At 47.0% G+C, this 144,179-nt stretch overlaps 2 protein-coding genes across 4 annotated transcripts in view; both read left to right on the top strand.

Annotated features, from left to right (window-relative positions):
* Positions 1–38,605, top strand: part of PRKCB (protein kinase C beta) — a 241,020-nt gene extending 202,415 nt beyond the window's left edge. For 2 of the 3 annotated variants that reach the window (XM_034784756.1, XM_034784758.1), the window contains 4 exons: positions 2,087–2,167; positions 2,472–2,579; positions 13,298–13,438; positions 28,971–30,409. In XM_034784756.1, the coding sequence (XP_034640647.1) occupies positions 2,087–2,167; positions 2,472–2,579; positions 13,298–13,438; positions 28,971–29,129 (489 nt within the window). In that variant the 3' untranslated portion in view covers positions 29,130–30,409. Of the gene's footprint in view, positions 1–2,086; positions 2,168–2,471; positions 2,580–13,297; positions 13,439–28,970; positions 30,410–36,528 lie in introns of those variants that run through there. The other variant, XM_034784757.1, reaches the window with a different exon arrangement.
* Positions 38,606–57,384: 18,779 nt separating this feature from the next.
* CACNG3 (calcium voltage-gated channel auxiliary subunit gamma 3) lies at positions 57,385–122,573 on the top strand. The gene is made up of 4 exons (XM_034784973.1): positions 57,385–57,874; positions 113,864–113,947; positions 117,513–117,653; positions 121,044–122,573. The coding sequence occupies exons 1-4, from the start codon at positions 57,664–57,666 to the stop codon at positions 121,553–121,555; spliced, it is 948 nt and encodes a 315-aa protein (XP_034640864.1). The 5' UTR covers positions 57,385–57,663; the 3' UTR covers positions 121,556–122,573.
* The last annotated feature ends 21,606 nt before the right edge of the window (positions 122,574–144,179 follow it).

Raw genomic sequence — 144,179 nt, 5'->3', positions numbered from 1 at the left:
TCTCTGCCGAAGCCGGGTTCCTTAGATTCAGTTTCCAGCCTGGTTAGAACTATGTGTGTGCGTGCGCTCGGGTTTCCTTCCTGCTTCCCCTTTGATCATTGGTACCCGAGACTAGAGTGACCTCCTCATTTGAAAATGGGAAAATAAAATGACAGAAACATGGACTCTCCCAGACTCCCCCATATGCACCGTCATTCAGACAGCTGGACCGGCTGACTCAGTAGCTTGGTAGAACAAACGGTGTTCCTCCTTCTCTCCTTCACTCTCAGGAGGGCTGATTGCTGGAGTAGTTACTTTCCTTAAATAGCTGGGAAATCAGAACACATGCTAGTAGCACCATAGTTGGGCTGGAAATGTCCCGGTTGTGGAGTGGGATTGTACATTAGCTTTTTCTATGATGAAGACACACAATCTATGCTGGTGTGTCTAAATTGTCCTTTCATGTGGGCAAGGTACTTTGTTCATTTGGGGCTCAATCACACAAGCCAATGAGTATTCTGACCCTGTTCCAGCAAAGCCCTTAGAGCATGTGCTTCAATTTAAGTACATGAGCAATCCCATTGACTGGGATAGCCTGGGCCCTTATTCAAGATACTGTGAAGCGACTTAGGAGATTCACAATCTTGAAACAAGTCTGAAGTCCGCTAGTGATCATGCAGATGGCTAATGGTCTGATTACTGTGCAGGGACTCGCATTTCTGGAAACAGTCTCTGGTCCGCTTCTAATGGAGGAATACATACCAGCTATGTCTGCATGCATAAAGCATAAACTGTGGTGCAATATAACTGCCTCTATTTTTGAAGAATGTGAAGTGGAGAAGGCTTATTTAGGTAAAGTGGGACTTTCTCATGGTCTGGTCGGTTTTTCTCCACTGAACAACTTTGCTATCAAAGTGGAGTTTCTCTGGAAGCAGAATTGTAACTTCAACCTTGCGATGCACCGGAACAATTTTTGAGCTTTCAATTTATTTCACTAGAAGGAGAGTTTCTCTGTGCCAGACATTCCTCCAGTTGTACTCTGCCCTCACTGATGGCTGTTCATGACTTAGGAGAATTTAAACCAAGCTGTGTGCAAAGCTGATAAATGATCTTGCTGATTTCACGGCAAGGTTGTATAGACTGTGATTTCACAGCCACAAGTTTTCACAAAAAGAGCCATGCAAAAAATGTGAAATGTCACGTTTTGAGACAAGAAATTGACCCTTATTCCAATGAAATTTTGACTCTTGAAATTTCAAAACTGTAACGGCTTTCAATTGAAAATTGTATTATATCCATTTGAACTCCAAAATGATCAGATTTGTAAGCAAATGTGATGCAGCACAGTTGTGGGAGCTTTTTTTTTCTTTTTCTTTTTTATTTTCTGGCAGTTTGAACTATTTAATGAAATAAAAATGCAATCTAATAGCTTCAAATGTTGAGATTTTTAATTACTAAAATTTCATAAGCCCTTTTGAAAGATATATCTCTACTGAATATACCTAGAGGGCCAAATTCTGTACGATTACTCCAGAGCAACTGTAGAGAAATCAGTGGAATTAATCCAGTTTTACACCACTGTGAATGAGAGTAGAATTTGGCCTAATGTTTCTAATTGAAACAACGTTGTATCTGTAGTGATGAATCTGGGCAGGGGGACCCTACAGTTGTGAGCAAACCTGATCACTCTGATCGTATTATTGTTCTCTCTTGTCACGCATTGACTTTTCAGGCAATATCTCAATTTACCTGGCTTCTTAGAGCTGAAGCTCATAGCAGGCCGTATTTAAGACACCATGTGTTCTGCATTACCAAAAAAAAAAAAATACATGCTAGTTGAAAAATCAGAGTGAGTGTTTTGTTTTTCCTGATGTTCTACATATGCCATGTTAACAAGTGCTATGCAATGCCTGACTTGCAAAGGTGCTGAATACCTGCCGTTACTATCTATTTAAACAGCAGCTGAAGTACTCATCACTTCTGAAAATCTGACCACAAATAAATATCCTTGTCCTTTTGACCTGGACCAAGGCTTGGAATTATTTCGCATTGTGCCAACAGGCTAATAATTGAAGCGTCTTAATCCTGCTGTTTTTGTTGTTTTTAGATCATTGCTTATCAGCCCTATGGGAAGTCGGTGGATTGGTGGGCATTTGGAGTTCTGCTCTATGAAATGTTAGCTGGCCAGGTAATTGAATTTTCATTGATTCCCATGGGATTTTGTTAAATTCCATTGTGAGCAGCAGTTGAAGAGCAATTTGTTTTGTCCCCGGCAAACATCGGGGGGTGGGGGCAGTGCTTTGTGCAGTGCTGGGGATCAAGCGTCATGGATCACAGCCATGGGGAGAGGCTGCCAAGCTGAAAGAGATCAGTCATGAAGCGCCCGGAGAAATGAAAGGTGGCTGACTTCCTACCTGAAGATCATAAACACAAATGTTAGTCCAAAAACAATGATATGCCACTTAACCTGTCTTCTCTCTCTTCCTCCCTAGGCACCCTTTGAAGGGGAAGATGAAGATGAACTTTTCCAGTCCATTATGGAGCACAACGTAGCCTATCCCAAATCCATGTCCAAGGAGGCTGTGGCAATCTGCAAAGGGGTAAGGGGCAGCCCTGGCTTTTTGGAGGGGGCAAAGAACGTATGGCTTGGTTTTTATGCAGCGAGGTGCGGAGTTGCACATGCAGCTGCGTGCCTAATTCAGGGTGCGCTCCCTACAGCTGCTGTCACACATTGTGGGACCACCCATACAAATGGGCAATAATGGCACAGGCCACTGTTATTGGGCTCAATACAGGAGTAACGGGGTGACATTCCTTGGCCTCTTTTAGACAGGAAGTCAGACTAGATGACCCCATGGTCCATTCTGGCCTTTAAACTCTAGGAGTAAGTGCACATGCCAAGTAGCTGTAAGATGGGCTGTCCCGCTTGCTTCCCTCTCAGGCGGTAATATTGCAGCCCCTTGGAGATTTGCATCCGGTGGCCGCTCTCCGTAACTAAACGGTGGCACTAACGTCTCTGCAGCCGAGTGAGATCCTGCCAGTGAGGGTACTGCCATGGATTTCAGTGGGATCCATGTTCACGCTGGACAGGAAAGCATAATAAGGGTTCTAGGGGCTCACCTTTCCCTCGGAGGGCACTAGGCAGTGCTATGTATTTAGTGTCCAGTTGCCAGCCATTTTGAACACCTGCAGCAGAGAGATTGTGCCACCGTAACGTGCATCTTCCAGCCCACCCCTCCCACTGCTCAGGGTCAAAGATTGAGCACCCTTCCCCGTTCTGTGCAGGAGGGAGAACGTCCCTCAGAACGCAACTGCTTTCCCCGTCCCTTCAGCTTTATCCCTTCTTCCCTGGTGATTCACTGTGTATGGACAGTCCAAAGAGGGGCCCTGGCACCTCCCTGGGAAGAGGCAGGGTCCTTATGCGGCTGCTCCCATCTGCTCAGTGCAGCATGGGCTGGGAGGGGCACAGGGGCCACATATCAAAGGGGAGCGTAGCATACAGCCCTACAAAGGCAAAGCCGTGCCAGTTCCTAGAGTAGGTCCCCCAGCCCTGGGGGGCTTAACAAGACGATCCATTCGGACGTGGTGTGGGTGCCACAGACTGTTTCCAGGCCAGCCTCTCCCGCACGGGGCCTCTCTGTTATTTCATGCCTGTCTCAAAGAGTTTTAAATACCTGTTGGCTTTTTGTCCCATGTCGTCATGCTGCTGCTGTCACTCCGGCAATACTGGCGGGCGGTAGCACGGGGTCAGCACGTGTTGGTTTGAGCCCAGCTGTGCGCTCCCGTCACACCCTTTCCATCAGCCTTCTATCTGTGCCTTTTGGGCCAACAGTCCAAGCCAGTTTCCAGAGCTCTGCCCATGTGCTGGCTCTGCTGTTGCTGCGCGGCTCCCCTCTCTAGGCCAGGCCGTCTGATATTGGTAGGACCCTGTGGCAAGAGAAATAAAGGTAAAACACCGTCCTCTGCTTAATCGGTTTATTAATGGGCCTCCTCTCCTCTAAGCAGCTCCATCCCATTTAGAAGCAGGACCAAACTCTTTATTTTCATGGCTGTCTTAGGCCCGGTCTACACTACCACGTACTTCGGTATAACTTGCATCGCTCAGAGGTGTGACTAAGCCACCCCCTGAGCGACGTGAGTTACACCGACCTGAGCACCAGTGTGGACAGTGCTACCACTGCCTCTCGTGAAGGTGGATGTGTTGTGCGGACAGGAGAGCTCTCTCCCATCGGCATAGAGTGTCTGCACCAGAGTGCGATGAAGCACTTCTCGGATAGCCCGTAGTGGGGGTACGTGGACGTTGAAGGGCGTGACCTTGCAGCTGAGAATGTGGGGATGCCACAGTCTCCAGGCAGCACTTGGGGTTTGGGCTTCTGGCCTTCCAATTAAGTGGGAGTGGTGGGGATGAAGTGTGGAAGCTGATAGCAGGCACCAGACTTAGGGCCATTTATCCAGAGACTCCTTTACCACACTGAGTGGCAGCAGGGGAAGTTCATGTATTTGTATTAGACATAAAACAATATCAGGGCCAGGATCTGGGAAACTTCATAATGATATTTCTAACTAATTTTAAGGTAGAAAATAAGGCCAAAATCCTGCAAATTTAAGTGCCCGTATATGTATTTTGCAGGATCAAAGCCTAATTTTACCTTATCAAATGGCTTTTTAAATGAGACCCTGAATGGAGCAGTGTACTGAGCTGGGAGCCAGCCCTACAAAGCCTTAAGTACATGCCCCACTTTATTTGCACCCTAAGTGAACAAAGCACATTAGAGTCTTGATGTGGATGTTTATTATTCAGGTTTGACCCCATTCCTCAGTCAACCAGAACTCAGCTGTAGTCCAGGCTCTCTGATCATTAGATTATTGTGTAGGGTGCCTGCTTTAGTTTTAAAAACTTTTTATTTATTTGTTGTTTTAAAAATGTCAAGCTCTCTGTAACTCAGAAAGTAGCATTTGCACCTGTTAGTGGATAATGACACAACCTGTGATGAATTTCGCTGCAGCAGCATTGGGTAGCTCCCTTTCCCATTGCAGCAGGACTCGTAGCATGTGTTACCAATGGGAAGTACTGGCTCTTTGGAGGGGAAAAGTTGAAGTGTTCCAGGTTTTAAGTGGGTCATAGGGAAGCGGTTGTTTTCCAGGTCACTTGGCAGTCACTTTTTACTGAAATTAACAGTAAAGTCTGCATGTTAATTTAGGAGCCATCATATTAATCTGAGCGGGAGTTTCTGCCAACTTTCTGGTTTTTAGTGGGGGGAGGAGGAGGCTATTTCTCCAAGTCTGGCATTAATGAAGAGAGGAAGATGTTTTCTGGTGTTATGCTAAACATCATTATCCCCACAGTGCTCCAGGGAGTAACACTGGCGAGTGATTAGAGATTGGAGCAGTGATAAATCTAGCTGTCTGCTTTATTTTCTGTCACATCAGTCAAAACCTGAATGCTGTAAATCGACAAGAAGAGACCATGATTAAAACATCTGCTGGGTATAGCTGTAATGGCTTTTCTCACTTCTTGCAAATATGAAACTGCATGGAAGAAATTTAACTATACATACAAGTCTGGTCTCATTTGTAAATTCTTTCTTTTTTTGTCTTGTGTAGACAACAAAGTGGTGGTTCAATACATATATTTTTCTGAACTAAAAAGATACAAGGGACATTGCATTTTTCTCCCATTATTCCCTGCTCCCCCACAAAAAAATGGACTGCAATTTTAAGAAGCCTCAGTAAGCTAAAAAGACAGACTTTGTCCGGACACATTAGAGGGGTCGGTATCTTCAAGTTAATGAGCATCTAAGTCTTGCTGCTTTTCCAGGAAAAAGTTTCATTAGCTAATATACAAAAACAACCCCGTATCAATTCAATGAAAAAAGCAATTGGAAAAAGCTCTGCATGTAAACAGGAAAGGTTTGTATATCTCAGCCAGGATTTCCAGGAACAATTGAAGGGGGATTTTGTTGTCCCTACACAATTTTAATCCTATGTGCTAGTGCCAGTCCTTATTTAGTGTAGTTGTAGATGTTGCTTTGGGAAGCCAGGAGATGGAAAGCAATTTGACACAGAAGGCTCTGTATCTGCATGAGCCAAATGGTAAATGTTCATCCGATGCACTCCCTGGGAAACAAATGGGATACTTAACTGCGTCTTTGACTCTTCATTAAATGCCACTTACTAGATCGAATGTAATAGTGCTTTCCCTATTAGAGTATCGAATGGGTCGGGGAAGGGGGGTGTTTTAGGAGAAGAAATCTGGTTGTTTTGCGGTGGGGGGAGCGAAGGGGGAGGCAGACATAGTAACAATTGGTTTTATTGTGCATAGCTTTCTTTGTGCAATCCATTCTTGCTAAAGAGACCAGAAATGCTGGTTCAGCTATCAAAAGCCAGCACTCATGCTGGGCAGGCCCCTGCCATCAGCCCTGTGTCCTAGAGGAAATGACAGGTTGGTCTTCTATCCAGACTACCTGGCATGTGACAACTAAAAATATACCCCATCTCTTTTTGAGGGACACATTCTTGTTTGTGACCCAACTGGTTTTCCTAAAGTCTGTATTTAATAGATCACGTGTGCACTAGAGCACTGGCATCAATATAAACTGTTCTCTTCCCATATGGAGACTTTTGAATGTGCCTGAACAAAGTCACTGTTTCCAGGTGAACAGATTGCCTGTGAATACCAGGTCCCTCTTGAATCTCTGTTGATAGCCATGGCATTTCCTGCCTTTGCTTCCTCAGTCAAATCTACAGGTATTTGGAATGGTATTTTCAATAGCTCAGATGCCTGGGGGAGGAAAACATCATATAATATATAACTAGCCCATTGTTTAGATCATTTTAGTGGCGCAATAGACACATCAGGCTATTCCACATCCCACTACCCCTATGATCTATTGTTGACACGGATATTGAAGTAACACAAAGTATCTGATATTTCCAATGGCATCTTTATCTTTTAATAACGTTGAAAAGCTGATAAAATGTTTGGGTTTTTTTAAATATATTTTTTGGGGGGTGTTTTGGGGTTTTTAAGTTTTTAACATCCGTTTTAAGTGACTCTGATAATATGGGAAGATTGCCCAGTAGGATATGTCATCGGGGTAATGTGTTTGTGCCAGGCTGTGGTGACATGCTGAATGCTGCATGATGTAACAGGCTACATGCAACTCACTAATGCTGCAAGTGACAGTTCAAGCATTCTGGTGACAGTCAAAATTTTCCAAATTTTGAATTCTCAATGACCTATTTTTTTGTCAAAAAATCAAATTTTGATGGGGAAATTTTCACCACCAGCTCTGGGACAGTCTGTCTGATCCTAATGCTAACTTTGCTTTCCTTTATGGCTGAGAGTTCAGCTCAGTTTCTATTGTCCCAGTTTACAGGGACACAAGTTATTGTGACCATGTTCCAACCATGAGAATCTGGGAAACATGTAGATTGTGGCTTTTAGTGGTTTAGGCCTGTGGTTTTCTTTAAGTGAGGGTTCCCATCTTTTTGTTCTCTTGGGATAACTGGCAGATTTTGAAGACATTAGAGATGCTCTCAGTAGGTAATGAATAGGCAATGAACATATAGTGGAGACAAACCCAGCTTTCGGAACAAGACACCATGGAACACAATAACTCTGAGTGGTAATCTCCATTTTAGGGACATGTCTGGTATATGCAATGAAGTCAATTTGTTGCATGCATGTCATGTGAGCCAGATACTGAATTTAGAGGGGGGCAAAGATCTGTTCAATCATTTCCACCTCTCAGTGCAGGATAATCTGCTTTAAACAAAGCCCTCAAAGATGTAGCTCCCTTTGCATCTCCATTGGCTAATCCTATTATAACTTGAGAAGTTAAGGCCCCAGGTCAGCAAAACCCTTAGGTACTTGGTTAAGGACTTTGCTGCATTAGGACTTGAATCAGTAGAAGCTGACCACATAGTCAAGATACAAAATTATGTTTTTCCTAAACTACCTAATTGCTGTTTGAATTAACTCTTGAAATGTACCATTGGCCTTGAATATGTATTGGTCTAATACAGTCCTCTTCATCTACAGTGATGTGTTGTATTCACGGCATTAGTGTAGGGATTAAACCAACTTCTTCCTATTTAATACACACAATGCCAAACGATTCTTTTCTATAAGTCAGGAGAATCAATCTGTAGACTTCATGGGCTTCTGTATAACAATAGCAGATGGTGACTTCATGCTAACATGAAGAATAAAAGCACAAAAGGAAACTGGAAGATTTAATTTCTGGGTGCATGTATCAAAAATACAGAAGAATAACTGCATCACAATATAGCCCTGTGCAGCAATGCAGACAGGTACCTCAAGCAGAAAATTAATCTTTTATAATTCATTAGTCAAGGCAAGCTAGGGTGACCAGATGTCCCAATTTTTTTATAGGGACAGTCCCGATTTTGGGGTCTTTTTCTTATATAGGCTCCTATTACCCCACCCCGTCCCGATTTTTCACACTTGCTGTCTGGTCACCCTAAGGCAAGCTGTTCAGAATGTGGTGTGGATTTGTGTTAACTTTGGGAAATTGTGTGTTTAACAGGGAAATTTAAATTTAAATTGTGAAAATTTAAAGTTTAAATTTAAACTGTGTGTGTGTCTGTGTCTCTGTGTGTGTTTGAAACAACTACCACCAAAAAAACAGCAGGTAAACGGTAAGATTTTGGCTAGTAAAACCTAATTAGTAAATTAATGTAGGATATATTTACTGCTGTGGATGAGAAGCTGACTATAAAACAACAGTAGGTGCAATGGAACAGATGCTAGTTCAAATTTGAATGTGCGCCCTTACAATAATCAATTTCTCTCTTAAAACAAAGATCTACCTATGAGTTAACATCCAGGTCCCAATCTAGAGAAATTTTAGCTCCATCAACCATTTTCTGCTATCATGCATTGGAGAACGCCAGCTCCAGTAGACATGCAATACTCAGCATTCGGTCTAATACCGGCTGTGGAAGCACAACAATTATTTACATGAGTTATTAGAACTACAAAAAATCCACTCAGTGAAATTGAAAATTCTCTCCCTAATTCTTCAATGTTAAATCCTCTTGTGTGAGGAGAGCATGATAACTTGGGGTGCGAGGAAAGAGATAAGGGAAGTCAGGGGACTGTCATGTAGGGAGGAGCAGTGCTGAAAGGTGAGCGAGATTTCCATACAAACCCAAGTAGGCATTGAAAAACAGACATTTTGGCATTTAAATTGTGACCATCAGATTTTTGTCAAATCTGAACTAGAAGCAGATCCCGCTGGTTTCCAAGTGAGATGCCGTATTTCTGCCATTCTGCCTCCACAGGAGTTGATCCAAGTCCGTGGGAGATGAGTAGGCTCATAGGTCTTCAGAGGAGTCACGTGGCTGACACGTGACTTGTTTCTAATTCAACATTTGAAGTGACTCATCCTGCTTGGCATTTTCACTGCTGAATTTTATATGTAGGAGTCCCAGTGCTTGATGTTTCAGCCGAGGCCCTGGTCGTGCCAACACACACGTGCTTAACTTCACTGCCATGAGGAGTCCCATTGACTTCAGTGAAGTGAAACATGTGCATAAAAGTTTCCAGGATCAGGCCCAAGAAAGAACAGAAACCCCCCCCCCCCCATATAGCTCTTTGCATGTTGGCTGGATGTAATCCAAGCTAATGTTGCATGTGAAAATCAAATGGAGAGATGGAGAGAGACCGCAACTGAATGAAACAAATTTGAGGAAGAGTTCTCAGTGGACATTTTAGAGTCTCCAATGGTTGTAGAGGCAATGCTTTTGTAATAACTTCCCATTGATTCATAGACTATTTCTCTCACCACTGTGATTCAACTGGCAGGATTTGACTTATCAGCGAGGGTCTGATCCAGACCCCTGTGAGGGAGATGGAAAGACTCCCATTGACTTCACTAAGGGTACGTCTTCACTACCTGCTGTATCGGTGGGTACCAATCGATTTATCCGGGATCGATATATCACGTCTCGTTAAGACCCGATATATCAATCCCCGAATGCGCTCACTGTCGACTCCGGAACTCCACCAGAGCGAGAGGCGGTAGCGCAGTCAACGGGGGAGCCGCAACCGTCGATCCTGCGCTGTGTGGACCCCAGGTAATTCGATCTAAGATACTTCGACTTCAGCTATGCTATTTGCGTAGCTGAAGTTGCATATCTTAGATCGATTTCCCCCCCCTCAGTGTAGACCAGCCCTAAGAGTTGGCTCAGCATTATAATTAATATAGGGAATGCCAGAGCAAAGATCTGAAACAGGGAGTCTCCCACGGTTTGGTACTGAGTAGAGTGAAGGAGAGCCAAAAGAGAGCCACCCAACAGCCTCCATCTGGGACTTTTGACCACCAAGAACAGCCCCCTCCCTGCCATATGGGACAAGTGGTGTGGCCCGTCCTTGTACTTCTATGGCTCATTCACTCTGGTAGGGGAATAGGGGAATCCATATCAAACGTTAGACAAAAACGTGACTACATTTTTACATATAGGCTACTACTTACCCTATTCTTCTAAATGACCAGGGACATTTTTGCTTTTATTACATCAGCATAGTTTATTACAATGTAATTTTTTATTCTTCTTCTTTATTAATTTTTACAATGACTCGAACACTTCAATATCAAATAAGACAATATTATCCAAAACCATAATGAGCAAGTAAAACAGCTTCAGTTCCCCCGCCCTGAGTCCTATCATCAGTGTTACCCTTCTTCTTCCAGATCCACCTCTCCCCCTTCCCAACCACAGCTGTCCTGTGCTCCTGGCAGCCGCAGTTACAGCGGCTCTTCTCTGGCAGGAGGGGAGGGCGAGGGAGTGATGCTATACTGGACGGACACCAATACCACTTCTTAAGCTTGCTAATGGGATGCTTTGATCCTCGCCACTAGCAAATTAGCACATGTTGTCTGGAAGATGATTGATTCAGATCTCAGAAGCCAGGACCACTGCCTAACACTTTGCTGCTAGATGCTGGGATTTCTAGAGCTGATGTGGAAGCCATGAACATTACTTCGGTAGCTACTCAACCACTGGCACTGAAGGGGTTAACCTGGGCTGGTTTCCCAGCTGTCTGGGTAATGAATGCACTGCCACTGGCCACCAGGGTGGTTGTTGGCTCCAACCTTTTTACTTCACTTCACATTTGTATTTCTGGTTTGTTTGTTTATTTATTTATTTGCGGGGTGGGGGGGGGGGGGGGGGGCTTTTCTTTGCCACTAGGTCTGCGTGGAACATTTTTTTTAAGATCAGTCTCCCTAAGCAAGTTTATGTGCAATCATGGTTGACTTATGTCAAAACATTTGCAACTTCCAGAATTTGTGTGTGCCTACTTGGAGACACAAGCTCTGTTACGTTGCTGGGATGGACTTTCTGCAGAGCGTGAAATTCACCCCGACAGAGAGGCCAGGTCCAGGTTCCAGAATCACTTAAATCCTGCTTTCACCCAAACAGCATTGTGAGTTGTGTGCACACCTCTCAACCGCTCCTAGTTTTGAGGGCTGTCACTCATTTTAGTCCCAACGTTACCACATTCCACCCAGGTAAATAAAAAATGAGGAGACACCACATCAGAAATAGAGCCATGAATCAGAAGCTCTAGAAAGAGAGTCCTTGACACTAAAGGAAGCAGCTGTTTCCTGCGTGAGCGGTGTTGTGTCCCCCCTTTACTTTGGGCGTTTAAACATAAGACCTTAAGAATGGCCATACTGGGGCAAACCAAAGGTCAACCTAGCCCAGTATCCTGTCTTCCGACAGTGGCCAGTGCCAGGTGCCCCAGAGGGAATGAACAGAACAGGGAATCATCAAGTGATCCATCCCCTGTTGTCCATTCCCAGCTCCTGGCAGTTTGGGTCTTTGTCATACCTTGCCTCCCAGATTTGGCCTGTAGCAGGTTGAGAACTGTTCTTTGTCTGACCCGCCCTGGAAATCAGCAGCATGACCCAGAGAGAGAGAATTTGAATCTCTGTCCAAGGAAGTAGAAGGGGCAGTGGAGGTTTGTCAGCTGCTGAAGTGAACATTCTCCCTATGACGTGAGGGGGAATTATGCATATGTATCGGGGGGGGGGGGGGACAGACAGGTTGGAAGGCATAGGACTAGGCCTGTCTTCCTCCCACTTCCTGAGTGTTGGAGGAGGGATAGCTCAGTGGTTTGAGCATTGGCCTACTAAACCCAGGGTTGTGAGTTCAATCCTTGAGGGGGCCACTTAGGGATCTGGGGCAAAATCAGTACTTGGTCTTGCTAGTGAAGGCAGGGGGCTGGACTCAATGGCCTTGGTCCCTTCCAGTTCTAGGAGATAGGTTATCTCCATTAATTTAATTTAAATTTATTCCTTTACCTTTTCCAAGCAGTTCCAAGGTTCATAGATTTGAAAGGCAGAAGAGTCCATTGTGATCATCTAGTCTGACCTCCACAGCTGGTCACAGATTGCACCCTGTGGTTCCTGCACTGAGCCTACTAGTGTGAACAGCTGCATAAGTCACAGCTAGTGACAAGCGGGAAGTGGTGGTGTCCTTTTTGCAAACCCATGTCCCTGTGCTGTAGAACAAGATTTGCTGCAAACTGGTTGTGCTCTTGGAACTGGTTTGTTTTAACTGCCCTGCTTCTAATGAAGCAGTCCTTTGTTGCAGGAATTATGTTCATATTCTCCCTGCTTGTCGACATTGTATAAACCTCTGGTATCTGCATCTTATCTCAGGACACAACCCAAACAATACCACCAGGATATTAATGTTTGCACAGCACCTCTGAATTCCCTTACTCTTCTCTGCTTTTCTTACTGGGTCTGTGAAAAGATTGGCTGACAATACATCCCGTTTTGACCAGGACAGTTCCTTTTTTAAGCCCTGTCCTGGCCATCCCGACGTTTTTTGACAAAAGTGGGCATTTGTCCCGTTTGTTCTTGGCCAACTTGATCAGCTGGCAAGAGCAAATGGGACAAATGCCCACTTTTGCCAAAAAAGTGTGGTGTGGTGTGGTGTGGAGGAATGTGGGGGGGGGGGGAGCAGAGATGCAGGGGCGGGGGGGGGGGGGGGGGGGGGGGGGGGGGGGGGGGGGGGTTACGCCCATGGAAGAATTTAGAGGAGACTCTGAATCCTTGCTGTGTTTCTGGGCCCCGTTGTGGGGTTTTCTGTTGAGGGAGATGGTCTGACTCTAGGTGACCCAGTTTGTCCCTCTGTGCCTGGCAGACTGGGTCACGGTGTAACGGTGGCGTCAGCCTCCTCTTGCGCCCGTTCGATTGGTGGGATTTTCTGAAGCAGTTTGGCTTTTTGTCAATGACTGTTTCTTCTTTTACTCTCTCTCTCTCTCTCTCTCTCTCAGCTAATGACCAAGCACCCTGGCAAACGCCTGGGATGTGGCCCCGAAGGGGAGCGGGACATCAAGGAGCATGCCTTCTTCCGATATATCGACTGGGAGAAACTCGAGCGCAAAGAGGTTCAACCTCCATTCAAGCCAAAGGCTGTAAGTTTGATTGTATTAAAGTCTCTCTATCTCTCTCTCTCTCTCTTCCCCCCCCCCCCCCCACTCCCACACACACTTTCTCTCACTCCCCCCGCGCTCATACACAAGCATATGTGCAGATGCTACTTTCCTTACCCACTCGGTGAACGTATCCCACACTTACTGTATATATTTAGGAGATCCCACGCCCATAACGCTGGCACAGGTCTAGCAACCATCCTAAGAGAATAAATCATTCTGCCTAGCGGGGCCCCTCATCTTGTCTTCAGGGTACAGAGGTAGAAAGCCTGTGTGTGTTGGCTCAGGGATCTTATTGGATTCAATATCTCTCAGTTCGTTAGCACCTGGCTCACTCTCTCCTGTTGTTCTCCCTCTGAAGCTGAAAATGTCTCTTTCTAAACTGCCTCCTAACATCTAGCTCGGGAACATATGCTAAGTCTGAACTGGTAATGAAGCAGCAATTCACTCACTGGCTTCTACCCCAGGTAAAGCCCAGCACGTCTGGAGCTTGAATTGTGTATGAGCATTAGCAGAAAGCCAGAGGAGAATCTGAGTTTCTTGCATTGTTTCTGTATTTCTTCCTGCTGGACTTTGCTAGCTGGGGTGCAGGTAATAGGTTCTTCTGGGGGATGGGAGGAATGTGCAGCATATATTGCTAGATGTGGGCTCTAAACTCTGAGAGGTGGGTATGCCAGTGGCCTGTAGACTATTTAGCTACCATGGGTAAGAGGAATCAGTACTTTGACAGCATGTGGCTGGCACTGAGAGGCAGTTTGTGCAGCCAGTAATGCAGCATGCGTTTCAGTCTGTATAACGCCTTGCTTGAGGCCTAAGAGTCAGAAATCAGAGGAGAAAGGAGACATTTTGAATCACAAAATAGGGTTCTGTGCCTGATGTGAGGGGAAGGATGGCCCAATAGTTCGAGCGCTACCCCAGCTCTCGGGGGACCTGCCGTGGTGTTCCTGTAGGACCTCTCTGCCTCAGTTCTCCACCGTGCAACATGGGCCATAGCAATGCCCTGCCTCAGAAGAGTGCTGCGAAGATAAATACCTTAAAGATTATGAGGGGCTCAGATACTACAGTGATGAGGATCATATCCGTACGAGAGAGAGACGGATCTCCTGCTCCTCTGTCCCTTTCTGCAACCACCATATGGCAATAATCGATCATGTGGTGTCGAGATGCTAACGGCATAACAGCCCTATTCCCATCTACTTCCTGGAGTCTCCAGCTTTGTCCTTCAGTTGCTCACTTCTTTGTGTGTGTCTGTGTGTGAGTGTGTGTCCTGCTCCTCACTTGTCCTCCATTTCCTGGGTCAGAGACCTGCACTCTGCGTGATCCCAAAGTTAAAGCTGATTCGCAGGATTGGGGTTTTGTGTTTAGTAACCTCAGGTTGAGCAGGAAGGAGGCTCCATCTGGTCGCGAGTCCGTCCCCCGGCATTATGGCAGAAGTGATTCAATTATCCCTGACCCCATCCTGATAAATGTGCATCTGGGTCCGACTCTCTCAAGTAAAGGAGGATCCCAGAGTCCTTTGTTCCATCCCAGTTTCAAAAGCTTTCCCCATGTTTAGCCCCAATTTTCCTCACTGCAGCTTAAGGCCATGTTTATTTTTCTGTCCTCCGAGACGGAGGATCATAAATCTTTGCTCTATTGGTAACATCCCTGCAGTATCTGTATGCCGCTGTCCTAGCTCTTCTTAGTAGTTTTGCCCCATGTCCTGACCCTTCCCTCTCAGGTCTTATTGTCTGAACATTTTATTATTCTTGCTCATTATACCTTTACCTGTATCCTGATCTCATCACTGCTGCTTCCTCCACGGGGCTAGTTTCCTGTAATGAAATGCCCAGACCTGCTTTTCCCCTGACTTACTCTAAGAACTGGTTCCCTCCGAGGATACTCATTCGCTGTTAACAGCACATGGAATGCATGGAGCGTGTGCCCGTAGGAGATGATTTAGCATTACATATCTGTGGTTAAACACCAATCTTCTCTAGCAGCCTCTTCCCTTTTAAAGCCCATTGTCTGACTGTTCAGAATAGAGAAATTGTCCAGCTGGTGGGCAAAGTTAGCGCCACCCCAGCTGCGTGATGGCTTCCCATTTGCCACGCTCATTGCCTTATGCAGTGTTGCCAAGACTCCAGTTAGGGCACAGGAGTGGTCCCTGGGAAATCAGATTCTGTTCCTGACTCTGCCACAACCCCCGTGTGACCAGAGGCACTTGTCTGCATCTGCAGAACTGGGATCATGATACTTCTGTTCCTCCTTGTGCTCATTCGTTCTGAGTCTCCCAGTTCCACCTGGATCCTGTGGACCCCACCAAGCCCCGGAAGGACTCTGGCTTTCCACCCTGTGCTCCAACATAATTATGTTTAAATTACTATTCTGTATTTACAAAGAACTCCAGCTGACTGAAGTCTTGTTTGGGAATGAAGAAACTCTGCTGTTCTAGGAAAAGGAACTCAGGCACATATGACCCAAGATCTGCTGCTGTGGGATTTGCACTCTGACCATATTCCCAGAGAAATAAATGTCCCATTCCCCACAACTACAAGCATATTGGACATGTTGAGGCTCCAGGGAGCGGGTGACACCTGGGTGAGGGTTATCCATTGCTGCCTTGTGCACTGTGGCTCAACGGGGAGGAAGCTGTGGGTCATACACTGTGGGAAGAGATTTCCTTGCTGCTGTCACAGCCCTGGTAAAGCTTCCCCTGCTAGACCCTTGCCAGGCAGCTGTGTTTGGGTCCCATGCACTGGACCCATGTGCTTTTGAACTTCCCTTGGTCTGGCTAGGCTCTGGCACCATCTTTCTTTGGCCTCCATGGCACACTTCCTGAGCACGAACTCCACCTGCTCCCCTTCGCTGAACCTCACTGTCCTGCTGCCAGGACCTGTGCTGACCTCCCAAAACATCCCAGTAGCTCAGGCCCGCTCTTCCCCAGAGCTCCAACCGTGTGTTCACCCTTCACTGCTCCAAGAACGTGTGAGAGTTGAAGCACATAACATGCAGCCGAACAAGGGTTCCAAAACCTGTCTCTCTTTACACAGCACCAGAGCTATACAGATCCAGACAAAACAATAAAACACTCGCACCCCCTTCCCTGCCTCAGTTTCCTCACCACTCTGGACTGTTCTTGGGGCTGAAGTGGGAGTCCCCTAGCGGGTCCAGGATCCTCCCCCTTCTCCTCCTGCACAGCCTTGCTTTCTGCTTCTGCCTCTGCTCCTGTCTCCCTCTCTCTTTAAAACAGCTGGGGGGAGTCCTCCTTTCATAAAGATGCAGTCCCCTTTGTCAGGTGCCTCTCCCGCAGTCAGCCTTGTCGGGTGTTCAGAGTGCCCCACTCGCTCATTCTCTTGCATGATTACTGCCCACCCGGGTGAGCTGTTTTTCTAGTCTAGCTGCCGCCTTTGTCCACGGGTGCTTCCATGAGAATAGAAGACTATCAAGGTTTAACAACCCTGCATTACTAGCCGTGTGTCAGCACCCCTTGGATGGAGGGAAAAAGACAGCAGAGAAGACAGACTAGCCTCACAATCAAAATGGAGTTCGCAGTTTGATAGAGAGATGTACAAAGAGTTCATCACTTCAAACCGGAATTCATAAGTTGTACATAGATTCCCCAAATCATCCCAGCTGGTGAATCATTTGGGGTCAGTTGTAAAGCCAGACCCTGATTTGCATGCTCAGGACAGGAGATATTTGAGTGAATTATGTTAATGTTCAAAAATGAAAACCCATGTGGGGCTGCAGACTCGAGGAGAGGAGAGGATGATGCCAGGCATTTTAATGTGTGTCCTCAGGAAGCTCAGAGATGGACTTTCATTTGGCAATGATCCATTTTTCCTGAAATTTGTAACTGCTAGTTTTCCCCATCTGTGCTCATTTTCTAACCAGACCTGCTTCTTCCTCTCTCCTGCTGTTTACCAGTTCCTTCCTGAGCCAGATGTCCTGTTACTGTATCTGCCACATGTTGTATCTTCTTTGTTTGTTTGTTTGTTTGTTTGTTTGTTTTTAATGCAAAAAGTTGAATTCTGTCAAAAACGCTTTCTCAATGTGTTTGTTTTTAAAATGTTCAAATTGTGTCCTGCTGTAAATGTCTTATTTCTTTAAAATTCCCTTTGAACGTGGACCTTGGAATGGAGCATGGTAAGCTATTGTCTGTTGTTTCTCATCTAACAGCTTGCCGTACGAAATATTTTAACATTTGATAGGAAAGGGAGATTAGTATTAAGGTAGGTTCAGTAGATTTTTGGATTAGTGAGGATTAAGATGACTCAGGTACCTGCTGATGGTTTATATTTCAACAGCCATGCATCTGTGTTGAAAAATACATATTCCTTTAATGCCATCTGCCAAAAGGAAATCAAAGGAAAGGAACACTTTTTTAAAAAATGGTGCTGTCTGGTTATCAAAATGCCCATTCACAGTCACAGGGATACAGAAAATCTGGGTTTAAAATATCCTTGGAGAAGGAAGAGTTTGTGATCACTTTTAAAAGTTCACCTGTAATCAGAGAATCATAGAATACCAGGATTGGAAGGGACCTCAGGAGGTATCTAGTCCAACCCCCTGGTCAAAGCAGGACCAATCTCCAGACAGATTTTTGCCCCAGATCCCTAAATAGCCCCCTTAAGGATTGAACTCACAACCATGGGTTTAGCCCGCCAATGCTCAAACCACTGAGCTATCGAAGGCTTTTAATGGCAGTAAGTTTGGTCTTGTGCAGAAAGGCGCACGCAACGGCAGTATGTGCTAACATGGTCTTTTTCACTTCCACAGAAATCTTTTTTTTTTTTTTTTAATTTCAGATTAGTCATTGAAATAATATAAAGACAATGAACTACATGGAACTTTTCTTGTCAGCCAAGGTTTTAAAATACAGACTGTAGATAAGTCTCCATATGGACACACGTGTGCACATGCGCAGAGAGCTTGTCTGCACTACAGAATGTTACCATGTTTGAACATGAGTCAGCTGACACCCAGCTGATCGCAATTCAGGGGTCAGCACAGAGCAGACGCCATTGAGTTCAGCGTCACGTCAGCTAATTCGTTTGGTGACAGCTTTGCTCAAACACGGCAAAATGGTTTGCGCTGTACACAAGGCCACTGAGGCCGGAGCGGGCCAGGGCTCGAATACAGATGCCAGTTAAGAAGCTAATGGGAGTGAGCTGGCACTGGGCTGGGTCAGGCCCTCATCTGCTGTGTTTCAGCTCTGGTGGCATCTTTACCACACTGGATGGTCACCTGTCTATACATAACTCTTGCTGGGGACTAGCTTCACTAACCTCCACTTTTGCATAACACCCAAGAACTCCTTGCAGTGTCTTGCTAATGCTGTAACAGCTCTGCAGACACGGCGGCTGGGTTCAAATGAAGCCTTTGTTTACTCTCCCCTTGTCTGGCCGCCCGGAATGGCCACGCTTCACTTCTTGGAAAATTGTATAATTTTAAAACAAACAAAAACGGACAGTTAATTATTCAGCCTGACTTGGGTCTGCTCTGTCCTTGGTGCTGAAAATACATTCTTGAGATCTTGTGGTTTGGTTCCTGCTTGGTGCTTGATTAACCTTTATCACAGTGACTATAACAAGAGAGATCGGGGGCTGCAGCTTGTCTTTGGTATGCAGAAAGTCAGCGATTCTGACAAGGGGCTGTGCTTCGTTGCTCTTAGGTTTGGTCTCCGCATACCAATTCCCTGCCTGGTGGCGCTTACCCTGAGAAGTGTGTTTACACACTCGCTCTGCCTCTCATTGAGATAATTATTGTTTTTGGTGTCTAATTACTCCTTTACTTTACATAAAGCCTAGTGATTTGAAAAGTCTCCTCACTCTGAAAGCCTTGAAATCAAATGGCAGAGTACAGAAGTGCTGACAACAAGGAAGTCAGTGAGGTTTTTTTTTTAATCTTAATTTAATAATTATCTAATTGCATAAATTAGATCTTATTCGAATCATTTTGAGTTAATGAATATTGAAATACTATTTACAGACCCAGTTACTTAGGGAATGAGTCAGTTATGCGCTCCTAGCTCATTTTTCTTGCTGTAACCTCTGTTGTGGTGAGGTGAGTCCAGGAGACCCTGTGAGCCATTTCCGAATCAGAGATGGTTAAGGGTTTAGCGGGCAGCACATGTAACGGTGCAGTGCGACTATACGGTACCTGCGGGAGGTGTGCACTCTACAGCATGTTAAGGCTCAGTCAAATGGAGCAGAGTTTTCTAGCTGTATACAGCAGAAATCCCCAACTAGTCAATGTTTTAAAGTTAAATGTTCCCCCCCCCCCAACAAAATGGACATGCAGTGAGGGTAAAACCATGAGCTCTTCTCTGTCCCCCTCAAGATCATTCTCTCTGACCTCATTTTAATGATTTGGTTTATATTTTCATTCTCTTCCGAAGAAACCTCTTTGGTTACAGAAGAGACTTAGCAGCCCTGATTCAGCAAAACATTTCAGCATTGAAGTCATTGGGACTTAAGCATGTGCTTAAAATTAAGTATATGCTGTGCAGAACTGGGACCTATATTATTAACCAGTTTTTTTGCATACTGAAAATATTTACTCAGTTAGTATGCAGAAGTGTTCCCAGTCTATCCCTGCATATAGATATTTTGGGGGGTAAAATTTTCAAACGCACCTAAGACCCATTTTCAAAAGTTACTTAGGAGTCTTAGTCCTTCATTGGGCTCCTAACGGCCAGATTTTTAAAGGTATTTATACACCTAAACATTCGGACAGGCACCTAGTGGGAATTTCAAAAGTGCCTAACTCCCATGGGAGTCAATCCCACTGGGTGCCAGTCTCCATCTTCAGGCAATGAAATCGCTTTTGAAAATCTGACCGAGTCACTTTTGCAAATGAGATTTTGGCTTCTAGGTCACTTAGGGGCTTTTGAAAATGTCACTCTCTCTAGCCTTTGCCACAGGTTGGAGATGGCACATTTCAATCCTCTCTCCTCCTTTGAAAATCCCACCCTTAATCGGGCACTGGCCATTAGCAGTTTGTAACAGCCCCTCTTCACAGTAGGCAGAGATTTGTATGGTTTGTGTGATTGCTAGGGGTCCTTTAGGAAAAAGCAACCCTGCTCCCCCCCAGAGACCTATATTGCTCCTCTCTGAAGGCCAGGCAAGGGAGATGAAGGCCCGCTTTGGTGAGCAAAGGATTAGCAGCACACCAGTGTACTCTGTAATTCTGCGTGACTGTCTCTCCCTCGCCTGGCTGTGAAAAGGGGACAAGGGGAGTGGAATCTGTTTCATCCAAACACTTCTTTATCAGTGCATAATTTCCACCCATCCTTGTGCTTAGTATAATTTTTAGAAGTTAAGTAGACAAAGCCATCAGTACAGCATCTTGGCAGCCCTGAATGCTGTCTCATTCCCAAGCTGCTCATTTTTCTGCTAAGATGCTTTATAAGTGCAAAGCGTGATTACAAAGCAATCAGCACTTTGTGCATTTCATGGTCATGGACAGTGCTTGTTTAAACGTCTCATGCTTACCCATAAACAGTTCTTTCTTTCCACCGCGTGGACCAGGATAGCTAGGGAGATGCACTCCAAGTTGGGCTAATGGAAGCATGTGCAAGAACTTGGCCAGCTGAGGAGTCATCATCTTTTGCCTCTTCTTGAGGACTGAATTTGGGGGGAGGGTTGTTTTTTAACCCTGTTTTCTGTCTCGCTGCAACAGTTGCAAAAAGGATTCTGAAGCAGAGAGAGCTGTTAAACTAGGACTTGGAGTCTGGCCAAAAATTACCTGCCTGTTTTTATTTTCACTCTGTATAATTTGTGTCAATGTGTAGGTGATGGAATAAGGCAATATGTTATACGGTGATGAAGTGCCCTCTTTTTAAACCTCTCCTCCTAGCATTCCAGAAAACCTTGCTAGAAGGAAAATACTTGAAAACTCTGGTCCCTTTTCACAGCACTCTGACTCCAGTGGAGCAGACCCAATGCTTTCAGTGGTAGTGCCCCGTGAACAAAATACCACTCGATGGGGCAGATCCACTGCTGTTGTAATAGGTCCTAGCTCCATTGAAATCAACCGTGCACTGGAGATTCACACCAGCTGAGGGCCTGCCGCAGAGGGGATGAGTGTAGCAGAATCAGGCACACTGCCCATGGGAGACAAGGTGGGTGAGGTAATATCTTTTGTTGGGTCAGCTTTGGTTGGTGAGCGAGCAGCTTTCGAGCTGCACAGAGCCCTTCCTCAGATCCAGGAAAGGTACGTAGAGTGTGACAGCTAAATACAGATAGTTTAGCATAAGTAGTTAGCACCACAGTTGCCAACTTTCACATGGAAAATAAGCACCCCAACTTTCACAATAAGCCAAAAATCCAACTACCGGTAATCCCATTTCAAAACAAGCCAGTCCCTAAGAACCCCAACACTCTGTGACTAGATCCCCCCGGCGTGCAATCTGGGCCTGTGGTGGGCCCGCTGTGCACCATTGATTCTCTCACCCCCTTGACCCTGCTTGCCGGGAGCCGATCAAAAAAAAAAAAAAAAGCAACAAACTACAAGCCAAACAAGCAACTAGCCTAAAGCCAAAAACTAACCAACAAGCAACTCACAAGCCAATTAAGCCAAAAACAAGCCCAATTTCTGCGGGTTTGTCATGTCTGGTTCTCAGGGACCATTCTGGCCCATTAACACCCCTATAGTTCTAGGAGAAAAAGGGGCACTCGTGGGGTACACATTGTTGAAATAAGCCATAAATCCAGTGTTTTTCTTAAGACCGTGATTTTTAGTGTCTAGCAAAGTTATGAATGTAAGGTCCTCGGCCTATCTTCTGAATGCATGGTGCAGGTTTCCTTTGAAGATGAGGACTGATAGGTCAGATGCCAAGCGATTGCTTTGTGAAAAGTGGGAGTTAGGTTAATCTCCCCCATTCTGGTTAGGTGCTCACAAGCTGTAACCATGAGAGTTGGAGGGTGTGTCCAACGCACCACCTGAGCTGAACTTCAGGAATAGGGGAAGATGTTTGTCATAACAGTGAAAATAGCCAGAGTCAGTTGTGTGGTTTTTCATTGCATTCCCAGGATCAGTGGGGAAATATTTGATTGTCTTTGTTGTCTCTATTGGAAATCAAGCGAGATATTGGTAAAACCAAAAGGCTATCTATAAACTGACAGTTTTATTTCTGCAGCTGTTAAAAAAAAAAAAAAAAGCCATTCTGCAGTGGCTATAAATATTAGACAGGATACTTTGAGGATTAGTGTAAAATAGATTCCCAGTATCTCAGTTCAGGATGGAGTGCTGCTTGTTTGTTCAGAGAGTACTAAACTGGGGTGGATTGCTTTCCCCAGGTGGTTTTTGTTAAATCTAAAAATTACTATGGGATGTCTTCCTCCTCTTAAAGAGGAGCTCAGTTTTGGAAGCAGTAAAACTCGATGCCGATGTAAAGAGCATCTGTTACAGCCGACAGCAATGTGAATTCTTCTCCGTATTATTTATCCAATGGAATATGGCTATAGCATCCTTCAAAAGAAAAACCTGTTAAAATCTTACTTGTCAATCTGTTTGGAAAGGAATTGGCCTGTTGTTCGCATTACCAGGCACAGCTGCCTGCTGTATTAATTAGTGAAATGGCAGGATATGGTGCATAAGGCTCTAAGGTACTGGGGGTTGGGATAGCTGGTTTGCTGATAAATGTCTCTGTAACCTTTAAAGAAAGAAGGAGCAATTGTCACATCTCATTCATACAAGGATGAAAGTTGAATTAGGATCCATGAAGAACATGAACCCTGGAGGCATGGCTCTGATCTAAAATATGCAGCAAGCATCTCTTCAAGGTCGTTTCAACAATCACTATCTTAACAGCACAACACGGATCCCCGGTTATAGCCCTCAACCTTTGCGTTTTGGATTGCATGCAGTTCACATTGGGTATTTTCCAACTCTTTTTTGGTTAGGGCATTTATTTTGCCATGACACAAACTCCATCTCTTTCCCCCGAAATTGTAGTTATGTGACTTTGACCTATTAGCCAGGCAATTTCCTTGCATTTTTACAAACTTCAGGAACAAAATCACCTATTCACAAATCTGGAAAACAAATTCATAATGTCTGAGCAACTTTTCAAATATTCTTACTGTAAAGGCCTTTCTGATATTATGGCAGGAGTCATGTCTTGTTGATGCAGGTTTCTGTAGCTAAACATTAAAATAATACTTTGTTTTCCTGTAGAACTTTTCATCCCAGGATCTGAAAGAACTTCACAAACATTAAAACCTCGCCCAATTAACCCTAAAGTAATTGATACGAAGTGTTTAAAAAAACATGTAGCTCATCCCTTCAAAGCAAGTTCAGGCCTTGTGCCCCCAAATGTTTCAAACGAGCTACCGAACGTCTCTCCACCAAGAACTTGTGAAGCTAATGGCCAGTGACAGGTATATTTGCAAAGCTTTAAATATCTATGGGAGTGGATGGAATCTGCAAGTGAGCTGTTTATCAGCAGGGAGCTCTTGCTACGCTGTATGTTACGATTCTGATAACCTTTTTCAGTTCCTTTCCCAATAGTTAGTTTTATCCTGTTGCTAAGGGGAAAAGCTAGTGACAACGTGGCCTAGAAAAGCCCATATCTCCACATTCTCTTGAGCCTCCAGGGTTTGTGCAACTGGCAACTTCATTTTTGCGAATTTATTTTCTATTGTTGATGCTAATCTGATGGCTTTCAGGCAGCCAGCTAGCGGAAAGGAAAATATTTTCTCTGCTGACACCAGTGTGTCCAACATCTAAAATATCTTTTGTAAGAGTCCAGATCTGGTGTTTCATTGCATGGCTTGGGATAGCTACCAGCTCTTGCCAAAGAAACTGGAAGTCTTGATGGATATCGTTCAAATTTTATATTTTGTGGGTTGTCAGATCAGCATGAGACACTCAGGCTGTTTCGTCTTAATTTCTAGACATCTATGACCTCTCCAGCTGTCATGCCGAGTTAGGGAGGGCATGTGTCTTTAGGTTATCTTCTGCTCCCTGAATCATTTGGAAATAAGGAGCATCCTCTTAACAGCCCCCAGTAGTGCCACTAAGCTAAGGTGCCATCAGGGCTTTTGTTGCAACCTTCTCTTTCCAAAGTCTATGGCTTGGCCGCCTTTTAAAATTGTTCTGAGTCTTAGCAGAGGTGACAGGTTGGAAGCAGTCTTATTGAACCAACTTGGGAGATGATTTGATTGTGGAGGGAGGCCAAGAGAGCAAACAGAAGTTCAGTGTTTTCTGCTTCAGTAAAAAGCAGCCGCTTACCCTGCGAATGGAGGGTTCCCTTCTGGTGTTCTCGGCCCTTTGTTCCCTAAGATGCATTGCATCATGGGACCCGTAGAATCGATTTCTCTCTGCTGAGAGGAATTTGGGGAGGGAAGAGTGTGAGGACATCAGAACAGAGGCTGGGAATTGGTCTGTGGGGGCGGAGAAATTACCCAGTTTATCTGTATAAAGAGCATCTAACCGGCCATCTGCCTATTGCTCTGATTACTTGGTTCGTATATTTGTAACTCTTCCCCTCACTCAGTGTTTGTCCTAGACACTGCGCTTCTCAGTGTGGGCCTGCATTTCCCCTGTGCCATTTGAGGCACCCCCACAATATAAAGGATGAGAATTGCAGTGGACTAGTTCACACCAGATCTACACTTTGGTTTGCTTTGTAACTCACATAACTTCTTTGTCAGCCTTGATCTTGAAAGACTTGGGCATTTTTATGGATAATACTGTGTTGTTCAAAGACCAGCCTCTAACTGCTGCTAAAGTAAGGCCTGGTCTACATTTAAAAATTAGATTGATCTGGCTACCTTGCTCAGGGCTATGAAAAATGTCACGCCTTGAGTACCGTAGTTAGGTTGACTTAACCCAGGGTGCGGATGTGGCTAGGTCGATGGCAGAATTCTTCTCTTGGCCTAGTTTCTGCCTCTCAAAGAGGAGGATTAACTACCTGGACAGAAAAACCCCTTCCTTCTATGTAGGAAGGATCTCCACAGCGGCACTACAGCACCATTGCGGTACTGCTGCAGAGGCTATAGTAGACGTGGCCTCAGCTTTTTAAGAACCTTCCCTCTTGTTTTGCCACTGACTGACTCCTCTGTTACATAGTGAAAAGGAAGTGACTTGTCCCACTGAAGTGCTGAAAGGTTACCGCGTCTGATCGAAATACAGAACTGGGAGTGATGCTAGCCATATATTTCATGGAGGCATGGTCACTGTGATGGAGGGGGGCAAGGTGTTTTTGCCTTTCAGCTGGCTAGAATACCATGGGAAAAAGAGACAGGAAAAATCTTGTGAGGTGTCTGAGCACATTTGGGCCCTGATTCAGAAAATCACTTAAGCACATGAGTGCAGTCTCTAAGTATCTGGACTGGGGAAGAACTTTTCTGATCATGGACAGCTGTTTAATCTAGCAGAAGAAGGCGGAATGAAATCCATTGGGTGGAAGCTGAAGCTGGACAAAGTCAGGCTAGAAATAAGGTGTAAACTTTTACATTGAAGGTAATTAACCATTGAAAAAAACTTACCTAGGGCTATGGTGAGTTCTCCATCACTTGACGCCTTTACATCAGGACTATGCTCTAGTTCAAACCTAAATTATGGGCTTCATGAAGAAATGGGTGGGTGAAGTTCTGTGGCCGTGTTTGTGAAGGAGATCAGATTAGATAATTGTAGTGGTCTGTTCCGGTTTTAAAATCTATGAATCAGATGCTTCAGTGCTTTGCTGAATAGGATGAGCTTAAACTCATGTTTAAGTTTAAGCAGGAGCTTAAGTGATTGGCTGAACTGAGACATTGATCTGCACAATGGGAAAGGGATACGTTATGGCTGAAGAATACATTCTGAAGATGAGCAGACAGGCTTTGCGTGGCTGTGGCTAGCATTTAACTTCCTCTTATGTGGCTAGCATTTAACATTATTCACTGAACTGTCCAATGGTTTTAGGAATAATTATGGCTCACCTGGTGGCTGTAAGAACATAAAATATGCCAAAGGGGCTGCGTATTAGCGAGCGGGCTGATGTTAGCTTTGTCTTTTTTTTTAACCTGGTCGGTGAACAAAAGTGGAGAACTTTGAACAGTTCACAGGTATTGTCTTTACTGTTTAATATTTGTAGACCGACGTTACGTTCATTAAAAATGCAAATCTGTTTTCTTAGCAAATGATAGTTCATTTGGGGAAGTCCCAGCATGTAAAGCATATGTGCTCTTTTGAGATGTGTATTGGGGAGGAGAGAGAAGGAGGCAGATAGGTCCTGGCTCCTGCACCTCCAGGGCCAGAGGGAATAGAGCCCGGAGTGTCGTACTTGAGGGATAAGAAATACAACTCACTAACCATTAAAGTAAAGCCATTAATTCCAATTCATATAGGATGTGATATGCATGTGGTAGGTATAGTCAAGCAGTTTGTAACTGTGTCACTTCCTAATAATAGACCAATGATAAGTCTTAGGAGCTTCTGTTATAACCTAGTACCCATCTAACAGTTCTCTGTAGCAGTATCCAAGGTTACAGGAGTTCTTTACATACTTTCTTTTACATTCAAAGTGAAGTGAAGCATTTGACAGGTTTCTCTCACTCCCATCCCAAACCAACCCTTTGTTCCACACAGAAAATGTAAAGCCCCTATGGTTGAATTCTCAGCTGGTGTCAGCTGACATCAAATGAGGTTCTGGCCCCTAGAATTACTGTTTAGAGGACCATCATGCTGGCTATTTTAGAGTGTCACCTCAGTGAACCTATCAGAAAGGCACAGCAGTGGCGCATTTCTGCGCAAGATGAGAAACCTGGAACCTCTTGGGTTCTAATCCTGGCTCTGACACCGATTCCCTTGTGGCCTTGCATAGGTCTCTTATCCTCTCTGACTCAGTTTCTCCATTTGTGAAATGGAGAGTATCCTTATTTCTCTACCTCATGCACCACGGGGAGCAGGGGGGTTAAGGAGAATGTAGAGCGTTTGGAAGAGGACCCGTCCTGTGGAAACACCAGGGAGTACTTAACAAATGCAAACTTTTTAAAGGAAAGTGAAGGTGAAGCTGTGTGTAGCTCAGTGTATGTGGTGTCTAGTGGCCAGGCTGGCCAGCCCAGGATAGCCCATCTGGGGAATACAGCCCCTTTGTCAGCGATGACACGTACTTTGAGCACTGGAGGAGATGGTCTGGGTTTAGTTTTTAACCCTGTACCCTTTCCTTTCATGGTCTTTCCTCCCCCTGGTAACACACCTGCTTGCATGGGCTCTCAGGACTCATGGCATCTGGAGAGGCAGGATGAAGAAGTACTTAGCGCCTAGTGAGCCAAGAGTGCTGGAGATTAATAGTGTCTTATTTACTAAGCCCCCTCCTCTCACTCACTCCCCCCATGTGAATATTATCCTATTTCACAGGCAAGGAAGCAGAGTCAGAGAGTATCATTTTTCTGAGGTCACACGGGGGGTCAGTGTAACAACCAGGATTAACACTTGTGACTTCCTGCCTCCCAGCCCTGGGTTGGGACCACTAGACCAAGCCTCCCTAGGATGCCTGCTCATGTAACAACGCCCAAGAGCTGTTTGTTGTCCTGGAGAAAGGAGGAGCCTATGCACCCCAGGGTGGGGAGTGGGTGCACTTCTCTCAAGGTGACCCTTCCCCACTCTCCTAGAGGAGGCCTGAAATACTTTTGGCAGCTGTATTATAAATGGGACCTTCTCCCCAGCCCTCCAGATCAATTCAACGGAGCAGTTTCCCTGTGGGTCATAAGGCAGCACACCTTTCCCTCGTGCTATGCATTTTCCAAAGCATTTCTCTCTAAGAGATGCCCACTTGCAGTACCTGCACCATTTCCCAGACCTCGATGCAGGAGCGAGCGGTGCAGTGTGGGACGCAAGGACTGTTACGCCAGTGATCTCTTTGCATGCGGTGCTGACACGGGTTAGTTTTGCTGGAAGAAAGTCTAATCCAAGCAGCATTTGGCATGTGTGTGGGAGCATGAGGTGTCTGACAGGTGTGCTGGGGTGGGGGTGCGGGGACGACACTGTAAATCTCTCCAGTGGCACAATGGCCTTGTCTGTGCTAGGCATTCAGCCCGTAGGGGTTACCTAGTGTGAGATCTGCAGAAGCTGTGGTGTCGCTGCTTAAACGTGGACAAGTGGAACTATCTCAACGGTTGGTTCATGACAAAACCTTCTAGTTCCCAGGCGATGGAGGGGAAGGATGAGGTGTGTATTGGTAGAACACTGGTGCTCTTTGGTAACGGAAGTGAGCAGCACAGCTCAAACAGGTACAGTATGACTGCATGCGACTGGGAAAAGCTCTGCAAGTAATTGCACTGCCATCTCATTCCGCTCCTGCAATTACTAGCCACGCTACAGCCTGATAGTTTATCAGCCTCTGGCTACTCCATGAGAAAACATAGCCTTGCAATTAACAAAACTCATAAGTATTTTGCATCTTCTTTTCTTTTCCTCTCATTTTCCTCATTGAAATAATCTGCTCTGCAAGGTGTGAATGGGAGGGGATTGCTGCAGACCGCATCCAGTTTGTTTTGTTTTCTCCACCCACCACGAGTTCTTTTTTTCCCTCTCATAGTGTGGACGGAATGCGGAAAACTTCGACCGATTTTTCACTCGCCATCCACCCGTCTTAACTCCACCTGACCAGGAAGTCATCAGGAACATTGACCAATCAGAATTCGAAGGATTTTCCTTTGTTAACTCTGAATTTTTAAAACCTGAAGTCAAGAGCTAAGTAGCTGTGTAGATCTCATTCCTGCATCTTTATCACCCAGTCCCAACAGCTGTTGTGGTGACATTCTTCATTGCAAAAGTTGCATTCATGGTTTTTCTTTTGTAACGATACTAGAGTGACCATGTTTCAAAGCCAGAAGTGTCTTCACATAATTTGGGACCTCTCTGAATGACAACTGTTGTGTGAAAAGTACTGCAATTTAATTATGTTTTTTAATCAAATTTTACCCCTAGCTAATGATATCAGTACATTGACCGACAGATCATTAAATGGGGTGTCTAACAGCTCTCCAATTACAGGCCATGACAATTGGGAGAAATATAAATATTTGCCTTGCTTTCCTGTTCTTTCACTTATCTAGCCCTTTAATGTAATCACATGAAAATAGCTGCTGTCATTTCAGTCTGTTAGTGGCAAAGCAAGTGGTTTTCATTAAAACTTTACCTGGGAATTAAGTGTGGAACACTGAACTTTGCAGGCTTCTAATTAATTTTGAGTCTCTTTCCCCCCCCAAAGCAAATAGTTTGTCAAGAGATTGGACATGGGACTTCTTGTCTGACATGCAACCCTGAGTCCTTGTTTATTTAAAAACACTGCAAAATCTCTTGCCCTTTTTTTTTTTAATTTTTCATCAGACACAGCACTCCCTGATAGCAGTAATAAATAACTGGGGAAACCAAATCTATTGCTCACACAGATTTCTCCTGATTGTGCAGTTTCTTAGTAGCTTTTTTTATTAAAAGAAAGGGTATCATCCAGCTATAAAAGGAAAGTTTGAAAGAACCCTTGTAAATGCTTTCAAATCTATGGTCACCCTAGTAAACACCATACATGACATGTTTTTTTTCATTATTTCATATCAAATCTTTTTTTCCTTTGGGTTTTTTCAAATGCCAAAATGATTAATTCAGTTTGTTACATGCGCTTTAAATGTGTCAAAAATGGTATTAATGAAAATGAGCTGATATTTAAAGTCTAGCAGTATTGTGAAATCTGATGAAGCCTGTAAAGAATTTTGTTTTCACTAATATTCCTACCTTAAAGAATGTTGCTGGATATTTAAATAGTCTAAGTTTGTGTTCCTAGAATCCAAAAAAAAAGAGGGGAGGGGGGGAAAGCTTCAGGAAAGATGTTTCTCATGAAACAATGACAATCGTATCACTTCCTTTTGTACCATTCTGCCAGATGTTTGTGGGCTGTCACTTTGAATCAAGCTGCTTTGAGCTGTAATGTGCCAATCTTTTTCCAATACTGATTATAAAATAAAAAATAAGAAACAATGTCAAAAAAAAACCCTGCATTTATTTGTGAATGATGAATTTCAACACAGTCCTGCACTCTGAGATGCCAGAAACCATGAGACTGAGTCTCAGTGGGGATGGAGTGGCTTTGGGAATCGGAATGTTACATGCACATCATCTCTGATTGCTGACCATGTTTGAGTCCAACCTGGGATACCCCCAAGTTTCCAGGTCTGCTCTAAGGCCACAGCAGGCAGTAGCCCACATCACAATACCGTCTCCTCCACCCACAGTGTCACTGCCCAGGGTGTGGCCATAGGTCTGAGCTGAATTACCCCTTTCACTCCTGTAGAGTGCGTGTCCTTCAAGACAATGCATGAAGCTATCAACTGGCATCCTTCGGTGGCACCACCACCAATCTCTGCGGTATGTATAAAACAGTGCCTCTCCTCCCACCCCTCATTAGAACAGCCATACTGGGTCAGACCAATAGTCCATCCAGCCCAGTATCCTGTTTTCTGACAGTGGCCAATGCCAGGTACCCCAGAGGGGATGAACAGAACAGAGAATCATCAAGTGATCCATCTCCTGTCACCCATTCCCAGCTTCTGGCAAACAGAGGCTAGGGACACCATCCCTGCCCATCCTGGCTAATAGCCATTGATGGACCTATCCTCCATGAACTTATCTAGTTCCTTTTTGCACCCTGTTATAGTCTTTGCCAGAGGATGTTGTGAAGGCCAAGAGTTCCACAGGTTGACTGTGCGTTGTGTGAAGAAATACTTCCTTTTGTTTGTTTTAAACCTGCTGCGATTAATTTTGTTTGGTGACCCTTGTTCTTATGAGAAGGAGTAAGATCCAAGATCTCAACTGCTGATTGAAGAGGGGGCTTTCTTGTTCTGAAATCCAGGTAAAATTCATTCTTTCTCTAGTGAGAGCTCAAGAAACCCCATCATCCTTGACACCCTCTGGGTTAGCTCTTTAAATGACTTTAACAGTAAGTAATGATTACAGAATGAGGCTTTGAAGCTTCCAGAAATTTTAAGCGAAACTATCTCTATCAGACAGTGCATGGTGAGCCGGTGACTCATTACTGCATGTGTGAACTCTCAAGGGAGCCGTTGTTCAAAGCAATTGGTAGGTTTTTAGCTAGAGAGAGATCACAGGCATCTGCTAATCTCATTCTCCCAAATGCATACACAATTCCTTTGCTTCCTCTGGAATTCCGCTTCTGTTGCATTATAGGAGCCTTTGAGCTCTGTAGGATTATTCTCAGGGTGCCAAATAAAGTACCAAACGCAGCAGGGGCTACCTGCTAGCCCCCTTCCTCTGTTCCAGCCCACATCACAGGAGATGCTGCTCAGTGTGGAACTCTTCCAGGCTATAAGAAAGGGGCATGGACAGGCACTGGAAATGACTGCTGAAGAAATTGTGACTGCCCCTCTAATATTCAGGGAGACGCAGCTGGGGGAGTGATTTTCTTTTAGGACATATAAACAGGCCTCTGTGCAAGACTCTGCATGTGGAATGTACGGTCCCAGCAGCAGCGGAGTACAGAAACAGCCTGAGCATTAGAAATTCACATTTGAATACCTGCGGGAGGCTAAACAGGCCCCTCCTTCACCGGAATTCAAAGTGAAGCTGGACAGATTTGCATCCGACAGCTCCCGCTTCACCCTTGAGATGTACAACGTCTCCGACGCACAATCAGAAATGCAAAAAACCTGCCACCCAGCACATCTCCCAGAGGTCGAGGCAGGATTTGGTCCCCCTTGGTCTGGCTAGCCAAGTTTTACGCATCCCTGCCCTCCCTTAGCCAGCCTTCTGCATCCCACTGTCAGGAAGCTTTTCCCGAGACAGCCTCAATTTCCCTTTCCTAATTCATTCCACTACCTCCCACTTGTACCCCCCTGTATCCTTTTCCCTGCTCCCTCCACAAACAAGTAACTTCCTTCCTCGGCAGAGGCCTAACTAGCGTGTGCGTGCGCACACACATCTTTAGAGAGAAATTCACAGTGAGAAGAAAGAAGTTATAATAGTTTTGCTCATCACTAAAGCAGAAACCACTTTGCTGCTCTCACTAGCTGGGGATTCTCTCTATGGATTTCTCTCCCAAGCCAGCGGAAAAGTGCAAGGGGTAAAGGGAAAGCTGCTGTAAAATATCCTAGCTGGTGAGATCCGTACAGGAGAGACGGCTCCAAGGGATGGAGACAGTCGTGCTCCAGCTTTATCAGCACTTCTCTGCTATCAATCAACCAACGTTCCTGACCCCCTTGAATGGGCACTTGCAGCGGGTTTTTCGCCTACACATGCCGTTGTTTCACTTTACAGATATCCCTCCATGCTGTGCTTTTGTAGCCTGGGAGGGCCCCTGTGCGTCTTTCCATATGGCCTTTTGGAACCTGTCAGTAAAGTCGCTGCTCCCAGCCCTTCCCTCTGCACGTGGAGATCTAAGACAGCAGAGCTGTGCCAGTCTGGGCAGTTACTAGAGTTGCCAATTTTGATAGGACATATTCCTGGATTAATCTTTAATTCCTGGAGACTCCCGGACAACCCTGGAGGGTTGGCATCCCTAGGAGTTACCCCCATTGGACCCTTTCGCCTTCCCAGTTTCACTGACGAGGAGTGCAGGGTCTGGCCCCTTGGGCCACCTGTCGCTCGTCAAGCAGATGTGGAGCCCGGCTCATCAGCACGAGAGGAACAGGGTCCTTCTGGCCATGCCCTGGGGTGGAGTGGGGTGGGGAACGCCCCGCTCGGCTCCCAGGTGCATTCACATCTCCTCTTTGTCAGACAGAATCCCTGCATCTCAAACTGGCCCCTCCTGCTCAGTCTCCCCCCCCCCCCATTATCCATGCCTTGCCCTGCACCCCCTCCTCACCTTTCCTGGGCAGGGGTGGGAGTGAGGTGAGGGGGGAAGCAATTACCCCCCTCCCTCGCTTCTCTCAGCTGCCAGCTGACCAAAGGCAAATGTAGCAAGCCAGGCTTTGGGGTGGGCAGACACAGGTCAGTGAGACAGGGCATCTGGTCACTTCAAGGGTGGGGGAAGGACGGGGGCATCTGCTTGCTTTGAGTGGCAACCAAGCACACGGTCACTGTCTTCTCCATGTGAGCCCTGATCTTTTGCCTCCATCTCAGCTTCTCTCTCCAACTTCCCCCACCCGCAAGCCCCACTGGCCTCTTAGTCCATGCCACATTCGCCCCTTGTGTCCCCTCCCTCCTCTTTGGGGCTTTTAACCTCATCTTGTTCTCCCCCACGCCTTTTTGAGGGCGGAGGCTGCTGTCTCCCCTTGAAACGGTCTAGGCCTCCCAGGGGTAACCCAGCTCCCGGGAGCAGCGTCTTGTACAGAGCCTGATCAGTTGGAGGGAATGCCCCATGGACGGGCTGGTCTCTTTTGGCCATCCGTCTGCTGCGCCCTTGGTGACATCAGGCGCTGAGCACTTCCTTGTCGCAGGCTGAGGTGACCAACAGAACCTCCTCCTAAGCCAGCCGCATCACGGTCGCCGGCATTGTCGGCGATTAATATCCTAGGACAAAACGGTACCTTCCCAATAAGGGACTAGCTGGATGTGTCCGTGACAACCTGAAGTAAGAGCCGGCTGAGTTCAGGCACAGGGCCGACTGAGGGGCAGGCATTTTCCACAACGCCCTGGCCCCCACCCGCTCTGACCGGAGCGATTGCTCTGGGCTGACTCACGTGCAAGTGGCTGGTGAGTGTGATTGTGATGTGGCGCTCCTGTCCTAAGCAGCAGCGAGAGGCTTCCTCTGGAAACACAGCAAACCCTGTGTCGGGGCCGCTGGTCTCGGAGAAGGGATTGTGGGGGCGGACTGCTGTCTGGTTCACACGCTGGCCAGGGGCCTCCTTTAGACTTCATCGCCTCTGAGCCCAGCAGAACTAAAGCGTGTTGCCAAGATGCAATATAAAGCCTTCCTGATACTTCATCAGTAAAGACAATCTGAAGGTGAACGGGCATGCCTGGCTGAGAGCGGAGTCTTCAGGGCACTGCCAGGTCAGTGCATTTTCATTCCGGCCAGGGAGCTGTCGGAGCGTGAGGTATTCAATCACAAAGTGACTCGGCTTCTCCAATGTGTGAATGAGGTTCTGCTTCCCTAGCCGTGGAATTGCAGCCCCGAAGGAGCACTGTGCAAAGCAATGGCTACCCCTTTGGCACTAGCTGACAGGGTAATAAACCAGAGCTGCACAAAGGCAGCGTGCTCGAACGGAAAGCGTGGGCACCGCAGACGTCTATTCAAACAGGGAGCCCCCATCTAAAATGGGACCTTGGAAGGCCAGTTCTCGGCTTTCCAAAATACAAAAGTGACTGACAGGATCCACATGACGCACAGTTACCCGCAATGACACCTGCCTCCACCCAGAGCCCTCTGGGTGCTGCTAAACTAACTCTCAGCCTAGCACAGCAGGGAAGGGAGTCCATTGAATTTGGGGGGAAGGAAGGGTATGTCTCTCTCCAGCAGTGCCTCCCAAGCCCCAATATGCATAGCCAGGGCTCCTGCCACATCAGATGTAGCTTGTATCCCAGCCCCCACACTCTTCACTGCAATGGGTCTATGCCGGGCCCTCCTTCCGCTGTGTAGGCTCCTGCTCCTATAGGAGTAGCCACTGGGCTACTGCAAACCTCACCCTGGGCTGAGTCTCCCAGTGTCTGTCTGAAGGGGAGGTAGTGCACACTGGGTAGCACACACATCCCCGCGTCAACTGATATGATGGCCTGGGACAGCTGGAAATCAGGGCCCTGAACTAAAGTTGGAGCTTACTGGTAGGATCTAGCACTTACTGATCCTCTTTGCTTAGACACCATGTGATGAGCACCTTACCCGCACCCGGGTGAGCTCGGTGAATGATTAAATGCCCCCATTCCCTTAATCACATATTTTTATACTGATGAAAAGTGCTACCGGTATGTAAGACCTAGGTATTATTACTCTGTTGCATGGAATAGCTGTGGTAGGTCACCTGTCTGCATCCTGTTTCAGTCATCACGCAGAATTCTCGTAGGTTTCCTCCGCATCGGAACTATACTGTTACTCACACTCTGCAACATCTGCCATCTTTAGTAACAATACAAGTTCGCCTCTGGATAGTTCTTTACTGATGAGGTATTTCTGGTGCTTCTATTGTGTTTTTGCTGCTACTGGGTTCATACACCAGCCAAGCTTTTTTAATGCATTACAGCCAGCATGTATCTTAGTTTGCACCGGCAAGATCCATGACATAAATGAGTATTAAAAACTGCATAGCTCTTTTTGTTTAATGAATTGGGTCTTGCATGCTAATAGAATGTCAGCCTAACTGAGACAATACTTCTTTTTGCTTTAGTCTAGCTGTACAGTCTATATTTCTGTGATGATCTGGATTTACAAAAGGTTGAATCTATGTAATTTTATTTTTACACCAGGTTTTTGGACCCACTGTATATTTTATATGTGACCCTGGAGAAAATCACATACTCATCTCAAATTAAATAGATGAAACAATGTGGAAATCAGGATGATACAGCAGCTCAACTACAAATGTCAGACTACTAACAGAAAAAAAGGGGGGGAAATTATCTGCTACCACCAAACTTTTATGGCTGATTAGTTTTGTGTGTAGGCTGAAATCATAGTAAATTGCTTAATTCCAATATTGTGGCTTGTTGCTTTCTCCGGGACACTCTTACTGTAGATAATGAATCCGTGTTTCCAGTGAAAGTTTTGCATGTTGAGAAACTGTTCTGTTAGTTTTCTTTTTTAAAGCTGCTGGATTGGTGGGTGACGGGAGAATTTTCCATTTGAATGCCATGTCCCTTCTGTACCGTACTGTGCTGTCATCATGTCACTGTATAACTTTTGTTGGGTATTATGAAGTGTTAGATAAATGCTTTCCTGTTTTTGCACACTGTACCCAATTGCATTTATGTGTATAAAGGCTACTGCTGAGTATTTGAATGTAGTGTACCTAATCTAACGTGTAATTTTCTTAAAAACCCAAACAATTTCAGAATATATGTATACATACCATGTACAAATCCTAAAGAATGGGCAGCATCGATCGCTCTGAACACGCATACGGTATTACAGACATCCACCTTGCTGGGATTTCTTTTGTATGTTTCACTTCCTTTTGATTGTGTTTAATTTTGTGCTTTCCATTTGACAGAAAGACAAACGAGACACTTCCAACTTCGACAAAGAGTTCACCAGGCAGCCTGTGGAACTCACACCTACTGACAAACTCTTCATCATGAACTTGGATCAGACTGAGTTTGCTGGATTCTCCTATACTAATCCAGAATTTGTTATTAATGTTTAGACAAGATGCAAATGCCACCTCCTGTGCTTGCAATCCAAACCTTCAGATCACCTTGTAAATATCAACACTAGTCTTCCGGGATTAACGGTGCATACATGTGTACATACCCTCATTCGAAATGTGGACATAACTTATTTTAGGAGGCCTTTATATGTATGTGTCACTTGCTAGCGTGGTTCCTACATCTGGAAATATTTAGTTTGTGAGGTAACAGCAAGAGGTAATACTTCTAGACACTACCAATAATGATAACCAATAGAATTTTTAAACAGGTCTGAATATTGTCTCTAAATACCAAATTGCTACAGTCTTTGTAATTTTTAAAATCAGATACTGAGATTCTGGTAAACTTTTAATTATTCAAAAATTGTTTCCTTGGAATGCTAAGCATGGTTGTTATTTTAAACTGTTGTGCTGCAGCTTGCAATGACTGTGAAGTTGTCTTAGAAGCACCTTTTGTTCAAGAATTGAAAGTTAAATCTGATCAGTGTGAAGACGTCTGCGTATAGACATAGTTATATTTTTAAATGCATTGTATATACAGTCAAACTGGCTCAGTGAATCTGTCTTCCTCTTTAGCCTACTGTAAAAGTGTGCGTTTCAATACAAGAATCATTTTTGTTCCTACTACTCAGGCATAACACTACAAAATGAATTTCATTCCCGTTCTAGGAAATCAGAACACATGTTTTTTCTAAGTAAAAGGTGGGATTTTTTTTAAACATCTGGAACAGTTTGCAGTTTTGATATACTATGACAACACTCTTATAAATCTTTCTCTTGTTTTTTTCACAGACACTGTTGAAAGTTAATAGCTCTGTAAAGGATATTAATATTCTACCAAAACACACACATTTGCAAGCTCAGTTTACAGTTTAGCAACTGAAAATATGCCCATTAGGAGAGGGCGCTATTGAGGGCTATTTCTAAAGGTAACTTTTTTATAGTATACACCCTTTGCTATTATCTAGATGTGCAATGTAATTAATTTTCCACATGCCCTGGTTTAATTTGGAGTAAAACTAAGTTCTGTTTTCAAGGGTCTTACTTAGTAACCCAGGACCATATGTATCATTTTAGAAATTCTAAATTTTACAAAAATATTCCAGCTGATGTTTTTAATAAACAATTTCAAGATACATGTAGCAAGGTGCCATATGGAAGAGCAAAGCCAGACAAGGTCAACTGCTAGTCCTTCAGCTGGCTAGTTATTCTTTCTTTTTATTTAGGCACAAATTCAAGAATTAAGTGTGTACATTTGGAAACACTGATTGTTATTCCTGTCTCGCTATATGTGAGTTGGGTTGGTTTCCAATATTTTTTTGTTTTTAAACAATACCAATTTTAATTCATGAATATAGTGAAAAGTAGAGGTGGGGATCTTATGAGTTATATGGAATCCTATAGAGAAAATAGTGGTTTGTAGATCTTTTATAAACCTCAAACTTTGCCTTTTGAATATTTTTTTTAAAAGGATTTAAGGGAAAAAAGCTGCTAAACACTAGGAACAAATGTTTTTAGCTCATCCATGGGCCATGAAAAGTGTCCAAACAACCCTAGATTACTCTGTTCCATTCCTGAATTTAATGGAGGCCAGACCTGCTGCTGCTTGGGAGCATGGTGTATTCTTGGTCTCCTTGAGCATGCAATGAGCTGTATTTGAGGAAGCAAAATTAAAAAATTAAAACTGCAAATTGTGCCAGATCAGTTAGGAGGTACACGGGGAACTTTGCATCATGCCACGACCAGGGAAGATTTGGTTTGAATTTATGATGAGAGTTCCCATAACTCCAGCATATATTGCAGAAGATGCCTTAGTTTCTTCTGCAGATCACAGCTGACTTTTTTGAAGCAAGTGTGTTACTGTAACTGTCAAATATATTGCTACAAAGTTAGTATTACTTAAATGGTGAATGTTTTTTAATTTGTCTCTCTTGTATTTTAAAATTTTAATACCCTGCCCCATCCTAGTTGATCATGGAATATCGTGATTTACCTTACGGCAAGGAAGGTACCATGGTAACTTTACCATATGCAATTTTTTACATGCAGCCTAGAGAAGGGGCTTTTATTTTAGATATTTCTGTATGTTTGAGTGACAATTCTGCATGGAGTGAGATTTGCTTAAAAGCTAAAGAACACAGTTACCTTCTACCACAAGAACTTCCTAAGTCCCCCATCCTACAACCAGTTACACATGGGCTTAACGGTGCTCATGGGAGTAGTCTGGGATTACGCACACATGTAAAGCTAAGCACATGGTATCGGTGTCCGCAAGACCAGCACCTAGGGTCCCAGTCCTCAACCCCCTTAGGCAAGGCCTGATCCAGAGTCCAATGAAGTCAATGCATAAAGCTACTCATCCGCTTCGCAGTCTGCAGGACCAGGCCTTTGAGTTTGTTCATCCAGGCACTGCCTGTCCTGCCACTGCCCAAATATTTTTTTCAAGGTTTGTTTTCAGACTGTTTTATGGACACGTGTGAAATGGAAAAATCTGCCCAGCAGCTGACACTAAGATTTGTAAGGACGCTGCCAAGGAAGGACAAAGTGACAAGCCTTGAGATGGTTGACGCTCTGCTTGCTGACTGAAGCTTTATGGAAGATGGATAAAGAACCAGCACTTTGGGAGGATCTTAACCACTGAGAGACTTCAGACAAGCCCTGCCAGTACTCGTGTGTGCTGCGGTCTGAATAACACTGTGTAAAAACGACAGCTGGACAGGTCACCCCTCTGGAATGCACATTGGCATGGCTCTCTGTCAGAGAACGAGCGTGCAGGCTGGAGGGAGGCGTGGAAACAGAAGAGTCGATAAATATGATGGCAGGGATGCTCAAAAGGGCAAAGGGGAGGTCCATGAACCTGAGACTAAAAAAAGGGGAGAACTCCACACTGGAGAGCAGGGAGCTCCTGACAGGTCACTCAGCCAGGGGAATAATTCTCCAGAGGAATTTACTATGGCAAAGGAAGATCCCCTTCCACCTCTGTAAGTGTCTACACTACTAACTGTGCTACAACAGCACACCCGGGCCACTGCCACCTTTCTAGTGTGGACATCAGAGGGTTAGATTTCATATATAGAACAGTCTAGCAGAGACAGGGCTGAATTAAGCGTCACCCTGATGATCAGAGACCCTGATTCTGGTCTCACACTGGATTTACACCAGTGTAACTGGTGATTTCATTGGTGCCATCCCTGATTTACACCAGGGTAATTTACCTCCTGTGGCTCTCCAGGAGGCGGCCTGGTGATGTCAGGATGGGGTGCACAGCCTCTTTAGAGCGAGTGCTGTGTAATCGCTTCTCCTGAAGTGCTCTGAGATAGACGTGTCTAAAGCTGGCAGCCAGGCTGAGCAGACTGTTGGGTGAGCTGCTCCTATGCTCAAAGGCTGATGTCTTTCTGAACCCCAAGATTACTAAAGGAGGTGAGCCCTCACTCCTCTGCCTGTGCACGGAACTCGCAGGCACATGGGCGGCCAGAGAACTCAGGTGGTTTCACTATTTTCTGTTTGCGCCTTACGTTGGTCTCTGGCCCATCGGTCAGCAGCTGTGTAAATCAGGCCTCTAAGAGGCGTTACACAGAACTGTCCAAAAATGGAGCCTTGAGCAGGTCACAGTTCAGCATTGTGTTTAGGGACAAGCTGGTGTCTCCCTGGCGTGGTGGGGTAGGACGTTTGCAGACTGAGCTCGGTACAGCAGGCAGGGCTCAGAGGTAAAGCTGCTTTGCTTTTCTAGGCTTGTTAGAAATTCATTTCCCAACATTTATATTTACATCAGAGCAACGATTTCACCAGCCCTGATGCGATTTAGTTTGTTTTTAGAAAAACCGCTGAGAAGTAAAACCGCCTCTCTCTCCGTTTTAATCTGGGTTTCGTTTAAACTGCCACTGCAGTGGGTTTGGTTCCAAGAAGCCAGGGTTCAGAGTCCCTCACTCGTGGGGAGAAATCGGGATGTTCAGGTTTTAATTCACTTGGATTTGTGTAAGTGTAGAATCTAAACTGGACTCGGGAGCCCTGCTCTGATCAGTGGCATGTTGGCTTGACGCCGATAGTAGGCCTGCCAGTGAGCGTGTTTCAAGCCTGCCTGTGTTTTGCTGCAGGAGTTTCCAGTGTTGTGCGTATACTGCTGATGTGTGGCACTCTTAGTGCTAGCCATAAACATACTGCTTCCCCCCTCTGCTATTTGGACCAACGTTTGTTTGGTTTTGTTTTAATGTGCCTGGCTTAGGCACAGGGACAATCCCTTTTAAAAAGACAAAAACGGACCTGGCACCAAAATCCAGGTTAAGACCCTCCCATCCCACCAAACTTTTCCCTCTGTTGGGCTCAGTCTCTCTCCCCATGAGACACGGGTTTATGGCCAGGACCCTCCATGATCTCAAGGGGACTGAGTCAGGTATAGGAGCGTTTTACATTAGGATTCTCATTTCCTCTCTCTGATCACCCCCACCCCCATACATGGCCTCACAGCTAACTTACAGCCCTGGGGGGAAACTGAGATCCCCCAGCCCCCTGCCAGATGCAAAGCTCCTCTGATAGGAAAATGGTGCAGGGGTTACCCCTGCTGCTCACTTGAGAGACCAGGGTTCAAGTCCATGCTCCACCCCAGATTGCAATCAGGTGTGGATTTTCACAAAGTGATTTGTATCACCAGACACACGGGGTGTGATTCTCCCTTGCACATGCATTTTACATCATCATTTACACCTGTGCAAATTAGATGTGAATCCTGCCGGCTCAGAAATGGTACTTGCCCCCAGGTGTAATGTATACGTAGAGCACCCTGCAGAGGAGAACCGAGCACTGCGGGAGGGCCTTAATCTGCACTTCCTTTGCTTCAGAGCTCAGCCTTGTCTGCACACAGAAATGCCACCGATTTAACCCAAATTGTTTTCTAAAGTTACACCAGGGCACTGGCTGTAAGTGTAGCACATTTCGGTTTACGTTACACCTGTTCCAAATCCATTTAAGCTAATTCGTTAGAAGCCACTCTTAGACCGGACTAAGAGCGTCCACGTAGGCTTTTGCACAGGTTTAACTAAATCGAATTTAAATTCCATCTTTAAACCAATGCAGCTTTGTGTGTCAGCAGATTCCTAGCCGGGGGTGAGATCTCAAAGGGGGTGTGGGCCGTGAATATTCCCCGATGAGCATGTTGAGCCCAGGGACTCCGGCGCAAATGGGATCAAGGTGATAATGGCTTGTAGCGTAGGATAGACACTGTGCAAATGACTGAGCTCATATTGTTTAAGCTTCTAGAATTACCTCAAACAAACAAATGCAGCAGCTTCTCTGCTTGTGCAGTAGCCGTTGTGCCCTTGAGCTTGTAATTGGTGGGAGCCGCCCCAAGCAGCATGCTCCAGGCATGGAAATGTCCTCACAACTCCAAGTTGGTTCTTTTTAGGTTCATGTTCCAAGTGGCAATTCACACAACCAACCACGAAGTTGAAAACTGCCTTTGTTAATCAGTTTGTGTTTGAATTTAATTTCACCTGCAAGTATTTGACAAGTTTTCTACACCATGTAATACCTGCTGTGTGTTTGTCAAAGGATTCTCCTAAATACCTACTTTTAGATGGACATATAATCTTTATTCTATTTGCTGCATGTATGAAACAAATAAATAAAATATCTAATTTTAAAGAAACCTGTGTGGCTTGGTTTCCTTTGCTTATGGAGGACCTGTTGGGGGTTGTTGTTTTGCAGGAATCTATGGAAAATCAGCGGTTGTCACTGTGTGTATGCTAATTGGATAGTTGGATGAGGCCACTGTCCTGTTGAGATCTAACTCCTGTGTATCAGAGTTGAATCTTATTGCACAGATAACATTGACATGATCTAGGTGATTTCTGTAAAGAACAAATATCAGATTGCTGGGTTTCTAACAAATAGACTCTTGCCTGGAAACCAGTGATCTCGCAGCCTGGAGATAGGGTAACCCCTTCCAAGTGCTATAGAAGAGCTCGCTGTTATTTATTAATTGTGATGATTCTCTCTAGCAGGTGCTTAATGTCAGATGTGGGGTCAAGGAGTTGTTCCAACCTGCTGCATTTTGAGAGTAGTTCTTCCTTTCATGGAGCCCACGCAGCAGTTTTGGTGAGTTTGCAAGGGGCCGGGGCTGGTGAATTTCACACTGGCCTGTCTGCCGTTTTTATGTTGCAGCATCTGGTCACTTGGCCACCTAATGTATGAAAGAGACGATGCTTTAAATGGAACGGGCACACGGCAAGCTAATGAGTTAATCCCCTGGCAGCTTCTGCTCCAGCACACTCTTTAGGGGTCTCAGTAAATTGTCTTTTATAGCCTATGAACGTTTAGCCTGTTTTATGCTGGGCCACTATGTATCGCCAAAGCCATGGCTTCCCAAGGTGCTATTGTTATGGACAGCTAAATGCCAATGTTATTTGTATGACCACAGCGCCAAGGACCCTCTTGTGGTAGGTGCTGGACCAACATCTTGTACAAATATACCCCAGCATTTGGAAAGAGCTACTAAACAAAAGACGGGGGGGGAGAATTCAGTGGAATAGGAATGCCTGGGCTAGTTAATTCTCTTCTGTTGTTCAAATCAGACGTTTCCCCGAGCTGGCAGAAGTGTTTGCTGTAAGGGTCGGTATAGATGAGGGTCTTTGATTGTAACTTGAGCTAATTCCTAGTTAAGTTGAGTTAATGAACAGCTCAAGACTCCAGGGATGTGCATTCCTAGTCCCGCAGCCCTGCACAGGGGTATCCTGAGGATAAAGGAACTAAGATACGTGAGGTGCTCAGATCCGGCTGTGACTGGGGCCATGTAGGAACCTATAGGGCACATCTACACTGCAAAGAAAAACCTGCAGCATCAAGTCTCCGGTCCAAGTCCATTGACTTGGGCTCATGGAACTTGGGCCGCAGGGCTAAAAATAGCAACGTGGACAGTCCCACTCGGGCTGGAGCCTGGCTCAAAAACCCAGCGTGGGGGGGGGGGGGGGGTTGGAGTCCAGGTCAGAGCCCTACCCCCCTCGCTGGGTTTCGGAGCCCAGGCTCCAGCCCGAGTGGGAGCGGCTATGTTTAGCCTTGCAGCCCGAGCCCCAGCCAATGGGCCTGGGCTCTGAGATTCGGTGCCACGGGTTTTCCTCTGCAGTGTGGACATGCCCGTAGATAGGGAGACTTTCAGCCTGGCTGACTAGATGCAATGCTGGCCTCCAACTGGCTCAGCCTGGACCTGACACGTGACATTAGCCTACAGGAACCTCAGCCTGTGCGTGCAAAAGTCCCTACCCCGGGCCTGATTCATGCACATACCAGCAGAGCCTAGACCCCCCCGCAGCCTGTCTCTCCCACCCCCTGGTCAGAGAAGTGTCATGTGACTACTTGGGCTCTTTGGGTGGCCGGCAGGAGTGAGGCAAACGCTCTGTCTTCTGCTCAGCTCTGTTAAGCTGGGGCTGAGGAAAGCCCCATTAGCGAGGGGGCCTCTCTGGGTCTCCAGCAGCTGGTCCTGCACTCCCCACCTGTGCTCACTGGAGGCAGCAGCACTGGTCCTTCTTCCCGCAAACACCTGACTCAGAAGGGCCGTCCCAAGCGAGCGGCTGGGGGACAGGCCCTTGGGAGGGCAGTGTTCACTGAACTCCAGTCTCCGAGTGAAGCCATGGGGCTTGCTTTGCTTGTACGGCCTGTGAGCAGAACGGCAGAGTCTGCTGCCCCCGGCACCGGCTCACACAGCTCCAACTCAGGGCTGGGCACGTGTGCTCGTTGCATTGTCGTTGTCCTGCTCGGCTCCATGTCCCATTGGTAGCTTCATTAAACAATCAGCTAGGAGAAGGGATTGGTTTATAGGAGCCATTAATACTGGCCTCTAGGGCATCGTGGAGTGCCAAGTGCCTCCCACTCCCAGAGACCTGTAATCATAGCCCCATAAAATACACCCCAGAGCCTCCCGGCTGTTAGAGAAAAGCCTGGTAGTAAAACAACATTGTATCTCATTGTTTTAAAACCCCAGGAGGTAGAGGTCTTGATATGACCATTAGACCTAGACCCCTCTCAACTCGGATCTGGGCCCCAATGTAGCTGGTGCTGCACAGACACCGAGTCAGAGACAATCCCTGCCCCAAACAGCTTGCAGTGTAGCCAGCGAACGCATGGAAGAACCGGAGGAGTATTATTTACAGGCCAGGTATGAGGCACCCCGTGAATCTTTCCCAAGGTCACCCAAGGAGTCTGTGGGCAAGCCGGGGCCTGAACCCAGATCTCAGCCCAGTGTCTGAAGCACAAGGCCAGCTTTCCTTTCTGTCCCCAGGAGCTCGGACGGCGGTACATCACCCCCTAGCACGGGCTGTAGCATGCCTGCATCAATTAAGGCTGTAACCTATTAGAATGAATTTCCCTTCAGTTCATACGACAGCTGTTTCAGTACAATTCCCTTCCCCTAATAATGCATGTGCCCATGAAGCCTCCAGGGAGCTGTTCCCCATACAAGCAGGAACAAGGAGGGGCAGGGGCTGGGGCTGGGTTTTATTCTGCACTTGTAGAACAAGAGGCAATGAAAGGAAAGTGGCAGTGCTTCCCAGCAATGCCCAGAGTGGTGCTGAGCTACTTTTCAAACCTTTGCCCAGCTGTGTCCATACCTGCTCCTTCTGCGCATGTGCGGCTGCAAGCAGGGACCAGCATGCAACAGAACGAGGAGGGATACGAGGGGCGACTCTTGCAGGGTGAAATTCAACCTGTGCAGCAGGCTGTTGATGCACCACTTCAACCCTAGGTCAGCGCTCTGAGCAGCAGGGATACCTGCACCCATCCTCTCTGGGCTAAATTAGGACTCACGGTGTGTGTTGGCTGTCAGCAGGCCCTCTGCCCAGGGATGAATTTCAGTTCCTCAGAATATGCACCTAAGCCAACCAATAATCACGTTGGATACCTGCCACAAGACCTCTCTTCTCCCCTCAATGGGAGGGATGTTAGAAGAGTTTGGAAAGGCTGCAGTTGAGTTCCTTCTTTCTTCACATGCTGTCTTCATTTGATACAAATTATTCACCAGTGAGCATGCCCATATTTCATGCATTTATTACACCATGTGCCTCTGGCTGGACATACATCCTCTCTTGGGATATGACTTTTTCCACACCTTGCATAGGCTGGAATTTGTTCCTCTTAGCCTGAGAGTTTTCTCTCCTTGCCTCAGGGGTTTTATTAGAATGACTTTTAACATTCAAGTGTTTTTTTACAGTTTCTAAACGAGTTTCAGGCTTTTCAAGGATGTCAATTTTCTCTTGGTTTTGCTGTTTCATCAGTTCAGACTGCTTTGCTATTTGAATAGCTGTGGCTAGAGTTAAATCACTCTTCTGTTGTAGCTTTTCTGAAAGGTTTTCATCTGTTAGCCCACTAACCAACCTATCTCTGATATTTCCATGTTTTGCATTCTCAAAATCACAGTTTTCAGCCAATGTATCCAGAGCTCTTATAAAACATTCAACATTTCCCCCCTGGTTCTTGAATTCTCTAATGGAAACATGCTCTTTCATAAACCACATTTCTCAGGGGTATAAGGTATGCATTAAACATATCCAGAACTCTTTGACAGTAATCTTTGTGACTGTCTTCAATAAAGTCAAAGGCTTTAAAGTTATTTTCTGCTTGTTTGCTGCTAGCCTAAATTAAAGACGATACCGGCATATCTCCAGTTTCCTTGTGACTCTTTCTAGCAATGCAAAATCCTATTTCCAATCTGTCCATTCTGAAGGTTTGTCAAAGCTGAAGTTTTCTGGAGCATTGAAGGGTGGTATGTTGATACCCTGCAACTTTTGTTGCTTTGTTCCTTCTATCTGCAACCCTTGTTGCTGTTTTCCTTTTTTTTCTGTTCTTATCTTACTCCTGACGCCATGTCATGTACCTCTGTACCAGAGGGAGCGTGGCTACAGAGCTTGCTTATACACATCAGATGTGTTCATCATAAGATCCTTTAATGCTCTGCCAGGTATAACTGAGGTTCATTTAAATGGGGTATTTTACACACGGGGCCACCTAGTGGCTGAACAGTATAGTACAGAGTAGCATTCTGTTACACTTGTTAAGAACCTTCCTTTGTCAAAAGTTTCGTCTCATTGTGTTTTCCAGCAGCTCTCACTTAAGAGTGTCAGTGACTAATCCTGTAAGAGCTCTTAGACCATCAGTTACATCTTGCCACTGGATGAATCTCCAGGTTGTTGTTGTTCATGGCTTAACTTCTTTCTCCTGAAACAGGCCCTTGGGAGGGGTTGATGCTGGTGCCCCTTCTTCCTTTCATGACTGGTTGTTGCTTTGTGATCATCAACTTGCTGAATCAGAGCTAATCAAAGACATCTGTTTCCCTAGCTGTGTCATTGGGCTTATGTTATACCCACTGATTATTGCTAGGCAGTATTTAGCAATATGGATCCTGCATCTGATTGCTTTCTCTTTATTCTCAGCACTTGAACAGAGTTGCCTGAAAGATGTTTATCGTGCTTGGCACTGACTTACAAATTGCCATCAGTGTATTAAGTTTTGCAACAATGAAGTTTTGTGAGTGTGATAACTGAGAACATTTCCTCCTTCAGTCAGTAATTACATATCAGCTTACAGTGAGATGATTTAGTCTGTGGCCACGACAACCTTGGATGACCTCTAAGATTTTGTTACTTTTCCTGTGACTATAAAACCGGTGAAGCGTAAGGGGAGGAATTTAGTTTGAGGACAATTCCTGTGCAGTTTAAACCACAACAAAAGCACACCTTGGCTGCAATTCTGGGCCATGTCTCCAGGAGATGCAGCATAGAGGAAGAAGAGCAAAGACAGTTTGAATCCGTCTTTGTCCCCTCAAGGTTCTGGGCTGCCCCAGGGGCCAGTGTAGCCTCTGGCATAAAATTAGAGCAAGTGAGGCATGCTTTATTTTACAGCGTGACTGCAGATCCCCTCACTGCTAGGACCCTACACCCTGCCCAAGGCAGGCCCATCCTCTAGATTCATTGTTTGTGAAACCAAACAACTTCCAGCCCGCTGGAAAATACTTCTTAGCTTTAGTCATTTCAGCTTCTGCAAATGAAATGTTTGGTTTTGCGACACTTTTCTTAATTATGGAAACTAATGACAAAGCCGTTGTGACAAATGACTTAGCTTTTGAATAGTGAAGTTAATTAATTCTGAAGTTCGATCCTCCATCAGAGTCACCCCCAAACCTTATTAAGGAGTCTGCATACATAGTGTAACGTAGTGGGCTATGGAATCAAAGTCCCTGCAGCCTGGCAGGTAAAATTCTCCCCAACTCTGAGCTGACTGAAATGAGGAGTATAAAGGATTGGCGCGCACACTGCATTTTCCTCTTGAGCCATCACGCCATCCATCACAGACATCAGGAAGAACACAGCCTCATTAATGTTTGAAAGAGTGACCAGAAGCAGTTTTGCTTTAGTCTCTGACCTTCAGGAGCCATCTCCCCAAGGCCATCTTTCATGCATTTAATTTGCATTACAATCCTGTTTGCCTCATTATTCTTTATCCACTCCTTCATCAAAGAATTTAAATCAAATCAATTAAAACGTGGCGGGTTGGAGCAGCATCAAACCTTTTATGGTGGCTCTGGCTGCTCCAGCTGGGCTCAGACCATGAAATCTTCCTTAATCGGCCATTACGTGTTCCTTCATTGCTTCTGTGGCACCTTTGCCATATAAAGACCTCTTCATGATCTTTCCTCCTCTCACCTGAGGCAGGATGGTCTCGTGGATAAGGCACAGGACTGGGATTCACAGCTCTACCCCCTGCGACCCTGGATGAGCCATTGCCTTGGTGTTCCCATCTGTAAAATGGGAGCGATACCTATCTCGTCGGCCTGCTGTGAGGGTGAATTCATTGCTGCTCAGGCAGGAGGCAGTACAGAAAGGATTCCTGTTTCACTCCGTCACTGTTCTGAGCTCAATAACACGTAGTAATAGCGGTTAGTTCCCCGTGAGCCTGACCCAAAGTGCAGGAAAGTCAGTGGAAAGATGCCCATTGCCTTCAATGGACTGCAGTTTCAGGCTCCTTCGTCCTAGCATGGAGACGCTATCTTTAGTCTTCTGTCTCTTCTGTCTCACCATTATATGGCACAGCTTTGGTCCCCAGGCTGTGGCAGGAAATATTTGGGATTCACCCTGTCTGTCTGTTGTGCTGACACACCAGGTACAAACCTCTTAAAGCAGGAGCCCCCTCGGTCAGAAGGTTGCACTTGTTTGATGCCTAATGTCTGGCAGAATGCTCCTGCCTTGCTTGCACATGGGTCACGGATGTCTAGAAAGGTGACTGAACTCAGCAGCTGGTCCGTGAAAGCACAAAGCAGCGCTGTCCTTACAGTCGAGTCCCATAGCATCACTTACCACTTAAATAATGACCGGCATTTTCAGCGTGCCCACAAACAACAAGGGCCCCTCCCCAAGCCCTAGGAGGTGGGTAGGAATCATCACCACCATTTCACAGATGGGGAAATTGCGAGACACACAGTGGCAAAGTGATTTGCCCAAGGGCTCAGTTCCTAGTTCCTGTCCCCTGTGCTGAACCCTCTAGAGGCCAGAGCAGGTTAGGCATCAGTGTCCCATAGCTTCGTTATTGACTTGCACAGCTCCTGGTATCTGAGTCTCCCTTCCGTCAATTGAATCAAAGATGTATTGAAATTAAAGTCGGGGAGAAATGATTATCAGTTAAACCAGCTCCTGGCGACGGCAGGATTATTCCTTACAGTGTGTTCTCTATTGCTTTGTCAGTTTTAAATGCAATAGGCTTTCACCACTGGATTTGTGATGCCACAACCTAGTGGATCTCTATTGTTAGGAAGTTTCTCTGTGCCAGGAACAGATCTTCTTGTTCAGGTTGTAAGCTTTGGGGGCAAGGACTGCCTCTTTGTTGTGTTTGTACAGTGCCTGGCAAGCAATGGGTCCTAGTCCGTGACCGAAGTTGCTTGGTCCTACCACAATAGAAATAATAACTAATAACAATAATTAATGGGTGGCCTTGGAGCACTCTCAAAATGGGATTTAAAGTGCCAGGCGGTAGGTCTTTTATTGAGCCAAACTTTCCACCGTGGGCTCCTAAACGGAAGCGCCTCATTCTCCGTTTGGGCATCACAAATAGATGTTTGGGCACCGAAATGCCAAATTTGAGCATGAAGATTGGACAAAAATGGGACCTGGGCATTTAACGTCTTTAAATACAAGCCTTAGCCACAGAACAGCCCTGGTCAGCAAAGAGCTCGGAGAAGAGGACAGCGTACCTGATTAGCAGAGGAACTACCAGGGACTGAGGTAAGAATAAAAAATCAGAATGAAACAACAAAAAGTAGTCGGCAGAAGAAAGAGGACTCCCAGGTGAATGAGGCAGTCTGGGGAAAGAGGGTGAAGAATGACACAAAGTACTTAGGAGTGAATTTCAGATCAACAGTCAGAGACTAGAAAAGAAAGACACGTGCTCACAATAAGACTAGTGAAATTGCAGTAGGGGAGTGAAAACACGGGGCAATGGAAAAGAGCTCTAAGATTTAACAGGCAAGAAGGGTTTGTGGAGAGGCAATACCAAGTATGTTGTAGTGAAGTCTGCTGCTTTGGCTGAACTTTCTGTCAAATATGACTGAAGAATGATTTTCAACGGTTTGAGTAAAGAACTCAAGTATATTAAGCATTGGTATAGTGAAGGAGGAAGAAGTAAAAACGAGATATTTCAGGCTTAACAGGAAACAGCCCTAAAACAAACCAGAGTGCTGGGAAGAAGGTGATTCGAGGACCGGATAGAGCTGTTCCAGCTCGAACAGTAAGCACAATCTGCATGACAAGTGTATTGCAGTCTTCTCTTTCTTTTGTGTCTACATGATAGAGCTGTATCTCCACATTCTACCTCTGTTATAGGGCTGGTAGCACTGCCTATTATTGATGTTGCCTGACTCTTCCCATTGTAAGACCCTGTTTTCAGTTGCCTATCACTATGCCAATTGGGCTGAAAGTTTCCAAGCTAGGGGTTTGCGTCAGGTTGAATTTGGCTGGAATGTGTCAGCCAAAACAGTTTAGTCATTTCTGAGAATGAGGCTAATGACGGGGGGGGGGGGGGGGGAAATACATTGTTTTGCCATTAAAAAAAAAATCTGGTGACATTTTTTTTTTTTATAAAAGAAGTTTTAACCCTCCCACGCTTTGGAGCAGGGGCTTGAAACTTGGTAGGTGGTGGCCTTTGTGTCCGCGATGTGCTTTTTGCTACTGTTGTGAAAATCCACCCAAATTTGGTCATGTTATAAGCCTTTGAAAATCTCAGTTTGCACATGCTCAGTTAACAACCTCTTGCATCTGAAGGTTCCAAAGATTCCATATGCAGCGAGCGTGCTCCATCCCCTCACCACACTGTCCATGCTCCGGCTCAGGGGTATGGGGCAATTTAAACTGCACTTTCCCTGTAATTGTTGCTGTGGGCCCAGGTGGGGCTGGGCACCTGAAATGTCAGCAAAGAGCCTGAGCGTCCTGTGTCCTCCCTGCTGGTGCTCAGGCAGCATGGAGGAGAGAGCTGCCTGCCTGCAGCGGGGACAAGAGACAGGCCAGGGAGAAAGGAAAGGAGTCGACTGGAGCGTGGTGGGACTGGGACTAGGAGTTAGGGAGGACTGGGCATGAGACGAGAGCAGAGGTTGGAAGTGGCTGGGCAGGGAGACTGGGATTGCGAGCTGGGGAAAAGGAGGAGACTGGGACTGGGAGCTGATGAGAGAAGTTGGAAGAACTGGGAGCCAGTTGGTGGGGGCTGGCAGAACACTGAGATGGGATGAAGAGCAGGAGGGAAAGGGGGAAACTGGGACCTGCTGGACAAGAAGACTGGGACCCAATGGGGGGAAAAGGTGGGGAAGGAGAGAGAGAGCTGATAGGTTACTGGGGGAGCACTGGGATGGGCTAGGCAAGGAAGCAGGGGCAGGAAAACTGGGCCTTGGATGGGAAGCCTGGAGGAAGAGAGTAGGATTGGTAAGGCAAGAAGAATGGACCAGGATGAGAAGTTAGGGTTAGGGAAGAGACAGGACTGGGACAAAAACGGGTAGCAGGGGATGGGGCAGAAGGGGTTAAGCTTGGGGGGAACAGGGAGAAGGCCTGTGACCACTAGAGCACACTCCCCTGCAGAACAGGGGATGGCATCCAAGATTCCTGAGTCTCATTATCAGCAAATATCTGTGAACCCCCCTGGCAAAGTGTGTGCCTCACCCCCCTCTAGTTCTGGGCCACATAAGGGATGACAGCGCACTACTGCTCTCAGTGACTCCATTAGCTCAAGGGCAGAGGTTTGGGCAGTGGAACTCCAGGTGCTAGTTCTGCTGATGAGCAGGTGTCACTTGATGGAATTTCTGGTTTTTCAGTTTTACTTAAAACCTAGGAAATGACACACCTGTTTACTTTCAAATAAGGAGTTATTGCCTTTGCAACTTTAAACATAACAGTTAGGAAACATCAGAATTAAGGTTGCCCGTGCAACCTTAATTCACCCCCTTACATGTATGCATTATGATACAGACTTTAATTAAATAATTACATACTGCTTTTTCCACAGGGCCCTGGCTCGTTCAGTGCACAGGATGGACCTGTTATGGGGCTGAATAAGGGTTGTGAATGAAGGGAAGCTGTTGTCTGTAGGCCCCCCTTACTTGTTGAAGAAGTTGGAAGGTATGCTGGGAAAGGGGCAGGGGTCTTCAGGAAGAGAAGGGACGGTCTCATGGTTAAGCCAGTTGAATGTTGCCCTGTAGTACTGGTGTCTATTTCTGCCTCTGCCACAGAGTTACTATGTGATCCTGGGCAATTCACTTAATCCAAACTTTCCACAGAGGGTCACTAATTGCATGGTCCCCATTTTCTCAGTGCCCAACTTGGTACCCTGCACTCCCAGCTGCAACCAAAGTCTGTGGGAGCTGTGCTTTGAACATAGAAAGTGCTATATAATGCTGTGGGCTCTGAAAAATCAGGTCCTGTGGACCTCGTATTGGGCATCCCAAATTAGCAGACACTTTTGACCTTCATCTCTCTGTGCATCAGCTCCCCAACTGCAAACTAGGGCTACCACCTCCTCCTTTCCTTACAGAGGGGCTGGGAAGATGAATTGACTAATATTTGTGAAGCGCTCAGATATGACCGTGAGGAGCCCAGGAGGAAATTAATTCTGTCTTCAGAGCAGGGGTTCAGTGATGTGCAGTATATAAGGCGTAGGACCATACACTGAACAATGAGGATAAAACAAAATAATGACTCTGCTCACTGCGTACCATCCATCCTGTGCACTGACTTAGGCAGTGGTCCTCTGGGAAAAGTAGTATATGATCATGTAATTAAAGACTACCATATTGCATATGTACAAGGGGCCAAGTTAAGGTTGCACCGGCAGCCTTAATTCTGGTATTTCCTAACTTTTGTGTGCTTGATTTTGCAACCTTAATAATATACTTTTAACATTGTTTTGTGTGTGTAACAAATACACACACTTACACACACATGCATATGTGTATAATAAGCACTGTATATGTTGTATTGGAAGCAGACTTTACCAGGTAAATCATTGGTTTCCTTATCTCATACACACAGCCTTTAAACAGCTATTCTTTTACTGCTGGATATGCTAGATGTTGGTTTTTAAAGGTTGCATGAGTCATAATCTCATCCAACCAGCAGCAAAAAAACTTTGGAGATATCTGAGCAGCAGACAGAGAGAGAATTTTGTAACTAGGGGCAAGTAAACAATCAAAAGCAGTATGATTGGAAAAGCATTTCTCAGTATAATTTCCATGGATGGGAACTTGGCTTTGGTTTTGGGCTGTGGTGCCACTTTAGGGAGGTGTTAAAAAGCGGTAACACTAATAGGACATTGTTGATTAGCCATTGATAGATGCTCTCTCTGATCTGAGTGTGTAGGAAAAATCCCCAGATGGAATGGTCTTGGGGATAAGGCACTAAACTGGCACTCAGGAGAGCTGGGTTCTGCCACAGACTGCTTGTGTGACCTTGGGTAAGTCACTTCCTCAACGTGTGCCTCACTCCTCTTTTCTTCTTACTAGTTTAATCCAGCATCTGAAACATCGGGGAAGCATCTTCTCAGAACCGTCTAGACCTCATGGTGGTGGTAAAGTTAGAAGTCCGTTAGAAAATTAGCTTTAGAATGAGGGGGAAATGCAACAGGAGGAGCAACGGAAAGCAGGTCTTTCCAGCGGCAACAGGAAAATGCCCCATTGTGTGGAACTGGACAATCCCAGATAGGGGTCCTGTGAAGAAGACAGGAATTGTCAGACTGAATTAGATCCAAGGTCCATCTATTCCAATGTCTTGTCTTATGCAGTGTCCAGCACCAGCTGCTTCAGAGCAAGGAGCAAGAAGATTGAGTTAGGCAGAGGTGGGATAATCTGCCCTCCACATTAGGTCCCCTTCTAAACCCTAATATTCTAACATTAAAATTCTTCACACACACGTTTCCCTGGCCTCCCATGGAGACATTGGGGCACTAACCATCACCTCCTGCCTGCAGGGTGCAGAGAAAGAGGAACCTGTCTCCTCCGCTGTGAACCGTGTGCCCTACTACTGCAGCAGAACGTGGAGGGGCAGGCAACCTTCCACCTTCCCCTAGCACCAATCAGCTGACCAGCTGAAACCTGTAAAAGGAGAGGAGGTGGCAAGCTGCTCAAGGTAAGTGGGTGTGGGAACCACGGAGTGGGAGAGGGATCCAAAGGAAGGCAGCTGGCCTGGTTTGAGACTCTTCATGAGACCAGGAGTGAGGCGGTTTCTAGGGGTGGTTCTTTTCCCCTGAGACCAAAGGGAGGAGGAGTGGTCTTCTCAGCCCATAGTCAGGAGGTGGAATGGCCAATCTGCAGGGCAAACATAGCAGCTGCTGTTGGAAGCAGTCAGGACAGGTGCATGTAGCAATCAGCTAGGGATGCGGCTGAGAGTCGCACACACTTGGCAAACTGGATCTCTCGATTCCCCATTAGGACTTTCCAAGAACGTCTCCTTCCTTTGAAGAAGGTTTACGGAGTCTCCCTGTGAAAACTAGTTCCAAGCAAAGAGGCCTGGGAGATTAACGAGCTACTTCTCCTGCTGAGATGGAGAATCAATACAGCAGCACAGAGGTGAGTGTTCCAGGACCTTCAGCCGGACTGGGAGGCTGCTGTTCTGAAACACAAGCAAGGGCTTGTTTGGTGAAGAGCAATTTAGGATCTCTGGGGAAGTTACTGGCAGGTTCACGGATGATAGTCTGTGTCAAGGCGAGGACAGGAAGAATCTTGTTCCAAAGTGCTACTCGGGTGGGAATTGACTGGTTCCTATCTTATGCAGCATAAAAAAAGATTTGGCCTCTTGTCAACTTGATTTAAAATTGTAACCAGTGAATTAGAATCTACATTGGAGGAGTGGGTACAACAGCATTTGGACAGACAGAGGCAGCTGCCAAGTCCCAAAGATAATGGGACTCTGCAAGATGTATAAGGTCAGACCACTCAAACTGGGCCAGTGGCTTGGGACTAGCTACAGGTGATGTTGGGGTCCAGCTGCGATGGGGTCAATCTCTAGTCAAGGTTTTTCTGTTTGAAGCACATGTCTGATACGGGAGCATTAATTACACTTGGTCCCGTGCCACCTGGCCTGTGAGGCGCTCAGTGCAGTTTACAAACCATTGCTTCGCTGCCCAAGAGCCCGGCTGTATCTAATCGAGTTAAGCACGTGTCATGCCCCACCACTGCCGTGTGTAGGTGACCCGTGGAGTAGGAAGTTTTATACCCACTTTACAGATGAGGACATTGGGGCACAAAGAGATTAAGGGCCTGCTTCTGAGGTGTGCTGTGAACCCACAGGAAGGCTGTGAGGGGCTGGGAATGGAACCCCCTCTCTGTGTATCTATGGGGCACCTACGCCTGTACATAGGGTTGGAAGATTTCAATTTTACCATCCAGAGACAAACTGACACAAATATTTCAATGGATGGTAACTGAAATTTACAGCTAGGCCAACTACGAACGATGCTGCTTGAGAAATGAGGGGTTTGGTGTACGGCTGTTTACTTTGTAGAGTTTGACGATTTGAGTTTGAACAGTGACCAAGCTTTAGCTTTTTGAATCTCAACATCTCCCGTCAATAAATAATTGTCTAACCTCCTCCCTCCCCCTCCCCAAAATTTCCTTCAAGTGTGAAATTTTACATCTATAAAACCTTCTTTAAAATCTTAAAAATCCGTAACTTTGCGCAACCATGAAAATGTAAAGTGTTAGAAATCTTTAACACTACTTCGAACTAAACCACTATTCTCCCTTGAGCTTGTAAAACACTGAAAACCAAGCTGGGCCAAGCCTACCTCTAGGTTACGGAATAGTGTACATGCCCCACGTAGGCAGGGGGTGCGGGGTTTAGTCCATAGTTGCTGGGACCACATCTGGGGGGAACGGCACCCGCCTCACGTGTCCAGCATTCCCACCTGCCCCTTGCAAAGTCCTGCAGGGGCCTGGGCTGGCGGTGGGGGCGGGAGGGGCAGATTGGGCTGGGTGCAGGCTGGGAGCCAGACACACACACATGGGCTGAGCTTCATTTCAAAGGGCGATGCCCCTAGGTTGCAGAGTGAGTGGCGGGGCAGAGCGGGGATGGACTGGGAGTAGGGGGCGGGAAGGGGAGGGGCAGGGCAGTGGGGGGCAGAGCGGGGATGGGCAGGGGGCGGGAAGGAGAGGGGGAGGGCAGGGGGCTGGGTGGGGCAGGGCGGGAGCACCTGACTCGCAGGGGGCTCGTGCTGAGTCTGGAGCAGCGGGTCCCACGGAGGAGCCAAGTGCCCATCTGATCATGCGGGCGGGCGGGCGGGCTTGCCGGGGGGGGAGAGGCTGTTACACGCGTGGAGGCGCCCACGGGCACTGCCCCGGGCCAAAGCAGCGCACGAGCTCCAGCAGCGGGAGCTGCTGTGGGGCGGGGGCGGGGCGTGTCGCCGCCGCAGCAGGCACGAGTGGGTGGCATCTCGTGAGACGTGCGTGCGTGTGAGACTAGTGAGTTGTGTGGGTCAGGCTGGGGCTCGCCGGGTGTGTGCGCGGACTTGGGGCTCGCGCCTTGCGCGTGCTCCCGGAGCCCCCCAGCAGCCCGGGGCTCGGACCCAGGACCCAGCGGCCGCTCGCGGGGTCAGTGCGGGGCTGGGGAAGGGGCGCAGCCGGGCCCCGCTCGGTCCCTCCCAGCCGGCTGCCCCTTGAAGGGAGCTGCCTCTGCCTGCAGCCGGGGCTCGTCCTCCCCGCATCGCTTGGCTCCAGCTGCTCCATCCTGAAAACTTGACTGGCCCCTTGGCGGGGCCGGGAGCCGGGCAGGGCGCCCCTAGTCTCGGAGGGGACGTGGTTTTCTCCCCAGAACCCCCAGCACAATCCCCGCGGGGCTGAGGGGAAGGCGGAGCCGTCAGCTGTCCCTCGGGGGGTGGGGAGGGGTCGGGAGCTGTCCCTCCAGCACCCCCGGGGGGGTCAGTAGCGCTCCCTCCAGCACCCCGGGGGGGGCACCCTGTGCCGGGAGCGGTCCGGTCCCTCCAGCACCCCGGGGGGCCCTGCGCCTTTCCTCTGCCGCTGTTGTCCTCTCCCCCCGCCCCCCGCGCTGGCTGTGGGTGGGACCGGGGCGAGCTCCCGGAGGGGCTGGGAGCGGGTCCATCTCCGAGCGGTGCCTCCTTCCCCAGCCCCCCGAGAGGAGCTATTTTTGCAGCCCTCCCGCCCCCGACACACGCACCCCCCAATCTCCACCTCTCTCCTGCTGCCTCTGCCTTGATCGCGCCAGTGCAGCCGCGCCGCGGGGAGGGGGCAGCCGAGCGGCTCCCGAGCCGGGCTCCGACCCACGGGCACCGGGCCGGGGACAGCGATGCGCGCCCGGAGCCCGGCTGCAGCTCGCCAGGCGGAGAGGAGCCCGCGCCGCCAGCCCTGCCCCTCGCATCCCCTAGGGCTGGGGCCGGCTCCAGCGGCGCTGGCCTGAGCCGGGCGGGCGAGCAGCGCCCCGCCGCCCCTTCCCCGCGCCCGCGGCCGGCGGACGATGAAGCAGCATGAGGATGTGTGACCGAGGCGTCCAGATGCTGATCACCACCGTGGGCGCCTTCGCAGCCTTCAGTCTCATGACCATCGCGGTGGGCACGGACTACTGGCTGTACTCCCGCGGCGTGTGCAGGACTAAGGCCACGAGTGACAATGAGACCAGCCGGAAGAACGAGGAGGTGATGACCCACTCGGGCTTGTGGAGAACGTGCTGCCTGGAAGGTATGTCCCAGGGACGGTTCGGGGCTGTCTGGCTGCAGGGGGCTGAGGGGCCGAGCCCTCATGCGGCTTAGCCTCGCTCTGGGGGGACATCGAGTCACGGCGGGTGGGATGGGGGCTTCTCTTCCCCTCGCCCGCTTTGCTTCCCAGCGCCACCGGCCAACTCTTACCCCGTGTGCGCTCCCCCAAGTGTCCCCGCTCCCATCGGAGCCCGCTTCCAGAGCAGGGACACGCGCGCCGCTTTAGATCCCCTTCCTTCCCCAGCCATGCCAAGAGAACTGACCCCCGTAATATGGGCCTGGAGCCTCCCCCGGCTGGGGCAGGCACTGTCCGCAACCCTGTGGCCGGGCCTTTAAGGGTGAAAAGGAGAGAGCTCCATCCCTCCCACTGCAGACAGACACACAAGAAAGAGCCCAGCAGGTTTCCCATTATTGCTAAATCAAGTTTCCGTTTTAACAAGACCTGTTCTCCTTTGGTTAAAGTTAAACTTTTCTGCCTGACACCTGCTTCCAAAGAATCACTGATTTACTTACATCAATAGGGACAAGCGGCCCCTTTCTACTCTAATCCCTGGTTGGAATATGGGGTGGGAGTTAACACTTTCTAGAGACAAATACAGCCGGTGGAGGAAATTCACGGGCAGTTCCCGTCTGGTCTATGTGGTTATGGTTCCAGGCTTTGCGTGGGGCATCTCTCTAGTTCAGGGGGAGTTGTGGTGAGTGGCTGAGAGCCCTGATGTTCCCAAGACAGCATGATTAGAGCTGCTCCTAATGCCAGGCCTGTTTCAGCTTCCCCACGATGCCAGTTTGGGCACCACGGACTTCTGTCATTTTCCGAACCGCTGCTGTTGCTGCCCCTTACCAGAGAAACAGCTATTTTAGGATGGGGAGGGCTATCGGTCTCCCTGGATGCCCATGCTCCTTTTCTAATTCAAGTGTGAATGGATAAATAACACACAAGCAGGTCAAGTGGTGATGTGCTCGGGAAGACCCTAGTCCCTGTTCCAAGCCATGAATCGGAGGTCTGGATAGATACTCTCCCCTAGTCCAGTCTTTGCTGGACTACAACTGATTCAATCCATTAGACCAGCAGGTCTCCAATTTTTGTATGCTGAGCCCTCTTTCCAGGAAACAGAACCAGTCACACACACCTCTTCTTCCTGACCCTGTTAGCTGGGAAAGGGACCACACCTCACTCTCCAGGAAAGGCTGCATTAGATATTGTATCAGGAAGGAAGCACCTACCATGCCCACCTGCCCATCAGCACCCCCATCGCTCACTGGAATCCAGTTTCCCAAGACCATAAATGTCTGTGTCAGAACTTCACTCTGTAGTGTACTCCATCACCTCCTTGCCAACAGCTCTTTTCTGTGTTCTCCACTGGCTGCAAATGTCTCCGGCCCAAATCGGCTACAAGCTCCAAAACGGAGTGTGCTGCATCCACATAAGCTGCCACTTTTCAGAGTTATGGCTACCAAAAGTTATTGCATGCTCTTTGAATTAGGAACAGGAAATCATGATTAAGTATAACTTTGGCCTGAATCCAAGCACTCATACCTGAGCAGTAACCAGTGAAGAGAGGAGCCAGGTTGGGAAGTAACTTTAAATAAATTGCAGCAGCCGATTCTGTAACCACCAAATAGGTGTGTTAAGCTGGTACTTAGACATGAATGGCCTTTTACAGCACAAAGCTCCATTCGTCTCCCTGCTATGCACCTTGTAATGGGAAATTCTCTCTCTAACCGGCTACATAAGCTGTGATATTTCCTTGGTGTCTGAAAGTGCTCAATACTTGGTGACAAGTATATAAAACATGTTCCTTCTTTTTGCGTTCCGTGTGTGTCTGTGTAAATGGTATGAAAAGCCTGATCCAACGTTCATTGAAGTCAGTGGGAGCATTTCCGTTGCTTTCCATGGGCTTTGCATTAGGCCTTAATTGTATATAAATGAATCTGTGGTTAACCGTCACTCTTTTGGGGATGGGGACAGGTAAAGGGGGAAAGAACCAGGTGTGTGAAAAGTGTTAGGGAGGCACAAGGAATGTCTGAAATTCTTAGTTTTGTGTGTGTTACATTTTTTTTTTAAATGACTGTTTTTGTGCTACCCTCACTGATGTAACTCCCTGCTTTGGAACAGACCAAGAGAGAGAACAGGGTTGGGTTGTTTTTAGAAATTAGACCCCGGTCTCTTGTGTAACACAGTCAATAAGATGCCACCCAGCATCAAGCTGAAGCGCCAATCTGAATAGCACAATTCCTTCCCCGTAGGTCAGGGATGAAATCTGAGATGACTAAGGAGAAGAGTGCCTGACATTGCACTGATCGCTCCTATGTCGTATTCCTGTCTTCCACCCTCCCTCTTGTCTCCTGAGGCCCCAATCCTACAACTGACAGCTTTGCAGTGGACTGCTGCACCGGGACATTGGTTTCAATCCCCGCCAGTCTGCCTGTGCAGTATTATTTGCAGGGCTGGGGCCTTTGGGTAGGGACTCTGTCTACCATTGTGTTTGTGCAGCAGCCACTACCATGGGGCCTCTATTCTGACTGGGGCATTACTGGAGTAATGGCCAGTTTGGCCACCGCTCACTTTGGCTGATTTTGAGCCCGGAGCTGAGCTGCAAGGGACCCTTCACTGTTAACCACTGAGCCACGCAATGCTCACGAGTAAACTGCCAGTTCCAAAGGCAGGAGAACCGCTGGAGGGGCCTGGCCGCACAGCACTGCATGCTACAGGCACCGCCTTGATAGCTGCCTGAGAAACTAGTTTGTGTTTTGTGCTCTGTTAACTGATCTGATGCTAGAAAAGACAAATTTGCCTCCAGCAAAGTGTGAGCAGCAGATCAACATTCTCAGCTAGATAGAAGGGGACATTTTGCTGAAATAAAAGAGCTCTGAATTTCCTTCTCTAATTCAATATATTTTGTCCAGCTGTTATGTTAGTCACTTTGAAACCCACCCGTCTCTGCTGTGCAATAAGATGGCTGTTAAGATCGTGCATGGAATACTTTTTATGCACAAGATATACTGACTGGTTTCTAAGGGAGATATCTCCTCAATCACGCCTGAATTTATATATATTCATTTTCCTGGATTGGAAATACTTGAATTTTGCCCTATATCAACACGAATTGGAAATGAAAATGGTGAGCCCAAAGATGCAGAATATGCTGTTAACATTAACAGGTGTTTTCCATGCGTGGGAAAGAGAACTTGTCTTGAACAGTTCATGCTCATGGCTTTTTAATGTATTTTATGCAAAGAAATTAAATGGCAAACTGTTACATGTTAGATTTTCTCCACCTGAGTGTTTATGGTAGATTATTCAAATGGCCAAAGTGAGTGTTGAGTTTGTACTGTCTCTCTGATGCGTTTTAAATATATGTCAGTTATACATGCACAGTAGCTGTGTGGGAACAATTTATATCACATGCCTGTAGAAAGCCCATAGGCAAAAGAGGATAAATCTTGAATGAACCAGCAAAGGACCTATGTAGAGACACCCACACTGGAAAATACAAATTAATGGTTGACTCGTTATCTAGAGTCGAGGCAGGAGTTCACAGACTACCATGCTAACGTGGCCTTTGTTTTAAATTGCAGTGTTTGAATTTTAATTATCACTTGTAGAATATGTGAATATCTTATTAAGCTACCTTATTGTGCTTCTTGCCCAAACTTGACAAATATATTTTGTTCCTGTGCATCCTCTTTGGTGGTTTATAATAAATTGTTTTTCCTCCTCTTTGACTTCATCGTTAATATAGAAAGGGGAAAATGCACTGTACTTTTATGGAGAAAAGGAAATAGTTGAGCTGGGCTTTGGTTCCTGAAAAGTCACAGCTGTTTGGTTTCCATCAGATTTAACTTAACTCAACAACATTAAATATAGTGCTCCTAATTGTTCTCTTCCTTATGCTGGGGTCAATTGGGAGTAACTCCAAGTTATTACAGAAGTGTAAACCAGGTGTGAATGAGAAGACAACCAGACCCAGTTTGTTTGAATTATCCATATTTTAAGCACTGTCTTGCCTATTCATCTTTCTCAGGCACCTTCCTCACTACGCCCAGTCCCAAATGCAGGTCTCTCCAGGGGTAACCCTTAGGAGCACCACCATCTTTCTAGAGAGCCAAAGTTATTGCTCACCTTCTTGATGTGAGAGTGGCTAAATGACCTTTCTGTAGCTGACCCTGTTGTGGCGTTACTGGGTTAAGTGGCATAATCCTCACTTAACTGGGTTTCATACCCACTGCACTAGGAAGCTGAAGACCTCAGGCTGCTCATTGGCTGAGGTTGCCCTTCTGGACCATGTACTGGTCCATCCAGGTCAGTATTCTGCCCCCTGAAATAGCCATTGCCTGTTGCTGCCCAGGAAGACAAAAGCCTCCATAATGTATCCCGATGGATAGAAATCATTCCTGACCAATGAAGGTGCTCGGCTGTGCTTTCATTACAGTGGGGGTATCCCTTGTTCATTTGCTCATCTCTCACAATTAGATATGTTCATTAATGGCCATAAAACTATCCAGTACTATTTTTAAAAAATCCTGCAGCCCCACTCACTGTCACAGTGGCCTCCTGGCTCTGCCCCTGAATCCCAACGTGGGCTGTTTTTGCAAGGCTGGTAGCCATCTGGCTGTTAATATCCTGTTCCCACACTGGCTAGAGGCCCCAGTGGAGATCAGACTCCGTTGTGCTAGGTACCTGTAGCAGGGCAGACCCTGTTCCTGCCTCTTTGCACTACAGAAACTGGCTCAGACTCTACTGGTTGTGTCTGCATCGTGCCACGTCTTTGAGCTCCCTCCACCAACACCTTTAGACAGTGCAACAGTCTATTTACAACATCCAAAGGGCTCATGGGCTACATAGACAAGGGGCAGAAGGGCAAACAGGGACAGCTTGGCCCTTAATCATGAAGTGTATGTATTGCTGCTCTGGACTGTATTCTGTTTGAAGATAGCAAATGAAATTAGGTTGTGATCACTTGTACCTAGGCAACCATCATGTTTTAGTTCTGTGACCAATTCATCTTTATCCATCAGAGTCAGGTCTAATATAGAATTACCCTGAGTTGGTTGCCATGCTTTGTGTTATAATTAATAATAATAATTATTAAGGGAGATATCCCATCTCCTAGAACTGGAAGGGATCTTGAAAGGTCATCAAGTCCAGCCCCCTGCCTTCATTAGCAGGACCAAGTACTGATTTTGCCCCAGATCCCCAAGTGGCCCTCTTCAAGGATTGAACTCACAACCCTGGATTTAGCAGGCCAATGCTCAAACCACTGAGCTATCCCTCCCCCCCGAAGTTATTTGAAAGTTATTTATAATGTTTAGAAGCTACAAGGCAGCATGAGACCTGTAGCACATGTCCCCCAGATAACTCAATTGTTCTTTCTATATAGATGTTTAAAGAGCTGCTTATCCTGTTCCTTCATCTGGTTTGATGTCTGTAATAGAGCCCCATCAACACCGTCTTGTGATTGACCAGTTGGAACCCTGATCCATAAACATTCCAGTTCCTCTTCTCCTGGGTTGTCAATAACTCAAACATTGGCAATGGTATCTTTGATGTGGTATCACTGTGGCCCACTCTATTGTTCCTGAATAGGGTTTATCCAGTGACTTTAGCATTCCAGTCATGTGACTGTACTCATATTGCACTACTTACAATGAGGATCAACCAGTCCCCATCAAGCTCTAGGTTTGGGGGCGTATAAAGGTGGCATGACAAGGTGTATCAGGTCCTTTGAGGTCCCCTGCTGGAGGCTTCTGGTTCCTACCACCCCTCACCCCAGGAAAGCAGCAGTGAAGGTGGTCCTTCAGGCCTTCCTAGAAAGGCTGCGGGGAAGTAACCAATCAGAGCACAGCAGGCTTGGATTAAAAAGAGCGGCAGGGCCTGAGCCGGTCAGTTCCTGGCTGCGGTCAGAGGGGCAAGGATGATCCTATGGCCACAGGAGCCTCAGAGAGACCCAGAAGTTGAGTTCTGGCTGCATTTTGCTTTCTGCAAGTAGACTGTGGACCTGAGAACTGTAACCCTACGGGCTGGGGTGGCTGGAAGAGACCCAGTGGGAAGAAGCCCAGGGAAAACAGCAGCAGCTAATTGAAGGCGTTAAAGGGAGCAGAGCATGACTGCTGTTCATAGGGTCCCTGGGTTGGGATCCAGAGTAGTGGGTGGACCTGGGTTCCCCCACCAGCCACTGGGGAAGTGGCCTAAACTTGTTTAGAAGCCCAAGCAAAGGGCTGGAATTTAAAGGGCTTAGGGATGGGGCTGATGACCCTGGTGAGGGCAGACAGACTGTCTAGTGAGCTCTTAGTTACTCCCCAGAAGGGGACTGAACTTGAGAGATGACCTGGCTGGAGACCTGGGGCAGTGAGAACCAGTGAAGACAAAAGGTCTCCAGGGAGAACCCCATGGGGGCGCTGCTCTAGAACAGGGCATAGAAGGACTTAAAGTTAGCCCAGGAGGGGCTGAGAACTGAGCCCCGAGACGGGGCTGAAGACACTAACAAGGGTACAGTGATAGTCCTAGCTGGACCTTTGTTACCCCAGGAGACATTCATTTATGCATATTGACTCTCTGTGACTTGGCCAGAGGGCTGTGCCACTGAAGACCTGCCCGGCCAGGTCGGCAGCTGACAGGGCATCCAGAGCAAAAAAGAAAAACCGCAGTACCACACCCAGCCCATAGGAGGCACTCACGAGAGGTGAGTGTCCCCCTGTGACAAGTGGTTCCAGTTCTACCCCCTGTGTTTCTGCACCAGGTGTATCACGGCTGGACTAAAGACTCGAGCCCATGGCCTCCAACACACCAGTAAAAGTCTCAGTGGAAGCGGGAAAGTGGAATTCCTGGAAGTTCTGATTTTGGATTGCGGTTAAATAGCAAAGAGCCACAGACCATGGTTCTGAAGGGAGTCAGGTCACAAACTGCCTGCCAGACCCAGGACCTTTCAAACATGCCTGTGCTCAAATTCCCAGTTTGCCTTGAACATCCATGTAGCCAGTATTTACCTAGAGGGACAGATTGCTTTAACCAGCTCCTGAGAACTAATCTTTGAGAAACTCTCCTGGGGAAGGGTTGTTTTCTTTCTTTTTGATAGAGGCCTGCAGTGTTCTCTATTAGAACGGCGATGTGTTTATATGGCTCGAGTACCTGTATTCAGGGCTGTACAAAGTGACAGCTTCCACATTGCCTGCGAGCGGCGCGGGAGGAGTAAAAGAGCAGTCACTGTGATGGGTGAAAGTGAAATGTGTGCTGTGAACCAGCTCGGAGTCGGGCATTGTATAACTGCATAGGAGCGGTGTGTCGTCTGGCATCTCCCGAGCTGTGACTCTTTGATAGCGGTGGAAGTCTGCATGTGAATGAGGCTTATGTGGAATTTTTCCATGTACGGTCGCTGCTTCCATTACTGCTGTACACAATTCGGGATGGCTAATGAAGCTGAAAAATCCTGAGTTGAGGCGGATTGCGGTGGGATGTAGCATTGGTTTTAAAGGGAGAAGACCCTGAGGATTATTACAGGAGAAAGGGATCCTCCAGGCTTTACTGTTGTGAATAGATGGGGGATAATACGCTATCTTCCTGGTGGTTAGAATACAGAGATTCAGATGAGTGTGGTTGAATAGTGAGAACATGGCAACAGGAGTTACACCTCTCACTCTGCAGTCGTGTAACCTTGTGCAAATCTTTGCACTTCTGTGTCTGAGTTTCACCATTTGTAAAGTGGGATAATGACACCTACCTCTCAGCAGGGCTCTGTGGGTTAATCCATATTTGTCAAATGCTTTTGAATCCGTGGATGGAATGTGGTCTAGAAGTGCAAACTGTTATTGTTAGTCTAGGGAATATACAGACAACTGGCAGAGAGTAACCCATTGAGCTGAGATGTAGGTGGGATCACCCCATGCTCTCTGTGGACACGGCGCATTTTGTACTGGCACAGGGGAGCCAATCACTTCAGCTTGTGAATCAAACGCTTGCAAATTACAAAGGGGAGTTTTTGTTCTAAAGCTGTCTTGAGTAGGTGATGCCCCAGTTCCTACCTGGGGATGATTTAACTCAGAAGTCCATCAAACACCTTGAACTAAACTCGCTGCTATAGGAATTCCACTGATTGAAACAGAGTCACCTCCTGGATGGAGCTCAACCCTTCTCTCCTGCCCTGGGTGTAAAACAACGGCTACTTACCAAGGCACAAGTATCCGGCTTGAATGTTACCCCCACATTTCTATACATGCCGTGTGCATACAGGGAGACCGCATTATCTAGTGCACAGAGCACTGGGCCTGGAGTCAGGGGGCCTGGCTTCTGTTCCAGCTCTACCTGTGACCTTGGGAAAGTTGCTTTCTCTCTCTGTGCCTGTTTCCCTTTCTCCTCTGTTTATAGACTGCAAGCTCCTCAGGACAGGGACGGTCTCTTGCTGTGTATATGTGCAGTGCCTAGTTTAATAGAGCCCTGATCTTGTTAAAGGCATCTCCAAGCTCCTGTAATATTAGTAATTAATAAAATATATGGAGACATAATTGCAACAACTGCAAACAAAGAGTAGCTATTAATGGAATGATGTTGGATTGGAGGCAGGTCGCAAGCGGGGTTCCATGGGGATCTGTTCTGGGGCCAGGATTGCTGAACATATTTATTAATGACCTGGATGTAGGTATAGAGAGCAGACGGATCAAGTTTGCAGATGACACAAAGCTGCGGGCGGGGGAGGGGGAAGGGAAAGGGGTTTGCCAAAACTTTGGGTGCTAGAGCTAAAATTCAGCGGGACCTTGATACATTAGAGAACTGGGCTATGGACAACAAAATGAAATTCAGCAAAGACAAATGTAAGGTGCTGCACTTAGGGGAGAAAACCCAAATGCACAAATACAGACTGGGGGAGAACTGGCTGGGCAGCCGCACGGCTGAGAAGGATCTGGGAGCTGTGGTGGATCCCAACCTCAACATGAGTCAGCAATGCGATGCTGTTGCAAAAAAAGCAATGCATTTTTAGGTTGCATTAACAGAGATATAGCATGCAAATCATGGGAGGTGAGACTACCGCTCTACCCGGCGCTGGTTAGGCCTCAGCTGGAGGACCGTGTCCAGTTTGGGTCACCAAGGTATAGAAAGGAGGTGGAGAAACTGGAAAGGATCCAGAGGCGAGCGACAAAGATAATCAAAGGGCTGGAATGCAGCCAGATGAGCAAAGGCTGAAGGAACTGGGGATGTTTAGTTTGGAAAAGAAGACATAACCAGCGCCTACTAGAGCGGTCTTCAGATATTTGAAAGGCTGCTACAAAAAAGACAGAGAAAAGTTGTTCCCTCTTGCCGCAGAGGGCAGGACAAGAGGTGATGGGTTCAAACTACAGCAAGGCGGATTTAGATTAAATCTCAGGAAAAATTCCCTAACTGTAAGAACAGTGGGTCAATGGAGCAGACGCCTCGGGAGGTCGTGGAAGCTCCTTCACTGGAGGTTTTCCAAAGGAGGCTGGAGAGCCTCTGTCTGGGATGGTTTAGACCCAACAAATCCTGCATCTTGGCAGGGGGGTTAGACTAGATGACCCTGGCGGTCCCTTCTAGCCCTGTGATTCTATGATTCTAATAATGTATGATAGAAGCCTCCTTTTACTCAGGTAGGAGTGGATAATAGAGGCTGTTAGTTTTGCGTTGCCCGTGTTGGGGCATTGTCACAGTTGTAATGTTGTGAGGCTGTTTGTTTTAAATTCCTATTTTTGCTCATGCAAACCAACTCTGGTCCTAGGCTTGCTGTGCAGAACCTACTTAATGCATTTAAAACAGCTACTGATCAGTGCAGAACATATTGTGATTTTACTTCAAAAATACCTAGATGTACATTTTCAGAAGTGACAAGTGCTTTCTGGATGCCCAATTTGAGATACTTTAAAGGGGCCTGGTTTTCAGAGGGTGGGAGCTCACCTCTTTCCAAAAATCCAGCCCCTTTCAGGAGTCCCCATGTTGGACACCCAAAATCACCACTTTTGAAAGCCAGACCTTTAAAAAAAAAAAAGGACTATAACACAAAAATGGCATCTGTGTCCCAATGTAGCCACAATGCGCTGTGATTGTTCTGGGTATCTTGACAGGAGCTCCGATGAAATGGCCAGGATGTTAAACTCTGCTAAGTGTCTCCTATATCATACTAATTACTGCTCACATGGATTTTCCCATGGATTTTTGTAATGCACGTAATGTATACTCCAATAAATTGACATTAACCTCATTTATCAAGTTAATAGAAAGGTTTTTTTAAAATGTATAAATAGTTAGCACCACTCTGCGGCAACCACACGAGGGCTCTCATATAGAGAAGGGTGTCAAAGTGCATGGTTCACCTTGTAAATGACCCTCTCATAATAAGACAGAAAATATCATATTGCCTCTATATAAACCCATGGTACGCCCACACCTTGAATACTGTGTGCAGATGTGGTTGCCCCATTTCAAAAAAGATATTTTGGAAAAGATCAACAAAAATGATTAGGGGGATGGAACAGCTTCCATATGAGGAGAGATTAATAAGACTGGGACTTTTCAGCTTGGCAAACAGACAACTAAGGGAGGAGATGATAGCGGTCTATAAAATCATGACTGGTGTGGAGAAAGTAAATAAGACACAAGAACTTGGGGACACCAAATGAAATTAATAGGCAGCAGGTTTAAAACAAACGAAAGGAAGTATTTCTTCACACAACACACAGTCAACCTATGGAACTCCTTGCCAGAGGATGTTGCGAAGGCCAAGACTATAACAGGGTTAAAAAAATAACTAGATAAGTTCATGGAGGATAACCATCAATGGCTATTAGCCAGGATGGGCAGGAATGGTGTCCCTAGCCTCTGTTATCCAGAAGCTGGGAATGGGTGACAGGGGATGGATCACTTGATGATTCCCTGTTCTGTTCATTCCCTCTGGGGCAATTGGCATTGGCCACTGTCGGAAGACAGGATACTGGGCTAGATGACCCACTATGTCCATTCTTATGTTCTCTCCCTGGCTGATTCATAGAGCGGCTCTGCCATGGCCTTTGTTATTATTAATTCTTATCAGCACAAAACGCATGTAGATGCCTAAGGAGGTAAAGCACCCAAATCCAACTCCCTTAGGCTGGTTTGACAACCCCAGCCTTGGCGCATGGGAAAATGATGAAGGAAATGGAATGAAAACTCAGCCTCTTCTCCTCACCTCCTCTGTCTTCAGATATACAATTACACAATCTAATATATCCGGTACATAGTGCAAGTGCACAAGGAAAGGGAGTGTTAGCTAATGGTTAAAGCACACGTCTGGCAGCCAGGAGTTCTGAATCCTGTCCCCAGCTCCGTAACTGACTCCCTCTGTGTCTTTGGAGAAAGGCTAGAATTGTAATATAACCTTTTACCATCTTTGAAATGATTTCTTGGACTAATTTCTTGAATTTAGTTTAGTCATTGATATTTAGGAAATAGTTGAAGATGTTTTTTCAAAAGCGATCTTCTGAGAACTCACTGTGGTTTATGGCTTCACACTTCTTCCTAAAGTTATTTGTCTCTTTTCTTTTCTTTTCTCTGGGGTTAAATGTACAAATTGAATCCATCTATTTTGCCATTCCTTTTGTGAAGTCCTAAAGCTCAGACTATAATGAACCCTGGCTCAATGTGAACCCAGACTTCAGGGAGAAAGTAAGGTATCAGCAGGCATCTAGAGAGATTCCTTTGATTAAGGAGACACCTGCTGTGATAAAGAGTGACAGTGTCTGTTTGATTACTGGTGTCTTCTTTCTTTGCTCATGTATATTGACAGAGCTCCACAATAGCTCAATAAATAGAAGACATTTCAGAGTTTGTGCTAAGGAACACGATTGCATTCCTCATTATATCATTTAAAATTGATTATATAACAAAAAAGTGTTAACATCATTGATTGGTGGGACTAGCCCTGATGATTCACATACGAGTCTTTACGGTCTTATCTTCTAAGCGACATGCTTAGGTAGATCAGCTCAAACATTTTAAATTTAATATTTTAGAAATATAATCTGCAAGTAGAGCTGTGCTTTATTTTAAAGCACATTCCGTGTCCTGATGAATATTTATATCCTAGGAAAATACAAAGTAGCCTGCTTGAAAGTATTAACCTCTTGTTGCCATTACCCAAAGCAAACATAAACATCACTTGATAGGCACATCTATTTTGGGTCAAATGGAATTTCTGAGGGGAAAATATTGAATATTGGCTACAATTGACTGGATTGTGACCTTGCTTGACAAATGTATGAAATGACTATAAAGGGATAATTATCTGAAGTGAAATTAACCTTGGCCAACCCAACACACATCAAAAAGATTTCAGAACAAAATCCATTTTTGTACTCGAATTACCATGTATTCTGTGATGACAAAAAATAAAAGAAGAAAGGATTGATTTCTGCAAAATGCAGCCCAGAAAAAACAGACCTTATCCCCCCAGAGCAGAAACAGAAATCCATATTGACACTAAGACAGAGATTTCCATAATGGTGCAAAAAGGCAAAATTGTGTGTGCAGTTGCTGAGACTATAAACCAAAGTACAGTCCTTGTGCACACACATTATGCACATACGTGCAGTTATAAAACAGGGGCCTCTCTGTCCAAACCCATTGGCCCATCTCCATGGAAACCGCTCTTGCCAACAATTATTTGTTTTTAGCCCTCCTTAGAGAGCCTAGAATCAGCTCTGCATCTGTGCCTGGATACCACGCTATGGAGTGCAATATGAACCCCAGGGATCTAGAACTCCAAACCACAAAAGGCAAGAAAAACAGTATTCACGTGGTGGGGTGTTAGATCTACCCCTGTCTTGTCAAATAACAGCACAATATTAATGGTGCTGGAGCCTCATTTATTGGCTTATATACTCTTCTGCCAGGTTCATTTCCCTTCAGTGTCTCCTCCTCGTCTGGTCCACTTTGAGCTCTTGGTTGTCCCCTGGGAAGCCTTGAATGCTCTAGGATCTGCTTACTTTTGCAAATCACTTTCCCCCTGTGTCCCATTCTGCTCTGCATCCTGCCCAGTCACTCGTGTTGTTGATTGCTGGGGTTGTCCTCTGCAGGATCACAGGCAAGGCAGCTCTCACTAGAGCATCTCCACCGGTGGAGCTGATTTTTCCAAGTTCTCCACCAGAGGCCAACTTTGATGCACGTTAGGGCATGGTATAGAGCTCACGTTTTTCCTGAGTACTTTAACAAACTACCCCTGAGGTATAGTATGTGCCTTGAGCCCTATTTTAATCTAGTCATCTGTAAGGTCAGCTTGATGTTTTGTATGTGTTTGTTTATCATTTACTGTGAGACTCGCAGATGCTACAGCTAAGCACAGTCAAAATAAATAACTACAGCTGTTATTCCGGGTTCTGTATCTTGTCCCGTGAGTAACTTACAGCGCTGCCTCTGAGGCTGACGGAGGCATTCAATCTCTAGCAAGGACAGAGTGAAGTTAAACCATTTTCTGCTCTTGTTTCAATCGCTGCCCTGTGAGTGGATTTCACTTTCTCACCATGTTTCACTGCAGACGGCCTGATAAGTGAGACTAATTTGCCATTTTTCTATTTTAATTCCAGTCCCAGGGACAAGGAACGGTACCAGAATTTTAAAGCTTCAGACAGGTGAACTGCAGCTGTTGGTTCTATTTTAACTTTTCCAGTAGTTTGTGGTGTGTTGGCTACTTCGTGTCTGCACCTCAACCAATTCCCATCCTCAGAGGCACCTAGCCTGTAGCTATTCCATGGTGAGCACTTCCAAATAAGGAATGCTAGAATGAGCTCATGAGTATGGCATATTGTTCCATTTTGCAACAGGTAGCATGATACCTTTATTTTGTTTCTATATCTCTGCCGTGCAAAATTCACCCCCTTCGCCCAGGCTGAGTAACTGCATTTGATAGGCTTGAAAATATAAGCATTTTTTGTAATCATAATAGTAAAGGACAGGCAAATAGATTATGGTTCCTGGACAGGTAACATTTTATGACAACGTTCTCAGGTTCTATCTATTTCTGATCTTCCCTCTACCTTGGGATTTAGGCATCAAATACAAAATTAAGAATGCTACTATTTTGGTCTGCAAGGGATGGCCATCTCTAACAATCCTTGCATCAACCATTGCTACTCAGTTTTATTAAATAAATGTTTTTATTGTATGGAGGAAAACAAAACTATAGCAATTACAATGAAATAAGAAAACCCCATACAGGTAAGTACAATGTAAGGCCATATCCATCTTACTGGACAAGAATATTTTACACTTGTTTTATGCTCGAAGAAAAAGAACCATAGTAAAGAGAAAAGTGGAACAAGTTAGAGGAAACCAGGGATAAAAGATACTCAACATGGTATGTCAGACAGAAGAAGCCCAGCATAGAGTTAGAGAATCCTCATCTTATAGGAATGGCATTCGTTTTTTTTTTAAAAGAGCTCAGCAGATTGGGTGAATGTTGAGTTCTGAGCACATAATTAGGTACCTTCAGCGTAACAATCACCTCTCCATAGTTATCTATCAGTTGAGCACCTATGAAATACACCAAAAGGTCATCAAATTAGAGGAGATATCTCCCCTTCTTTGATGTGCTACTCAGTCTACAGCAGCCATATTACTTAACCTAATGTCCCTGTTTTCTCATGTGGGGAGGGGGGGGGGAAACGTTGCCAAGTTGTTCTTATTTAGTGCAAAAGACTAGGATGAGAGCAGAAAATGTCATGTTGTTCCAGACCTGTGAGCAGAGGAGAAGAGCAAAATGGGGGAATATATAAATTCAATGTTGCTGCAGTTTTCAAAGTTCCTGGGAATGCCACGCATTAGGGATAATGTCATCAGGCAGGCATACCTTGTGATTTTGCTGTTGGCAACAGGATAACAATAGGTCGCATTTGAGGGTGATGTGTCTGTGGCTCTCCAACACTCATAGTTTACGTTTCTCTAGTGAATTGGTGATTGGCATGTGAGTGTATTTGTGACTTGAATTGCAATGGGGGAAAAAACAACCCTGAATATCCAAAGCGGTTACTAATAAGTAGCTACCGTTATTGAGATATTTGTCACTTTCACCTCTTAAAAACTATTGCCCTGACACTGCTGCCTCTAATCCCCCATGAATAATTCATCATCTATGCCTGGGATAAAGGCATTGCCACAGTCTGGCTGGCCCCATTCCTGTCTTAGAAAGGTCGCTACGGTATTTATTTGGTCTGTTATGGCTACTGGTGGATGTTACTGCATTGATCAGCCATTTGTCTCTGTTTCTGTACAAGCATCTCTTGCTGGGACATGACGGGCAATTGCTACAATCTTCCCAGTGTTGACCAGTCCCCCAATCAGTTAACTAGGATTTGTGTGAAACGCCTAGGCTGATGGGCCTGTTTTGCCCTTATTATGACTTGGGGAACGCCATCTTTCCCCAGTGCCTTCCCTCTGTTCATGCTCTTGGTGGGCTATCCAGCTCCCTCATCTTTGGCTCGCCCTGGGTACGTAGATGGCAGGTGGGTGATTTACATGCTAAATCAACGCCATGTGAACCCTTCACCGCTATGGGCTGATTCTTTATTGCTCTGCCCCTCGTACGCCTGTGCCAACTGGGTGTAAAACACTCCCCAGTCAGAAGGCACGTGGGCTTGGTGACTCCATTGCAGAGCATTCTCGTCCAGGTGCTAGTCCCCAGGGTGTTTAGCCAAGTGACGAGCCTGGCTGTGGTAGCAATTCCCCTGTGAGCTCTCATTCTTCTTTCTGCGGAGAAGTTACAAAGTGTTATTTCCTTTGTCCTTCCCACATTGTCGTTCTTGCTCTTTGTTTGGATGGTTTTTCAGTTTATCGAACTCTGTACCATCCCTGGCCTTCAGATCACTCGTCCTCCTTTTCTCCTCATCTCGGCTTTCCAGAGAGGATAGCAGATTCTCTGGGGTTCTTATGCTGGAGAGGCAATGTTTACGGGAAGCAAGTACCCATGGAGAAATGACCTCTGGAATACCGTTTGATTCTGACAATCCCTTGTGGTGGGGAGGATAAGAGAGACATTCTTGACACAGAATGCCACTGTTGTACATTTTCAATGTATGTGTGAATTATTGCTCTTACAAGGATTAATATACCCAGTAAAAACACAATTGGACTAATAGGTTAAAAAGAGGTAAAATCAGAGAGGTCTATCCCAAAATGATAGGGACACAATTATGCAAGGACACACTGACATTTGGCAGAGTTGCAATTGAGTTGTGTTCCAAGAGAGAAGGAGAAGTGCGTGTTAACTAGTGTTAAAGAACCTCATCGTTTGCTTGGCACTCTACCGAACATGTAGCTAAGTCCCTGCCCTGGTGTATGCTTTAGACATGGACTAACCAGTAAAGATAACAAATGAAAAAGTCAGGGGGAAGGAGGAGGGAGTAGAAGGAAAAAAGCTACAATAATATCAGGCAGTTAGTTCAGAGGCATTCCCTCCCATGCCCCTCACAATGCCCAAGGCACCATTCTGTATAGGCAGGGCTCTGTGAGGTCTCTGTCCTGCAGGCTCTATCATGTGGGTTAGGCCCTGCTGTAACATCCCTTTACAGTGCTATGGATAATTCATCTTTCCCCCCCGAATGTTCTTGCCTGGCATGTCCTCCAAACGAGAATAGTCACCCAACTAGTGCTCATCTGGATTTAAGTGACCAGTTTGCCATTCTCTGGGTCACTGTTTACAACCTTCACATAGTGTTTTGATTCAAACCCTTTGGCAGCCGTGAGTTGCTGAGTTCCCTCCCTTTCCACCAAAATGTCATTCAGCATCAGAACAAGGTATGTCTTGAATTAGTCATAGGGGGTCCCATCATTCGTGAAGCAAATGGAGAAAATGGGTCAACACCTTTTCTGTTATGGACCGTCACAGCTGTTCCAAACCTCAGAAAAAACCAACTTTACCTTAAGAGGTAATCTGGACAATAATCTTCACAAGTTCCGTTAAACACTCAGTCACTACCAACCCCTCTAAAGTCACCAGTACAGCTGAAGTCAAACCTATTGCAATAAAACCAGGAGTGCATGATGGTAACACAACTCAGTTTTACTTGTGATTATCTGTAACAAACTACCAGTTATTTGCTCTAAACCTGCCAAGAATTGGACAGCAAAGCAGCATCTGGCTCGCTTTTGCCATTTATCATCAGCACCTTGACTTCCCAAACCAGCATGCAGACAAACCCAGCAACCTTCTCTGAGTGTGGCTGGGATTACAAATCAGTGATTGTATTTAAAAGGGGCAATCAACCAATGGGCAAATCATAGAAATGTAGGACTGGAAGGACCTTATTAGGTCATCTAGTCCAGTCTCCTGCACTGAGGCAGGACTAAGTATTATCTCGACCACTTCTGATAGATGTTTGTCCAACCGGTTCTTAAAAACCACCAGTGACGGTGATTCCACAACCTCCCCAAGGTAATTTTGTTCCGGTGCTTAACCTTTACACTTAGGAAGTTTTTCCTAAAGTCTAACCTAAATGTCCTTTGCTGCAATTTAAGCCCATTATTTCTTGCTCTGTCCTCAGTGGGTAAGGAGTACAATTTATCACCCTCTTTTTTTAAAACAATCTTTTCGTACTTGAAGACTGTTATCATGTCCCCCCTTAGTCTTCTCTTCTCCAGACTAAACAATGTTTCCTCGTAGGTTATGTTTTCTAGATCTTTAATCATTTTTGCTGCTCTCCTCTGAACTTTCTTCAATTTGTCCCGTAGTGTGGTGCCCAGAACTGGACACGGGACTCCATTCTTGGCCTTATCAGCTCTGAGTTTGCTTTGGATGCAACAATATTACATTGTTGACTCATATTTACTTTATGATCCAGTATAATCCCCAGGCCCTTTTCTCACCAGCCTGCCAATATTGGAACCCATTCCACCCAAGGGTCTAAGTCCTTCATAGAATCATAGGGCTGGAAGGGACCTTGAGAGGTCAACTAGTCCAGGGGTTCTATCTGAGCCTCCCCCCGCCCCCCCCACATACATGCTATAAAAACTCCATGGCCCTCCAGTGCCACAACAACTGTTTTTCTGCATATAAAAGTTTTTCCTAATGTTCAACCTAAACTTCCCTTGCTGCAATTTAAACCCATTGCTTCTTGTCCTATCCTCAGAGGTTAAGAAGAACAAATTTTCTCCCGCCTCCTTCTGACAACCTTTTCTATACTTGAAGACTGGTATCATGTCCCCTCTCAGTCTTCTCTTCTGCAGACTAAACAAACCCCATTTTTTCAATCTTCTCTCATAGGGCATGTTTTCTAGATCTTTAATAATTTTTGTTGCTCTTCTCTGGACTTTCTCCACATCTTTTCTGAAATGTGGTGCCCAGAACTGGACACAATACTCCAGTTGAGGCCTAATCAGCGTGGAGTAGAGCAGAACATTATACACATCAATCAGTTAGCGTCCCACTCGTACCCAGTATTAACCCTTTTTTTACAGGGGAAATGGCACAGAAATGTGAGATGTCTTGAGCTGGGGAAAGAACCCAGGAGTCTTGTCTCCTGGATCCTGTTCCTGTACCAACTAAACTGTTTTCTCACCTTGCCCAATGAGAGGGTGATAAGTTGGGCTGTGAGTGAGAACTCTGAGGTGTTTGGGTTCAAATAATATCCGTTCTGAATACAGCTTCTTTCCCGGCTAGTGCATTGTTCACGAACCAGTCCTGATCGCCAGAAACTCTCTCGCCATTTTAAGGGTGTGGCTTGTTACATCTCCACTCACAGCCAGCAAGATAGGAAGACCGGTCTGCAGTCAGGGGTGGGAGGAAGTGCAGAATCACCCCGTGATGCTAGAGTCAATTAATCAATTCAGACACATGCTGTATATCCCTATAGACGCATGCCTACTGGCAGTTACGTTTATCCCAGCCAGTTGACAGATGTGTAAGTGCCTCCCCTCAGCACCAAGATTCCTACCACAGCAGCATTCTACATTTCAGGGATTTACAAAGGGGTAGGTGCATTGGTACCTTATTAACTCAGTATTTTACTGGTGTGCCTGATCAGGTACGATAGAACAGATCTGTCTGTCCAGTGCAACATGTAGCCTTTAATGTCTGTTTGTGCCATCTAGCTATGTCAGGTACGTCTAAGATGCTTACTAGAAGCTCTGTAATGTCCATCACCCTGTGTCTGGGCACCTCTGTAGTGACTAAGCACATGAGTCTATCTGTGTATCTCCAGTATCGCTAAGGTGCTGATCACCATGTTGTGTCTAAAGCAGTCCCCCGTCTTATGCAAGAACTAAAGTATTCCACAGGTTTTCCGTATGGTTGATCCAACCTTTCATTAAAGACCAGATTCAACTTGGCAACAACTTTTAGCAGGTCTTTACTTAGGCTGTTACTTAGGACAGGTTTCACCACAGGGATATAGGGAGAGATTTTCAAAAAATTCTGGGGAAACAAAGTCTGCGATTGTGTAATTAGAGACTGTATTGTAATGCACACGCATCCGGAAGTGGGATTAAGGTTGCTCAGGCAACCTTAAATCTGGTGTTTCCTAACTTTTGAGTGCTTGACTTTGCAACTGTAACAATGTTCTTTTAATGTCGTTTTTGGTGTTCTATAAAAGTGAGGCAGGAACATTTCATGAGCATAACCACCATGTCTAGATACTGAATTATAACTGTGACAGACTCGTTTGAAGTGGTGTCACTTTTAATAGCTGTTACCTGGGAAAGACATTCTGCTACTAAGCATTTAGGGGCAAATTAGGGTCACGCTAACACACCTGTGTTCTGCGGGGGTGGGGCAACACCCATGCTGGGGCAAGTATATGGGGAGCACTGTGGGTGGGGGTTCACCTGAGGGAGCATATCTGGATGGGGACATAGCACTGGGCACGGCTGTGCTTGGATCAGCACTGGCTACACCTGTTGGGGCTTCCCTACTGCCAGGGGAGGTATCATGCATTTGAAAGCCATTTTGCCATCAGGCTCCGGATATATGATTCCCACCCCCGGCAAGTCTCAAGAGAAGAACCGAACTCTCAGAGAGTAACTATTCCAGGCCCAGACCTGCTGCCATTGAAGTTGATGGCAAAATTTCCACTGGCTTCAACTGAAGCAAGATTGGGACTCAAATATAGTTACTCTAAGATCAGAATTAATGAGAGAGAATTGGTGCATAATCTGAATTTATCCATCCATTCTTCCATCCAGCTACGTATCTCCCTTTCTCGCTCTGTCCCTCCCCCCTCTTCATATCTATATTCAGTAACTGCCTTCCAAAAAGAAAAACCGAGTGGGAGTTTGAATTGTTTCAAAGCCACAGAGTTATTCTAGCGAAACGCTTTCTGCTTTGAGTCAGATTTGAAAAACCTTGGAGGGAGCCAGGCTAATTTATAGCTCAGAGAATCCTGAGAACTGGGCCGAGGGGACACTGAGCCCTCAGAAGGACACTCGCTGGCTAGGGGGAGGTTTGGCATTGGCAGGAAAACACCCCTGATTCACACCAAGTCCGTTTCAGGCTGGTTAAATCCTTGAGTCTGGACCAGAGCACAAGCAGCTGTGATAGAAGGTTAAATGAGATGGGCTCCCAACCTCCAGATCTGTGGGTAACAGAAGGTTAGTACCGTACTCAGTACGTCTCCAACGTCAATTGTGATAATGCACGACTGCCTCACAGAGCCAGAGCATACAGTATCCCCACAGCTCACATTTCTGCTGTCCCCCCAGGCACAAAGCACAGAGCCTAGCTGTGGGGAAAGTTTACTTATGGAAAAATCCTATAGCATGTCATAGGGTGAAACCAATAGTGTTTTATAGAAGTTACTCTAAAAACCTAAAGAATTTAACAGATAATGAGAATCTTTCTGTAGATTTTGGGGGTTTTGAAAGCATCCTTTAGAACCGCTATAATTCTCCATTTAATCCTATAAGATGGTCCCCAAAGAAACCCTACAGAGAGGTTCTAATTTTCCTTTCAATTATATAGGATTTTTCCCATCAGGGATTGTTCTTAAACCTATTTTCTAGTCTAAAATTAGCTTGGGATTGCCCGTGATGGACAGCAGTTGGTAAGGGATGACCTGTATGTTTCCTTCTATGGAAATTCATTCAGATTTGCCATACTAATATTTATTTTTCTACAGTTTGCTAATATGAAATGTAATTTTTTCCCCCAAATGTCAATGTCGATTGATTCAGTAGAACACTTCTCTGTCTTAAGGCCATTTTACAAATTCTGTAGATGTTCTTGAGTCAGTAAACATATTTTGGGGCATGAGGAGGGGGTTCCTTCAAAAATGCCAAATCAAAGGATACACCAGTGAAATACATGTCAATATACAGACCACAAAACCAGGGTCCTTTTAAGGGGGTGAAATGTACTGGGTGTTTCAAGTAATATAGTGGGCTCTGCTTTGCCCGTTATAAGGATGTCAAAGTGTTAGCACGGGATTTAGAAGACATGGAGTCAGTTCTCTGCTGTGCCACAGACTTCCTGTGTGACCTTGGGCAAGTCATTTAGGCCAATTTTTTCAGAAGTGGCTAGTGATTTTGGTTGCCCAACAGGAGATGCCTTTTAAAGGGGCTGATTTTTAGAGGGTAGGTGCTCAGAAATGTCTACCTTTAGAGGGCCTCAAATCCCAAACCACTAGTCACTTTTGCAAATCTTGGCATTCGTCTCTGTGGGCCTCAGTTTCCTATATGTAAACTGGGGATAACAGCACTGCCCTGCCTCCTGAGGGGGCTGTGAGGATGTGGGGAGTTCAGATGAGTACCTAAGATAGAAAAGGGCCCTGGACAGGCTGGACTTCTAATCAGGGGAATGAAATGTACATCATTGAAGAAAGACACCTTCAGTCTTTCTGGCTTGTAAGTTAAATATGAATTTTGAACCTGAAGCTGCAGTTCACAATCATTTCCAACCAGCGTATCAACACAGGCCCAACACATTACACACCGAATCCCCTGCAATAAATAGGCTTCGATAGATACACTTTCTTTAAGTGCACAAACGGCAAGCGGCAAATATTTAGACTGTTAAGGAGATGTGACAGGAGTAAAAAAAAAAAATGGCAGGTGTTTGAGTGACAGTCTAATATCAGAAGTTCAAATACTTATCATCAAATGCACGGCATAAAAGAAATCAAATAGCATTTTTGCATGGAAAACAAGCTGCCAAGTCTCCTCCCTGACTAAACCTGGTTTAAAGATTGACTCTACCGCTGGAAAAACTATTGATGAACTGTAAACATGAGAAGCTCACCCTGATCATGGCCTGTCAAAACCATTACATTGAAAGTGCTCTGAGCTCCTTTCCCGCATGACTCACCAAGACTCGAGCAAATGTGTTTATTTGTAAAGATCCTTATTTCAAGAAACACTGACCTTTTTTAATGCCTTGTGCAATAAGCTCTGGAATTCGAAATGCCTTTTGGCAACTGTTTAGTCTTGCTAAAGCTCCAACAGTGTGATTTCCATGGCAATTTACATATATTTATCCTTGATAGTCCACATTGTCCTGCTGCTTTGAAAAACGATTTACTTTTGCTGCCCTCATAATGTAATTCAGCATGTGTAGCACTCGAATGAGATCAGACGGTAAAAAGAAGGCATAGAGGGATTCACTTTATTGCACTCAGCAATTAAGTTAATGACAGTCCTCCATAACCTGTATCTGATGGAGCAGAGTGGTGAATGGTGTCACACTTCCGATCCACACCACACATTTCTAGGGGATTATGGTGTGTCATATGACTGCAGGCTGAGGGACTGCAACCACCTGAGAAAAGCAATGATCCCTTATTCATGGGCTGCCCTAAGAAGAGAATCAATACCTAAAGCAAAGAGGCTCAGATCTGGCATTTGCTGTTTATTAATGACCGGGATAAACTATCAGTGATGCAGGTCAGGAAGGTCCATTTGTAACCAGGGTTTTCAAGTATTTCATAATGTACATCCCTGAAATCTTCTGTCTGATTCTAAAAGCTAGCTCCACTAGGCAGCTGATGCTGGTCGCGCAAGCTAGGTTCAATCTCTCGGTGTCTTTGTTATCCAGAGACACACATTTCATCTTTGATAAGTTGAGAGAATATTACGATTCCAGGCAATGCCCTTGGGGGAAAAAAATCAAAAAGGGAGAGTTTACTTTTATGTGCAGCCCTAATCCTGCCCATGTCTTTGTGTGGATATGATTTGCTTGTACATGCCACGATCAAGGGCTAGAGGCAAATAATACCAAATAATACAGTATTTTTACAGCCTCGGACACAGATTCTGTTTTTGTCATTCTTTTCAATTTATACTAAAATAGTTTAATAGATTATGGGGCCAGAAGGGGTCATTGGGATCATCTAATCTGTAGAACACAGGCCATGGGGCTGCCTTGAATTAATTTGTTTGAACTAGAGCAGATTTTTTTAGGAAAAAAAATATCTCATCTTGATTTTAAAATTCCTGGTGATGGAAAAACCACCACAGCCCTTGGTAAGTTGTTCCAGTGGTTAATTACTCCCTGTTAAAAATGTACGACTTATTTCTAGTCTGAATTTCTCAGGCTTCAGCTTTCAGCCACTGGATCTTCTTATACCTTTGTCTGCTGGATTGAAGAGTCTCTAGTATTAATATTCTGTTCCCCTTGTAGGATTTATAGGCTTTGATCAAGTTGTCCCATAACCTTTTTGTTAAGCTAAATAGATTGAGCTCCTTGAGTCTAGCGCAATAAGGGATGTTTCTTCCAATCCTTTCATCATTCTTGTGGCTCTTCTCTGAACTCTCTCCAATTTGTCAACATCCTTCTTAAATTGTGGACAGGAAAACTGGACACTGTATTCCAGTAGTGGTCACACCAGAGCCAAATCCAGAGGTAACAACCTCTCTGTTCCTACTCAAGATTCCTTTATTTATGCATCCAAAGATAACGTTAGCTCTGTGGGCCACAACATCACACTGGGACCTCATGTTTGTTCACCACGATTACCAGTCTTTTTCAGAGTCACTGATTTCCAGGATAGTCCCCCATCCTGGAAGTATGGCCTGCATTCTATGTTCCCAAATGTCTGACTTTAGATTTGACCAGATTAAAACTCATCTTGTTTGCTTGCACCCAGATTACCAAGTGAGCCAGATGCAGAGAGATCTAGGACCTGTCATCTTCATTATTTAACACTCCCCCAAACTGTGTGTCCTCTGCAAAATTTATGAGTGATTATTTTGTTTTCTTCCTGGTGATTGTAAATAGCATAGGGCCAAGAACCAATCCCCCCTAGAAACATCTGCTCAATAATGATTCTGCATTTACAGTTATATATTTAGCCAGTTTTTAATCCATTTAATGTGTGCTTGAATTTGTATCATTCAAGTTTCTTAATCAAAATGTCATGCAAAAAACTATCGTTACTTTGACAGGATCTATTTTCCATAAACCTAGGACGATTGTCATAAATTATATTACCCTCCTTTAATTCATTATTATTTGAGTCCTGTATCAGCCATTCCATTATTTATCCTGGGATTGATGTCAGGCTGATAGGTCATCCCATTTACCTTTTAAAATATTGGTACAACGTTAGCTTTCTTCCAGTCCCCAGTGTTCCAAGACTTTTATAAATAATCAATGTTAAAAGAGCTGGCCAAAGAGCTCTTTGGACAGTTAAACTTTGATGCGAGTTATCCAGACCTGCTGATTTTAAAATGTCTGGCTGTGGTAGCTGCTGTTTAACATGCTCCTTAATTAATTTTGGAATGGGAAAGTATTTTATCACCATATGATCTGAATACATCTGGCTATTTCCCAAATACAGAATATTTATTGAACATTTCTGCCTTCTTTGCATTATTATTGACATTTCTGACATTTCTGTCACAGTAATGGACCAATACCATTGCTAGAAATCCTTCTGTTGCTAATATACTTTTAAAAACTCCTTCTTATTGTCCCTAACTGTGCTGGACACAGATTTCTCCTTGTGTCACTTTGCTTCCTGTATCAACTTTTTACAATCCTAGTTTGGGATTTCTGTTCATTACCGTCAACTTCCCCTTTCTTCCATTTGTTATAGATAGCTCTAGATAGATAGTTATTTTATGGCTGCTTGCATTTCCTCTTTGAGCCAGGTTGTTTTTTAACCAGTGTGGCCTTCTTCCTCAGTTGGGTGATTGTGGCTTTTTGTAGCATCGAGTGAAATGTTCTTAATCAGTTCCCAATTATCTTTCAAATTTGCCTGTTAAAATTCCTTCTCCCAACTAATTTGGCTCATAAAGTCTAGTCAGCTTTGTGGAATTGACCTGTTTAAAGCACCAAGTAGATAGATTACTGGTCTGCACATAACAAGTTTAATCAAGTCATGATCCCTTGTACCTAAGCTATCACCAATTTAGTTCTGCGATCAATTCCTCTTTACTTGTGAAGATGAGGTCTAACATAGAATTCTCCAGTATTGGATGCAAGATTTTTCACGTTAGGAAATTGTCACCTATGTTTTGAGAAATTCCAAGGACTTTTTAGTACTGGCACCACGAGCCCTCCAGCATGTGTCACTCAGATTGAAATCACCCAGGAGCACACAGCTTTTAAGTGCCTAAGGAGCTGGTCACCCTGTTCCCTAGTGTGATTTGGGGGTCTGTAGCAGATGCCAGCTAATACTCCATCTTGTGCTTTAGCTCTTTGGACACTGAGCCATAAGCATCCAAGGTCATTTTCTTCCAAGTTGACAGTGACTCAGAAACTGGCAATGCCATTTTGACCTAGTGCCACGCCTTCTCCCCGTTTGCTCACTTGATCCTTCCTAAATGGGTTATAACCACGGATTGTAACATTCCAACCATGTGGATCTTCCCACCAAGTTTCAGCAATACTCACAAGGCTGAATTTATGCTCCTAAATGAGCAATTCCAATTCCTCTTGTTTATTACCCAGGCTCCTAGCATTGGTGTATAGGCAACCAAAAAATTCCTTACTTCACGTCCTTTGCTGTCTTGATTCATTTTGTTCCCAACATGGTGATTTTGTGCTAATCGGGCGCTCACTTGTTCCCTCTGCTCACCTCTCCTTTTTGTTATTTAATTAGTCTAATGCCCCCTGCCTAGTCTGGCCAACCTATCAGAGGAAGCTCTGGTCTTATTCACTGCTCATGTTTGCTACACATTTCACTATATTACTAATTTAGCCATGCACAGCCCCCCTCTGCTACAAACTGTTAAAATCCACACTAACTGCCCTTCGCGTGCACCCAGAGCGATTCTCAAAGGTTCAAAACTCAGACAAATCAAATCCAGTTTCGCTCCGAACACAGTAAGACACTCCTCCTACATGCTAAATAGGACGTAGAACTGGCATCCGCAGGATTATTGCAGAAAGGAGAAGGAAATCTGATGTCACCGAAGAAATCATTCTTTAATTACACCCTGTCCATCTCGGTTTGTTTGCCCACTGCTACGGGGAGGGCAAGGCTGTTAAGTGTGGGTGGTAAAGTGACATTGCAGTCAGCTGGGATAGGTTCGTGTGACAAAGAAGAGGGGATCAGAGGGAAAATCAAAGTTTTGACATTGGGACAATTGCCGGCTCCATAATAAGAAAATTGTTGAATGCTGAGGATTTGGGCTTCCAGCACATCTTGGTGTCATGTCTAGATTCCAAGCTTCCATTTTAAAATACAACCTCTGCTCCCATGCTATGGGAGCAGGGGTGTTAACCCTGGTTAGCCCCCTCACTTCCCTGCGGGGACAGCACACAGAGAGGCAGTCAAGCCCATGTTATAGTTATGCTCCATATGAGCCTTAAATCACCAAGCTACCCTTGAACACAGCCCTAATTTTCTTGAGTTATTCTGTCAAATCCTGACAGAGCTGCAGCGTGCCACTCTGCCAGAGAGCCCGCTCGCTCCTCAAGCTCCGCTATAAATCGGTCAGTGCAAGAAGGGTCCCTGCACGGACGCTGAGCTCAGTGAAATGAAACCGAGGCCACTGCAGTCCTCTGCAGTCTGGTAACACGAGCTCTCTCCATTCAGTGTGAATCAGGTCACTAGTGTGAGGGGCACGGAACGTCGCACGGGTCTACCTGTGCAGTTTGTAAACACCGAGCTGCCTGGTGGAACCCGATCACTGAGCCTTTAATGGGGAGAGGGTCCCCTCCAGAAGCTGAAAGCTAAACCACTTTCCCACTGAAAAGGTTTTGACACAACCAGCCAGACTCCAAAGAGAAGGCATGACCCTGGGGCCAGGCCACTGGGCTGGGAGTCAAGACCAGAGTTCTCTTCCCAGCTCCCCCATTGACTTGCTGTTTGACTGGGTACTAGACACTTAAGCTGTAGTGTAGACATAGCCTATGTCATGCAAGGGTGTGAATAATGCCCCCCCCCAGCGACATAAATTACACTGACATAAGCTCCGGTGTGGACAGCGCTATGTCGACAGGAGAGCGTCTGCCACTCGGGGAGGTGGTTTTATTATGCCAATGGGAGAGCGTCTTCACCAGATGTGGTGCAGCTATGCCTTTGCAATGCTGTATGTGTAGATGTGCCCTTCACCTCAGTTTCTCTGTCTGCATAATGGGGCTAATGATATTCATCCAACTTTCCAAAATGCTTTAGAGAGGCAGTTGCGTAACATCATCCCTTTATCCCACTGGTTTGCAAGTCAGTCTCTGCAGGGAATGGGAAAGAGAGACTGGCCAGCCAGGAAAGGGGTGCAGCCACTCCACAATGCATGCTCTACGCAGGAATATATGCAGAAAACCCTACAGAAGGCAGTGCTGCCCAGGGCAGAATTAAGACACACACACACCCCCTGCAAACTTTTCAGACATAGTCCTGTGTTTTTTTGGTACCCTCCTTGACATTCTTAGGTCTGCTACTCTGGGCACCCAGAACAAATGGCCACTTCTAAAAATGTTGGCCCTACTTTCTTCTCCCTTCTCTGGAATCTGCATTTCCTCCTCAGTTACAGCTCAATATTAAATTCACTCCTCCCTGTGCGTTCCTAATCAGATTTAGCACCAATTGCTAAGTGCTCATCTACCTTGTCACCGTGTTTTCCAAATTCCACAGCAGCCAGATTTGCCATCAGCCTGCCATTCCAAGGTACAGCCTGGGAAGGATTTCTTTCTTGGGCCAGATAAATACAGATTTGAACGTGAAGCATTAGCTATTGATTTGGCTACCAGGTCAACATAAACACTCCAGCCAAGCACATTCAAAGGGGTTTGTTCTCCTCTCCCTTACACTGAAGCAGCTCCATTAACTCCTCATGTACACCAATGTGTGAGAGAAAGAAGGGAGTCGTGGCCAAAGCTTTTGTGCTGGCCACAGCCTTTTCTCTGGCTAGAAATCAGAGAGAACAGCACTTGGACTGATCCTGCTCTCATGCTCATTGGTGTAAACCAGGAGTAATTCCACTGATCTCAGTGGGATTATATTGATGTATCCTGTGTGTGAAGGAAGAATCGGACCCTTCTGACTTCAACCCTGCTAAGTCCAAGATAGTTTTTTAAGTTACAAAGACATACGCATCCACTACATTCGTGGTCACTGCACAGGGGCAGATTGTCACTTGGTGTCAATCAGGAGTAAGTCCAAGGAGGTCAAGAGAGCGATGTCAGTTTACACCAGTTGATGATCTGATTCTTATAAATTTTCTTCCAGGAATAATGGGTCAAAGTTGCATTTTCAAATCCTTCCCGTCTCATTTGTGGTGCCCGTGAATTGGCCTTTGGTCTGTCATGAGGCGGGATGAACCAGTACCTCAAAGAAGGATTTGGGAACATTCATCCAAACAAAACCCAAAGAAGTGAACGCAGCTGAGTAAGGGCTCACACTGGAAGTGTTTGTGTAGCTGTCCTAAAATCTCTCCCTTGGATGGGTTTGGGGTTAAGGCACTGGAGTTCAATCCCCAGTGGTGAAACTCCCTAGATGATTTGGGCTGGTCCCTTGGTCTCTCTGTGCCTCAGTTTGCATCTGTAAAATAGAGATAATGATCTTTCCTTCCACCCTTTGTTTATCTTGTATATTTAGATTGTAAGGCCTTCGAGGTAGAGCCAGTCTCTGACCATGTCTGTACAGTATCTAGTGTAGTAGCACCCTGAGTTTGGCTGGGACTTGTGCTGGTCGAAGGTTTCCAAATTCTGAGTCTTTAATGAAAATTTTCATCAACATTTTAATTAAAAAAAACCTTTTCAATGAAAATGTTTGGGGTTTTCAACCAATGATGAAGCCTATTAAAAAATTTTGAGGCTTGACACATTTCTTTGAAATTTCAGAAATATCAGTAAAAAACTTTCAAAGAAGTCCCAACCACTTTTCACTCTTTTTTTCCCTCACCAGCTGTAGTTGGGACTGTCAAGTAATTACAGGCAGCACAGGCAATGACACCTCTAGTTAAGGTTGGCAGACATTTTCCGTTATAAGACCATGTTTGCAGTTGCTTGAATTTTGTTGAACTTAAATCTTCCAGGCTAAAATTTTTCTTGCCAGCTGTCGGCATCAGGCCAAATTTTTTTTGGAAAGCTTCAGTTAAAATGATTCAGACAGTTCTGTGAACAAGATTAGGGAAAATATGTTGTTTAGCCGGTTAGAACTGTTTTTGTGGGACACTGTAGCACCTTCATGCTTTGGAGAAGAGGCTTGAAATTTGGCAGAGAGTCACCCTGGTGTCAGGGAGGTGCCTTTTGCCATCCTTCTGAAAATATGCCCGAATTTTGCCAAGTTATAAACATCTGAAAAAATCCCAGTTTGCACATGCTCAGTAGAGTCGTGTTAGAGTTTGGCAGCTAAATTCTCTGAAGATGCTGTCTGCACTGAGCATGCTCCAATGCCTGACTCAAATGTAGAGGGCTGAGGAACAGGCTCTGCAGGGGAAGAGATGCAGGGTGAGCAAGGATAGAAGCCTGGGGGAAGGGGCTTAGGAGCAGGAGATGGGACGGAGGACAGCAGCAGGAGCAGAGGGGGGCAGAAGATGGAGGGGAAATAGGAACAAGGGTGGGAGAGGGGCAGGGGTGATAGGCATAGCAGGGAAGGGGAGGAGCTGCAAGGTGGTAAGACAGAAACAGGAGGAAAAGGCTCAGAATCTCCTGGCAACTGGAATAGGTGCGCACTTTCCAACTTCTGCAACCAGCGAGACCAGTGTTTACAGACAGCAGCTTCTCTAACAGCCCTGATTCCGTCCCATAGCACAGTCTGCCCTTTGCCCTGAATGATGCAGGCTAGCACGTGACCATGTAATGACTGTATCTTAACACACATGCACAAGGGGGGCAAATGAAGGTGGCAACCTAAAATCTGGCATTTCCTCACTTTTGAGTGATTGACTTCACAACCTTAGTGTGAGGGGTTCTTTATGCAATAAATCATCATGTCCTGCCTCTTGTTTATAACAGTTTGTCTGCTGTCTGATTGGATGACAAATACCAAGCGGTATAGGTAGCATGTGGTGGAGTGGCCAGTCACACCATTAATGTTTAAGGAGGCAGCTGAAGGGAATTGGCTTTTTTCAAAAGCGTAGGCTGACATACGCTAACATACCGTGTTCATCAAACAACAGTGAGTAAGAGATTTGTAATGCTGCTTGCAGTGATTCAGCCGCAGAGCAGACTATTAGGAAACCAGGGCATATGCCCCAAAGTGGTTGTGAGTTCTGCACTTAGCTTTCACCAACCAGTTATCAAGCGTAAACTCCTCCGGCGCTACAACAGCCTCAACATGGAGTCAGCCGGGCCCCTTGCGCACTCCAGTCGAGCTCTCCACTCATCTGAGCATACCTCTGTGGTAGATGGTCCCTTACATCAAGCATCACAGCGATATTCAGGTTACTCCCACTCCCGAAGGACCAATCACTTATCCCTGGTCACTTGCACTTTAGACATCATGGCAGAGGTCACTCTTGTAGCCAGTTCTATAATAATCTATCTAAAGAGTTAGTGTATTGCAAGATGAAACGTAGAGAATTATTTACAAGGTTAAAGCAGGTTAACGTAAGTACACAAATGAGTTTCCATCTTAAGTTTCAAAAAGTCATCGAGCTTGGTTATTATAAAAGCTTCTATACATCCTTTAGGGCTAACCCAGGCTAAGCAGCTGTGGTTCTCTTGCTTATGTCTAGAAAAACCTTGTCCCCAAGAGTCCAAGCAGCATAAAGAGACCAAGTTCCTGTTTGGGGGTTTTATCCCCTTCCTGCCATGTGCTCTGTGCTGCAAAGTCAGCTGACAGGAGGAATCCACTTGCATGACTCACTTTCATGGGCAGGGCGGGGAACATGGGGGGGGAAGCAAAACAACAAACCTCTTTTGTCCTCTTTAATGTTCCACAGTAGTCTGTCTGCTGTCAATGGACCTTTCCTGCTGGGCAGTACATAAGACCTTCTGTTGGAGATCAGCCCTTCACGCTAATTAATGTCTCTCCTGTCTGGTGATTTACACCGTTAGAGGCTCACAATACAACCACTCAAATATTCACTTACAATATGGGATACAGAGGTTATAAATTATCAGGGGGTAGCCGTGTTAGTCTGGCTCTACAAAAACAACAAGGAGTTTGGTGGCACCTTAAAGACTAACAGATTTATTTGGGCATAAGCTTTCGTGGGTAAAAACCTCACTTCTTCAGATGCATCGGTTATAAATGGGATTAATGCAGCAACTCACACGCATTCAATAATCTAAACACTAAACGCATTCTTATACCTCTTTTGACACCACCAATACGCAAGTGGGCTAGACAGATTCCAGCCATGTATTTGTCAGTGTTCCATTGAGACATGGAGACGTTGGCTGAACTGGCACCTGGTCTGCCAGCGTAATGTGTTCATAACAATCTGTGTCTCTTCACAGAGAATTTTTGTACAGAAATAAAGGACCAAACTCATGAAATAATTTTTTCCCTATGGGTGAAATTCATCTATTGGCAGTCTGCCCAGTGGTGAATCGTACCCTGTGAAGAGCTGACCATCTTTAATGAAGAATTGGAGGTTGGGCCATATGGTGGTAAGCTCTGGAATTTGACTTATGGCTGATTTTTAAAACATTAATGATCTCCATGCAGGCAGGCAAATGAGAATTTAAAAAAAGATTTGCTAGAATTGTATTAACTTACAAGGATAAACTCAATTGTTGAGCTCATTAATTTTAACATCGTTTATTTACATTGACTCTGCTCACTCACTAATTTCTCTATCATAATTACTGTTTTAAATAAAAATCCATGTTTATTGTTTTAAGATAAAATACAACATGGTGGCAATAGAAATTATGACTAGCTAGCTCTTCTTGGACTGGATACAAAACCACTGAAGTCAAGGGACAATCTTTCCTTTGATTTCAGGGGCCACTGGAGGAGACCCCTGCTCACCATAATGATAAAGTGACACTTCCAACCTGCCCTGACCTACCATCAGGGACTGAATTTAGTCCCTGATGGTAAATCTTCCCAGCTCTCCGAGCTCTGGTCAAGTGAAAAAATTCTCTGACCTTGTTCTTTCCAGAAAGAGGCTTTCAGAGGCATATTGAAGCTTTGTAGTGATAATTCAGTTCTCCTTATCCTCTGCATTTTAATTTGACTTTATATTATATTAAGAAATAATTGTGGGTGGAAAACAAATGTGAATGTGATGAGCTCCACTTTCAGCCACTCCCTCTCTCGGCAGCTTTCCGTTCAGGCTGCAAGGCTCTCACCCCTTAGTACCTGTTAGTTATTGAGATAAAGATTATTGTTGACATTCTTTGATGTGATTGCATTTACTGGGATCAGACCAGTGCCAGATCCTTCCATGACAAGTTGCCTCGCGTGTTATAGGTTCCCCTTCATCCCTGGTGTTGAAGTCAGTGGAGTTACACTGGTGATTAATTTGGCCCAAACACTCTGTGCTATGGCTGTCCCTCAGCCATGCAGAGTGTTGCCTGATCTGTACATTATGTGTTAATTATATTGATTACTTCAGAGTTCCCAGCTCTCACTTTAAGGCTTGACAGGTGTCACGGAGTCCTCGGGCGATGCTCTGGAACTGCTCCCCACAAAGCCGGTCAGGACTTTGGGGAGCCTCATCTCCTTCAGAGCAGACTGTCTTCAGGGCAAGAAGCTCACACGGCTTCACCTCCTGGGTCTGACCTTGGAGCATTCAGCATATGCCCCTCCGTGCGCTTCCCACAGCGAGTCCGCCCCGGCGGGGTCCTGGGGAAGCCAGAGGGTGCTGCACGCACCCCCACTTCGCAGTCAGACTTGACTCTCAGCCAGCCAGTAAAACAGAGGTTTATTAGATGACAGGACCATGGTCTAAAACAGAGCTTGTAGGTCCAGAGAACCGGATCCCTCAGCCGGGTCCATTCTGGGGTCCCGCGAGCCAGACAGCCCCGTCTGCCCTCACTCCTAGTCCCCAGCCAGCTCCAAACTGAAAACCCCTCCAGCCCGTCCTCCTCTGCTGAGTTCCTTTCCCGGGCCAGGAGGTCACCTGACCTCTTTGTTCTCCCACACTTTTAGCATCCCCTTGCAGGGGGGAAGGGCCTGGCCATTAGTTGCTAGGCAACAGAGGGTCGGCCAGAAACTGAGGCACCCACACAGTATTCAGAGGAAACATTAAGAAGAGTCCCACTTCGTCACAACAGGTTCTTGTCCCAAGATCAGGCCCAGTATTCTTCAAGGCCGCAGATACTGAACCACAAGAGTGCCATAGCAACGAATTGACATATATGAAAATAAGTTGAGATCATTGATATACTCACCTATAGGAGAAGGACACCCCTATATGAGTAAGGTGAGAAAATGCAAATAAGGAAGAGGGAGAAACTCCTAGTGAATATGCATCAGACATTGTGGCATCAGCGTAACAAGAGAGAAGGGTTTTTCCAACCTGAATACCAACAAACACTCTGGCCTGCTCTTCCCTGCCCAAAAGGTGTGTGTTCTGCCTTAGGGTAAATGCGTATGAGTGAGCCCAAGGCAGGGCCGGCTCCAGGCATCAGCGAAGGAAGCAAGTGCCTGGGGCGGCCAATAGAAAGGGGCAGCACGTCCGTCCGCTATTGGGGTGGCACGTCCGGGTCTTCAGCAGCACTTCGGCAGTGGGTCCTTCACTCCGTCTCTTCTTCTTTGGGGGCACTTCAACTACATTAAGGGCTGTTAGAAAGAGCCCGGTGAGCAATTGTTCTCCATGAGTACTTAAGGTAGGACAAGAAGTAAGGATCTTAATCTGCAGTAAGAGAGATTTTAGGTTAGGCATTAGGAAAAGCTTTCTAACAATAAGGATAATTAAGGTCTAGAAAAGGCTTTCAAGGGAGGTTGTGGAATGCCCATCATTGGAGGTTTTTAAGAATAGGTTGAACAAAACCTGTCAGGGATGGTCTAGGTTTACTTGGTCCTGCCAGAGCACAGGGGCCTGGACTTGATGACATCTCAAGCTCCCTTCCAGCCCTACATTTCTATGATTTTATGCCTGCCTTCACTGGGAGGGAGCCTATGTACCAAACATTTGTGGGTTGGGCTTTCTTATCACCCTAAATAAATACCCATGAAAATCCCATCTTTTACCCAGTTGCAAGAACAATTCCCTTCCCTTCCCTGCTCAATTCAACACATGCCAAAAGTTTGGATGGGTAGAACCATATAACAGAAAATAGCACCAATTTATTACCCGATTCCTTTTCTAATGAAAGACGTAAGTCTAAAGCCTTAAGCAGGAGTCCTGGAAACTACCCATCATTTTCAAACTCTTTTGGCCTCTTTATTAGTCAGAGTTGTTTTTTGCTTTTCTAAACTACCTTGTGTAGGTTGTAATTATCCCACGGATTCCAGAATGGGGGACAATGATTCACTGTCAAAATGTAGATTCTTTTTTAAAGACATGCTAAGAGAGTAAAGCTTTTCCCTGACACATTCTGCTAACCAGGGCTGGCACCCTAGAATTTAGAAATAGCGAAAATCTGTTGGATTAGCCAGGCCATCCCCACTCTAAGGCAGAATGCCTGTATCTCGCCTGGGCCTTTGCGTGGCTTAAGTCTGACTATCTCCTGCAGTGTGGTATCCATCACCTCCGTTATTTCATTGAGCTGTATTACAAGGATTGTTTTCCAGCTATTTAGTTCAAACTTCGCACGATTGGCTCCGTTCCTTAATCACCCAAACCAATCCCCTCCCTGCAATGTGCAGCTCACCTATTCCGCCGGGCTGACAGCACGGCAGTGAAGGACAGTCGCATCGGCGGCAGAACAGACTAGCAAAGGCTGGGCAAGCTGCCCCCAGGCGGCACATCTTTACCAAACGGCTTGCGAGGGTCAGAGTGAGGAATTGCACCCCAGAGAATCCAGGCTCCAGATTGATAGTTGGGTTATTTATCTCCCAACACTGATTTGTATCCCCATTGTGTCCCAAACAGGGTGGGCTTGTTATATTTTCTCTCTGTATTCGGATGTAGGCAGAGAGAAATATGGGTTGAATAGGGATAGAGAGTGTCAGCAAACGGTACCATACAGCACAGGACGGGTGATATAAAACACAGGCACATGCAGTCATTAGAGCAGCCTCCATGCCAGGAACTTTGGGGGGATTCTTCTACAGGCTGCAAGCTTTATATCTCACTGCCTATTGTAACCTCCTCCAGGGCACTGTAGCCTTTTGCTGTTTCCCTCTCCTGGGCTGTGAAGGGGTTTGTAATGCAGGTGCTGAAGAACTCTGCAGCTGGTACAGAAAACCTGTTAGAACTTTGTTTTGAAAAACATTGTATTCCCCCTCCCTGGGGGGAAATAAGTCAAGACATGTTTCCTCTGCCCTCCCAGAGTAAGATGCATAAACATCGCAATCCAGTAGAAAAACCCAGGCCCTGCTCTGTAGAGGAAGAGCTCCTGTTGACTTCAGCTGGAGTTGTAACTGCACTGGAAATCAAGCGTGCACAAATCTATTCTCCCTCTCTCACATGCATATTGCCAGTTTGCACTTCCATTGTCTGTAAGACTCCTTGCAAAATGCAGAAATTTGCAGATTAGTTAGTAAATGAACAAACGCAAATTTAAAACCACCACAAGCAATGATGATGCATCAGATCACAGACTTTGTTGGTTACTTTTGACAACTGTAGCAATTTAGACCTGATTGTCTCTAACGCCAGGAATGTGGTGTACTATATTTGGTACCAATACTGAAGTCCCCACTACATCTGAGACCCCACTACCGCTCTGCTCAGATCTTTGCTGAGGAGCAGGGGTAGAACACTAGATTAAAGGGATTTAATCCTGCAGTCAGATCAGTGCAGTCACAAGGGCCTGCCTGCACAAATCCATTTTCTAGGGCCCAGGCTGAATTGTGCAGGTCAGAGTAATTCTACAGCAGACCCACAAACCTGCTTCTCCCTCTCTGGGCTTGTCCCTCTTCCCCACTAATCCTCAACCTCAGTGCTTTCGTGTGCTGTTTTCTGGCTGACCCTGCCACCATTGGTCTATGCACTATGTCTCTTGGTGCCTTTGCCCATAAGGGACTGTACCTCCAAAGGCGAACGCTGATTGAGTGATTGATTTGGTAGCAGGGTTTGTTTTTTTCCCGAAAACAAAACTCCTTCCGAGAGAGAGAGTGCATGTGTAGATGAAATCTCTTAGACTCGAAACTGAATCATTGCACATAGACTGCCATATTGGGGTGTGTGTGTGTGTGTGAGACAGAGAGTGACAAGGAGTCAAACTTTGCTCCGATGTAATCTAGAGTCAAGTCAGTGAGGTGAATGGAGATATTCGGGATTTATAGCTCGGGGAGTATACTTTGGCTGTGTGTGTGTGTGATCTATCTAAAGAAGGAGAACGAGTGCTGCTCATTAGAGATAGTAACAGAGACGTTTTGTTTTTTTTAAACTATCTCACATGGCTCATCTTAATTTAGCTGCTCCCCAGTGTAATTTATGCAAACAGATGCATATGTAAAGAGACAACAAGCAATGCTCTGAAGCATGCAAACAAAATCCATTTCATCGCAAGGACAGGCTGCTGCCCTGTGTCCATAAGGTTTCCTTGGCTATGGGAAAGACTAAGACATAAAATACCTAGCCACGTCCTGGTCCTTCTCCGAGGCCTGTGCATACTATATTGCCCTGGGCTCGAGCAGCTGCTCTGGCATGATTGTTCTCGGCCGTCGGTTTGGGGCATTTGTAACACAATCTCACTGGGCTCTGCCTGCATTTTCATTAGCTGTTTGCATTGTCTCTGATGAAGCTGGTCAATACTGAAGACTTTGCAATGTGGGAGGCAAACAAGATGCTTGATTATTTGAGATGAGGAAAGGAACAGGTGGCATCACTGCCGCTTTGTTTAGGCCTCGCTGTAGGAGGGTAATGTCGAAAACGCAGAGTCCGGGCAGAGGAGAAAATCTGGCTCACGGGAATGCAAATTGGCTACAGGGCAGAGTAGCTCATATGTATCTTTTTAGGCTAGAAAGAGGAGCCGCGGGGAGCCGTGTTACTTCTCGTCTCTGGATAATTGATATCAATAACTCGGCAGGGGGTTGCCAGGCTAGCCAGCTTATCCTGAGCGTGCAGGGACAGGGCCTGATTCGGCTCCACCTACGCGGGTGTAAATCAGAAGGAACCTCATGGACGCTGATGGGGTTGCAGTGGTGTAAGTGAGAGGATCATCAAGCCCAATGTCACAAGTCTAAAGAACACTGGTTAGATGGACAGAGCCCGCTCAGGGGGATGAGTCATGGAACCGGTCGCTGTAGGTCACTGCTTCAACTCCAGCTGGGTTTTGTAGGGACTGACAGGCCCTGCAGGCTCATGGCTGCTTGGTGTCGCCCTTTCCATATTTGTTTATTTTAATATTGCCACATAAATCACTCTGCCCAGACGCTTAAACCTTGGGGTTGTTTTTCTCATGGCGTATTACAGCCAGGTAACAGAATAAGGCTAAAAAGATGCAGCTAACCACTGAGTATCAAAATCACACACAAGGGGTTTTCTCCCAAATGTCCCAGGGCCCCCAGGTAGCATGAATCTTAGAAAGGGAAAGTAATAATCCTTGTCTTTCTGTTTCCCCAGGCATGGCCGGAGGGGGTGGGGGTAGAGAAAAGATCTAATATCCCAATATTTTGGCATTTAAGTATCTATTAAGAGATGCAGTAACAAATTCTATTCAGAGTTGATTTTCAAACAGCTACAATAATAAAGGTTACAATGTCTCCTTCTTGTAGAATTGGGATGGCAAGAAACCCTTAGCGTTATCAGTTATGAACCAAGGACCGAGTGGATACCATAGAGGACTGGGACTTGGAAGACTGGGTTCTATTCCCGGCTCAGCCACCGGTCTGCTGAGTGACCTTGGGCAATTCGCTTCACCTTTCTGTGCCTCAGTTTCCCCATCTTTACAAAGGGGATGATGATCCTGACCTCCTTTGTAAAGTGCTTTGAGATCTACTGATGAAAAGCACTTGGCATTGTTATCCTTAGCTAGCCCAAGTTTAGTGGGGTGCACATGGACCTCAGGTCTCAAGTTCAGACCTTCACACAAGATATTTCCTCCTTCCGGCTGAGTCCTTGTACCAACATGCAGGAGGATGGAGATTTTCTTCTCATTTAGGGAAGATCTTGTCCTCATTTTTCCAATCCTGATTCATGGGTTTGCACACTAAAAACAATAACAGCAGCATGGCCACTCCCAAGGGTTCAAAAACCAGGAGTCAGGTCCCTCAAAATCATGAAATCAGCTGAAAAGCATGAGATTTTTATAACAGCACCTCTGCAGTTCTCTTTATTTGTCTTCTGACTTTTGAACCTTTAGGATTTATGTTTTCAAGCTTATCTCCACCACCATGAGAGCTAAAAAATTTACTTTTGTTAATGACAGCAGAGATTCTGGTGTATTCACGTTGCTCTGGAATCTAGGGCTGTATGAAAAACACTAAATATCACCAGCCTTGAGATAAAATCATGAGAGTTAGCAACACTCTAATCACCTTGCCTTCTCTGATCTAAACACAATAGCAGTGTATTCCTCTAACAAAAATCAATACAAACAGACTAAAACAACCCCAGCCAAAACCCTACCAAAGCAAACCGCTCCGCTGATGAGAGAGAATGAACCAAACATTTAATGTACAGCTGGAAGGAGCTGGTGAGGGTGGGGTAAGAACCAGAAGAGAAGAGACTGGCAGAGAGGTTTTTCTTTTTAAAGTCAGGGATATACAAATTGTACTATATGAGTCCTGCTCATCTAAATTAAAAACAATGCTCCCTAGTGGTCAGAGCTCACCGTAGTAAGAAAGTCAATAGTCATTGGGCAAATTTACTGTGCAGTCCCCACTGCCCAGATGATCAAACTGATGTGCACAGTGGTTGCAAGTGAAAAGTTTCCTGGAAGAATCTGCCAATATGAGCGAGATTCCTGCTAGAAAATGGGACTGCTGCCGGGGCCTGACATCTAGCTCAGTGTTTCTCAACTACCAGGGACTGGCTTGCTGCTTTCCTAACCTGGGTCAGGGAGATCTCAGGGACCGGTGCCGGTCCAGGGACCGGTCATTGAGAAACAGTGCCCTAGTTCACAAAGGACACATGAACTCTGGATTAACGCAGGTGATTGTTAATATATAGGGCCTGATCTGAAGTCAGTAGAAAGTACTCTTTAGTCTTTCCATGGACTTTAGTGGATCTTGCATCAGGCTGTTGGTGCTGAGAAAGGTGCTGGACCCTGGGGTGCCTCTGGAGCCGGAAATCCTCCACAGAACCGACACAGCACAGAGACCGTGCAAGCTGCATATACCCCCCGCCGATGTACCTCAGCCTGGAGCCAGCAGCCAAGATTTTCAGAAGTAACTAGCAATTTTGGAGGCCCAGCTTGAGACCCATCCAGGAAACTGATTCTCGGTAAGTGCTGAGCAAGTGGCTTTCATGGTGTCTTGAGTGGAGAACCCAAAATCCAGACACCCCCTGGCACAGCTCACTTCTGAAAATCTTAGCCACAGGGTCCGCCTTAAAGGATGAGAGGGCAGCTCAGTCTTCAGGGCCTTCACTTCTCTGCTGAATCAGCCAGCCGGTTCTGATGCTGGGTGTAGTGACATGAGTCTTGACAATACAATTAAATAACCCGAGCTGCTCCTGTTCCCTTTACCCCTTGCTGACGGGTTCCTTTAACAGCCCTCTCGTCAGTGTACCATCCCGCTCCTCCACACCCGAGCGGGCTCAGTCGGAACTCGGAGGAGGACCGGGGCAGGCAATGCTGTTTAGTGTGTGGTTATCCTGTCTCAGATGTAACCCAAACTGATGGTGGAGCATCATGCCCCAGTGCCCAGCCAAGTGTTTTGATGACAGCGCTGCATTCCTGGGCGATACCGCCTGATGGGGGAGCTGCGGACCAGGGATGAACATGGTGAACTCTCTCTGCTCCCCAGTTTGTACATTTCACACCAGGCACTTCGTCCCATTCTGCCCTGTCTGGCTGCTGAATTGTTGACATTTCCAATGATTGGGCTTTCCGGGGGATTTCCTCCTGAGGCAGGCAGAGCAGAGTTCTGGTGATGGAGAAAGGAAAAGCGCTGCAACCTATTTCCTAGGTCCCTGGGTATCTAGCAAGCTATCTGCTCATCCCCCTCCCCCCACATCTCAGTACCTGGGTCCCGATTGCATAGCTGCAAAGGAAAGCACTGATCATTCCCAAAGGTAACATGCTCAGGAGGGCGAAGGTCAGTGGAACCCTCAAGGGAATTGTGCAGCGGGGTCTGGGAAAGGAAGGGAAGGGAAGGGTACGGTACTGTACCAAACACATGCATGTCTCAGGTCTCCTGGGTATCACTCTGCTGATGTGTGCAATGGTCATTGGTGGGGCTAGAACTTGTAACCCCTTGGGCCAAGCTACAGGCCCTTGTCATATATGAGCTAACAGAGAATCTCCCTTAGCTCTTTCCAGCATAAGGCTCTGACACACAGTTGAGCAGTTCTGATTGCACTCATTAGAGGGCAGTGTGTACACACACACACACGGACACATGTACGCACACACACCTGTTCATGTCAATATACTGTACCAATGCTTATTGGTGTAGGGCAAGGGTTCTCAAACTGGGGGTCGGGACCCCTCGAGGTTTTTAATTTATAAGGGAGGGCGCACTCAGAGGTCCTCACTACAAACGTTTGAGAACCGCTGGTGTAGGGGAATGAAGCATCAGTTGACCAAAGGTAGCTGCCTGACTTCTTACAGTTAACACCATGGGGCCCATCATTTGGTATAGTGACTGGATTGCATCTGGGTGTCTAGTAAGAGTGGCTGTTACATTCTTATTGGGGCCACCCCACTTTTTTGGTGAATGCCCATTTCATGCAGGGTGCCCTGCGTTAGGTGTTAGCAATGCCGGCATTCCCTGGTGCAGAGGAAATGTAGGCCTCTGAATTACATGTTTGGCTCTAAGTGAGGGAGGAACCGGTATCCAACCTAGGTGGTGGGGGCAGGTTAAGTCTGCAGAGATCACACTGACTCCGGATCACAAACATTCTTGCAATCATTTTGTTCTCAAAGCTCCGTGGTTCAACCCCCCCCACCCCGGCCTTTTCTTCTCCAGCAGTGTCCCCAGGCCTCCAAAGGGGATTTTGATGTTTCTGAGGGTGTTACTGCAGCATTACTGTTCAGCAGGCGGCGGAGGAGCAGAGCGTGCAAAACCCTTTTCCATCGTCCCTTACCAGAGATATTGGCTTTTTGATGATGTCTGACACTGGAGGAGAGAAAAGATGCGTTCCCGTTGGATTGTCTGGCGGAGGCTCCAAACCCCCAGTGAAGAAGGAAGCTTGTGGAAAAACTGGTCGTGGCTTTGGCTTGGGGACTCTGCCATCACCACAAGTGCTAGTGGGTTCGAGCTGGGCCAGCTGTGGCTGCAGATCCATCGCGGGGGGTGAACTCGGCCGAGCCCAAGCTAGCAACATTCCCACTGGTTTCAGTGAGGGCAGGAGCCAGTCCACAGAGAGCATGTAGGGCTGGAGAGCTGAGGCAGTGACCGCGTGTGTGAGAGAGAGAGAGAGAGCGCTAACCCTGACACAGGCTCTCTCCCCATCCACCTCACTTTTGCAATATAGACAAAATCTTCCCTAAACAAAACACCATTAGCAGCTCACTCGGGAAAGGAGCTGTTCTCTCACTGGAGGGTAATGAGGCCACTGACCCAGAGGCCGAGGGGAGCTGCAGGGGCTGTGCAAGGCTTTCTCTGGAGAGCGTGGAGGCACAAGTAGCCAGCATGCCCTCAGCTCCGCTGAAAGTGCACAGCCATTTAGCACATTTGTCAAACAGCCTTTTGCAGTAGCCAGTGGTGGATCCAGTGCGGGGAAGATTGAGCTTGTCCCATGTGTTCTTTATAACCATCTGCACGAGGTTGGCAATGTCTGCCTGAATCTCTCTGCCCATTGGTTGGCCTAGATCCTGCCAAGAAAGGATTCAGTGGGTTCTGCTGACTCACTGATCCCGGCTGCACTACACTGGAAATTTTCAAAGAACGTCCCACTCTGATTCAGCTCCACCCGTGTTAGCAGTGGTGGGAGCTCTAGTATAGGCATGCTGCTGGCAGTGCGTCGACCACCATGTCATGTAACCCTGCTCAGAGCCTGTTCACATGGAAGCTTCCAAGGTAGATAACATGTGGATTGCTGAACCAATAATAGCAACCCTAGGACATTTTTGGAAAGTTTTCCTAGTGTAGACAGAGCCAGTGAGGCAAGAGGTTCACAGATAGCCACTCCCACCTCCCTTCTATCTCGGGAAAGAGGATCTAGGGTATGGGCTGAGCAGTCCTGGGGGAGGAACACCTATTTGGGTGATGTTTCAAGATGCTGCTTATGTGATCCAAACCAGTTCTTCTGTCCTTGATTGCAAATATGTCTACAAACTACACAGTGAACGCAAATTACAAACCATGAACCTCCAAATCACTTTGCTTTGAATCCTGTTCCGGCTTTCCTGGGGTCCACATTAGATGCACCAAGATTAAGACAAGCAGAGAGAAGAGTTAGCCCTGCTGCTGCAGCAGCTGAGGAAGGCCCTGGGTCTCTCTGGAGTGGACCCACTCTTCTAGCCCAAGAGTCTCCCTGAGCAGCGTCACACAAGCTGACAACCTGGTATATAGCGGGCAGTTGTCATTTCCAGGGGGCTGGCCCGGGATGCATTGTGTGCAGTGATAAGCTAAGTTACCTAATCAATATTCACACGAACAGGGAGAGAAAATTACTGAGATCCATGACAGGGACAGTTAAGCAGAGGATGAATAATGGCAGAAGCCTTCTGCCTTTGCTCAGTCCCTCCTGGCCAGTGTATGAATTAAACCCAGCCCAATATGACTCAGTTACATGAAGCAGTGACAGTGGCATCGCCGTTGCATGCATCATCTGTGGAAGTTTCTTAGAGAAAGCTGGCAAGCCCCAGAATCACAAGCGTGGGGTTCTGTTTGTAGGAGCCCTGGTTCCCCCGCCTGGATTCTGGGCACGAGTTCTGATTTACCCCAGGAAGGGGAGAGGATTGCCCTGTGGTGTGAGTACAAGTCTGTCCTACATTTTCACAAGTGGCCAGTTACTGTGGCTGTTCCATTTTGGAGTGTCCAGCTTCGGACACTCAGGCCCTGACTTTCAGAGGAGTTGTGCACCCGCAGCTCCATTTGACCTCACTGAAATTCTACCACTTCTGAATTTGCCCACACCCAGAGGCCCATTTTAAGTAAAGATGAAGCCAAGCTGCAAAATTTGGATCCAGAACTGTGTCTCGACCCCCTTCCCCAAGGTTCAAAGACTATTAGAATTGGGGTGCAGCTCAGGGACAACTTGCAAAATTTGGACCTGGGTTTGGATTTTGAACACTCCCAAATTTTGCAGTGTTGGTTTGGATGTCTTCTGGGGTCTGTGGACATGCATTGCAAAGCGACTGTAATACATCCCCATGCAAGGTGCAGTGTGCCCATGTGACCATGAATGATCAAGGGAGGTCCTTAGAGCACCGAGCAATTTCTGAGCTGGTCAGAGGTTTTCTGACCTTTACTGCTGTGCACTCATGTCACCTGATTCACAAGCGCACAGAGATTGTCACACCAGATCAGATTGGGGGTCCACCTGGCCCAGGGTTTCCGCCCCGGACAGTGGCCAGGACTAGCTGCCTCAAGAAGAGATGAGAAACCCTGCAGGAGAGTCTGCGGGAATAAGCTATGTGTGGAGGAAGCGCCTTCCTTCCTATCCCAGCACCTCAGCAGTCAGCTTAGGCCCCGAAAGAGAAGGGTTTATTGCCCTTATTTGTTTATTTTCCCTTTAAGGTAGTCGAACACCTTACCATTACAGGGTAATTGCTTTCCACTACAGTGGTGCTGGTTCCACTGGGGAGCAGTAAAGGAAACTCAGCGGAGAACTCGATAGCAGTCCGGGGGGGATGCAGTGCACAGTCCGAGTAGGACACAATGCACAGTCCGAGTGGGACGCAGTGCACTGTCTGGGGGGGATGCAGTGCACAGCCCAGGGGGGACACAGTGCACAGTGTGAGTAGGATGCAGTGCACAGTCCAGGGGGGACGCAGTGCACAGTCCGAGTAGCACACAGTGCACAGTCCGAGTGGGATGCAGTGCACAGTCCAGGGGGGATGCAGTGCACAGTCTGAGTAGGACGCAGTGCACAGTCCAGGGGGGATGCAGTGCACAGTCTGAGGATTAGTCTGAGCAGAAGAGAAAGGGGGAACCTGCTGTCAAACTTATTCAATGTTCATTTTTCAATCCTAAGGAAGTTCCAAGTAGGTTCTAAGCCCCGTGGGTCCAAACGACATGTGAATGCTGCTTCATCCAGAGCCAGGGTTCCCTCACACTGGGGCATGTTCTAGTCCCTGCTTTGCTTTGTTAGATACGGAACTCACCGCTGCAGGTTTAGCTCCAGTTATCCACGTACCAAACGTACACTCTCTACAACTAGGCTGACCAGGATAAAGGCAAGGAATCCTCCGGCATGACCTGATTCCCAGCTGGGGTCAGGAAAAAATTCCTCAATATTAGGGGGTTTGACACCTTCTGTTGAATCATCAGGCACTGATCATTGTCAGAGACTAGCTACCGGACTATTGGTCTCACTGGTGGTCTAAGAAGTGGATCGAGAGCTCTCTGTCCTTGACCGAAGGAATGGGGGTTTGAATTTGTACACGGATTTATTTTCTCCCACATGTTATTAGGGCTTTGGACTTAAATACCTGCTAACAAGAAAGGGGAACTGCAATGCGTCTTAAACAGCCTGGTTACAAATACCCTCCCTGCTGGACTCGTCACACTTTGCTTCCTTGATACCTGTGATGTCATAATGCTACCTGTTCTCTGTGGGCCCACAGGTTAATTTCTCATGTAGACAGCAAGCAGGAAAGCGTTCAGTCCAGGCTTCCCTGCTAGAGGAGAAAGAAGAAGGAAAGGGCACGAGCCCTGCTTTGGTTTCCCTTCGCAGGTCTCCTTTACTAGCGGGTGGGTGGCTGGGTGGGTTGTAGGTCTGGCTGTAACCACCACACACTGCAGCGTATCCGGAGGACGTGCCCTGAGCTGAGTGTGCGCGTGAAGCAGTAGTTGCCCCCTGGGCTGCTCCAGGGATCTGGCTCACCCCGAGTGCGTGGAGGGCTGTTCCCCATCCCCTCACTGGGGGATACCGTAGACACTCCTGCAGCTTCCCTCTTCCTAGAGCACCCTATCTGGGGTGGGGGACAGAGGGAAATGCACACAAAGGGTTGACAGAGAACTGGGCCTAGCTCCTGTCCCCATCCCCAGTGCTCTTGAATCAGGGTGAGGGGAGAAGGCCAAGGCTGTGTTCTGGGGGAGCTATCAGCATTTAGGGGGCGAGGGGGCGCTGGGATCCAGGATCTTTCTCTCTGAATTCAACTGTTGTGGTGTTTGCTCAAAAGCTGGGCATTTTTTCTGGGTATCATGTGACTTAACGGTTGCCACGGTAACTATCTTGGGTTAATGAATAGCGTGGAGTAAAAAATCCTAGATAAATGTCAGAGCATAAAATAGATTCTGCGGGGTGTGGGGCTGGGTGACGGGCAGCTCGGGGAGCGCGCGGCTGGCTTTGCGCAGATTACACGGCTGCTGGCGCTGGGAGCCAGAGCTCGCTGTCTGTCTGTCTGACACGCTCACACCCTCCCTCAACTCCTTCCCCGGGGGCCCTTTTTCACCCCTTCCCTCCCTCTCTTTCTCCCTCCCCAGCTCGGCTCTCGCTCCCCCTCTCCCCTTTCCTCTCTTCTGACAATTCCCCTTCCTCAGGGGTTAGATTCCCTCGGGCACACAGTGACTATCCAGCGCCTTGGTCCCATAGCCAGCGTCTGTTCAGCTGGGCCCTAGCACCCTTCTCCTGCAGCTCCTCGGTGACTCCAGCTTTAGGCACTTTGTTCCCCCAGCCAAACCACACGGGGAGCCAGATCTCCTCCCCCAGAGTTGGCCCAGAGCCCCTGTGGTGGAGAGGACAGAAGGGCGTCAGGAGCATGGCCAGCCCTCCATGCTCTCACCAGCCCAGGAACTGCCATTGAATTGTAGGTTCCTTCCCTCCCAATAGCCTTCTTTCTCCCTGGGGTGGCCCCTTCCCTGCAGCCTGGGTCTGAGATCTTGGTGACTTTTATGGCTGCCCAGGACCCTGTACCCTCTGCACACACACCCTGCGGACCTTCCCGGAGACAGCTCTGTCCAGATCCTGTGTCAAGCAGCTCACAGCAGAGTGAGTGCCCCCATGCCTTCCTCGCTCCCTGCTGAGCGGGTTCTGCTCCGGCTCATGGGGCAGCAACCCATGCACAGCACGCATGACGGCAGACGGGAGAGCAAAGGCTACCAAGCGGTACCAGAGAGCTGGCCTGCTTCGGCCAGTGCTTCCACCACGGCCTGCTGCAATTGTGTCTTCTGAACCCGCTCCGGAGAGTTGCCACTTTCGGTTGGACGTATTCCTGGAGGTTTCATCATATGACATAATCTTTAATTAAAGAGTGAGTTTTAATTCCTGGAGACTCTAGGACAATCCTGGAGGGGTGGCAACCCTACTGCTGCATCAGTTAGAACTCAGGCAGTCTGAGTCCTGCTGTCTGCTTGTCTGCCTGGCTCTGTTTTCTCATCCCACGCCCACCACCGTGGTATCCAGGCAGCTCGCTGGCTTTAGGAACGACACCGCTCTTCCCCACCCCTTCAGCCGTGCAGTTTGTCATCATATTTTTTGTTCCAGAATGAGGAGAGAGAGAGAGAGAGAGAGAGAGAGTGTGTGTGTGTGTGGGGGGGTGTGTGTGTGTTGAATTGCAATTTCCAAATAATTTGCTGTCCTGTCAGTATCAGTGGCTGCCCGAGAAGGGACCTGCTTCCTATCCCAGGCTTAGGAACCCAGGAATTGCCAGATGGTTTCAGACCCAAGGTGCAGCCACCCCAGTACCTTGTGGCTGGCAGTGGCCCATGCCAGCTGCTTTGGGGGAAGGCGTAAGACCCCCCACAGCAGCAGCCATTGGATTATCTGCCCCCACGTTAGGTCTCATCCTGCTCTCTAAAGCCCTGAAGCGGGAGGTTTCATGTCCCTGCCAAAATGGCTGTTGGCATTAATTACAATAACGCTGGATACTCTTGAGATCCATAGAAATGCACAATCTCTTTGGGAATCTCGTTAAATTCTTGGTGTATTTCTCCTGTATACACAGGAACTAAAAATATCTGACATGCCAACATGCATGAAACATTGTGGGATGTGAAACATCATGGGAAGCTATGTGGGTTAACCCTCCCCACAGCCCATTCCTGTGTCCTTTGGCCAGTCATCGATTAGGGATATCTAAAGAGCCAGACAGGGTTCCCCACAGCGAGGTGTGGACCTGCCTCGCTGCTGAATCAGCCAGCCTATGCTCAGCCGTGCTCCAGCACGGGCCATGGCTTCCCATGCTGGTTTAGACTGACAAGGAGAACTTCAAAAGAGATAAAGCCCAGGGAAATTAGTCTTCTCATTTGCACACGTGCGTCACTGATAGACTGACTTTGTCTCCAAACTTCTCTCCCACACTGTAGCCAGTGAAAACATTTTTTTTCTCTCTCTAATCAGATAATGAATGCTGGCCCCATGACCCTGCCCAGGAGTTTATTCAGACTCTGAGAGTGAGTCAGTGCATTTGGGAAAGATCTTGTAAAGTTCCACACACTGTGCACAGCGCTCCTCGCTAATAGGAGCTTTATAGCCATTAAACGGCACAAAGGGCAGATCTATATTGAATAGAACAGAGCTCGGACTTTTCTCTTAAGTGCCTATACACAAATGCAAGAAGCCTGGGAAACAAGCAGGGAGAACTGGAAGTCCTGGCACAGTCAGGGAACTATGATGCGATTGGAATAACAGAGACTTGATGGGATAACTCACATGACTGGAGTACTGTCATGGATGGATATAAACTGTTCAGGAAGGACAGGCAGGGCAGAAAGGTGGGGGAGTTGCGTTGTATGTAAGAGAGGAGTATGAGTGCTCAGAGCTCCAGTATGAAACTGCAGAAAAACCTGAGAGTCTCTGGATAAAGTTGAGAAGTGTGAGCAACAAGGGTGATGTCGTGGTTGGAGTCTGCTATAGACCACCAGGGGGATGAGGTGGACGAGGCTTTCTTCTGGCAACTAGCAGAAGTTGCTAGATCGCAGGCCCTGGTTCTCATGGGAGACTTTAATCACCCTGATATCTGCTGGGAGAGCAATACAGCGGTGCACAGACAATCCAGGAAGTTTTTGGAAAGTGTAGGGGACAATTTCCTGGTGCAAGTGCTGGAGGAACCAACTAGGGGCAGAGCTTTTCTTGACCTGCTGCTCACAAACAGGAAAGAATTAGTAGGGGAAGCAAAAGTGGATGGGAACCTGGGAGGCAGTGACCATGAGATGGTCGAGTTCAGGATCCTGACACAAGGAAGAAAGGAGAGCAGCAGAATATGGACCCTGGACTTCAGAAAAGCAGACTTTGACTCCCTCAGGGAACAGATGGGCAGGATCCCCTGGGAGAATAACATGAAGGGCAAAGGGGTCCAGGAGAGCTGGCTGTATTTTAAAGAATCCTTTTGTTCCGGTTGCAGGAACAAACCATCCCGATGTGTAGAAAGAATAGTAAATATGGCAGGCGACCAGCTTGGCTAAACAGTGAAATCCTTGCTGATCTTAAACGCAAAAAAGAAGCTTACAAGAAGTGGAAGACTGGACAAATGACCAGGGAGGAGTATAAAAATATTGCTCAGGTATGCAGGAGTGAAATCAGGAAGGCCAAATCATACTTGGAGTTGCAGCTAGCAAGAGATGTTAAGAGTAACAAGAAGGGTTTCTTCAGGTATGTTAGCAACAAGAAGAAAGTCAAGGAAAGTGTGGGTCCCTTACTGAATGAGGGAGGCAACCTAGTGACCGAGGATGTGGAAAAAGCTAATGTACTCAATGCTTTTTTTGCCTCTGTCTTCACGAACAAGGTCAGCTCCCAGATTGCTGCACTGGGCAGCACAATATGGGGAGAAGGTGACCAGCCCTCTGTGGAGAAAGAAGTGGTTCGGGACTATTTAGAAAAACTGGACTTGCACAAGTCCATGGGGCCGGATGCGCTGCATCCGAGGGTGCTAAAGGAGTTGGCGGATGAGATTGCAGAGCCATTAGCCATTATTTTTGAAAACTCATGGCGATCGGGGGAGGTCCCAGATGACTGGAAAAAGGCTAATGTAGTACCTATCTTTAAAAAAGGGAAGAAGGAGGATCCGGGGAACTACAGGCCAGTCCGCCTCTCCTCAGTCCCTGGAAAAATCATGGAGCAGGTCCTCAAGGAATTAATTCTGAAACACTTAGAGGAGAGGAAAGTGATCAGGAACAGTCAGCATGGATTCACCAAGGGGAAGTCGTGCCTGACTAACCTAATTGCCTTCTATGATGAGATAACTGGCTCTGTGGATGAGGGGAAAGCAGTGGATGTGTTATTCCTTGACTTTAGCAAAGCTTTTGATACGATCTCCCACAGTATTCTTGCCGCCAAGTTAAAGAAGTATTGGCTGGATGAATGGACAGTAAGGTGGATAGAAAGCTGTCTAGATCATCGGGCTCAACGGGTAGTGATCAATGGCTCCATGTCTAGTTGGCAGCCGGTTTCAAGCGGAGTGCCCCAAGGGTCGGTCCTGGGGCCGGTTTTGTTTAATATCTTTATTAATGATCTGGAGGATGGTGTGGACTGCACTCTCAGCAAGTTTGCAGATGACACTAAACTAGGAGGCGTGGTAGATACACGAGAGGGTAGGGATCGGATACAGAGGGACCTAGACAAATTAGAGGATTGGGCCAAAAAAAACCTGATGAGGTTCAACAAGGACAAGTGCAGAGTCCTGCACTTAGGACGGAAGAATCCCATGCACTGCTACAGACTAGGGACCGAAAGGCTAGGTAGCAGTTCTGCAGAAAAGGACCTAGGGGTCACAGTGGACGAGAAGCTGGATATGAGTCAACAGTGTGCTCTTGTTGCCAAGAAGGCTAACGGCATTTTGGGCTGTATAAGTAGGGGCATTGCCAGCAGATCGAGGAACGTGATCGTTCCCCTTTATTCGACATTGGTGAGGCCTCATCTGGAATACTGTGTCCAGTTTTGGGCCCCACACTACAAGAAGGATGTGGAAAAATTGGAAAGAGTCCAGCGGAGGGCAACAAAAATGATTAGGGGTCTGGAGCACATGACTTATGAGGAGAGGCTGAGGGAATTGGGATTGTTTAGTCTCCAGAAGAGAAGAATGAGGGGGGATTTGATAGCAGCCTTCAGCTACCTGAAGGGGGGTTCCAAAGAGGATGGAGCTCGGCTGTTCTCAGTGGTGGCAGATGACAGAACAAGGAGCAATGGTCTCAAGTTGCAGTGGGGGAGGGGTCCAGGTTGGATATTAGGAAACACTATTTCACTAGGAGGGTGGTGAAACACTGGAATGCGTTACCTAGGGAGGTGGTGGAGTCTCCTTCCTTGGAGGTTTTTAAGGCCCGGCTTGACAAAGCCCTGGCTGGGATGATTTAGTTGGGAATTGGTCTTGCTTTGAGCAGGGGGTTGGACTAGATGACCTCTTGAGGTCCCTTCCAACTCTGATATTCTATGATTCTATGATTCTATGTGTAGCTTTGAGATGCGCATGAAGCCAAATGGACTTGAAGGAGGCACCAGAAAGGTTATACATTGATTTCTAAGTGCAGCCGTTTTGAAACGGGTTAAAGAGGAACTTAGCTGAAATCAGACTGTCCCTGTGAAACATTTTAATTTTGACAAATCAGCAAATTCCAATGAAATAAAATGTTTTGCAGGAATTCTTTCCACCAGCTCCAAGGGGATCCTGGTTGCGGTTACGTTGCTGTTATCCGCATTTGCATCTGTGGCCTGATCACCTAAAAACTAGCTCACCCTAGCAACATCACTCAGGGCTGTGAAAAATGTTGCGCCCAACCCCGTGGCCAGGTCAACGGAAGAATTCTTCCATCAGCAGAGCTCTCCCCTCTCTGAGAGATGGTTTAACTACGTTGAGGGAAGATACATCCGACATCACTGGAAGGGTATCAACACCAGGGCTCTCCAGTGGCACAGGTGCAGCACCAAGTTGTGCTGTAGCAGCTGCAGTGTCAACGTCCCCTGTGCAACTCAGATCAGAATCTGTCCCATGAGACCAGCCTTTTCTGTGGCTTCTTTATTCCCAATCCTGGCTGAAACCCAGCCAGGCTGCTGTCCTGCTGACTTTGACCTTCCCAGCAGCTCTCCCATGGATGTCAAGGGGAGCGGCATGGGGAAGCAGCCAGAGATGGGGGATTTCAGAGTAGCAGCCGTGTTAGTCTGTATCCGCAAAAAGAACAGGAGTCCTTGTGGCACCTTAGAGACGAACACATTTATTTGAGAATGAGCTTTCGTGGGCTACAGCCCACTTCTTCGGATGCATAGAGTGGAACACACAGAAGATATTTATACATACAGAGAACATGAAAAGCTGGAAGTAGCCATACCAACTGTAAGAGGCCAATCAATTAATTGAGATGAGCTATCATCAGCAGGAGGAAAAAAACACCTTTGAAGTGATAATCGAGATGACCTATAGAAGGTGTGGGGAGAACTTAACATGGGGAAATAGATTCAATTAGTGTAATGACCCAACCATTCCCAGTCTCTGTTTAGACCTAAGTTAATTGTATCTAATTTGCATATTAATTCGAGTTCAGCAGTCTCTCTTTGGAGTCTGTTTTTGAAGTTTTTTTGTTGCAAAACTGACACCTTCAAGTCTGTCACTGAGTGGTTAGAGAGGTTGAAGTGTTCTCCCACGGGTTTTTGAATGTTATGATTCCTGATGTCAGATTTGTGTCCATTTATTCTTTTGCGTAGAGACTGTCCGGTTTGGCCAATGTACATGGCAGAGGGGCATTGCTGGTACATGATGGCATCTATCACATTGGTAGATGTGCAGGTGAATGAGCCCCTGATGGTGTGGCTGATGTGATTAGGTCCTTTGATAGTGTCACTTGAATAGATATGTGGACAGCGTTGGCATCTGGCTTTGTTGCAAGGATAGGTTCCTGGGTCGGTGTTTATGTTGTATGGTATGCGGTTGCTGGTGAGTATTTGCTTCAGGTTGGGGGGCTGTCTGTAAGCGAGGACTGGTCTGTCTCCCAATTGGAGTTTGCAGGACCTTTTGTTTGTTTAAAGTTTAACTGAATTTATCTAAAAAAAAATGTATTTTAGGCAAAGGTTTGGCCCAGACTTTATTTTATTCAAATAGGTTCCCATGTATCTCTAGCAGACATATGCTCAGGATCATGGGCAGTGCATGAACAACCGTTCAGGGAGGCTAGTCCCCTGCCCTGCTCCTACTGCCCGGGGTTTAGCCTCCACTGCCCATGCCCAGGATCCCGGTCTGCCTGTCTGTCCAGTCACACACTGCGTTTGCAGGTCAGCAGATCAAAGGTGCTCCTCTTTAGTAGCTAGGGCAAAGAGGCCACGCTGTGAGGAAGAGGGGCTGATCTCTTTGAACGGTGGTGTGCCTCCGGGCACTAGCAGCAGCTTGGCAATCAGTGTCTTTGTTAGGTTATCTAGCAGAGCAGTCCAGAACTTAGCCTGGAAGGAGATGACATTAACCTCCCAGTTAGATGGGCACAGTGGCAGGGCAAAGCCTGGGAAAGTTTTCCCAAGTGGTAACAGATGGGCTCATAACTTTCAGGGCTTTCTATTCAAATGAGAGAATTTGGAGTGAAAGGGCTGGGAGGATTTTATCGACAGACGCATTGAATGATTCTCCACCAAAAACCCAATGACGGATTTGCCCGAAGCGGGTGGGCAGTGAGAGCAAATTGTTGCCTGGCCTGCTTTATTTGAGCCTAAAGGAAGAAAATGAATGTTCATTCATGCCCTTCTGTCCATCAGACAGTGTGTCAATGCTGGAACAGCATGCTTTGCGCCGGCCGGCTTTCAAGACAAGTGCATCTGTCTATCACACAAGGAGGAAAGTGAGACAGGCTGTCCATAACTGCGGAATAACAACAGGGCTGAGAATGTTTCAGAGTAGCGGCCGTGTTAGTCTGTATCCACAAAAAGAACAGGAGTACTTGTGGCACCTTAGAGACTAACAAATTTATTTGAGCATAAGCTTTCGTGGGCTACAGCCCACTTACAACGATGCAACCACTGTGCAGCACGGCTGGCCAGACAGAGGGCAAACCGCTCAGGTTAGATCCATTACACAGGCCAGCTAATCCCGTAGGGGATCAGTAAAGATCGCAGCGCCTGGGACTATTAAAAGAAATAAGCACAGTTTACATTTATACTGTGACTGTCAATATCCCAGTGCAGGGGCGCTGGGGGTTCTCAGAGCCATTGAACCGAACTGCCTATGATGGAAACGACTTCAAGTCGGGGGTGCGGCAGCCCCCCCCCCCCCCCCCCAGCACCTCTAGTTTCAGCACCTATGTCCCAGCAAGCTTTGCAGAATAATTACAGGAATTGCTTCCTCCTCAGGGGTGGGGGACACAGCCCATAGCACTGCCAGCCATGAGCGCAGGAAAGGGGTCAGGCAGGCAGAGCGTGGTACCCAGTTACCCTTGCAGAGGAATAGCTGGTGCACAGAACATCATCACTCCGATTGCTGCTCCGGTTCAGGGGCTTGCTGAAGGGAAAGCAAATTTTCCCTGAAAGTCCCTGATCCGAACCCAGCCTGGCTCGATACCGACTAGTCGCAGGTGATCACTGACAGCAAACGGTGGGAGCTTCCTGTAGCAAACAGGCCTTCCTCTCACTGGGGGAGTTGACATGTAATTTCAGAGAGCAACACGTTCTGATGCAACTCCACCCGTTCCAGGAGCCTAGGAAAAGCATGGAGCCACGGGGGTCTCCGCTGCCCCAGCGTGACCCTGTGCGGGTGTGGCTGCCGTGGAGGTGACGAAGGGTCAGCACTACAGCCAAGGACACAAAGCTGGGAAGAGTTAAATCTGTCAGGCTTCCCTGCAGACGCAGCTAGGTCACAGGAGCGTCCCTGGAAATGACGGAGCAAAGTGAATTCACGGGAATCGAGCACAGTGCAGCAAATCCCACCCAAGAGCAGAGATCTCCAGTGGGGAAGTGGAACGCCTCAGCTCTGACGACCTCCCCAGAGTGCAAGGGAGGGGAGGGAAGGATTGGACGTCACATGACAAGTGGGGCATAGGGGGCTGCAGCTGCGTGAGATGCCTGGTGTGAGCGTACCTGTGTGTCCTTCCCCATAGCTCTTTCCCAGTGCCAGCTCCTAGCTGCTCCAGTGTTCACGTTTGGGTCTGGGTCAGTGGGTGCTTGTGCAACGCACAGAACTCTGGGAGCCCATCAGAGTGGGGGGTGTTGGGTGCCTTGCCTTCGGGGAGCACCCACAGAGGGGTGGGAGGGAGCCAGGAATCTGCGAGCCTGTCGGGAGAGGGGTGGGAAGGAACGTGGGGAGAGTTTGGGTGCTCATGGGTGCTGTGATGGCAGATGGCGGGTGCCACTTTTAACCTTCAGCCTTTTCTTGTGTGTGAGACTCCTGAGTGCCAATAATAAAGGGTTCAGAATAGGAGCAGATCCTGCCCTGGTTAGCTCCTGGCCCTGCTGAGTGAAATGGAAATGCTGGGTGCTCCAGAGGTCAGTTGACACCCAACCTTTATTTGCTGGGAAGCTGAAGTTTACTGAGGAGCTCTCAGTGGGATGGAGCTCAGCGATGGGCAGTTTAGAATTGCCAGCCATGGCTCAGACCTGGGCCGCACGGGGATGAGCGAGAGGCCAGAGGCCTGTGGTAAAGGATCTTTGTGCAAGGATCCTGGGGCTTAATGAATCCTCGTCTAGCGATTCCAGTGCCTGGAATTCCACGAGGGACTAGCCAGTGTCACAACCCGGCCCACCTGCTCGGTGGCTGTTCGTTAGCTGACCCACCCCTAGGCAGCGGGATGTCGTCACAGAGTGCGGACGTGAATAAGGGGAAGGTTTTCAAAACCGCCAAGACAGGTTGCTATTTGTAGCACAGCAGGCTGTGTTGCCTTGGGAAACAATCACAACCCCAACCCTGCCAGGAATGTCCCAAAGTTACTATCTCCTAGTGGCCAATAGCCGCATGAGGAACCAGGGTAGCCTGCCCCATGGACAGAAGGCACTTGAACGCCAGATCTTGGGGGATGCCTCCCAGGCCAAGCCCTCCAGGGAGGGGAGAAGTTTTAAAGTCAAATCCTCAGACACGGGCTGCCGAGACAGCTCTGGAGCCTGGTTCCCTGGATAGCTCAGCTGCTGGTGTTAAACCCCGAGGGAAGCCATCCAGATGGAAGCTGTGTGTAGTGGGGAGGTGACTTTATGGACCTTCCATTGCGCCTTCTCTGCTCATCCCCAGAGTGGGTCTGGAACCCTCCTTGAGCCATCTGGAGGGGGGAGGGATAGCTCATTCAGTGGTTTGAGCATTGGCCTGCTAAACCCAGGGTTGTGAGTTCAATTCTTGAGGAGGACACTTAGGGATCTTGGCCAAAAATCAGTACTTGGTCCTGCTAGTGAAGGCAGGGGGCTGGACTCGATGACCTTTCGGGGTCTCTTCCAGTTCTATGAGATAGGTATATCTCCTTATATTATTTTTATCTTGAAAACACCACTGATGCGCCCATTGGGTTTGTGTTTCCTTAGGAACATTCCGAGGAGTGTGTAAAAAAATCGATCATTTCCCGGAAGATGCGGATTATGAGCAAGACACGTCCGAGTACCTCCTACGTAAGTCTGTGTCTACACTCGGTCCATTGCGATGCTGCTTGTTCCCTCCCAGCGTGCGCTCAGACCCTCGAGTGAGAGCAGCAGCTCTACGAATCTGGAGAGACAGTATATGAAATATTACTATCACTCTCCAAAACGGTGACTCCCTCCCTGAATGCTGGCCGTTCCTTTCATTCCCATAATATACAGACACACGCTGGCATCAGCTCTGCCTCTACCACTCGGTGGCGCTGCCTGGGATGCCCATACCTGGCCAGGAGCTGTGCTTTCTGCTGCTTGAACCAACACCAACAGGTTCTTGCCATCTGATTATAGCTGCAGACCAGCAAAGGTCCTTCTACGATTCATGCCTCCTGACCAGAGTAAATGGCACCTTCTGTTTGTTGGTGTAATGATGTCACATCTGATGAGCATCTTTCTCCTTTGTCCCCTTTCAAATCTGTCCCGCCCTTTCCCAGGCCCAGTCCTGTAAGATGCCCGGTATCCTTAGCTCCCAGGAAGCCTGCAGCTGCTGCAGCGTCAGGAGTTAGGCCCTGGCAATTTTGCCGCGAGAGGATTTTTTTATTACAGTGATTCCTCTCCTCCTTTGTGTCCTGCGTTTCCGCAGCCGGCTCTGGAAATTGTTGGCATTCAGTGAGGTGAGGATCTAAAGCCTCTGGCACGTCTTCTGCCAACAGCAGTCAATTGCAAGTAGATTGAATGAAAACAGACCTGGCAGACCTCCCAGGAAATGCAGAACACTCCAGCTTTCTGGGGTGCCCTGGCTTTTCACCTGATCAGGAAATCTAGCAAACGAATGGGTGTTTATATGAAAGGGACCTAATAGTGGAGGTGGGCCAGATTCTGAGAGAAGGAGCCGTATCCCTTTTACACCTCCACAAATGTGTGTGCAAATAAACATGGAAACACGAACGTGCAAATGGACACCTATGCATTCAACGCAGATGCACACAAACTCACAGGTAGATATGCACCCACATGTGCAAAAAAACATTGTAGCTATGCGCACACACTACAAACGCACATGTTCACTCACACATGCACGCCAAACACCCACACACAAGCATGCACAATAGCATAGATATGCATACCACACATCTGCAAACATTTTCATTTTAGCAGATTAGCTTTTAACTTCCCCCCCCCTGCATTTTTTCTTTTTAAAGAAGCCTTTTTAAAAAAACCCAGAATTGCATTTTAATGGGGCTGCTCTATAATCCCTGGATTTATTTTAATGGGCCTAATGAGGAGAAGAGAACCCCAAACCCGAGCACAGCCCATTAAATGCCTTTGCTTTAGCAGCAGATAGTAGTTTGCTGAATTAATTAATGTTGGCCATTTTGAAGGCCTAAACCTTTACAAGTCCAATTAAAAAAGGCAAAAGGGCCTGTTCTCTGTAACTGCCTGGGCTTAATGCCTCCAAAGTTGGTACTTAAATGGCTTGGCTGAAGAGGAAAGGTTTTTTACGTAAAGCCCCAGCTCCTGGAGTCATGTTGTTGTCGGAGAGTCTCAGGTTTCTTTTTTTTTTTTTTTTTAAGTAAATTTCTAGTCCCCATGTGGAGAAAAGCTGGAAAGCATGCCTGGAATATCCAGAGGGCAAATAAAAAGAACTCCAGATGTGTTCTTTGGTAAAAGCTCTTGATTTCATTTGTGGGGGGAATCTGATCCATGATTTTTGAATGCTTGGGGTTGGCAGTACTGCTAGTCTCAGTGCTATCCCCAGTCTCATGAGAAGTGGTGTTTTTCCTAAAGCCCCAGCACCTGGAGTCATGTGACTATACCAGAATGTAAGCTTTCAGTTTAAAATAAAAGGTACATTTCTAACCCTGCTGGCTGTGTGGGAAAAGCTGGAAACCCTGACCCCGAAAGGCTCAAAGCCCGGGAGGCAAATAAAAGGAACCAGACTTGTTTTTAAGACAAATTCATGATTTGAGGGGCCTGACTCATCATTCTGAATGGTGGTCAGGGTTGGCACTGCTGGCTCATGGACCCCGAAGCAGGTCCTGAAGTTGCCTGTCCGCAGAGCTATTTTCCGGGCAGAATTAAAGTCGGGGGTGGGGGCAGCACAGACAGAAGGTCTGTGCACTAACTGGGGAAGGAATGGACTGGTTTGTCCCAGAGGGCAGTAGCCGGTCCTTTCAGTGTTGATGACCTTAGGCCCCAATCTGGGCAGACCCACTGGCAGCATTGGGACTTTCATTATTATTATTAGAAATCTCATTAGAGATCCTGAGTTATGCTCGTAACCCTTTGTGCTGCTCAAGCCGGGCAAAGGGCCAGATTCTGCACAGAAGCAGCCAGCAGGGCATTATCCTTGCAAAGGGGAACTCTCCTTTGGCATAAACCTGGTGGAGTCAGCACCTGCACCAACTGACCCCACCCGACCATGGCAAAAGGAGTGTGTCCAGAGAAGGGTGTACTGGAGGAAAGTGACCCTCCACTGCTCTGAGGTCCCTTAGTGGCATAAGTTAGAGCAACCTCTAGGCTGCTCTAACTCGCACCATGCTGGCACAGCATCAAGGAGTCATAACCAGCTCAATGCACCTTCAATCCTCCCAGCAGCCAAGCGTTTTACTGTACTGAGACCTTCTAGCTCCTGAGCATATATGACTGAAATCAGTGGGAGTCAATGGAAGAAAAAATCAAATGCACAAATACAAAATGCGGGAAAACTGGCTAGGTGGCAGGGCTGCAGAAAAGGCTCTGGCAGTTAGAGTGGATCACAAATTGAAGATGAGTCAACAATGTGATGTAGTTGTGAGAAAGGCTAATAACACTCCGGGGTGTATTAACAGGAAGGTCATATATAAGACACAGGAGGTAATTATCCCGCTCTACTCAGCAGTGGTGAGCCCTCGCCTGGAATACTGTGTCCAATTTCAGGCACCCCATTTTAGGAAAGATGTGGACAAACTGAAGAGAGTCCAGAGGAGAGCAACAAAAATGATAAAAGGTTTGGAAAACCTGACTTATGAAGAAAGGTTAAAAAGAATGGGCATGTTTAGTCTTGAGAAAAGAGGTTTGAGCAGGGACCTGATAACAGTCTTCAAATAGGTTACGGGCTGTTCTGAAGAGAAGGGGGACCAATTGTTCTCCACCTCCACTGAAGGTAGAACAAGAAGTAATGGGCTTAGTCTGCAGCAAGGGAGATTGAGGTTAGATATTAGGAGAATCTTTCTCACAACAAGGATAGTTAAATACTGGAACAGGCTTCCAAGGGAGGTGGAATCCCCATCACTAGAGCTTTTTAAGAGCAGGTTGGACAAACACCTCTCAAGGATGGTCTAGGTTTACTTGGTCCTGCCTCGGCATGTGGGGAGGAGCTAGATGACCTCTTGAGGTCCCTTCCAGCCCGGTACTTCTCCAGTGTTATGATTCTTGCCCTTGATTTTAATGGGAGCAGAATCAGACTCTGCTGGTTTGAACCAGAGAGCCAGCCTCCCCATCACTCAGCCGTTCCGTCACTAGTGTCTGATTTGCCAAGGAGCTGCACATGCGTTTTCACAGGGCCCGTGAGACCGTGCGAATGATGATTGACGGGGCCCTTCTCCTCTCCCCCGGCTAGGTGCTGTGAGAGCATCCAGCATCTTCCCCATCCTGAGCGTGGCCTTGTTGTTCTTTGGGGGCCTGTGTGTGGCCGCCAGCGAATTCTACAAGAGCAAACACAACGTGATTCTCAGCGCTGGGATCTTCTTTGTCTCTGCAGGTAAGTTCCCGCCCGAGTCACAACTGCTCAGGATTTGCATGGCTCCAGCCTCCCAGGATTAGGGCTCCGTCCTCCTGTGTGCTGCACGGGCATCTGGTGAGACGCAGTCCCTACCCAAGCACCTTAAACCCTAAGACAAGGCACAAGAACTGGGTGTGGCACACAAGCCGAGGGAGCGAGGCGGATGAGGTGGGCAGGAATAGGAGTGGGTGGTTATGTATCTGGTGACAAATTGCAGGGTGGAGGGGAGGCTATTTAAAGGCATAAATAAACCAGACACATTAGTTCTGTCATATTCCCTGCTGGCCATGGGCCTGGTCGTTGTTGGAGGGCAATTACAGAGGCCTTGCGACAGAAGTGGGCCTTAGGGAGGGGTCTGAAGGAGGAGGAGATTGCTGCTTTACATGTCTGTTTGGGCAGGGGATCCATGTGTAAGGGGTGGCCATGGAGACCGAACTCCCCTCTTGCCCCGAAGGCAGGGCTGGGTGTTCCTGTCCGGCTCTGCCTCTCTCTTACATCCACGGAGCTCCTGGGAATTAAGGGCTGGGTATGCTCAGACCTCAGCAAGGTCATTGGCCCTCCATCCCCACGGCAGGTGCAGACTAAGTGTCACACCAGTGTCACACCCGTCCCCAAGCAGCCTCATACCAGGGTGCCTCTGCCCTGACAAGAAGCAGTCCCTCCTGGCGAGGTGGCCAGCAAGGGGGCTAGTTAATGGGTTTTTCAGTGAGGTCGCCATCAGATGTCATGCAGCAACCGTGGCTCACTACTGGCCTTGTCTGGATTTGAACCATTGACGTAGAGGTGAGAGACTCTGTCTCTCAATTCCCATCATGTCCCTTATGGAAAAGCCCTAAAGCAGCTGGCGGAGATTAAACCAATAGGGTCCTTCAGCAACCAAATCGGGTTCTGTAGAAATTCCCCCATACGTTTATCACACTGAGCTGTGAATGATCATCTCTCGGGGGCTGGTTTTTTAACCTGTCCCTAGAGCTCTAGGACAGGCTTCAAAAACATACCCGAAGGATCTCCGTCTCCCTGCAGGTCTCTAGGACTCGTCCCAGGAGGGTTCCCCCAGCTTCCAGGCTGGTTGGTACAACACAGGCCAAATTTCCCACAGCAATTAGCCCCCCTCCCCCTGCAGGGTACGTCTACACTGCAAAGAGGAACCCAAGGCACCAAGTCCCAGAGTCCAAGTCAATGGATTCAGGTTCATGCTGTGGGGCTGTATGGAATCTGTGCTCCGAGAGACCTTCTCCCCTGGGCTCTGGCAGGCCCGAGGGGAAACGTGCACGCTGCTATTGTTAATCCTGCAGCCCAAGTCAACTGAGCCAAGCTCTGAGACGCCACAACCCAGGGCTCTCTTTGCCAAGTGGACATCCCCTCAGGTCAGATTTCCAAAGAGCTCCGCTCCCAGGTATGCACCAAAGCAGCCAGATTTTCAGAAGGGATCAGCACGCTGGGGGCTGGGCTTTGGGTCACCGCGGGCGCTGCTGGGTGCTGAGCTCCCGCTGGGAATGCCAAGGGCTGGGAAATGTGGGCATTAGGCAGGTGGACAGTTGCAATCTTCAGAGGCAAACGAGTATCAGAGGGGTAGCCGTGTTAGTCTGAATCTGTAAAAAGCAACAGAGTGCCACAGGACCCTCAGAGGCAAACGAGGCTCTCTTGCACAGCGTGTCCCACCGGGATTCCTCATTTCTGGGTGTGATGTTTCCCGACACTTTAGCTGATTATTTTATGACAATGTCTTAGTCTCAAGGAAGTTTTGTTTTGTTTCTTCCCCCAAAGAGACCAGTCAGTTTTCTTCCTTTGGCTGACAGGAGCATGTGATGTAGATGAGAAACCAACCGACAGAACCAAATCGATTCATTAAGTAAATCCAAATGCAAGTGGCTGAGCCTCACTCCAATCCCTGGAAGTACCACACCTGCTCTGCTGTGGAGGCAAAAATTGCTCAGCTCCCCCGTGGAACCTCCAGACTTACTAGAAATTAAAAGGACAGGAGTAATTATTGTTTCTTCCTCCCCCCCCCCACGAGCTTAGAGACCCGAAAGGCTGGAGGTTTGGTTCCGAAAAGTCCCTCAGTCCATGTGCTTCTTATGCTGTTATCTGAACACGCTGAGGGCCAGAGGGGGCCGATGTGGCGTCTGCATGTGGAGTCGCACCTCTCCGTGGTGACCTGCAGGAGGCACAATGCTGTCACGAGCCCCCAGCATGCAGGGCTAGCTGTCCCTGCTCGGGCAGCTCACTGGGGGAAAGGCTCCTTGTGCACCCCCTGACCCTGCTCTCTTGTGCAGGGCCTAGACTGTGGAGACGTCTACGCTGCAGCCGGGAGTGTGCTTCCCAGCTCAGGTAGGCAAACACGTTCGAGCTCGGCTTGAGCTAGCACATTGAACGTAGCCGCGTAGCCCAGGGCAGCACATGTGGCACTTGGGCTAGCCCCCCAAGTACGTGCTATGGGGTTCGAGGCCGGTCCGTTCTCAGGCAGCCAGCCCAAGCCCCCCACGTGTGCCACCCCCGGCTCTGCTGCTTGTTTCAGCGTGCGAGCTGGAGAAGAACTAGAGCGTCTGTCCACCCAAACTGGGGGACACTCTCCCAGGTGCAGTGTACGCGTGCCCTGTGGCTGGCCCCTATTATGGAAAACAGGCTGGATGTCCCACTAGAAGCTTCCCAGGGTGCCCTGCTTCCCCTCAGGGAGGCAGCCCCCAGGGAGCAGACATTGACTCTTAGGGTCTTAGCCAGAATCAAGAAATCCTGAGACGCAGGAAAATAAACACACACACCTGCCACCAGTCCCAGTCTTCTGGATTTGGGACAGGCCTGAGCCTGAACGCCAGAGAACAGAAATAAAACATGAGGAGAGCAGGGGAAGTCTCACAATCCCCTCCCTGCTTGGTGTTTGTGGTGTTTGTCCACATTGTGAAACGCTCCAGTCCCAGAGGAAGCCACCTTCCCTAGAAGACAGAACGAATGGGGCTTTCACCCAGGGCTGTCTGATGTCTGACTAGTGGTGGGCCCAGGGTGACAATTCCATTTTGTGACAACATTTGCGGTTTCCAGACTTGTTTTTGTTCCACCTCAGACGCTTTCACATAACGGAATTGTCCAGACCTCCATTTCCGGAGAGTAACGGTCTGGCTGTGGTGTCGTCTCTCTCTCATCTTGTCAAGTGACCAGGGAGCTTGCACCTCAGAAACCTACCGATGAAAACTTGTTAAAACTGCTACGTCTCCACAAAATGTTTTGGCTTTGACGGAAATACACTTAGTCAAAAACGTTCAGAGTCTCTGACCTGCTCTGAATGGGTTAGAGATGTTCTATTAGCCCAGCGACTTATGCTACTTGTAAAGGGAGCCCAACCTTCCTTCTCTCTCTCTCTCTCTCTCTCAGGTCTCAGTAACATAATCGGGATTATAGTCTATATCTCGGCGAACGCTGGGGACCCGGGGCAGAGCGACTCCAAGAAGAGCTACTCGTACGGCTGGTCCTTTTACTTTGGCGCCTTGTCCTTCATCATCGCCGAGATGGTGGGGGTGATCGCTGTGCACATGTACATCGAGAAGCACCGCCAGATCCGCGCCAAGTCCCACTCTGAGCTCCTGAAGAAGTCGGCCTTTTCTCGCCTCCCCACCTACCGGTACCGGTTCCGCAGGCGATCCAGCTCCCGCTCCACGGAGCCCAGGTCCAGGGATCTGTCTCCTGTCAGCAAAGGGTTCAGCACCATCCCCTCCACCGACATCTCCATGTTCACCCTCTCCAGGGATCCTTCCAAGGTGACCATGGGGACGCTGCTCAACTCGGAGCGGGATCACACTTTTTTACAGATCCATAATTCCATCCCCAAAGAGTTCAAGGAGTCATTGCACAACAACCCAGCCAACAGACGAACCACACCGGTCTGAACCAGCTCCTCCCCATGCCGCTCAGGCGCTGTGCCAGCCAGGGAAGTAGGGAGAGGCGTTTTGTCTGGCTGCATGACATGATCCTTGTGATGGTGTTATCAGTGAAGCTCCATTTTTAAAGAACAACCCTAAATGGCTCCCCGCCCTGCCCCACCCCACCCTTTAAATGCCACTTACCAGGCCAGGCCACTGTGTTTATGGTTGAACGGTGTTTGGGCCCCAGAATCCCGCCCCTTTTCCTTCTGTGGTTGGAAAGGGGCATCGGCTTTGCTGTGACTTCCTGGGACCAAGGCCCCTGAGGACTGGCAGGATGGTTTCGAGTGGCCTCTGGGACAGTGACTTCTCAAAGTCACCATTGTTCATGTTGATCATAACAATCACGGTGTTACCTTCGCTGTATGTCCCAATGGCAACATTGGAGACAGCCTTGTTTGTGAGAACCATTAACCCGATAGTTACATTTATGCGAAATTGCCTAGAAGTTCAGGGTACGAAGCACTGAGTCGGCTAACGTAATGAGCGTTCATGTGGCTCAAACATTTTGCCTTGTTGTAATGGATGGAGCGCTTGGGTCTGGGTTTCTTTCTGGCATTTCGTGCATGCATTAAATAGCTTGGAATCCAATTTCTTCATGTTGGGTTGGAAGAAACATCCTTTCAGTAATTTTCTGTGGTTTTGGAAGGGCTTTTGGGGGTGTGTGTAAGGGGGCAGAGTGCATTCCATTCAGATCATGGAAATGGAGTAAGAAGCAGATTCCCTCCAATGACTAGTAGCAACTAGACTGCATTTGATTACCCGCTGATGTTAAACTGAAAGAAATAGCTCCCTGAAATTAACACACACACGCACAAGTGAATGTGTGGGCACAATTAAGGAGGGGATGTTTGGCCTAGTCTTATTTTAGAAGCTGGGTTTGCATCGGAGCCTCTGGCAGTGATCTGCGTGTCACTGGTGTATGAGTCTGTAATGAAGAATGTCTCAATTGACTGGGAGATTAAAGAGAAAAGTAACAATAAAAGTTTGGCGAATCAGTTACTTGGCTAAATGAGCAACTCACTCTCAGGCTGCTACGAACAGCTGGGAAATCGTGAAATGTGTCAAACAAAGCACTTTACAATACAGCCTCGAGCTTTCCTATCAGCACTCAGAAAGGCGCAGCCAAGAGAACGCAAAGGAACATGCGTGTTCTGTAATGCAGGAACACTGCTCAGCAGCAGGTAAATCGCTTCACCATCCCAGGAGGTGCACCCTCCGCGCTTCCAAGCTAAGCGTGGTGCCGAGAGCCTGCTCAGTGCTTGGATGTGAGCCCACTGCAGCAAGTGGTGGTGGCGAGCTAGGACTTATCAGCCGGTGGCTTCCTGTCTGGGCCCCGCTGTGCTGCTGCAGGTACGGTACTTCACACTAGGGTTAAATGGGAGGTGGTGACCATTTCTCAGCAGTAAAGGGCCCAAGGCAATTTTGGACAAGAGAGGGGATTTTAATCATGGCAACCTGGCCAAATTCCATCACATGCCGCCTCCTGGCTTTCCCCTGCAGTTACGTACAATTAAACTATCACATCCTGCTCTGCACTGTTCCACAGCTGAGAGGTGGCTGCATTTCAGGGATGGGTGTAACAAGCTCTGTACAGACACAGTCTATGTGTGTCCTATGGGGCAGCAGCCACTCGAGGGAAGTAAGATTTAGTCTGAAGGAGTGAAGAACTGTGCATTGAAGTATTTCATTAGCAAAGCCCTGTCAGGCAAAACTTCTGAACATTTGCTCCTGGCTCCTCTCAGTGGCTGAAGAAGTGCTGTACACGACATAGATACACCGCCCTGGCGTGGCTGCTTCTGTGCAGCTGTGCTTGTCTGACACCGATCGTGCCTGCACTCTCTGCACTGCTGGAAGTGTAGACAGAGCCTGAGGATCTCAAAGGACGCCCCAAGCTTTAACTGTAAAAGCCCCCCAGCCCCTTGTGAGACAGGAACCTTCCACTGAGGCATGGGGAGGGTAAGTGACTTGCCCAAGGTCACTCAGCAAGTCAGTGGCACAGCTGGGCAGGGAACCCAAGAGGCGTCATTGCCAATCCCCTGTGGTGACCACTGGACTCACTGCTGTGGAGACTCAGGAAAGAAACTGCCAAAAAGCAACAGTGTAGGGACCTATTTAGACCAGGAGTCTCCCCAGTGCAGCATTCCTGCCTCTTGTGCTGAATGCCTGTCACCTGCTCCTCCTGCTCCAACTTTGGGGCATTTAGTCAGGGTATAGGTAATGAACATCTTCCCCCCACCCATCACTGCCCCAGCAAGCAACCCCCCATCTGTCCACCACAGAAATATACGTAGGGTGAACGACTCAATCACTGCACACAAGTCTGCTCCTTTAACCCAAAGTGGCCAAATGCAGAGTCTGAAGTCCCAGGACACACCCGGCCGCTGCTCTCACTGTTCTGGCCTGTCTGGATTCCTCCTTCTCCAGGTCATGGTCCCCTGGCAGCAGAGGCCATGGTGCCCATGCTTGCTCGTTCCATCTGATGGCAGAAGGAATGCCTCAATTTTCACCGCTGGTGAACTCAGCCACTGAGCGATGTCCATTTACCTGCCAAGGACGCTGCATGGTAGAGGACCGATTGCAGCCGTGCGGGTTTCCTTTTGCTTTACAGCCTGGACATAAAAATATGCTGCAAAAAAACCATGGCTCCTTGCCGCTGATGGTCGGGCCCTAGGTGTCAGCGTGCAGATGCTTTACCCAACCTGAACCACTGCAAAGCAGACTTAGAACAGGGCATTGCCTGCTCTAAGGTCAGGCCAAAATGCCATTTTTTCTTAAAGGTGCCAAGTCAGGATGGCCCTGGGACATCCCGTTTGTCTGGGAGCAGGGTAGGGGACTGAATACCCCCAGGCACTCCTGGCTTGGTTCCTTTGCAGAGGAAATGCCATGTTTGTATGCAATAGCAAAATCAGCAGGGACCAATTTTCCTGGCTTCACTTTGTCTGCTGCATTTGACACATCGCTGGGCTTAGAAGTCAGCATTAGAGAGGGCCTCCTTTGAGCTGCCTTTGAAGGGAAGTGCTGGCTGCCTGCACAATGTGACAGCTACAGGAAGGCGAGGACTGACAAAAAAAAAAGTTTAGTCTTTAAATGTCAGGGCATGTGCATGCAGCCAGAGAATGGGTTTGAAATGAGCAGCCACCTTGTCTCGCTGGAGCAGAAATCTTCTGATGGAAGCAGTTTCCAAGCAGCTGGCCTCACAATTTGTCATGGCACTTAATTGAAATCTCATTTAACCTTCTGACAAGCACGGCGGGCCTGCTGGAGAGACTTTGGGGGGGGGGGGGCGTTAACAGGGCTTGATTAGGCAGCCCAGAGATTGTGGATCACAGACGGAATGTGTGTCAATAGCATTCTGGGGTATATTAACAGGAGGGTCACGTGTACGACACGGGAGGGAATTGTCCCGCACTGCTCAGCACTGGAGTACCGTGTCCAAATCTGGGCGCCACATTTTAGGTGAGATGTGGACAAATTGGAAAGCGTCCAGAGGAGAACAACAATAATGAGAAAACCTGAGCTGTGAGGAAAGTTTAAAAAAAATGGCCATGTTTAGTCTTGAGCAAAGAAGACTGAGTTGGGGACCTGATAGCAGTTGTCAAATATCTTACGGGCTGTTCTAGAGAGGACAGCAATCAATTGTTCTCCATGTCCACTGAGAGTAGGACAACAAGTAATGGGCCTAATCTTCAGCAAGGGGGAGTTAGGTTAGTGATTAGGAAAAACTTCTTCTAATTACAAGGATAGGTAAGCTTTGGAATAGGCTTCCAAGGGAGGTTGTAAAATCCCCGTCATTGGAGGATTTTTAAGAGCAGGCTGGACAAACACCTGTCAGGGATGGTCTAGGTTGACTTGGTCCTGCCTCAGAACCAGGGGCTGGACCCAATGATGTCTTGCGTTCCCGTCCAGCCCTACGGTTCTATTATTCTATTAATCACAGATAACGTGGAGGAAGAGGAACTGTTCCATTTACTTTCCTGCTTTGTTAACAGCAGAACGTTGGTTTTCAACCTTTTTTCATTTGCAGACCCCTAGAAAATTCCGAATCAAGGTGCAGACTCTTTTGGAAATCTTAGACACAGTCTGAGGACCCCCTTAGGCGCTGCGGACCACAGGAAAATGGATCTGATGTGATGTCTGGCTTGCGTGTCCTTTGTAATCTCGGTCAGTACCTCACAGCCGAATTAAGAATGTGCATTTACAGGACACTTCCTCCCTTGCATACTCCCAGTCTGGCTAGAAACAAAGGCCAGATCCCCAGCATTGTCCTCCCTCTGCTGAAGTCAACGTACACCAGCAACTGATGTTATCGCCTAAAGGCTAAACTCTTTTCCTAGACTATTTCTCATTGGTGTACAGGTCACCAGAAGACATTGTGCTAATTTCCAGCCTTAGGAACGGGTCCCTAAGCCGCTTGCTCACAAGACAGAAGCGTGGGGGGGTGCTAGAAAGGTTGGGACTTGACCCAGAAGCAGGCATGTCTCTTTCCAAACTCCTCACCTTTTGGGTTGTTCTGAGGGGATGGAATCAATTAATCATGTGACGACAGCTCTGGTTATTCGGCTTGTCCGATCAGATTTCTCCGTTTGCACCCCGAGTGTTGCAGAATGTTTGTGTGGTTTTGTTCAGCAGTTCACAGAAACGAAAGATGGAAAATCTGATGAGGCCAGTTGGTTCCGCTCCCTGGTCCCTACTTTGCATTTTGTAATGTTCTGTCCAGGGTTAGCTCTCAACGTCTCCAGCAAAGGAGCCTCCGCCCTTCCCCTGGGAGACTGTCCTACTCCTCGCAGGATTTGTTCACAGCAAATTTCCCCTGACATTCAACCTAATTTTTCCTTTCTTTAATTTCCTCTGGTGACCCCTGTGCTCCACACTACAGAATGACTCCGCTTGCTGCTCACACCCTTCAGGCATGTGCCGGAATTGTCTCCTGTGCCTCGTTAGGCATCAGTTAGCCAAGGGGACACATTCAGCTTTGAGTTTTTCCCCAACCTCTCCAGCCCTGCATGATTTTTGTTGTTCTTCTCTCACTCTCTCTATGCTTTCTCAGGATCTTCTTAAGAGCAGACTTTTCCTGGTTAATTCACAGATCTGGGGTGAACTCCTGGCAAAGGAAACTTGTGCACATACGAGCTGAATAAAGAGTCAACAAACTGCCTTCCTGGTGAGAAATCTACATGACTTGCTACTCGTGCACCTGCGTCCCACTTGACTGATTTGAAAAATCAAACCCATTCTTGACATCTACAGAGCGCAATTGTCCTTTGGTGTACCGCCCAGCCGGCTGGGAGAACAGGACAATGTTTTTTATGTGCAACCAGCTACATAAGAATCTGATTCTAAGGATGTATTTTACTTAGGCTGTTGAGTGTTGCTATGTTCAGAGAGCACTGGTTAGCATCTCATTGTTAGCGCTGCATACAGAAGAGTCCCTCGAAGAGCTATTCAAACAATCTAAAGAGAGAGAAGTTTTTACAATAAAAGATCATGATTACAAGTGGCTTTAGACTATGTAAAGATTTTTTTGTCTTCATTAAGGTTTATTTGCTACCAGTGCAATGATTTTTTTGTGTAAGAAGAACTATTCAGATGCTAATTAGGCCTCTTAATTGCAGTAGTCGCTGATTGCATGTATTAAAACCAGTTGAGGAAGTGTAGCAATTAGATCTTGGGGAAATATTTAAAAACAAAGGAATGAAAAGACTTACAGTGAAAAAAGACACAGAAGAAGGAAGCATCTTAATTTACCTGCCGTGTAATAGTCTGAGGACAGAGGCTTTGCGCAATTTCTTTCATTGGGTGGTTGGTTATGTGACACCTAAGGAAATCTTACATTATTTATTTATTTCAGTTGACACAGGCGCCGATCTTAGCTCTACACGCCCTTGACAAATATTTAAAATTCAATCCTTATCAATAATAAATCCACAATTTTGCACAAGGACAGTCATCATGCTTAAATATAAACTGCTTAAGAAAAACATTTTCTTCAGCCTTTGAGAGTCTGTAATGGGGGTGAGTTTTGTGATGAGGGGATTTCCAAGGAACCGGAATGGCCTGCGGAAAAGGTTGGTTACACAGAGACTGAAGTCATGAGTGGGGGTGGAAGCCCTTGTGCTAAACTAAAAGGTCCTTCATTTGGGATAGCCACAATTGGGTGCCATTCACTACCGGGATAAATCGACCTAAATTACGGTACTCCAATTATGTTATTCATGAAGCTGGCATTGACGTAGCTTAGGTCGACTTACCCCGGTGTCATCACTACGCTCTGTTGATGGGAGATGCTCTTCGATTGACTTCCCTTACTCTTCTTGAAGATCTGGAGTACCTGGGTGGACCGAAGAGCGATCTGCCATCGATTTAGCGGGTCTTCACTAGACCCGCTAAATCAATCCTTGCTGCATCGATTGCAGCAGCATCGATCTCCCCGTCATGGAGACAAGCCTTTAGGCCTGGTCTACGTTACAGCTGCCGGTCGATCTAAGCTACGCAATTTGAGTTATGTTAGTAGCACAACTCAAGTCGATGTAGCTTAGATCTACTTACCGCGGGGTCCACACTACACTATGGGATGGGAGACGCTCTCCCGCCGACATTGCTTCCGCCTCTCCTTGAGAATTGATGTCTTCACTAGACCCGCTCAATCAATGCCGCTGCATCGATTGCAGCAGCGCTAATTTAGCTCCGTAGTGAAGACGAGCCCTTGGAAATGGAGTTGCCATAACGATCACAGCATGAGACTGCTGATGTGGTTGACACACTTGGCCCATATAAGGCGGAGGGATGGGGCAAAATGACATCTTTGGAGAAAAATATAACCCCCTCCCTCCCCCAAACAGGTGCCAGAAACGCAAACTGTGAAATACTGGAAATCTTGCTCACACACAGACATACACATGTGTGTGCCCACACACACACACACACACACACACACACAAGCATCCTGTTCACCCAATATTTTCACCCAGCTTCCTGACCAATGAAGTTCGGGTAAGTTTAGACAAGCTTTGAAAAAGGCGCCAAACCTTTTGGAAGGTGTCACAGTTACCGGGCAAGCTGTGCTCTAGACTCCTTTTAATCGCTCTTGAGCTCACTCTTCTGTGGGAGGAATCATCTGGCCCTACCACTCCTCGAGCGGGTCTCTGGGCTGCAGCTGCCTGCTTACCAACCCCGATAACACAACAGGCCCACCTGCGTTTGGCACGTGTATGCCCTTTTCCTCTGGGAGCCTGTGACCAGAGGCTGATTCAAGTAACTCAAAAGCAGATTTTTCAGAACAAAGCATTATTTTGTGCCACTTTATGGTCACGTCCTGCAACTATGCAGTTGGGCACGCTTTAGACACATACTATACGTCCCACTAAGAGTGCAGATAGAGCTCCCACACAAATACTGCACTGGCCATGGTATACTGCACAAAGGGTTGTACCAGGTGCCAAACTGAAACGGGAGGGAGGACACTGGTCAGAGCGATCTGTCCTTTAGCCAGGGGCGTAAGCTGATGGTTCCCAGTCAGCTGTCCCGCCAATAGGCGGAGTCACAGGACTCAGCTGTCTTGTTAAAGGGATAGAGGTTATCGTTCTCCAGTCTGAGCTTCTCGAGCTCTCCTTTGTAGATCAGTGCAGCCTGCAATCAGATGCTTTACATGAAGGCCCAGCTCACTGCAGGCCATTCAAGACTCCAGGTCAGTCAGGTTACCATCTGCAAGAGGCCTGTTGGTGCCGGGATCCAGGAGATCCCCATTCTGCTCAAAACTGGCTCTCTGTCCCAGACTGCCTGGAAAAGAACCCTGGTGCCACACTGGAAGCCATGCAACGAGCACACATAACTTCAGCATACGAAGACTCACTGTTACCTCAGCTAGCAAGAGTGGAATATAAAATAGGGAAAAGCTGAACTAAATTAGGACCCTGCCAGCAAATCCAGCCCAGTTCCTCAGATATTCTAACAAAACTGCCTAGCCTACAATCTCCAAAAATCTCATCTCACTGACAGGATCAATGCACTTAGAGAACCTCTTTTAAGTAAATCATTAGAGACTCTGATCATAGAAACTTTGATATGCTGCAGGTTGAAAGCCACACTGAATCCTTCATTCAATATTCACTCCTGCCTTGGTCTTGTTCATTTCAAAGGCGACAGTCCCTGTTACAATTTTATCTGCTAGGAATTCGAATACACTGATGGAATTCTTGTTCCAGCTGTTCCTCAATAAAGTTAAAGTCAAGCACCAAACAAACTGCCATAACTTTTGTATTGTCCCCCTGATGAGTTTGCCAAAACAACTGAAAGCAGCAAAAAACGTCTTTTCCGCCATGATTTTTATACATATTTTGCATTTCAAGCAGGGAGACATTTTCATTGATACATTTCTGAAAAGCAAAGTAGAGCTCTGAGTGATTCACTGGATAGTTCAGCCATGCCAGCCAGGCTCCTCACGCAGGAAAAGGAGGGCGTCAATGCGGTATATTCTTATTCAAAAATCTAATCAGGGGGATTTTTTTATTGTTTTGCTTGGAGTGTTTGCTTGCTTACTATGGGGGGTTGATTTTTAAATTAACTCAATTGCATCCAAAACAAATTAAATAAGAACACCGGAGCTACCGTATCAGTATCAATATCGCCATCTACCCTGGTATCCTGTCACTTGATCATAACCAATGGCACAAAATGCAGAGGAAGGTGTAAATCATCAGCAACTTGCAAGATTGAGGTCTAAATTAGTGATACTTTACTGTGGGTGCAGCAATTTCTTCCTGACCTTAGCTAAGACTCAGCTGGTGCCCTGAAGCATGGAAATTAATACTCTTTACGTTTTCATCTGGGCTTGTGTAACTCGATCTGATGAGATTCAACAATCTGATGAGGTCCAACAAGGACAAGTGCAGAGTCCTGCACTTAGGATGGAAGAATCCCATGCACTGCTCAGGCTGGGGACTGACTGGCTAAGCAGCAGTTCTGCAGAAAAGGATCTGGGGATTACAGTGGACGAAAAGCTGGATATGAGTCAGCAGTGCGCCCTTGTTGCCAAGAAGGCTAACGGCATATTGGGCTGCATTAGTAGGAGCATTGCCAGCAGATCAAGGGAAGTGATTATTCCCCTCTATTCGGCATGGTGAGGCCACATCTGGAGTACTGTGTCCAGTTTTGGGCCCCCCCCACTACAGAAAGGATGTGGACAAATTGGAGAGAGTTCAGTGGAGGGCAACGAAGATGATTAGGGGGCTGGGGCACATGACTTACGAGGAGAGGCTGAGGGAACTGGGGTTATTTAGACTACAGAAGAGAAGAGTGAGGGGGGATTTGATAGCAGCCTTCAACTACCTGAAGGGGGGTTCCAAAGAGGCTGGAGCTCAGCTGTTCTCAGTGGTGGCAGATGACAGAACATGGAGCAATGGTCTCAAGTTGCAGTGGGGAAGGTCTAGGTTGGTTCACTAGGAGGGTGGTGCAGCACTGAATTGGGTTACCTAGGGAGGTGGTGGAATCTCCATCCTTACAGATTTTTAAAGCCCGTCTTGACAAAGACTTGGCTGGGATGATTTAATTGGGGTTGGTCCTGCTTTGAGCAGGGGGTTGGACTGGATGACCTCCTGAGGTCTCTTCCAACCCTGATATTCTATGAACTCCAGATACTGTTCTTTTTTAACACAATTGTCTAATCCTTTAAAAAAAAAAGTAGTAAGCTATTTGCCTCAATAATAAAGTTGGATAACTGGTCTTTATAAGCTCTATATTTTATACATGTGAAGTTTGAAACAACTGTTCATGCTAATAATTTCTGTTAATATTTCTGTTAAAATCCATTAAAAATACCCATCTCCTCAAAGCGACAAGTATTCGTATTAAAAGTCCCTGGCAATTAAAGCTGAATTATGCACAGCCTGATATAAGATACTTGGTGTTTTTTCCCCTCAAGCACTTCAGAATAAACTATCACTATTAGTGATTTGCAAACATCTTTTTAACGAAGCTGGCTATTAATACAGACAGGTTTGTTTTCTTTAGACAGATATCTTAGAAAGTGGCATGTTTGAGTTGCTTCATTTAAAGTAACAATTCATAAATGCATGCTGCACGCTTCCAGACTAGCATTATCAAACACAAAGGATTTGATGTAATGGCTTAACAAAATTTTCTACTAATTATTTTGTTGGGATCAGAGGTGCTTTATTATGAACTGGACCAAAGAAGCAAACATTAAAGGGATCCCCTAGATCTGTTTTCAACAGCTGGATAAGTAATAAGTACATATATACATGGTAGCCATGTTAGGAACAGCCCGCTAAGTCCAGTTTTACTTATCCCACCTTCCTGTTTTTTCTGCATGTCCTTCTATTTCTTCCTTTTCCACAAGCAAACACAGTTACCCCTGGAATTGGTTCCTATGCTTTCCTGGTCTTCCTCCCACGTTTATTACCCTTGGTCTGAAGAAGGGTTGTCAGAAGTTCCTGGTTACAGTGGTTCTAACTAAAAAGTTAGCCTTTTTCACAGCCTTATTACCACAGGTGCCTGATAGGAGATGGTGTTTTCTTCTTCCTGTCACATGGTCTTCTCCCTGGTACAAAATACATGAAACCAGCCTAAAAATCCAACCTGGCCCTTGGGAATATCCTCTCCTATGGGCATGGATGATTGAGTAAAGGATCACAGCTGGAGCAAATCCTTTAAATCCCCTCTCAGGGCCCTGCCGAACAAGGTCACCATTCGCTTTGGTTTCAGTGGAGCTAGGCTTGTCTGGAGCGGTAGGAGTGGAAACCAAGCAAACATTTGGCAGGCAGAGCCATGCAGGCATGGAGTGAGCTTTTAGCAGGACTGGTACACTGGCAGTGCCTAGTACAGTGAGTGAACTATAGAACTTACTCCAGAACTGGCGACGTCATTCCAGCGAGCTACAGAATTCACCCAGCAGGGTTTACTCAGCAACCCTGGGGGGCCAAGTGCAGGGCAGGCTGTTCAGATCTCCAGGGATTCTGCTCTCTCCCTGGGGATTTATGTGCCTGCGCCAGCTTGTGCTTCCAGGTGAAATCCCCTTGCCTTCCCCTGAGCCTGGCTTGGAGCTGTTTTCATGTGTTCAAATGTAAAACTCCAAGTGAAGTTGTGGGGCCATGAACTGCAGCAAAAAGAAACTGAGCGAGAGGCTCCCATGGGCTCCTGTGAGAACAAAGCTGAGTGCAGTGCAGCTCCAGTGAACGGTGCCCGGTCCATGCAGGCTGGAGAGCAGCTCTCTCTGGAGGCTTTCAATGCAGCAAAGCCAGCACGGCAAGAATCTCTCACACAGAGCCCAGCCCCGGTAGGGTGACCAGACAGCCAGTGTGAAAAATCGGGATGGGGGTGGGGGGGCAATAGTCGCCTATATAAGACAAAGCCCCAAATATCAGGACTGTCCCTATAAAATCGGGACATCCGGTCACCCTAAGCCCCGGAGGGATCTACTTTTGGGTGCAGCACACGCCAGCCGCATCCTTGTCGAACGCCCAGCCTGAGTGTGGTGCGGCTGACACTGTCACCGTGTGGTGACACTGCATTGGGGGGGTGGAGGGGCTGCATTGTGACTGGCCTGTGACGTTACATGCCATCGTGACAGAGAGAGTTGGTCAAAGTTTTAAATTGAGACATTTCAAAACTGGAAAAAGAAATTGAGAAAATGTTCTATGAATTCCGTGTGCAGTTTCTCCGGTTGAGGTTTGTGTTTTTTAACAGCTGTAGAACTATTTGAATATTTTTTAATTTGGGGGGGGGGAATATTTCCAAAACACTTTTGCAAATGTTTCCCCTTTTTTTTGCTCAGCTCTACATGGAGCCGTCAACCCAGCACCACTAAGAGCATGGCAGCCTGGAGTGAGGCCAAGTGGCCTCCCTCCGAGCGGGAGAGTGAGGGACCATTACACAGCCCTTCTGCCATAGTGGCCAACGTGCGCTCTAGGTGCGGCCGGGAGCATTCTAGGGGTTTTAGTGCGTCTCCGCAGAGTTCTCAGTGTCTGTGTTGGAGATACTCTCATCCAACTCTCTGCATCTCAGGGAGGTCACAGGTCAGTGGCCAAGTGCGGCAGGGTCCCCTCTGTGAGCTCCTGAGGCTGGCAGGTTAGAAACAGGCGGCTGGCACCACACAGGACAGGAATAAAGGAGAACTTCACGTCCAAAGGGGGACCAGGAAATGAGCTCTGATGGGCTACAGGAGCAGAGCCGAGAGCCCCCACGAGACAAGCAGCCTTCAGTCTGTCCCCTCCAGCTGAAGAGACACAAAGGTGCAGGCTGGGTGTTGATTTACAGTGGGGTGGAAGAGACGGGAGTTAGACAGTGTCTGTCTCCCTCACTCTGCTATAGCCGGGCGCCTGAAGGTCCAAAGGGCTTGGCTGCTCGCTGCCTTAAGGCAAAAAGCCCCCAAAGGCCATCCCCAGCTTCTTGCTAATGCAAGAGCAGATCAGCTGCCCTTCGTGATGTCTTCAAGCAGAGTTTTCCATTCCTGGCTGTGGGGAATGAGCGCCTATGAATCAAGCGCTGCCGTGATTAGCGGTGGGGGCGGACCCAGGATGCTGGCGTGAAGTCCCAGGGACCAGATGCTTTGGGGAGATGTGCTGACAGGGGGATGCCAGCTCAGAGGGAACCTTCTTAAGGTATTTATCTATCAACCTAATGCACAGAATGATATCATTGACCTCTGACCCTGTTGGTTCATGGACAGGGCTGTGATGGAAACTGCTAGAAGGAGGGGGAGGCACCATGGTGTGGAAAGGAAGAACGGTATTAGAAAAACAGGTTTCTCTCTTCGGCTCAAAACGGCAGCATCCGTTAGAAACTTCTCCCTGGGCAAGTGGGTCTCAAAGGGTGCCAAGGCCTTTAGCTGTCGTTCTCCCGGGGGTGAATGTCCCTCTCTGATCTCAGTGGACTAGGATAGGGTCAGTTCCATCTCCAGACCAGCCACTGAAATCCAGCTCTGGAAATATGTCACCATCTAAGGCTTTCAGTGACCTGCGGGAATGTACAGTTGTTCTTACAGGTAGGTCCTAGTGGACAGGGGTCCATGTCTCAAAAATTGGCACTACTGGCTTCATCTTGGAGGGGGAGGCCAAGTACAGAAGGGAGCATGAGTCAGACACCCCCAGTATCGCGGATGTGATGCTGTGAGTAAAGAAACAACATAAACACTGTCTGGGGTAAACAAACTCAGGCCTGGTCTACATTAGGAACTGACATCGGTATAACTATGTCTCTCAGGGAGTGAAAAATCCACAGTCCTGAGAGATCGAACTAGACCCCCGGTGCAGACAGCGCTAGGTCGAATTCTTCCATTGACCTGGCTACTGCCGCTTAGGGACTTGGGCGATGGGAGAAGCTCTCCTATCGACATAGGTAGCGTCTACACTGACGTGTTATGGCAGAGCAGCTGCGCTGCTGAAGCATTTTAAGTGTAGACATACCGTGAGAAAACGCAGTTATTTTTTGAGAAAGGAAGGAGGCTGGGAGGAAAAATGATTCCTTCGAGCCAAAAAAGATAGGTGACGTGGCTTTAAACCTACCCACAAGGTGACAAGCACAAAGCTGGAAGAGGAGAGCAGGGTAAATTGTTGAGAAAAATAAAGATGAAAACAAAGGCACCAACCAGTGAGAAGAGAGAGAACGGAGTGAGAACAGCATTTCATCTTCTTGCTGGACAACAACTGAAATAAACTCACAGGGCAAAGATCACTAACAAGTCTGCTGCTCCAATATGTTGCTTGACTGCCCTAGAATAATAAGTGGTATGTGTTGGTCCCAGGATATTAGAGGGACAAGGTGGGTGCGGTGTCTCTCACCAACAGAAGTTGATCCAATAAAAGATGTTACCTCACCCACCTTGTCTCTAGAATAATGAAAAGATGAATGGATGATCAGCTGCTGAGAAGGGATTAAGCATAATAAAGAAATGAAGATCACTCACATGTTCTTTGTGGTGGAGGAAGGCAAGCATTAGGAACAACTCACTAAAGGTTTCCGAGAACACTGAGCCGCATGAATAACCATTATGAGGGGGTTCTGTGAACGCTGAAAGGTTGCTTTACAGAAATGAAAGCGGTATTGAAAGTGCTAGCAGAGGAAGATATAGAAGAACAATTGATAAGATGCCTAAACTACACGTAAATATTATAAAGGATGTAAACAGATCAAGCTGAAGTGCCGAGATGGATAAAGTGATGTAGTCTCAGGGAAAACAATCCCCCCTTGCATGGAAAATAACTTCAGAAACCTGGAGTGGGAATAAGAGCTTTCAGATCAACAGATGATAGTGGAGTGGTGTCTCAGCCTTCCTGCAGTTGGTCTCTTTCTGCCAAACCCTTAAAGGAAGGAGCAGAGGCCTAAAAGCCAAGGTTAAGGGACGTGGAGTTCAGAGGCCTATATGAACATTGATTGGAGAGTTCACACAATGAAAAACACCCTCACAAATGGCACTCAGGAGAAAGGACAAGCACTGAATGGGGTGTGGGGACTGTTTGCTTCTCTGGATGAAGCATGCTGACAGAGGGGGCCAGTCGGGACAAGATGAAACGCTGTGTCGCACTGTCAGCCAGGCATCTTTCTCCAGCATTAATTCATTTATTGAACATGAGAAACGGTTACTAAGCAGAATGGCAAAGCCCTGGTTACCAGAAACACAGAAACAATCCCAATACAGGAAATGGAGAGGAAAGGCTGCTGACTCGTGTGCCAAGCTCCGATGAACCTACTCATGGATTCTGTTCCAAATCATAAAGACGTAGGAGAGGTGAGAAGTAGGAGCTTGGTCCAATGCCCAGTGAAGTCAATGGGAGCTTGATATTAGTAGGCGTTGGACCAGACCTGAAGGTGGGATGAGAACCTTTGGAAGACTGAACAGCAACCTGAAAAAGGGCCATTGCACTTTTGGGTGACACTTGCTGATCCAAGGTGGCTCCCATGTCTTCTGACACAGGAGGCAATCCAATGTTTCCACCATCAGTCTAGTGTCACTCTTCATGCACCACTATAGTCTGTATCCATAACAGCAGCATCTTTCACTATGGTTCTCCTATATGTCATCTGTTTTCTGTCTTCCATCAGGTGGTAGCTAGTCAAGGGCTTGTGTCGCCATACATTTGCTTGACATTTGCATGATGTGTCCAAACCACTTCATCCTTCCATCTCGAATCATTGTCTTTACAGTCTGTTGGCCAGTACTCAGTACCTCAAAGTAGTGCCCTGTAACCCCTGTATTCATCATTCATACATGGTTGTGATGTTTCATACAAAGCATGCCGTATAAGTGTAAGCAGAATCTGAATGAGCTCTCCCCTGACATCTAGTGGTGAGCTGTGGAAAAAGACTTCAGAAGTTGATCCCGTTTGCATGGACACACCCACCCTGCCTAGGTGCTCAGCATGATGGGATTGCTTGCCCAAATGATCACCTGTGGCTGGTGTTGGATCCCCAGTCTCCTTGTTATTGGGGCAGGAGTAATAAAGGGTTGTTATCCTTGTTGTGTGAACTAAGGGCAGCAGAACTGTATCTGGCATGCCCCAATGGAGGGACTCACCCTCAACTGAACAGCACTCACTAGGCAGGGGACATGGGTTCCAAAGCCCAATGAGTTGAGAGAGGGTGTGGGCCTTGTTTAAGGGCTGCAGACACTGGTTGAGCTTTTCCTGCTCCATGGTATAATAAAAAAGCTAGTTCAGACTCAATTGAGAGTCTTGTTACATCCTGCAGAGCTGAAATGGCTGATAGCTAGATCTAAGTATTAGACCTACTATTGCAAGAGACTACCTAGTGTGCACCAGCAGTGAGGCTCCCTCACTAACAGCTGAAATCACTGAGAGCTGTGTTAAGTTGGGGGGGCTGAAGACATCTTGGTGAGCAGGCAGCTGGCAGAGAGGTGTGGCAAGCGGCCGGCAGAGAAGCTGGTGGAGCAGGTGAGAGCAGAGCCCTGCAGAGGCGTAGCAATCAGATGGGTGAGGAGCGAGTGCCCGAGCATGTAAAGTGCCTCCTTACCCCCCTTCCACACGGGGGGAGGTGAACTCTGTGGATGAACTGCTGAATTCTGGGGCTGCACTGGCCAAGGACATCAACTGTGAGTGGGGTACAGAGAAGGGATGGGCACGTTAAAGGGACTCTTGGGTTGCAGGATTTAAGACCCTGAGGGGAAAAGGACACTGCCCAACTTACTTGGGGGTGGGTCTTTTGGTCACGGTTTGTGTTTATGAACCCTGGTTGTGGTGTTTTCCCAAATTAATGCTCAGTTAATTCTCTCCTTTTATTAAAAGTTTTGCTACACTCAGACTCTGTGCTTGTGAGAGGGGAAGTATTGCCTCTTAAAGGTGCTCAGGGGGTGGTGTATAATTGTCCCAGGTCACTGGGTGGGGGCTCGAGCCAGTTTTGTGTTGTATTGTTGAAAAGGAACCCCTAGATACTGAACCCGGCCCTTGTTGCTGCTTGCTCCACCTACCAGAAGGGTTACATAAGATGATATTATTATATATTGAGCTATACCTATCTCATAGACCTGGAAGGGACCTTGAAAGGTCATTGAGTCCAGCCCCCTGCCTTCACTAGCAGGACCAAGTACTGATTTTTGCCCCAGATCCCTAAGTGGCTCCCTTAAGGATTGAACTCACAACCCTGGGTTTAGCAGACTAATGCTCAAACCACTGAGCTATCCCCCCGGAAAGGCCATGATCTGCTGAAACCCATGGTTCTGTCAAAATATGTATATCGTTATTATGAAGTTATGAGATTTTGCTGTATAACTTATTGAAATATGTTGTAAGTATGGGAGTCATCCATTGCTAGTTCTGCAGTGACAACCAAGGAGGTAAGCCACACCCAGGCGGGCATTAAACCGCCATTAATCAGCAGGGAAGTTGTAAACAAGGGATTTACAGTTCTGTAAGAGAAGCATCACACGATGGGGATTACTCAACTCTGTGACTCAGCAAAGCCCACAGACATGCCCAGGCTAGTGTTAAATAAGGGATAGCGGCATCATGCTTTTACCTTTCTCCTCCCCCACTGGAAGCAACAAGAAAGCTGTGAAGACAAAGACTTGAACTGAGGAGACTGGTCCCAGACTTAGAGGGGAAGCCTGTGTATTAAGAACTGTAACCTGCCTGCAACATCCAGTGGGGTGAGGAAAAACTGCTTGATCCAAATACTGCTTAGTCTAATAAGGTTTAAGATTTAGACTGCGAGCTTACTTTTTATTTTTTTGGTAAGTACCTCTGACTTCTTGTGCCTACCACTGATAATCACTTATTAACTACAGGACGATAGATTTTAAATCTGTTTTTATATTTTACCTAAAATAGTGTGTTTTGCTTCAAGTGTTTAGGAAATCTCAGCTCAGTTTACAAAGGCTAGTGTGTGTCCTCTCCACATCAAGAGAAGGGCAGACTGGGTAATAAACTTACACTAGTCAGGCTTCTGACCAGGGCAAGATGGTATATTCTGAGCGTGCAAGGCTGAGGGCTTGGGAGATTTGCTGGTGCCTTTCTCTGTGTGATTCAGGAGTGGCTCAGGGAACATTCATCCAATCTAGCTGGGTGTGGGGCTCCACGCACGGTTGTGCTGAGTGCCCAGAGGGGTTTGCTGCTTGTCATTAGCAAAGCATTGTGTGAGACAGCCCACGCTGGACAGTTAAGGGGGTGCAACAGTGCCCCAGTTCCAGGTTGTACAGTTCTTTGTAACATTGGTTACTTTAGCTCACCAGTAAACACCAAGTATTCTCTGCAAACATCTCTGATGTAATGCATTAAGTTTCCTGTTCTGCGCTTCCACAGTGCCCCCATCCAAGCATCTCAAAGTCCTTTATGAGAACCAAACCAAGGAAAGAGATGACAAGAGCTTCATTTTGTAGCAAGAGGAAGAGGGGCTGAAATATAGACCACTCTCACAGCAGGCTGACAGCCCCAGAGAGGTAAGCACAGCAAGGGAAGATGGAATGATGATTTGGTAACTAGTGCAACTCTATTGCGGTCGTGCTTCCCTTGGAACTGGGGTATATTTAAATCTTGAGGCCTTCATTTTGTAAAGGCTATAATGAGGCTGCAGTGCTCTTTGGGGGGAACCAGGAGTGACTTGTGTATGAATGGGAGATAGGCTAGCCAGTGATTTAGAGTGTTTATTGCCTTGTGTAATGTCTTTCCTCCTGTGCCCACGGCTCCTCTCTGAAGAGAGGAGATCAATACCCAGGCTACATTGGGAGCCTGCAATATTTCTGAGCGATGTGCAAATCAATATGAATTTCTTAACAAGTTTTAATTGAAATACCCAGAAGCACACAACACTGCGCATGCACTGACCTTTCCATCCTTTGGGGAGGAGGGTGGCCACGCTCACTCACACACAAAGAACTGCCTCAGCAAATAGCCTGTTATATTATTTACACACACACACACACACACACACACACACACACACACCGGCTTTGATAAACATGCTGACAGCTCATAATGATCCCAGGGCTCATCATGCATATTCCAGTGCAGTTCTTGCAATGAGCCACCCCATGTACAGCAGACCAGCAAGGGACTCAAATCCCTGTAATAACTTGTCTTAGCTACGTGCATCCGGTAAATGGCAGCTCCAAATCACAGTGAAAGGGAAAGTTCCCTGGAGCATGCTACAATAGGATACACCCGCTCTCCCTTCTCTGAGTCCCATCCTATACCCATCAAGCAAAAGCTACAACATGATTGCTCTATTCACATACTGACTGGAGGGTACTACAGGACTCAGGAATCTATGGTTCTGTATTTATCCATCCAATGCCGTTATGCAGATTTAGCTCATCATGTGATCATTGAAGATGGTGCAAAAAGATGGCAACTTTTCAATCTTGTACAATTAGTTTCGTCTGAATAAAAGACTTAAAATAATTAAATTTAGTCCTTGCCCTTGGAATGATCTCAGTGGGCTGAAAAGCAAGACATCCATCCTGTTCTGTTACTAATGCAAGAGTGTCTGCTAGGGGCAGAGCCTATTACGTCACTGTCAAATATAATAGTGGTTGTTGCCATTGGTTACTTGCATATCATCATGTATAAAATGGAAACTTGTATAGGCAGAGTGGAATACACATATACATCCCCAAACACATGCATACTGTACACACCAGGTTAAAACTATGTGAAGGATCCCTCAATACCTCCCTTTGCTGTGCCTGGGTGTTGCTTCGAATAATGTTTAAAATTTCCCTTGAGCAGCCGACAAGTCTGTAAACCCACTGTGGACAAGAAATCGCCCTGCATTGGAAGTGCTAATAGCTCTCCTTTGGGGGCCTCTTACATCTCTTCTATTTCATGGGGTAGCAGAGAAAATCCTAAGTGACAAAGAATTGACTGTCATCCTGCAGAAGTTTGAACGCATGAAAAGCAAAGGGGAAGAGACTTGGAGAAAATGTCAGATACATCAACACAGCTGTGCCAGAAAGGAGCAGTTTTCCTTGCGACTTACCAGGCTTTATTTTCCAAACTGCAATCGAGAAGTATCGCAATAGAAACGTTAAACACACAGACTATAGACACTCAAACCACATTTTTCTATAACAGAAATCCCCCCTACCCCCAAGCTCTCGGTAGCCCTTCAAGGAAGTCACTTGTTTTGATGTATTTTTTTCCCATGTGAACACCTGTTGGGTTTTGTGGTTGTAGTTGTTTGGGTTTTTTATGTTAGAAATCATTCATGACAGACTAGGAGAATGCTAGCAATTTACAAGCATGTGTATTATTTACCTGATGGATAGTAATGGCTTCTCCAGAGCATTACCGTACGTCATCTAAAGCCATATTCGGAGATGTTTTAAAGGGAGGCTTTACACTCAGTAGATTGGATCGTAATGACTCCAAAGGAGCTGTTCCATCGTGAGCGCTTAAGGATCCTTAAATCCCTGGATTGTGATGGCCACTAAATCCACTTGTTAAAGTTCATTCAAAAATCACACTGGGGAAGATTTTCATCTGCTTGCAAAGCAAAAATTCTTTCTTAAACAAACCATTGTGGTTGTCTTCAATAACCACATTCCTTTGGTAACTGAAAGCAGTTAAAAGACACCATCCTATGTGTGCATTATGGTGTTAGCATGAAAGACTGTTTGAACATTGGGAGATTCCTAGGACCAGCTCTGCAATTAAATTGTACCCCCAGAATTTGGGCAAGCACCTTTTGCACAAGCAGAATGCAGAGCTGTCATGCAAATGGGCATTTTTATGTGCAAGAATGTGTGTCGCGTGGTCAGCGGTGCATGCATATTTGATTGGTGCCATTTAGGAGTTTTGAGACGTTGGAACTGGGCGTTTAATGTTTCCCAATGGGGAGAGGCAGGAACGACGAGGAAATAATGATGGGCAATTAAATATTAATTATTGCCGCTGCTCTGTTTCCTTATCCCAATCGGATCTGGGCACCAGAAAAGAGAAATAAATGGTTCCTGCCTCAGTGATCACCTGGAAGATCCTCAACGGTTGTCCAATGTCAGCATTTACACTCCAGTCAGAAAGTCCCCAGCAGAGCCGCCAACTTCTCCAGTTCCCAGGGGGTGCTTGCACCGCCCCCACCCCTCCCCTGCCTCTTCCTGCCCCCGCTCCTCCCCCTCTCCCCCAGTGCCTCCTGAATGCTTCTCAACAGCTGACTGCAGCAGGCAGGAGGGCTGGGGGAGGAGGGGAGGGAGCTGATCCGGGGGGCTGCCAGTGGGTGCTGAGCACCCGCTATTTTTTCCCGTGGGTGCTCCAGCCCCGGAACACCCACGGAGTTGGTGCCTCTGGTCCCCAGTTAAACCTAAGCGTGGGCTAATGACACCCGCCTTCCCAGCAAAGCGTCGAGGGCTTCTAGAGGAAAACTTGTTTTGTACATTTCATTGCCTTTGCCTGGGTGTCTAACAGTGCAATGGGTTTCCATGGCATTTACGTTTTTCAGGAGACTCAGGCCCTGAAATGAAAACTTCACACCTTAATACAGACAAATTAAAATAATAAATCTGGAGCCAGCCAACCGCACCAGTGAGCTCTGATTTAATAGCGTGTTGCCTCCTGCCCAGGAGAGGGATTCCGGCATTATTGCAGAGAAATCCTTGAAGCCATCAGCCCAGTGTCTGGCTGCAATAAAAAAGGCAAAGAGGGAGCCTGGCTGGAGGGGTTGGGGACGGAGTGAACCCGAAGGGAAGGAGTGACGTATGAAGCACTGGAACCGCATCCGCTAGCACACACTGATCTGTGCTAGGTCAGATTTCCACAATCAGGATGTTGGGTTTGGTTCAGCCGTGGGATATGCCACTCTGGTGACGTCACCAAATGTGCAGGGCTTCTGGGGGCAGAAATTCGGGGGACCTTCCTCTTCTTTCAATGGAGCCCATTCCTACCACTGAGTCAGATTCCAAGGCCAGAAGGGACCATTGGGATCAAAATGAGTGACTGATCTTGCCATGCATCTGAACACGCCGGTGCATGTCACGCCTAGCACAGGACGTGCTTGCAGTGTCAAGAATAATGCCTAGATTATACAAATCGCCTTCCATTGTTGTGACTCCCTAGGGGCTTTTTTTTGTTTGTTTTTCTTCCTCCACATCAAGAAATTCCTCAACCTTCTTTGTCAATTAAATGGCAACTTTCTGCCAGGGACAGAATTATTCAGCGATACCAGCCTAAAGCAACTGCAGTTATTGATTGGGGTGGGGATGCCGGAAGGATGGGGATTTGTGTTCTATTTAATACAGATTATGTAATTCTCATAGTCTGGCTCAAAGCTAATGGAGGACCAAATGAATTAGTGATTGAATTAAGTGGAGAACTCGGTATTCTTAAAGGCATCCCAAATCTAAGCTTGGATGTGTTCCCATCTCTCCGTCTTGTCTCTACTCCTTTACCTGCTTGGTTGCCTCTCTTGCTAGGTAACTTTCTCACATCCTCTACTGTTTCCTTAGTTACTCTCACTCCTTCTAGCCTCATCAGTATGCAAAGACTTGTCACGACACTGGCTGTCTTCCTTGGTATTATAGATACAAGCAATGACAACAGTTTTGTCAGTATAGAGCTGGACCCAAATGATATGGCCTTTAGTTAGCCTGGAATTTCCTGTCACTAGGAAGTTAGTTGGCCCATATTCCGTGTCATCTCAAGGGTGTTTGTGTGTGTCTTCAGGTCTTTTTTTTGCTGCAAAATTTAGCCAGAAGACATAATATCTTTAAAAAGAACCTAACAAACTGGATGTGCTTTAATGCTGCCTGTTAGAAATATTTTTAGGTGCGTTGATTATAAGGCTGTGCTACACAATTGCAGTGACTCCTCATATGGCTGGGGGGACGAAAGGTGCCTTTCTGCCCACTTCAGAGCTTGTAGGCACATGCGCACGGACCTGCACCCTGCTGGCTCGCTCTTCCACAGACCCCCTGACTGCTAAGCAATTTGTGTGCACATTGGGTGCATCCACAGTGGCATAGAAGCTCAACAACGAGTTACAAGGCAATGGATTTAAACTAGGGAGCCAGGCGTGTAGAGCACTGAACTACGGGGGGCATGTTCGACATATTAGCAAATGCACTAAAAAACATGCAAAAAGAAGGGGCCTGATTCTGCTCTTGGTCAGACCGGTGCCATCCATAGGACTGGCG

This window comes from Trachemys scripta, chromosome 10 (assembly GCF_013100865.1).
Source record: "Trachemys scripta elegans isolate TJP31775 chromosome 10, CAS_Tse_1.0, whole genome shotgun sequence".
NCBI classification, from domain to species: Eukaryota; Metazoa; Chordata; order Testudines; family Emydidae; genus Trachemys; species Trachemys scripta.
The sequence above is the reverse complement of the archived record's forward strand: the minus strand, read 5'-3'. Positions and strand labels throughout refer to the sequence as shown.

Coding starts and splice junctions, on each gene's coding strand:
- CACNG3 (XM_034784973.1), top strand. CDS start 57,664: ATGAGGATGTGTGACCGAGGCGTCCAGATGCTGATCACCACCGTGGGC. Junction 113,948..117,512: donor CACGTCCGAGTACCTCCTAC/GTAAGTCTGTGT, acceptor TCCCCCGGCTAG/GTGCTGTGAGAGCATCCAGC. Junction 117,654..121,043: donor GATCTTCTTTGTCTCTGCAG/GTAAGTTCCCGC, acceptor TCTCTCTCTCAG/GTCTCAGTAACATAATCGGG.